We start from the raw sequence: 144,179 nt of genomic DNA, 5'->3' as shown, positions 1-144,179 counted from the left end.
TCCCTAGTATATGGAATTAAATTTTCATACCTGTAGGACTATATATACTGACACATTATAATGGAATAAAATACGATATAATACACTACTCAGAATGCTTCTTTGTGGCCTTTACTAAAGCTCTACAGCAGAACTGGGACCTGGAAGCCTAGAGCTTTCTGTCTCCTTTATCACCATCCCAGCCCCCTAGCTCAATCTGCAATTGACTCTCTAAGGCTATAACAGTGACTAGGGAATTTGAATTGGAATCTTGACCAAGAATCTTCAGTAAAATGAACAAAATTGGCTGACTTTATGTCAACATTAGACTATTAAAGTGTGAGACCTTCAAGGTCCATTTGTGCTTGCTCTCAACAGTATCAAAGATTTTCTAAAAGTCAAGAATGGAAGGAATGCAGATTTTTAAACTTCGCTTGCTTCCACTTGAAGTTAGGAAATAGTTTTCACAAACTGAATGTTAGACTTTTGTCTTTACTTTTTCTTTCTTTCATTTATTTTTTGCTTATTTGTATTTGTTTCTTTTCTTATTTGAGAGATTCAGGAGAAACAGAGCTTTATGAGAATGTTTCTGTTTGGGGCCTCCAGGAGTTTGGCTGCCAGCCCTAATGCCCACAGAAAGTCAAAAAGAATTATGGTGCATTTGGTTCTCTGCAGAGCCCATTCCCTTCAAATCCCTGCCCTTCCTCCAGCGGTTTTCTTGGCCAGGAGTTAAACAAAGGATTATGAAAGGAGTATCAGCCTACTGAGCTTTTCTGAAACTCTCTATATCCCTTTTTATTTATAGCAAGCACCTCCAAGCAGAGCAGGGCCTTCCAGGCCAGAGCCCCTGCCAGACTTCGAGGGGCTGCAACTCATGAGATACCATAAGCAAAGAATCAGCAGATCTTACTTTCCAGCTCACTACTCTGGCTTGGCTTTCATAGTTCAGTGCTCTAAAGCAGAGTATCTAAAACATTCACAAAAAAGAACATCCTGCAGTCTCTCATATTTTCTGTCCACACCCTGCTTTCCTTTATCCAGATGTCATAAGCTGCAGAAAGAGGTATAAAAGGGCCTCATTCAAAATTCCTTTTCCCAGGGTCTTACTCACTTCAGTACCAGGTCATTATAAGCAGCAGTTGCTCTAGAGAAAGAATTCTTGGTTCCCTGGGATTTTTCAGCCTGGATCTTGGAGGACCTCCTTGTATTTGTTTTGCCCTTGAGACAAGGCACCTGAAACTTGATTTGAAACATTGACCAGTGACTTTGAATATTCAGTGTTCTCCCTTGTAACTTGTTCACATCCCTGATACCAGGGATGGAGTAACTGATACATAAACAGTAGGGGGACAACTGGCAAATCTTGGAGTCTAATTACAAGGATTACACTGTGGAGTCTTGGGAGAGGAGAGAAGTTTAATACCTGAATTTCATAGAGTCAAGGGATGGGCATTGCCCCAATTTGGGTCTTTTTGGTGTCTTTACCATTGGTTCTATTCTGTGTCTCTTTTCCCAGTGTTGGATCATGCCTCTGTAGTATTAATCCTCTCTCCTCTTATTTTCCCAGACTTCTCATTGATTCTGCAACAGGCTAAAAGCTTGGGGATTTCCCATGTCAAGAACACTTTCAGGTTTCTTAGTACTAGGACTTTAAGATCCAATGTGATGTCCCTGAGATGGGTGGTCAAACTCCTCATTTCTTTTCTGCTATGGTCCTTAAGAGGAAACAGAAAGTATAGCTTAAATGAAGCAAACAGAAATTATCTATTTTACATTCAGAATAGTTTATTCCATATACATACACAGATATATATATATGTATATATGTATATAATGATATGTATGTATACATCACCTATTATATATCACATGTATTATATATAGTGTGTCCATGTATCTATATATGTATATGAAGATCAGAATTTGGAGTATACAATTAGATTGTATCAATCGAGGAACATACATGGCTGAGCTTCTCTGTGTCCACTGGGGACTGAATCTTGTAAATGACTCTGTCTCTGTAATTGGAACTTTAGGTTCTAAAATGCTAGTACCTGACAAGTTATATTTACATAGCTATAGAAACATACATATAATTTTTTATTTGAAGTGGAAGTGGTGGATTAAACTGGAGGGATAAAGATGAGGAAAGGTGGATCAGCAGGAAACTGGAAGGAAGGACAGAAAGGCTGGAGTAAAAGGAAAAGGAACAAATTCATATTTGATTTCAAAAATAACATAACCTAGAAGGAGAGCTTTAGAAAAAAGCTTTAGAAAAAAGTATGTAATTATTAAAAAAAGAAATTAAGGTACATGATCCGTAATTATTACTGAAACTAGGATTATCCTGGAAAATTCAGATGTGGTTATTGACAAAGTATTTCTAATTTCTCTGAAGCAAAGAAACATCTAGAGGATAAATACATTCTTGACCTTATTACCTTTCAAAATCTATTCTAATCTAATTTTATCTAAAAGACAATGAATTCTTAATAATAACAAAAGATAGAACTCATAAAATTGCAAAATCTACACTGTTTTATGCACAGTTCAATTATTCTTTACCCTATATTATGAAACGGTATTTATTTTATTAAAGAGAACGAAATTTTATCATCTTCACCTCTTAAACCCATTTATCAAGAGATCTGCTAACTGAAAAAAATCTTCCACTATTTTCCTTCTAGCCAGGAAAATTCAAATAATAAATATGAAGAGGTAGAAATTCAAACTATAGAGCTTTACTTTTACTGATTAAATAGTCTTTTTTAAATATACGTTTTCATTATTTAGGACCATGTTTGACTCATGCATAAGAAACTTAAATCTACTGGAGTAACCTTTTTTTTTCCTTCCATACAAGAAATTAAGAAACTAATAGTTCAGGTTTAGTATGAAGAAGCAACACACCATTAAAGAAGGTATATAATATGATTTCTCTATTATCCTTTGTATCCAGCTTTCATTCATATAGTACAAACTGAATATGGTCCATTAGGCCTAATGTCTATACACCAAAATGGAAAAATGGAAAGGGAAAGAAGACTAACCAACTGTCTGTTCACCTTATGTTGAAAAATAATACATATTTATCCATATATGTCAAATAACAGCTGCAAAGGAGTATGAGGAGGTAAGTAATTTTAACTGGGCATGTCGCTGTCTTGAACAAAATCCAAGCTCTCTTATTAAGGAAAAAGGGTAAAGTCCATAAGCCATATTTCCTATAACATTTCTTAATGTAATACTTGTTTAGAACTTTTCTTCAATTTTAACTTGCAGTGAGAGATCAAGGGAACATTACATGTGTTGTAAAAGGGGTTGTTACATGTACTGTACTATCATGTATCTATTTGTTCATCATTGAGATTCAAGAATAAAATACAGAACCTGTCCCAAGTAGTAGCAGTGCTATATGTGTATTTTAGGCTGGATGAAGACAAGAAGAGCAAAATGTAAGCATATTTCTATATTAGTGATACATGAGAACTAGTTATCAAGTGCTCATTTCCATTATAGTGAGTGATGGGTAGGGGGATAAAGAGGTAATGCACAGGTAGAGTAGGCTTCCTGTTGAGCTAACAGGTAGGATCTAGCTTGTCTTCCAGGGTTTGAGTTTCCATAATGTCACCAAGAAATAACTAGGGGCAGAAAGGAAGTACAATTGAGTAGTCACTCACATTGACACCTTGCCTCCCAAATTTGGTCTCAGAAAGTCAACTGTCCACTTACATACTATTCATTATATCTAATTTTTAGAATTAGTCTCAACCTATTTAATGTTCATGTCAGATAAGGACAATACTTTTTAAAAAGTTATTTGATGAAATTTGAACCTGGAGAGATTTTTTTTGGTTGGTTGTTTAATGTTTTGATCAATCAGATTTTAAAATGAGTCTATTAAATTGTTTGAACAAGTGTCAGTGATGCTGAGATACAGAAAAGGAAAAACAAAAATCTTAACTAAGGTCTATGGGGTTACTTCCAGGGAAGGAGATGACAAAGATTTCCAGGGAAAAATTATTTTTTAATAAAAAGCTTGTGATTTATGTGATAGGCAGACTGTACCCCTTTCATGTCAGGCATCTGGAAAAACAGAAACTGGTCAAGGGATAAAAATCACCAGATTCACTCCAAGAAAACTTAGCAGTTTTATAAGAAATAGAGAGTTTGCAGATATTTTACAATAGCACTGTCTAGGCTTATGAACCATACACAGAGGCTTAGATCAAAGCTGTATGACATATTGAGGTTTAGCTTGTGCTTGAGTCTATCCAGAAACAACGGAAATATGATATCATTTCACATCAGGGAATAAACCAAAGTGGAAACAGCACAATTTCAATGATGGGTTCAGCCTATGGTCAAGTCACCCAAGCAAAGGAGGCAGAAAAATAAATTGTTCTGCTACAAACTGTGTTTCTCCTTGTAAAACATAATCATCATATCATGATCCATACATTATTATCAAATTTTGATCCATAGATCAGAGAGCTATTATCAGAATCAAGCTAACTATTTGAGTGTATTATGTGCAATGAATTAGAGATTTTTTTTTTCCCCTTTCTCATTTTCCTCCCAAACCCCATATTTTGACATGAGAGTGTCAACTTTCACATCAGGTCAGCATGTATTGGTAATGATTAAATATTTGAAGTCTGAAAGAAAGCAATGTGCTCTCTAGTTCTTCCAAATAACTATATAAAACCCAGGACTACTTTGATAGTAAGCACATTTTCCCTCTCCCAACCAAGAAGGCAACACACCATTCCTCCTGTAATTCTAATGTATGATAACATATGTATTATTTTGTACATTTTTAGTATTTTCATGCAGTTTTTCACTTAATGCACACATATTTAGCATTCTTTGAGATCAGGTCCATATTTACTAATGAAACTTCATATTTAAATCTGGATTCTTCCATGACTAAAATAAACAAAGACAAAAAGCCTTGGGTTTGATATCTCTATACTTGTTAGCACCTTAATGTCATTATTCCACTTACTACTTTTTTTCACCTTCTCAAGTTAATAATGAGAGCTATCGTCCTTCTTTTAGAGAAAAGAAAGACTTGAAGTGGTTAAGTAACTTTTCCAAAATGATACATCATACTGAGCTTGGAGTTTGAACAGAAGCCTATCTCCTTTTCCCAGATATAGAAAATAGCTGAGGAAAATTAGTAAGCCAGGCTGTGCTAGGTAAATATGGCTGATCCGGGGTTGTTTATTTCCTGCTCTATCCAACTACCCAGAACTATCTTGAGCTCTTTTATTGAATTAGATAAGTGCATTGAAAATTTCGAACTGCATCATAATTGGAAATGTGTACAGGTTTCACCAAAAGTTCCCTTTGACACCACATAAAATGCTCAAGCTCTTGTTCCTACATTCATGATGTCATGACCTCTCAGTTAAATTTTAGATGTGCTGTACTTCGCTACTTTCGAAGTTTAAACTTTCTCTCCAGTGACTAATAAACCATAAATGTTCAAAATTTGCTGTATTGATTTAGATGATGTCAATAACTGCCCTACTCTTTTCTTCACATGTCACTTTTTTTTTTTCCCAAACCTTCTTCCCCTCTACCTTCTTTTATATTCTTTCTTTCTTAAGAGCTGAGGATTATGCTTTTATTCTAGAATAGTTATTTTACTTTTTAAAGAATTATAGAGAAATAATGAGTTACCAATGACAGAACATCAGAAATAAGTTGGTTGTAGCCAACAATCCTCAAATATATTTATCTGAAATTCAAATTCAATTAAAAATTACTCAGAGATTTGCAATTTTCTTTAAAAGGTAAAATCTTTAAGCAACAAAGAAGCACTATAGAAACAATTAGAAAGTGCCTGATAAAATAATCTAAATAAAAGTTGAACTTTCAGCATAATTCAGTACTCACTCTTTGCAGCATGCTGTCACTCTAATTTGCCTCTATTCTATGGATGTTAAACGAACTGTTTTACTATTTACTCCACCAGAGTACTTAAATCTGCCTATGTCACTTGGATATTCAGAACAAGCTTCTTTCACCTCCCTAAGAATAAACACATTACCACCAAGAGATTTTTCAGGACAATATTTATTGCAAGGGTATGTGGGTATTTCTTAGGTAGTAAAATTAAAAATAGCAATGAAAGGTATTTGAGCTAAGAGTTATCATAACACATACCCAAAGTTAATAAGTTTAACTATGACTGTGCTACATGTAAAATTGAGGCATAGAGTGTGTAAGTAAATCCCCTATGTGATGCAGCTCACCACTGGCAGAGAGACAGTGTTCAAGTCTAAGAATTAGAGATGCAGAGACCATTACTCATGACTATCCTGTTATTGATATCCTATTACAATATGATCTACCATAACTCATAAAATATCAAGTTATTATTGGTGAATTAGACAAGTACAAATCCCCCTAAATTCAACTCTTCACATGAACCCCACTCTACAGAATATATCCATCCATTGCAGTAGTCACCTTGCCTTTAAAGTAGAAAAGTGGAACCAGGGTCAGCAGGGAAATGGGAGAAAGGAGGACAGAGAATATTTCTCTCGCCAAATTTTTGATACATTTTGAAATAAGCCAAAGGCATATTGGGTTTACTTAGATACTTGAGTACCACTGATTTCACGTTTATGTGTGCCTTAAACTACAAGAGAAAATATAGGTTAAGTGCTGTGTTGATGAGGATCTTGGGTCTTAAACAATGTAAAATTTAGAGAAGTAGGTTGGATGAAGAGAGAATTCCTCAGAGAGGACATGGGAGCAAATACAAAGACAAAGACAAGAATGAGAACCATGTGTTTACGGGTAAAATGAGGGAAGCTGGAAAATACTAAAACAATGTTTTCATTTTAGCTTATTTTGAGAAATACCACTGGATAGATAACTGAAGGTTAATATATAGAATATTGTAAATCTTGGTGATTAGTTATCAACTGTTGCATAACAAAGTACCACAAACTTACTGGTTCAAAACAACACCCATTTACTATCTCATAGTTTCTGTAGGCCAGAAATCCTGAATGGATTTCGACTTAGTTGGATAATCTGCCCAGTGCCATGCAAGGCTGCTATCAAGGTATTGGATGGAATTACTATCTTACCTGAGATTCATGGTGCAATTCCAAGCTCATTCAGGTTGTTGGCTGAATTTATAGTCTTGTGGTTGAGTGATGTACTTGTCTTCTTGCTAGGTGTTAGTCAGGATTCTCTCAGAGCATCTAGAGACTTTCCATTCCTGTTCCTCTGACAGCCTGAGTTTGTTGCTTCTTAAAAGTCTCAGGAAAGTATCTCTTTGACGTGTCACTTTCTTTTATTGGAATCAGCTGAATGTGCCAAAGGCTGCCCAACATCATCTCTTCCTTTTTATTAACTCAAAGTCAATTTATTTGTAATGTAACCATGAAAGTGATATTCCATTATATTCACTGTTCCTCCCCACTTTAAGGGAAAGGGAATATTCAGGTCAAGCTTTCCAGGATAGGATTCCTGGGACCCATCTTAAAAATTCCCCCAACCATTGTTCTACACTGGAAGCATTGTATTACAATAGGATATCTTCAAATTTTATTGTCATATTTAGGTTATTTTCTTATACAAATCTCTGTTTTTGATGATAAAGAAACAAACATAGATGCTGTATCATTTAAAAAAAAAATGTTTCTCAGAGGCACAGTCTCCTCAGTAAGAACTGTCTTGTTCTCTACACTAGAGTGAGAATTTACTTGGAAAAAGGTGTCACGTGATGGGAATTTAGAAGAAGTAGTAGAAGACTATAGCGAGTATCAATTACTTTCTAATAACCACATTGTAGTTCTGGTTTTCCCAACCACCCTTCTCCTACACATTTCTTCATGAAAACAAGACCCGACCCTAAAATCATGGAGGAATTGCTTCCAAATGGGATAACTTATTAGATGTCTGTATTCCCAGTGGGATGATCCTAAGACATTTGCATTCCCAGTTGTCAGAATTATTACCTTATAACTTTTGGCTGAAGGAAGAAGCATCACACAAAGTAACTGCCACTCTCCAAAGAATTATTAATTCATGAGGGGGCAGATAGCAATCTTTCCTCACTTCAACTATCTAAAGGATCATTCCACCCCTAGAATTATCTGTTGGATGATCGAAGCCATTTTTCTATCAAATTCAATATCTTCCTTTACTCAATTTGGCTTCTGTCGTCTTTCATTTCTGTCATTATGAAAAGTAATTCCCAATATGTATGCAAATATCCATATCAGAATTCTTTTTCTTAGAGAGCCTTTCCTTTGGCATTATTTCATCTTAATACTTTACCATATATTTAAAATGTGAAGCAGAACTTCTCTATTGTAATGTGACTCAACTTCCAAGCAGTACTTCCCAAAGTATAGGCCTTACCCTTTGTGCTGATTCTAGGAACTACCACAAATACCTTGTGCCTTGTTATCTTCCCAGAACTAAGGAAGTTGGGGGTCTTTTCTCATTAGACTCATCTACATGTAAAAATGAGCTTATCTTTTCTCCTGGTTGTAAATGCTCATGAGATCCCTTTGAAGTCACAGCCCAAACTGCCTAAATTCGGCAACCTCTTCTGTATCCATCCTTTTTCCTTTCTTTGGTCTGAAGCCAGTGTGATGATTGTTTAGTACATATATTCCATTCTGAATAATCTATCCTTTAATAATTTTCAAGTTCCCTTTTTTCTCAGCCTCCCACATTTTTTGTGGAAATATTCGTACTCAATTCTGATTTCATGCAAGGAGAATTTTTCAGTGGTATCAAGCCTAGGAATATCTAAAACACATATTTTTAGAGAATTATGTAGGGCAAATATAATTTAAATTGTGCCTTTACTAGTAACGTCCCACATTACTGACTTTAAAATGTTTTAAGATGCTATTATTTCTTCAATTAAAATAGATCAAATACTACTGAGTCAACCCACAGGGAAAAATATGATTTTGCAATATGATAGCAATAAAAGCAAGCAAAATGAGCACACAATGCGAGTTCATAAACAAAACACATTTATTAATACATTCTATTTATAACAACACTGTGCTAGATACTGAAGGTCCTAAATATAGTCACAGTTAATGAGCCACTTAATAGTGGAATGAAAAGGCAGAAGGTATCACGTAAAATAACATTAAAGAATTTGACAATATCTAAGTAGACACAGATAAAATGTTAAGAGATTTATCAGTGAATCTGTACTTGTGAAAAATATGAGTATTCAAAGAGATTGTCATTAAAACCATATATTCACATTTTCAAGAGGAAGAAAGAAAAAGACGGTACTGTTAATCTATAATTACTTTCTGCTCTGTGGCTACCATGTTCAAGAAGCAAAACTGAATGAGTACTTTTGTCAGCAGCCACTTACAGTTCAGCAGATTTGAGTTGCACAATTTCTCTGATTTTCTAAGAATTTTGTCCAATTTTGGTTTTGGTTTGAATTCTTTCTTGGGATAAATTTCAAACCATAGAAAAGCCCATAGTTTTTTGGCTTACCAGTAAGGCAACCTAGATTATACTTTGTGGAACACTTGGTTCTGTAGCCATGTGCCACACAATGGCTTCTGGCAGACACAGGCCCATTTCAACGCCATGACAATGGCCACTATTGCAGGGTAAGCCCTTCACTAGACCAGCATTCCTGTTTTCAATTATGTAGCTCTTGTTATGATTTATTTAGTTCTGGACAACTAATCTTGGAAAGATTGAATCTCACTTTCATTAAAGACATCATATGGAACAAGTTGGCATTCAAATTTAGAGAGCATTTTATGGAAAAGATAAAATGAAATTATTCTGAAAAATATATATCAAAACACTATTTGTTATTAAATCATTTGATAATATACTAAACAATCAAAGGAATACAAACTTAAGTCTTTTTATATTAATTTCCTTAATGGTTTATTATTACTATGACCTAAGACTTACTTGAATCATGGGAATCTTACTGCTTTAACAGTACCTCTATATTCATTTAGCATTCATAATATTAGATATCATTTTTTAATGCTTTACATTTAATTTACTTTTTTTTAAAGATTTATTTATTTTTATACAAGAACTGGGGTACAGGCCAGAGGCTTGGGAGGGTGAGAGGATTCACCAGAGACAGAGCGGGGAGCAGAACAGGCAGACTGACAAAATACACTGCTGAGGGGAGCAGCAGGCAAGACAGGAGAGGTCTGCAGCACCAAGTGGGAATCTCCCTGACTGGAATCGAACCCGTGTTGCAGAAGCTGACAGACAGCTTCATAACGCTGCGCTCAACCTGCTCTGCCACAGGGGAACTCTCATTTTCTTTTTATCCTTAGATCCATTATTAAGTACTCTTTTATGTTTTTTAATGGGTAAAGAGATGGAGACTTAAAGATAGTATTTTTACTAAGTTACAAAGTTCATAAATAATGGAAGCATATAATAATTATAATGGGTTATATTAAGACTTGCCAAATCTTTTTCCGCTCTTCAGTTTTTTAATTCTGTATCCCTTTTCTGTTAAATTCAGGAGTAGGCATGTGACTTGATTTGACCAATGAAATACCACGTGTTCACTTCTGAGCTGAAGCTGTGTGCTCCACTGCCAAGCAGAAGTGCCAAGTCAGCAAATGGATTGTTCACCTCTCTTTACCACAAGATCAGTAATGTCCCAGTTAAACTCAGCTTCTTTAACCAGAATTTTATAGTGGACTTGCAGTGTGAGAGTTGTTTGCCACTTTGCCACTCATACTCAGGGATCATTTCTTTTTTTTTTTCCCCCCAGTGGTTTCTTTTTTCCTTTTTTTTTTTTTTTAAGATTTATTTATTTATACAAGCACTGGGTACAGTCAGAAGCACGGGAGGGTGAGAGAATTCACCAGAGCCACCGGGGAGGCCACAGAGGTCATTTCTTGACAAAACAAATCCTGGTCTGCATTCACTTACTCAACAGAATCAACAATTAGAAGTTGGTTGCTTTGAACTGATTCAATAGACTTTCCCACAGACATTACTTCCTATTGAATTATACACACATGAACATCTTTTATCTGCAACTTGGATGAAATATTTTTAAAGCCAATATGAGCTTTGTTCATATTTTCATATTTCTCTCCACTGGAAAATAATACTCAAAATATTTATGAATTCTCTGTTGTGACTGAATGAGATTATACCCATTTATTTTCTTTGGTTTTATTTTATACTCATTTAATCATTGACTATATAATGTCCATGTCTTTCCTTTTCATGAAAGTATATTAAGTACCATAAATATTTTTCATCCTCCTCTATATCTATCTACCTTGGCTGACACTAACTCTTGAAATGAGATATGCAAGATTTTTTGAATAATATCAGAAAAATACCATTTTGCAACATTCCTATAATCTAATATTTCTATTGAGTTCCTATAAAATTAAAGCCCACTCAATTCTGGTTTGATTATTACCACTCTTGTATTTCTGAATGCACAGCTTTCATATTTTTTAGACTCAATGAGACTTTCATATGTATATAATTAATACATAGTAAATATAATTAATATACAGTTAATATAATTAATATCCACAATTTATATCTATAATGGAATGTGAATATTTAATCCATCCTGATCCTATTTTTAATTGATGTAACATTGAATTAAAACATAAATGTTTCAAACATGCATTATTGAAAGTCAACATGTTTATATATTGAATTATGTTCACCTGTAAAAGTGCAATTCTTTCTTCCATCATACAATTGTCCTCTTTGTCCCAGTTTACCCACCCTCCTTGTATTCTGTCTGGTGACCACCAATTGGTCTTACAGTACAAAACTTTATTTTTTCTATTTTGTTCATTTGTTTCTAGAGCTTAGGTTTGGGTATGTTAATTTAAAGAAATATTGTGTGGAACAAATGAACATTATTCACATTAAAATTACACAAAAATTAAGAAATAGAAACTCATTTTGCCATTTTGTTCTTATAAAATCTTGGCACAAAAATAAACATGTTTTATGAACTTTTCAATATTCATGATTTTACATTTTTAGAATTTGAAGTTCTTATAAAAGCTCAAAGACAGTGGGCCTGTCTGACTCTGATCCTGAATCTGCCTAGGATATTGCTATAAATAATGGAAATCACATCTTTCTATATTCATAAATGTCTCTAATTTATGTTAATCTGCAAATATTATGGTGTTAAATAACAAATTCCAAAATACCTTATGAAAACATCTGAATAAATACATACTTTAAAATGAGAAAAACGATATATGGGCCTATATTTTATGCCTAAAAGACCTCTCTATTTTGCAATTTAAAGTTCATTTAGGAAGAATAGAGATATTTAGATGCAAACCCCAGCTTGACTTAATGCATAACTGATGATATTTACAAATGTCTTTCTTTGAAGACCCTCTAGGAAAAGGAGTCATCACAAAATTGTTATTTAATACTGTCTGCTTTAGAACCACATTTTTGTAGTTTGCTAATAACCTTTCCATATTATGCTGATCTGTAGCTTTTCAAACCATATTTTTATCCCAAGTACTTGGCATAATTTCTACAGCAACTGCTTGATTCTGGGAAATCTGGCTGCCATGATTAGTGGTTTGACTACAGTATTTCCATACAAGTAAGTTCCCACTGATGTACTTGTGGTTTCACATATACCAGAAAATATCCTATGATGAGTGCTGGATGGAAAAGACTGTTCATCTCACAATGATCTTTCTGACCACATAGATATGCCCCAGTCTGTGTCAGTAATCTTGAACTCTTGGCAGTCATAAATATACATTATTTTGCAATATATATTCATAATTTTATATCATTTTTGTTTGATGTTTTAGCCATTAGTAAATGAAAGAAAATATGTCTCTAAAGCATTTCCAAAATTTTCAGTGTGTGTGTGTTCAGAATCACATTTCCAGGAACTTTAACGTTCTTTGCATGTGTGAGTGGAAGTATACACACACACACACACACACACAGAGAGAGAGAGAGAGAGAGAGAGAGAGAATGAGAATGAATTCTCTTGCTGGAAAGGTTGGAAAGGAAGCATAGTCCTAAGTGAAGATGCAACAAGGGTGCAGAAATTTCAATTGTTCCTTCATAATATGTGCAATTAAGGCATATAGGTGCATCAGTGAATGACAATTACTCGTTTATTCTCACAGTCTATATCCACCCAGGAGAACAGACTATAGTCAGCACAAAAGGACCTCATCAAAGAAACCTTTTAGCATAAAACTTCTGTCTTAAGTATTCAAAATGTGACTTCAGTTTTCCTCTTAAATACCATCACAGTTGACCTTTTGAAACAGAGCTGTAGTTTCTCTGCTTGAAATTGCTCATTCTCATGAAGAACAATGATCAATTAATGCATTTTTAAAAATCTTGCTTGGCCTTTCTTGAGAGCAAGCACATTCCAAAACAACTCTGTGTTCTTTAAGTCCTAGAAATATGTTTCATTTTACATCCCCCAAATGAATTCCTTATAGCAATTTCCCTGATAACTGTAAAATAAAAAGATAAGTGGTTATTTCATGCTAGTTAATCTTAAATATAGGAGATCAAGTCATTGTTGAACAATCTTTAACATATAAAAAACAAAATTATGAAACATAGTCTTCCTTTTTACTTTTCCATTTACTTTGTTTTGTTAGTTGTTAGACAATTTTCATGCATTGCTTCTTGGGACATTTTTGTCCAAGTTTCCTTTGACCTTCTAATTTTTTGCTGAGGAACAGTGCGGGAAACAATCTGGTTTTGATGGAATCCCAAATTTTTATAAGTATGTGTGTGTTCTAAATAAACTCAACTAGGTCAAATGACTCATATGCTTTCCATGGTCTCATTGATTTTATTTCATGTCTACAAGCTCTCTAATTAATTTTATTTCATCAGATAGACGCTCTTGATTGCTTCTTTTTTAAAACATGAAACTATTTCCTAAGAAGAAAGTACTGCTTCAGGGTTTTCTTTGTAAAATATCTTCTAAGGTTTGTAGAAATTTGATCAATTTGCATTAACAGAAGTAAATACTGGAGCTTCTTGTGGTTTTCAGGGCCAACTATTTTCTCTAGTTTCAGCTCTATGATTAAGGCTCAAGGAAGGACTACAGAGTGATGAGAAATGCAACTGCAGCTTTGTAAGATGAACAAGCTTGGTACATTTTTATCTTTTCAGCATTGTCTTTGTTTTATAGGTTCAGCAATATGAAAATCTTCACCAAAAAAAGCTATACATGTCATCTAACTCAACATTTACCAAAGGCAAATTTTATTTGAATATATTTCAAAAAGTAATATTCAAAATCACACCTATGAAACTCCATTTATAAAACCTAAGTTCACTTAAGCAAGTTCCTATAAAAGCCAGAAATAGAACAAATTTTCTGTGACTATTGATTTCAATAGATGTAAACATATTTAAGAATACTTGTGTTTTGACATTTTGGTATATTATCTTACACAATACCACATTTCTCTGCTGGAATTTTCAAAATTTAATGTTTACATAAAAAAGAGGAACCCTTGAATTCCTTTGAGATGTATCATTCATGTTGAAGTTTGATGGCATGTCATTAATACTTTAGAAGCACAGTCCCCATTTTTCCAATGTAAATATGCTCCATGGTCTGTCTCTTATTGTGTCTGTAGAAGTAGGAAAGTTTGAGAAAGGAGAGAATCTTAGAATCATGCTTTTGCCTTGCATTCAACTTTATTATGAAAGCACAGAATTCCTTAAACAGATTTTGAGATAATATACAGATATGAAGGCTGGGACAGTTTTGTGGTCTCTGCTGTCCTCTTTTACAGGCCTATCATTACTTTTAATTGCCAGCCAGATGCACTATTTACTTAGGGATCATTGATTCAATATTTATTTATAACTAGTACGCAAATGAAAGATATAATAACGTGGTTTCTATGACAATTTTTTTTTTATTCTTTGGTTTATTTGGAGGATTTTCTGTCTTTTTTATGCCAAGAATAGTAAATCTTTTGAACTTTATGAACGCAATTATGTGACCTTCCCAAAGTCAAAGAAAGATCAAGCTACAGCTCAAGTAGTTACATCATATGTTTTACATCTTAGTTTGATGGTTTCTATAGATCAAAGTGAGTTGTTCATATAAGGAATTAGTTGATATAAGGAATCATTTTTAATTTCTTAAAATTCAAGTAAGGAAGAGTGTAGAAATTCTCAAACAAGTGATTCTAAGAAAATATAATTTGTTCATCTAATTAATTGATGGCAGGAAGTCATGAAACAGGTAACCAACTTAAGGCATTTTTCTGTTTAATCCCTTTTAGGTGAGAAGATGAAAACTGCTGGAATTACCAGAGAACTAGAGAAAATTAAAGAGCTATCACTTTAGAAATAATTTTTCATCTAATTGAATTATAACTCCCTGGCCCACAAATGGTCCAATTGTCTGAAAAATGAACACACCAAGTAACCATACACAGCCTTTGCAAAATGTGTTACTTGACATAGTTGAATATAGACTATTCCTTCACTACCTGTCTTCTCCCATTCCTCAATTGCCTAGCACACCTTACATTTATTTTTCTTTAATTAAAGCAGCTACCAAGAAGAAAAGTCCAGAACAGCTAAATGAAGTGTGTATGTATTGATATATGTGTGTGTGTGAAAGATTAGTATTTGCTGAGTCTTTGCCAAAATCTCCCTGTATACCTTTTTTTAACATATACTTGCTATTTAATACTAAATAATGATACAGACAGTAGATTTATATTTTTTAATCTTGAATAGTGTATAACAAAGCAAAATAACAAAAAAAATTGGAATAACTATAAATGAGTAACAGAATTACATTTATATTTTACAATTATTAGATTTAGCCATAAAAATCTTTGATTTTTTTTTCCTTTTAAAATGCAGCCAAGACCAAAAAAAAAAAAAAAAAAAAAAAACCTTTCTTTGCAGGAAAGAACCAGTATCTGGATTATTTCCAGGCTATCCAGACAACTATTTCAACTGGAACAAGTGACCTTTGGAACAGACTGGAACATAGCAGCCTGGCCAGACAGAGGGGAGGGAACAGTCAACTGGGAAGAACCCCAACATGTTCTTATGAAATGTCATTTAAAGTAAGAAAACAATAAAAAGTTAAGGATAAATAAATGAACTTAAAAATATTTAAAATCAATGAAAACTGTGTGAACACAGTATATTAGTCAAGGAAAGATACAATTTAAGTCTTCAGTTATTTTTAGATATTGACGTGCTCAACAAATACAGTTCTCCACCCTTTTAAGTTCAGGGAATGTCCTTTAAGTGTGCAACATTCACCTTTGAATCCACACAGCTTCTTTAAAGCTTAATATTCATTTGTTTTTCTTTCCTTGACTGGGTCATATTTACTTAATATATGATTCTGTGATGGTTACTAGATGATTGTAAGGAATTGTCAGGCTATTTAGACAACAAATTCTTATGGTAATAGAATGAAACTAAAAATAGTAAAAGTTTCATTGAAGGGGACAAAGTGGTTATCTTCTCCTAACACTTGGAAGGCATGTTGTTCCTTTCTTTCATAGAGAGAATAAGTTTTAGTTCACTTCATTAGCAAGAAGCATGCTAAAGGATCATTTAATCTTTTATTGAATCGTCATAGATAAAGTGTCATGCTTGGCAGTAGAGGATATAAAAATGTCAAAACAATCCTTACCTCAAGATTTTTGGAGCATAAATTAAAGGTTAAAAAAGTTATCAAAATAGAAAAATGATGATTTAAGACATTATCTTACTGGTTTTGCAAGATAATAATGATAAGCTAGTAAAATATAATTAATTGGGAAAATGGTATGGGGTTTTAGAATGTCCATTAATAGAAATAATTAGGTCTAGTGTATGTTGAGGAATACTTTTAAGAAGTTAAATCTTACATTTAAAAGCCTTAATGTATTTTCCAAAGTGCCTACAGAGTTGTCTGTAAACTCTGAGTTAATGAATTTTGAGTGTGCATCTGAATGAATGTCAAATATGTGGCTAAGGTAAGTATGATTAAGTTAAGTGTTTGCAAGTGTTTCATTATACTTCTTTGATGGTACTATTAACTGACACAAAAATCAATTCTAGCGACAAAGATATAAGATATTCAGCATTTTCAACTTATCGATGTCAGAAATTTGACATTGGACTTTAGGATAGATTCCTTGAGTATGCCATCTTTTCTATGTCATTTAACTATGATTTTTGGAAGGAGGGTGTTTTGGAATCCTGAGTAAAAGATATGAATCCAAAGAAAAATAGTATCTTCTGCTATCTAAATATTACCCATATATCATAAATATAAGAAAACAGAAGACCATAATTTATTTTAGGCAATGATCTCCTCACTAGAATAAAGAAGTCTCACTTTGGGTGAATTCCAGAGAAAATGTTGAAAATGGGGGGAGCTATAGAAATGGCCTACATTTGAAGCTTAACAATATATGAGCATATCTTGAAATGAGCATGAAAAAATAAGGTTTGGGTCAAATTTATGAGATGGGTATTGGTGAGATATTTGTTTGAGGTCACCGGGGAAGAGGAGGGCACGTAAGATCAGCACTTCCTGTACAAGACCAGGGAGTACAAGTCCAATACTATAGGGCAATAGTAGCTATGTCCATTGTAACACTGTATTGCCTGCTTTAATGCGGGTAGCTGAGGTAAAGTCTGAGATTTAGCTGTCAAAATTGAGTCCATGATTCTCCAAGTGATTTAACGGAATTTGAAACTCAAAATCATGAATAAATATTGAATTTGGAACTATATAGGGAAACATTGGAGCAGAAAAATATTAACAGCCAGTTTTCTTTTCATGGTTATGTAAAGTAACATCAAAAAGAATTTTTAAAAGTCAGTATTTAGAAATACAACAACTCAAAATCTACCAGAAATTCTAGCTGGAAATGAATTTCCATAATGTGACCAAAATTTTTTGAAAAAAAAAAAAAAATCAAATCCTAAATAGAAGAAACAAGAAGAGATGAAGAAAATTATTGCCATTGGCCTGACTGGAGACATCTCACACTGGATATCTAATATTAAAAACACATCAGTGCTAGGCACCTTAGTTTAAATGTAAGTGTAAACGTTCTTGGGGAAGTTTTTGGTTCACATAGTACTTTAATATATATTGCATTTTCATTTAAGTCATTTATTTGTCTTATTTCTACCCTTATGACAATAAACTAAAGTGAAAGCAGGCATCTGATCATCTTCAATTTAATACTGTCTGTTAGCAACTTTCTAGATGTTTTCTTAACCACATAATATATGCTACTCATGTAAAATAAGTAATACATGTATTATACTGAATGGATTGGTGAATGTTCATTCTTGTGCAAAGGCTGTGCATAGGAGTCCTGAGTCTTGCATATCCTTAACATTGAGAAGATATCCTCCTAGGAATTTCCCTGCTTTGCTGCCAGGAGTACAATCTTATAATGGTCCAGAGGGGCACTAGACCCAGAGTATCCCAACTTGGGATAAAACTGGAGCACCACTTGAACATTGGAGACCAACACTGACCATGCCAGAAGGGACACTGAAGAAATTCAACCCCATACAACAAAAGGTGGTTGGAAAAATGCACCTGGAGACTTTGACCAGTATGTAAGTCCGCAGTGGGAGAAAATCTCAGAGATGTGCTCCCAAGTTTGTCTGGTGCCCCTGTAGAGGGAGGCATTGATTGGTGTAGAGGTATACCCTTAGCTAAGGGTATATACAGGCAGAGGAGCCATGCTGTCCCAGGTAGAGTCCCAGTGAAGAGGAAAGGGCTTAGAACAGGGCTGTCTTGCCCTGACACTCTGGGACTTGTGAACTGTGACAGAGAGACTGTACAGTGACCCTGAAGAAATAAGTCTAGAACCCAAAGAGGAGGGCTTTTAGCAGTACCACTAACACAAGCCACTCACCAGTGAGTGAATTACTCTTGGCCCCTCCCCCACCTACTGACTCAGCAGCTGCAAATTGTTCTATCTGACATACAGTGCCATCTGCTGGAGAAATGGAAGTTCTTCATCCTTAGAACACTTGAAAAAGCAACCTAGAAAGCTACAAATTGGGAAATGGTAACTTGAATGCTCAAGAGATATTTTAGCACGCACAGAGAACCAAATCTCCAGAACCACAAAAACATGGAAAATCTGTTCCTATCAGATGGATATCAAACTTGTCATGATCAAGACATTCAAATAAGTGGGAGAAAACACAGAAAAGTTGATCAAAGGTATGCAAGAAAACTCAGGAAAAAAAATGGTCCTAGAAATAAACTTAATAAAAAGATAGAAAGTTAAGTTTTATATAATAATGGGGCTACAGAATGTAAAAAAGATCAATAGAATAGTTAGAATTCTATAGATGTAGAACAGACCAAATGGAAGATTGAATCAGTGACAACAAAAAGGCAACACACATAGAATCCAGGTGGAAACATTAGTACACGGGGGGGGGGGGGGGGGAGGGGGGACACTTCAAGAATAATCCAACTCCATGCAATATAAGAATAATTAGTGTTACAGAGTGTAAAAAAAAAGAAGATAATAAACTTATCAAAGAATTAATAGAAGAAGAAGAAAATGTCTCATATGGAAAGGAATTAAAAATACATGTCAATGGAACTACACTTTATCACCTAAATGTAATGAGCCCTGCCTGCACCAAGACAAAGTTTTGAAAATTCCAAGAGTTCAACACAAAGAGTGAATATTGAAGATGACTAGGGGGAAGAAACAGGTAACTTATAAAGGTACTCTCATCAGGCTTATGTCAGAATTCTCTGAGGAAATACACAGGTAAGGAGAAACAGAATGGTGTATTCACGAAACTTAAGAAATACCAGTCAAGAATATTATATCCTGCAAGATTCTCTGTCAGATATGAGGGAGAAAGGTCTTTCAGGCAAACAGATGCTGAAGTCATTTCCTAAGACCTCCCTTACAGGAAATGTTGAAAGGAGTTCTCATATCTATGTCAAAGAATAGAACTTCCAGGGAAAAAAAAGGAAACAAAAATACAGACAAAATGGCAATCACAGACTCTCAGTATCAGTAATCACACTAAATGTAAATGAACTAATAAACTCACCAATCAAAAGGTAAAGAGTTGGGTTAAGAAAACAACACCCAACTTTCTGCTGACTCCAGAAAATGTACTTGAGGTACTTGAGGCTCAGAGTAAAGGAATGGAAAACAATCCTACAAACAAATGGGAACCAAAGGAAGGCAGGGACAGCCCTACTTAGCTAGTAAAAGCTAACAAGATATGGGATGAACATTTTTTTGTGTATTTTTAATCAGCTTAAAACATTGGCTTAATGTAACACCAAACACTACTCTATCACCCTGTTAGGGGTGAGTTCTTGCTTCCACGTTGACGGGCTCATGATGAGCTCCCCTTGTTTTCCTTCAACTGGATGTTTCACAGCAGGTTTCTTAGACCTGGTCTCATATAGGGGGAGACAGACACACACAGGGAGGGGAAGACACACTACAGGAAGGGTGAACATTACTGAATTACACCACTAAGGTGAGCAGTAGGCAAGAGGAGTAGGCCCACTGCACCTTACGTGGGTTGGCTCCCTGGGCCGGGTATCGAACTCAGACCGTTGCAACAACGGTAGCACTGAGCCTTAGGCCACTAGGGAGGCCCTTCTCACTACCTGGCTTTAAGGCTACTAGTACTTCTCTTGGAGGGAGCGTGTCTGCTTTGGCAATGGTGCGGTGATGGAAACGCCTCATAAACTTGGCATCTACAGGTGTAGCCCATGTGCTGAGAGGGCAGTGAGCGGTAAACAACGCGGTCTGGTAGCTGCTCATTGGGAGCCTGCACTCAAGTAGGCCTCAAGTTTACAGTCAGTGTGGCCCGTCACCGCTGCCAGTCACCGCTGCCAGCAGGTGCTAATATGCACTGCACCTCCGGCTGGGGTGCCGACTCGAGTAGTATAGCCAGGAAGGGCCGTACAGTCTTCCTTCCATGGCAGGGCCTAGAGACGAGCGTGGACACCTTGCAGAGGACTACACAGAATAAGTCAGGAAGACATGACATTATCAATATATATTGATCAAATGAAGTAGTGTCAAAATACATGAGGCAATTATTATCAAATTTAAAAACAAACATTGGTAGCTACAAAATAGTTGTAGGCGACATCCACATATCACTTTCACCAGTGAATAGATCAACTGGACAGAAAATCAATAAATAAATAATTAGACTACATGGGCTTAATAGACATTTATAAGGCACTGCACCCCCCAAAAAAGCATTCTTTGCAAGTACATGTGGTGGGGTTTCGGGTGCATGGTAACATACACCTGGAGTGTGTGATCTTACCTCTCTAAATCATGTAGTGTAAATCAATGTTGCCTCGACAAAAAAGGTTAATACTTAGTTAATATTTCATTCTGAATAAGTGAAAAACTTGTTCATGATTGCTCAATTAGCCACAACTCAAATCCTATTATTCACCTATAAACTGTCTATCTTTTTTAATACTATCAGCCAATATAACTTTTTACTAATTATTACTAGGCTAAATGGACCTACATAGTACAGTTATAGCACTAGATGCTTTTGTGAAAGGAAAGAAATTATTACCTCTCTAAATATCAAGTTCACGCTTTTCAATACTTAATGAAATTTGCTCTTATAGCTGTATATGGACTAGAAGGAATAAATTTAAAGGTAAAGCCCTTATTTCCCCCATTGGAACTGGTTGTTTTATTTTTGATTCTTCCTCCCTTAATCCCTCCCTCCCTTTCCCCACCCCCTCACCCCCATACCTTTCTCTTTCTTTAGGCTCCAATTTATGATCAGGATAATTTTCCATAATTAACTTCAGGATGTCCCTAATAATTATTTAATGAGTAAATTATACAATTTAATTTATTTAAAACCATTTATTATCAGCAAAATCAGACATCATTGAGCTTACATAGAAATACAATTTTCAACTGGATCTTCATAAAAATGCACTGGTGAAATAAATGTTCATAATTAATAATGAATTATGTACTATTTAATCATGCCAGTAGCAGAATTGCTCACCATTAAAAATTGGTAGAGTAACTTATCTTTAATGTTCCAAATACCATCTTAGTACTCTATTGCATTACCATTGGTAGTAAATGCCACTAAATATATACCTATTACATAAAGCTTTTTAAAGTACAATAAAAATACAAATTCTATCTGTTAAAAAAGCCATTGATAAGGCTTCTAAACATCCTCATTATACAAATTCCAAAATACTATATGCCAAATAAAGTTATAAAGACTCTTTATGAAACATACTCTATTCTCTAAGTTCAACTTAGCAGAAAACGGATAATAAACAAGAAGGCTTACATATCCTAGAACATTATGGAGATACATACAAATATAATATTGCATAAGCATATTTGATTTATTTTCCTAGTGAAAATGTACCTTTAGCATATGAAGAAAATTCCCATGAGTAAAATAAAACTTTATTTTTGAAATCTACCTTCAATCTAAGCTCAAGTTTTCATTAATTTATTTTTCATTTAAGGTGATAAACCAAATTATAAATTTTGAACATGAATTATTATTGCACCAAGTACATATTAGAGTCTGTTACACAAGGGGCAAAAGTATAGGAAAAAAACATGTAAAGTTCAGAGTTCAGCAAGTTGAGAATGAAGTGCAAAACATTTTATTATTCATGTTAAAGACTAAACTGAACAGAAACTTGATCTGTGAAAATGAGAATCTAGCTTCAGCAAACCAAGTACAAATTAAATTCACTAAATAACATCAATGATTTATAAAGAAAAAATTGCCATATGTTTTAAAATATTAAAACTAATGGGCATCATAAAACAAACTTTGGTGAGAAAAGATGTTTATCAAAGGAGAATATATGAAAGGACAGTTCTAATTCAGTGAGAAAATATATATATACATATATATTAGGCAAAGTAAATATGAGTAATAGACATTGCAACTATACACAGCATATATTCCAATTTTTTTAAGAAACATCAAATCAGATGTTTAGATAGCAATATAACTGTTATCAAAAAATGAATGTTAAGTGTTTTGCTAAGAGCATAGTTTTTCTTCACACTAATTATAAATAAATATTTAGAGTATAACTAGTAGTAATAACTAACATTATTACCTTGCAGTTATAATAAATACTCTAAATAAATTTGGTTTAATTATTATTGGAATTTATATTTTTGTTATTTGCCTGCTAAAAGTGACCTGGTGACATCTTATTCAAAGCTTATATCTTCCCAGTGATATAAACAAATTTAATACATAAAGTGATATCTATCTAATTATTGGTGACATATTTAATGGATTGAATATAGAACATTTAGTTTGGCATTGATATATTTCATCAGGACTTTAAAAGGATTCAGGTATGGCTTTTTGGGAAATCAAGAATAAACTAGCAGCCTGGAAAATGAGCACAAATTTCAAGATGCTTATTATTTGGAACTCAGACACAAGAAAGGAGTTTGGATAATTTGTCTTTCATTTATAAATCTACCTATGATAGAAACAGAAAGGAACATAAAAGCAAGACTAACTTTACAGTGGGTTGCCTTTAAAATAAAATGTTACAGTGAATATATGTGGAAAATTTAGTAAAATAATCTTCAAAAAGTTAGATTTCAAAAATATATTGGCACATGTACAATACCTGTCATACAGTAATAATGAATGATATATATGTATACAAAACAAATATAACATAAATCAGGATCTCTTGTTCTTGATATCAGCACCTGCTGTCTAATGGATCGAGACAAAATACCGTGCCTTCAAGAGTTAGTCCCATTTTGAACCCCTCCTATAAAACAGAAGAAAAACATTATAATGGAAAATCCTCATGGCCAAAAAAATATTTATCAATAAATAAATGAGACTGGATAGAAGTTGAACTCTTCATGCCTTGGTCAACTAAGAAATAATTACTTGTCAAATGTTAGCTTGTCAAATTTTTATATAGGGGTATACTCCCCGGCAGTTCTTTTACTGCCTTTAGTGTTTTAAGTCCTTTAAATATATGTGAGGTTAGCATTTATGGGAAAATGAAGAAAGAAACATGAAATTAAGTTGTTTCCAGTCTTAAATGTTCTTTTCCTTTTTAGATTATTGTACTGTAGTTTAAATTCTCTATTGGCATATTAACCTGTATGACAGCTAGACCTCAAATTGATAACAACAGGTTCAGGAGAGCCTGAAAGAATTCATCTTTTCTTTTGGTAACCACCATCCAGAGCCTGGGTAAAATTCTTTTAGTAATGCAAAGCCATAACCTGTGGAATGCAGGACAGCAGACTACTTTGTCAGGGAGAAAGTTTCCTCTACTAGTCCTGCTACTGCTTGGAGCTGAAGAGTTGCTTTGAATCCCACTCCCCATAGCGTGTTTTAGATATTTTGAGAAGTTAAGTTGCCCTTGATTTAACTCTTGCAAGTATTCAATTGCCTTGAGAGGTTTCTTTTTCTAAGATTTTTGAGTTAAGAATTAGTGACAGGTGAATCCTCTCACCCTCCCGTGCATCTGGCCTGTACCCTGGTTCTTGTTTAAATAAATAAATAAATAAACAAACAAACAAACAAATAAATAAATAAATAAATCTTTAAAAAAACAAGAATTAGCGACAAAGAAATCTGTTCTTCTCTACTCTGAGGTCTCTTCCTTTTTGCATGAGATAATCAAACCAGAGGATACTTCTGGTTTCACTACCTCTTATCCTTCCTCTCCAATATCACCCAGGACATCTTTGCACAACGGCCTGCAAAGAAGGAAATCAGACTCACATTCATCAGTGGTTATAAAGGCCACATTTTAAGTTTCCTTCTAGAAGCAATGTGGCAGTATTTACACACACACACACACACACACACACTCACACTCTCTCTTTCTCCCTTCCCCTTTTATCTCCCCCCCTCCCTCTCTTTCTTTATTACTAACAGAACTAAAATTTTGTTCAGGGAGGTTATCTGTAGTTTAGGCTGACCACATGACACATTATTGGAAAATGAAATATAGGTATCAGTCTAAAAATAGCAAGTCTCCAAAGACTGAGGTGAAGCTATACTCCTGATATTATATAGAACTGAAATCAATCAATTAAATCAAAATTATTAAAAAAAATTTAAATAAAAAGAACATGACTGTCAAAGAGAAAGCTTTTGTTTTATGTTCGCAGTGTATGTTTTATTTAATTAGAATGTATCTACTTGTGTGTTAACCATTTGTGTATTTGTCTGGAGTTCACAAAATTACCTTCACATTAAACAGCTATCTAAGATGCTTATCATATTACAAGTCCAATGTAAACATTATTATAGAGAGGGAAAAAAACCCTTACAAAACTTTAAGTCACCACTTTCCTCACAATGTTCAGAGAATACTATTCATTATGTCTACAACACAAAGACCACATAGCAATCCCATCCTTATAGACATTTTCCAAGACATTTTTCTTGGTACTTGGAGTACAGTTATATTAGCCAAGTGAAAGAATACTTACCATTATTTTTAAAAAGACTGTTCTTATCACAAAAGAAATATTTTTCCATATGTATATTTTTAAAGAGCTGTCAAATACTTAGAAAAGTCAATACCTTAAACTGAAAATATTGCAGATGAACAGTTTTTAAAAATTCATTATTTGGGTATATGAGGAACTGTATTCTATCATCTTCTGGCATAGAAGAGTCAAAGAGGGAGAGTGTGAGTGAGAGGGCGAGAATATGGTTTTATTAACTTTGGAATGGTTTAATACCAAAGTATGTTCAAAATTTTATCAATTCATCCTGAAATTAAACCACTATCACTTCAGTTACCCTTAAAATAATACTTATTGATGTGTTATCAATATTTGAAACTCAGAATAGCAATCAAAGTAAAATAAGGATGAACCACAATTTTAATAGTAAAAAAGTTTTTGTATCACAAGAAAGTCTTCATTGTGATTTTATTAGGATTATTTTAGAGTCCATTTAGCTTTATGTAATCATGTCAATTAACAGACACATTATTATATGGCTCCTTGGTTTTCTTTTTCTTTCTTCCTAAGATAAAGTTTACCACACATTTTCTAACCTTCCCCATCAGTCTCATTTTGTGAATAATGATTTAATAGACACTGAATCATTCTGAGGCTTGCACAAGCCTCTGAATTAGAAATCTCTGAGTAAGATCAGAATTTTTTATGTAGTAATAGACATAATCAAAAACTAAAATCATATGAAGGAATAATTTTATTCTATTAACAATGTCTTTGTATGAAATATTTTGTTCAGTTGTACTTCTTTTCTGAAATAGGGAGAAAAGCATATGATGGAAGGAAAACCCACTCATGTTAACAATTGTCAACATGTTGAAGATTGTCTTTTAGTCTCTTGCTATCTAAAGATTTTTATATCAGCTTTGATAATAATATATTGATATTATCTGTAACTCATATCTTTAATATATATTAGATACAATTTTCTATATTCTTAATTTTAGCAGAGCAAATGTCCTATATTATCTTGATTCCCTGTAAAACTAATATGATGACTTTATAATTATTAATTTATAGTATAATTTAATTCTTCCAACATTTATAGTTAGTGAGGTTTTATTATGGATATTTTTATGCATAGAGATTTTCCATATTTACAGTTATTTTCTCCTTAAAACAGAGTATATTGAAGTTTTTGATATTAAATAGGAATATAAGTATTAATAATAAGTTACTCCCAAAAGGATGTTATAAACTGAGCCTAGCCTTTTTATTTATCTTGTTGTTTAGTTTCCTAATTATTTATTTTAATATAAATATTTATATACTTTAAGAGTAAATTAAAAAAATTTAAATATAGAAATTCTTCTATATTTATTGCAGCATTATTTACAAAAGTCAATCTATGGCAATAACCTAAGTGTCCAAAGATAGATGAGTGGATTGGGAAGATGTGGTTATATGCACAATGGAATACTCCTCAGTTATAATAAAAGATAAACTTTTCACTTTTATTACAACATGGATAGATCTGGAGGGGATTATGCTAAGTAAAGCAAGTCAGAATATAAAAGACATTTATGTGGAATATAGAGAAACAAAACAAAGGGTCAGATGAAACCAAACCAGTAACAAACCCTAGAAATCTGACAGTAGAATTGAAGGTGCAGAGAAGGAAGAGGGTGAGAGGAAGGTATAGAGGGGACACAGTGGACTATGGTGGAGGACTTTCAGTGCCTCGGTGGTGGTGGGGGGTATGGTGTGGTAACATACACACACGTGAAGGGTGTGATCCTGTATCTTGAAATCATATACTATATTGTAAATCAACATCACCTCAGTAGGAAAAAATAACTGTGTGTGCATATTTTTCTTTCCCTTATAAACTCTGTAATTCAAAAGTCTGATATATATTCAATTGTATTTCAAACATTTTAAACTGCCTAATGCTTCTGAAACTTATTTGGACATTGTTGCAAAGATTCTTCCAAATTATTAGCCAGTTTCAACATCACTTAAAGCACAATTCTTTCATATTTCTTTGACTTCCCATGCTTCTTTTTTAGTGTATTAAATTGTTGTAAGTTACAAGGCACACTTCTGGACTGTCACTACATTTACACTGGTTTGTCTGTTGGTGACATATACCAGAAAGTTTTGGTGCTGCCAATTATGAAATAACTAAATTATTGATTTCAAGTAAATATCTTATTTTTTAACTATTTATATTGAAACATGGTTTAATATTTATGCTTAAGGTCTTATTAATGAGATATTTGATTTTATCTGTAAGCAAAAGAGAAAAACCAAATATTTCACTAGGTATGTTAATTCAATGTCTTATACAACCTACTAAGCGCAGTAAGTTTTCACATTATATGTAGGTAAAAATAGTATTTAAGAATGTGCATTAGGTTAGTTGTCCTAGACTTTAGTTGAAGAAAATATTTCACTTCATTTAATGTAATCTTGCAAGTAAATCTTGCACTAAGAGAAACAGACAAGCAATTTGGTGGACAATACAATAGTGACTAAGACATTGAAACAATAACTTTAAAATATGGGTTATAAAACCTCTTTAAATACAACTGCTATTTAGAGATATAGATATACATATGAAACTTGAAAATTTATTAACTAAAACATGCAAATATTAAAGTTTTATCGTTAAGAATTTGTAAATTCTTTAAAATTATTATGAAAATAATATACCAACCATCTCTGGCGCTACCCATCATGTAAGCAGAAAAGAATAAGAAAGACATTAAGAATATATTGGAAATGACAAAACATAAATGCAAAAATACCATAGATTAACATTATTTGACTAATATATCACTAAATCATTCCAATATAGTGTTTGTCAAACTAGGTTGTTATAAAAATCTAGAGATGTGGGATTATTTTCAACATATAGAATATTTTTCATTTTTGTGACCATCTAAAGATATTAGTATGAAAATAGTCTTTATGGTTTGCATAATGTTTGAGAACAAATACACATTAGTGCCCGTGTTTGTGTTTGCGCTTAGGAAAGCATTAGTTCCCAGCATTACATGCCTAGCTGGAAAAACTTGTGAAAAAGTAAAAGAATTGATTTCATATGAAATAAATGAAGTATTTTCACTGAATAATTATCCACTACTTGAGAGAAAGTTTTGTAGTATTTAAACTACAGAAAGAGGTAGTTTCAGTAGGAAACACACTGAAATCAACAGAAGTCTGATACTGATGATTTTTGTCTTAGCTAATGAACATCAATCCATCCTGTTATATTAAAGTTCTTAAATTGAATTTTGTTGTTGTAGGCTAAATAAAACGTATCAGGCTTCTCTGCCCTCCCACCATTAGGATGATGATGAATCCCTGCGGTCCTGAATGCATGCCTGATGGCGCGTACCTGGGGTAGGGTATGGACATATGTAGATGGGATTCACCTGGGCTGAGAGACTGGGCTTATAAGGGTGGTGGGGACAACAGCAGAACCATGAGAGAAGCAGAGAGAATGCAAGAGAATGCCAGAGAGCCCAGAAAGAGTGAAGACTTGCTGGGGGCTGGGAGACCTGCCAGCCTTCCGGCCCCCCAGCACCCCAGCACCCCTGCCTGTGTGCCTGGTAAATCCCAATAAAAGCCTGCAAAAGCCACTGAGGGCTCCAGGACTTCTCCTTCACCCCATCTGCATAGAATCATAGAGATCCTGCACTGTCCCTTCCCGCCGTTAGTTTTTTGTAATCTTGCTTTTGTTATTTATAATTTTTAGCAATTTTAATAGTTATAAGAGATTTAAGGATAAATTGATTATACCTTTTTTTTGTAAATATTTAAGAAAGGTATAACTTAAGTTTATATCAAGGATTTAAAATCATTGTCCATGGGAAAAGAATTATGAATCATACATCTTGAGAAATGTTTTAAAAATTTTTTGAAAACCCAGAGGCATATGTTAAAAAATCCAACTTTTTTTTTTCTAACAGATTTCTGATGACCATACAATAGCCTTTATTTGTTCATTTAATTGCTCCTGGAATTAGCATTCATTATAAATTAAAATCCAATTAACAAAAATCCAACTGTTAAGTGCAGGCATTACTATTTCTAGAACAATAAGGAAATTAACATAACCCCTAGAAAATAAGACTGCTTTATAGTTGCAGTGAGCAGAAGGGTATTCATATCATCTTTCTAGGAAGAAATGTTTATAAACCAGTATTAGAAGATCAGAATCCACTCATTATTTTTTCTAGGAAAGTGAATGTAATAACAAAGGCTTAAAAATAGAAACACCTGCTCTTCATTGCTTCTTTTTGCCAGTTTCATATAATTGGTTTCTGCCTGCATTCTATCTGCTTAGTCTTTTCGATGAAAAATAGGATATAATGGATTTACCAAAATGGAAAAGACAAATAAAAAGAGACTATTCCAGTGTTTATAAGACTACTTATTAATCCATATATAAAACTTTTAAAATCAGTATCTTCAAACTTCTAGAACAAATCAGAATTGAGAAATATAAGGAAGAGAAAGAAATGAAAACCTCACTGCACTACTTCAGTATCTGCTTTTTCAATAAGATCTCAGATGTTATGAACTCCAACTACAATGCTTCCTTTAATAGACTGATTTTACTCTTACAAAGGTCTTCATCAACCCATTTACAATTTAAAAAATATAATTGTTAGGGCTGAGATCAAATTTCATAATTCTAATGTAATGATCTTTTAATTTGGGATTTCAAAAGAATGAGCCATTAGAATTCATGTAATTTTGTATAAAAGAACACCCAATCTTATTATTGCAAATTGCACATTAAAAACAAAACAAAACCAAACCTTTCCTTAGCCTCCATAGGGGTATTTATATAAGACTAAATATCTATTATTGTTTTAAACTAACAATTTTAAATAAGTTTATAATTTATAATAAAAATATTTCAAGGAAAGTGTAATTTGTGTATATAGTGTTCTCTTTGTTCCATATTAAAAAGAAATAAACTATTAATGGGTCAGACTGTTAGCATAGTCACCTGCATCTCGTCTAATTTTGATTGAATATCTGGAGGGAAATCCCCTGCTCCACAGTTAAATGGGTCAAACGGTTCTGCTCCAAACAGGTCCCGTTCTAAAAGGAAGAAAATATTTTTTTTGAAATGACAAAAAAGGGAATTTGAGTGAATGAGATTTCAAAGATAGGACTACATGAAGGAATACTTACATAGCCAAATAAACTCCTATGGCTGTGACTTAGTTTATGCTAGACTTTCCTTAGCTATTGTAATTAACCACCAACAAAAAAAGATTCAATTTATATTAAAACTGGTTACAAAAATTATTATCCAGAAAAGTCTGTGATTGTTAATAAAAACAATATTAAAATCACCAACTATTTGATAATATGATATCTACATTTTACTTAAGCAATTTAAATATACCAAAATTAATATATTACTGAGACTTCCTTATATATTTATTGATATGTAGGACTGAGTCCATTATTTAAATCAAATACATGTTCAAAGATCAAATATATGTTCTGGAGAACATATTTAGTAAATATGAAATATAAATGAACACATATCAGGTTTCACTTTAAGAAAACTACTGTGGGTCAAAATGTTAGATAATCTTATAGTTAAAATTGAAGTGAAAAATTTGCCCTTAAATTGTTAGTATAGATAGTAAAAAGAAAGAGGTGGATAAATATGGCACAGTGGTAACCAGTATGCTTTCTACCTAATTTATCTATGTTATGCATTCATCTATCCATGGACATACATATACACACACACATATGTGTATATATATCCCTATATTTACTAAACTTTGGTATTCAGGATAGTAGATATTAAAAAATGCAGAGGATATTGACATGACATTCAGGTAGATATTTAAATAATCAACAATGTGTTACTTCAGTTTCTTATTAAAAAATTTCTAGCATCTCTGCCTAGATTTTCCCAAAGGTATTTCAAATTCATCAGTATCCAAAATGAAACTCATTATTTACTCCTTCACTACCTTTAATTTTCCCTGTTAATAACTTTTGATCTAAAATCCTGAATCATAATTGATTTTGAACTCTAGCCAACAGCCTGGGTTATTCCTGTTAAATATCTTAGAATCTATTCACTCTTCCAAGTTTACATTTTGACTTGGATTAAAACCCTCCACTTTGCATATACTATCAATTTATACTTCAAAGTCTTATATGTATTAAACAATGCCTATAAATTAAGTCAATGAATGAGTAAGCCAGCAATGAAGTTCAAAGTAAGTAAAAATCAGTGGTAAAGGAAGAGATGTAGGGTTCTCCCCTGGTGGCACTGCGCTGTGAAGCTGCCCCAGCTTCTGCAGAGCCGGTTTGATTCCGGGCGGCCAGCGAGGGTCCCACAAAGCACAACAGACCTCTCCTGTTGTGCCCCGCTGCTCCCCTCAGTAGTGTATTTCATCAAGTCTGCCTGTTCTGTTCCCTGCTTTTCTCTGGTGAATCCTCTCACCCTCCCATACATCTGGCCTGTACCCTGGTTCTTGTATAAAATAAATAAATAAATCTTAAAAAAAAAAAAGCAAATCCTGTTTAAAAAAAAAAAAAGAGATTTGGGACAAAAAAAAAAATACCCTACTATGATATTAAGATATTGGATATATCTTCAAAAACAAACTATGGAATGTATTTCCTTAAAAATATTTAGCATTCTACAAACATATTTAGAGGAACTCAAGTATCTATTTTAATTTTAATAAAGTATTAAATTAGAAATTTAGTATTTCAAATTCGTATTTTAAAGTATTAAACATGTTTGTAAGCTTCAGAGTTACACTGAAAAATTTTAATGTGAACCAGAGAAGATACAATAAAGCAAAATATGTAACCTTCAGTTTTCATTTTGAAATAATGTCTGATCACGGGGAGCTGTTCTTTCCATTTCTGTGACAGACTGCAGATCAACATACAGTGAAGAAAATGAAAATGGGCATACATTGGATGCTTTTTAATTGATCAAAAAGAGACTTCTATCTTCTTATCAGAAATATAGGAGGCAAAACAAAAAAGCTATGAATTTGTAGCATTTTAGATATCAAAGTACACTTACATAAGATTAATAAGCAAATCATGGAATTCTTAGATATATGTCTTCAACTAAGAATATCCATATACTAAAAAATTAAACTGAGCTCTACTGAACATGTCAAAAATTAACAAAATAATTATCATGAGTTTTTTAATTATTAAATTAGAATATTAAAAATAAAACACCAACACAACAAAAATATAAAGTGCTGTGTATTATGACATAAATCACCATATACCAAAAAATATTATTATTGGTAAAATAGTTTCCAGTTACAATTATTGATGTTTTTAGAAGTATTCTGAGTTGTAAAGCAGAATACATTGAATTTGACAAACATCCATAAATATAATAGTTTAGTAATTAAAATTTTTAGTGTACTTGTTAAGATACATAATTTCCCATAAAGTGTTAAACATGTAAAATATAAACAAATATAGCAAAGAATATTAATTTTAGGATACTTACTAATCTCGGTCGATCTACTAGGTACTGGAGGTGGTTGTGTGCCATTGCGAGTAGGTACTGAAGACTGGTGTGAAATTGGAGAAAATGGAATCATATCAAAGATGTCAGTTGAAGGAGACTTAGGTGTCACATGGCCCGCCTGCAGTGAAGATAATATGAATTAGATTGTTAGTGCACACGGACACATTGAAGTGGTAAATACTCATATTCATGTACATGTAATCTTATAAACAATAGCAAATTCAGCTGAATCAAATGAACTTGCCATTTTGAAGATCAAAGATAGTTAAATATTGGCAATTTCAAATTTCACCAGTTATGCCAAATGCATACTGGGAAAACAAATATATATTTACATAACCTATAAAAGAAAAATAGCAATGTTTTTAAAGATTTATTTATTTATACAAGAGCTGGGATACAGGCCAGAGGCACGGGAGGTGAGAGGATTCACCAGAGACAGAGTGGGGAACAGAACAGGCAGACTGACTGAAATACACTGCTGAGGGGAGCAGCGGGCAAGACAGGAGAGGTCCGCTGCTCCATGTGGTTATCTCCCCGGCTGGCTGGGAATCAAACCTGGGCTGCATACGCTGACAGACAGCTTCATAGCGCTGCACTCAACCCGCTGCGCCACCGGGGGCAAGGGGGGGCCGAAAAATAGCATTTTTTAAGAACATGGATAGAAATTGTTCTGAATGGCTCATATTAAAATTAGAGTTCTTAGAATACATTTGTTTATAGATACTGAAGTCAATGAAGAATAATAAAGCTTATTGTGTGTAAACAGTGACAGATATTTGCTATTTAGTTAACATAATTGTTAATATATTTTTTTAACACAGTAAGACTGCTATCATTTCCCTTTCTTTAACAATTTGTTTAGTATTTATCAGCTACAAATATTATCTAAGAACTTTAAGGGAGATTTATCCCTGAGCTCTTTCCTCCTACTCAGGAAGAATATTGTTCCCCTAAACACCCCCTCTTCCTCGGGACATAAATATGAAGTCAAGTCTTGATTATTGTTAAAAAAAAAAAAGCAAACAAAAAAAAGTCTTCATATTTTCCCTCTTTACTTCTCTAGTTTGACATCTCTTCAGACTAAGCTCCTTGAAAGAGGTACTATATGTCCTTCCTTAACTCTACCTCCCTCTATTCTCAACTCATATCAATTTAAATGCTGTTCTTTTTAACACTGAACTCTACTGAAGCCACTTTTATCAATATCACCTATGATCTAATTTCCCAACTCATATCTAATGGGTCCTTTAAAGTGTTTATCCTAATATTTCATCTTTCAGTAGATGTGTGTATCTCACCACCTTTTTTTTTTAAAGACTTTTATTTATGCATACAAGAGGCTGGGGTACAGGCCAGAGGTATGGGGGGGGTGTGAGAGGATTCACCAGACACAGAGTGGGGAACAGAACAGGCAGACTGACTGAAATACACTGCTGAGGGGAGCAGCAGGCGAGACAGAAGAAGTCTGCTATGCCATATGGGTTGCTCCCTGGCTGGCCAGGGATTGAATTCATGCTGCAGAGGCTGCGGATTCTTCACAGCGCTGTGCTAATGCCTTGCACCACCAGGGAGGCCCATTTTCTACTTGAAACTCTCTGGTATCAGGTAACAAAGGAAACAAAAATGGTGCACAAAATCCCAGATCACAGCACACTGATTCACAATATACCTGATATTTTTCATTACTATATAAATGGCACATTTTTGCTGTTTTTTTTTTTTTTAAATGAGCGGGATAATTAAAAGTATTTTCTGCTTAGCTAACTACATGAGGTCTTGGATACTGGTGACACTGAATGCTTGTGAATGCCACATTTAGAAGGTGGTAGTCTTAGGTGTGCCACCACTGTTATTAACCATTACAGTCTGGAAACCTGCACTTTGACAGGAATGACAGTTATAGAAGAAATATTTAGATAAGGAGATGCATTATTCCTACTCTGCCAGAAAGAAGTGAGCCTCTCTAAAACGCATGTAGCTCATGATCAAACATTTTGTGCAATAGCTATATAGGAATGACAGAGAAATATATTAAAAGACCCACACGAAAAAGAAAAAAGGACATATGCAAATTTATTTGTAAAATGATATTTTGTGCAGCTCCATCAATATTCCATTTTTCCCCCCTCAGGAAATGCACTGGACAATGGTCAGAGGTATCAGTGTAGACATGGCATTGAATCTCTGCTGAGGAAGCCCTGAATAAAAGATTTCTGCTGGGTGGAGATATCTTTAAGCCCTCCTCCACAGGAAAATGTCCTTGCAAATCTTTCTATATTGTCAGGCTGATTCAACTTTTAAAGTTCACTGGTATGATACATTTTCAACATCATATTTAAATAGTAACAACTTCTAGAATTTAGAGCTTTTAGAAACATGTATGCAGTTTTCCAGATTTCTTTTTTTTTTTAGGGAATCTAATAGGAGATCCCTGTTTTTTTTTTTTTTTTAAATATTTATTTAATTATTTATACAAGCACTGGGTACAGTCAGAAGCGCGGGGTGGGTGAGAAAATTCACCAGAGCCAGAGTGGGGAGCAGAACAGGCAGAAGGACCGAAGTACACTGCTGAGGGGAGCAGTGGGCGTGGCAGGAGAGGTCTGCGCACCATGAAGGAACCTTACCTGTGCCTGGGGATTGAACCGCGCAGGTGGCTGGGGATTGAACTAGCGCTGCAGAGGCTGCGGGCAGCTTCGCAGCCTAGCGCTCAACTGCTGCGCCACTAGGGGAGGCCCAGTTTTTCAGATTTCTAGATCAACAGTGTCTCTGTAGATCTTACCAAAATCTTGTAAGTTAAATGGATATGATTATTTACATATCCCAAAGAGAAAGACTGAAATAAGGAGAGAGAAAATGACTTGAGGAGTTACTCGTGGTTAGAACTGGAGAGGGATGCATTTTTCTTCCCTTTAGACAGACTTCACTTCTTTAGAATTATCTTTTGTGCAAGTAATAATTATGAAAATCAAATTGTGGATCAGTAATCATTTTACATGGGCAGTAAATATTCTTGAATCAATGATCATGTATAAAATTTATGCCTTTATTTAAAGATTCACATTTGGTTTGTTGTGTAATTGAGAGTTTTCACAATCTGCTCTTGCCCATCCTTTCAATAGATGGGAAAACACTAGGAAAGATAAACAGGCAGGTTTTTTACTCACAATGAAATACACATTTTAGGTTGTAATTGTCCTATCAAGTCTAATCAGTGGTCACACAGTTGATTATTTAAAGGAAGGGTTTTATCCGGTAACACTTGGTTTAATTGAAAGGTAGACATTTATTTTACTCAGCAATAAAAGTCCAGCATTTCTTAGACTACAATTTTATTCATGCACTTCTTGGCAACAGTTTGATTTGGTTAATAGTTCTGTAGCCAAAAAAGTAAAATGTAAGCATCCAGACACAAGAATCAAGAGGAACAATTTGATTTAACTTGTTATACCCACATCTTATAAAGGAACAATCTTCTGGAGGCATTCATGAGGCTAGGAGGGCAGAATAAACCCTTTTTTCTGATATAAATACAGGCAGGACTGCCATGTGAATGTAATAAATGGAAATCAGATTGTTCCTAGATAATTAGTACCAAATGGTGGAAAACCCAACCTCTAATCTATTGCCAAACCACTAGAACACAGTAAAAAGCAAACAGCACAGTCAAGTAACGGAAATTTCTCGGTGTATCTAAATGACTACATAAAATAAGGACCCTATTTCTAAAACCAATAAAAAGATTTCCACAATTTCAGTGTGATAAAGATGTAATATGGATACTATCAAAGACTATTTTGTTTGCCAGAAAAGAAACCCATAATTGAAACTTTGAGTGGCATTTAAAAAGAGTCATGTAAGCATTCTGTTTGTTAAGGACAAGTTAAAAAGTAGCATGTCAATTTATGTGAGAAAATGAAAAACAGAAATGGTCTTCATTCATCATGCATATGAAGACTTGGCTTTAAGTGAAAAGAGTTTGGGATCTATATTAAAGTATACTTTTTTTTTTGTAGTTAGGAAAGTTGTTTGGTTTTAATACCGAACACAAGTCTCTAGGTGGTTTTCTTAGCAAAAGAAGTTACTCCATATCTTTACATTGGGCAAATTTATACTGGTTGTATTAACTAAAACAATAAACAACAATCCAAATGGTGATTAAAAAAAGATCAAACCTTTTTTATGCAATTACTTTATCATGAGCCCAGATTTCATCCTTGAATTTCTGATTTGTGTGTCCAACTGTCTAATAAGTATCTCCAATTGGCTGTCCAGTAGGCAGAAGTAATATGAACAATAGTGAAATATTGATTCTTTATCATTCAATTTCCTTTAGTCATGTCTATTTGAGAAAATGACACCTTAACCAAGACGCTCAGATAAAATCTTAGGGGACCAGCCTGACACCTCTTGCATTCTTCAGCCCTTGATCAATCCATTAGTAAATTCTGTAAGCTCTTCTTCCAAAATATATCAAGAATCAAGCTGTGATCATATCCTCACAGCACTGTGAAGCAATCTGCAGACTCTGCAGCATGAGTTCAATCCCTGGCCAGCCAGGGAGCAACCCACATGGCGCAGCAGACCTCTCCTGTCTTGCCCATTGCTCCCCTCAGCAGTGATTTTCAGTCAGTTGGCCTGTTCTGTTCCCCGCTCTGTCTCTGGTGAATGCTCTCACCCCCCGCACCTCTGGCCTGTACCCCAGTTCTTGAATGCATACATAAATAAATCTTTAAAAAAATTAAGATAAATTGGCTTGTGGTAACTATGCTAAAGGCATAAATGCCTTGTCACTGCTTTTCACCTTTTGTATTGCCTATTTTTTTTTTTTTTTTATCATTCAGGTCTCAATTCATATACTACCTTCTCAAAAAAAGCTTCTTTTGATTACTATCTCTAAAAGAAAGCTTCAATTTTCTTCTTTTCTACTCTTTTTATGATATGGATCAGACCTGAATTTTAGAATTTGTTATTCCCTACCTATGTATTTATTACCTATCTCCCTCTCTTTTTCCATAACATGGAAGATTCCTAAGAGCTGATTTGGTAAACATGTGAGACACCAACGCCCATAGATAGCTCCCAACTCTGATCCACCACCTGTGCAGTTGTCCTAGCGCTTTCAGAAGATAAACGAGGGGAGTGCTCAGGTGATGCAGTGGTTGAGTGCTGTGCTGCGAAGCTGTCTGCAGCCTCTGCAGCACCGGTGAGATTGCCTGTGGGCCAGGGAGATTCCCACATGGCACTGCAGACCTCTCCTGCCTCACCCGCTGCTCCCCTCATCAGTGTCTTCAGTCTGTGTCTTCAGTCCGTCTGCCTGTTCTACTCCTTGCTCTTTCTCTGGTGAATTCTCTCATTCTCCCGTGCTTCTGACCTGTACCCTGGTTCTTGTATAAATAAATAAATAAATTTTAAAAAAAGAGGGGAGTGCTGTTTTATCAACACCTCAAACCTCTTTGCTCTTCCCAAATCCACTATGTCCCCATATGATGCCCTTAGCTCTGTTTTTAAAGAAAGAGAATACGCAAGGTTTTGTATTCAAAAGTTGATGGATCTTAGTGTATTCCTTTTTTTTAAGACTTATTTTTATTTATGCATGCAAGAACTGGGTTAGTGTAAGCCAGAGATGCGGCGATGGGGGGGTGGGGGGAAAGGATTCACCAGAGACAGAGTGAGGAGCAGAACAGGTGGATTGACTGAAATATACTGCTGAGGGGAGCAGCGGACTAGACAGGAGAGGTCTGCTAAACTAAAAGTAAGTAATTTACCTATAAATACCTAAATGTTGTCTTCAGATACTACCACTCATTTTAGTGTCTGAAATACATTTGGGTATTTGTGTGTTGTTGTAATGTTGCTTTGTAACATAGGAAACTAAATTCAGTATTGTCAACAGCCCAATATCTACAATGAAGTTCAGAATTCCAAAGGTAGATTAGCATAACAGTTGAATCTAACCTCAGTGAATAATAATTAATAGGAGAAGGAATATGCCACATAGTGGAAAAAAAATCAAGGGGTGAATTTCCACACAGTCTCTCTGTAACTCTGGTTAGTTTTAAATTATTAATCAAAGGGTATTATTTGAAATATTTCAGAACTAAAGATTCAGAAATGTTTTGTCACCATGAAGGAAAACATGTTCTTTATACTCACAGGAGATGTTGATACTTGAGTTACTTTTAACTGGTTTTCCAAATCTTGTACTTTGTTTTTAAGTTCCATATTTTCTGTTTCTAAGTCTTGAATCTAAAAAGCAAATGATTATTGAATAATCTTCAGAGATTTATTCTTGGAAAATATCGGTTGTTATATTGGCTACATTCATGGATAGGATTTCATGTTATTTAAAAATGTACTCTGTACACAGGGAAGAAAATTATATGATAAAACTTGGGAACTATGGGAGATTTCTAGGTCACTGGAAAGACCTATTTTATTAAATTTAAAATATGTTTTAATGTGTGTGCAAATTTCATGCTCCTAATACCTCATCTATGTGTTTTCTTGTTGCACTGTGCAATCTGTCCCCATCATCTTGGAGTATAACCGCAAGACAGTGAAACTTGCTCATGATGATTTTGAAGAGTGGAGAAAGGGTGTAATTTAATTAAAAAGGAATCTGATCTGCATGGGAAACCACTTACCCAGCATCTGCTGCTTCTGCTGCTCTGATCCCCATGAGAAGCATCAGGAAGTGAAGCAAAGTCACATGAGAACACTAAGTTCTTGTGGGAATTCAATATAAAATGGTTAAAAACTGTGCAGGGGATCAGGAATGAAAAATTATAGGAACACAGTGAAAGCAGTTCCAATCAGTGTGGGGGAAATTTAATGGCAGGCCTTCTAAATTTGTTTGATGATATGCAAGTTTCCCTGTGCTTATATCACATAAATGTGAAAAAACAAACTTAGTTTACTCACTTTTTTCTGTAACCCTGCAATCTGTTTTCTTGTTTCAACATCTTTTCCTCCAGATTCTAGGAATTTCCTGTATGCCAGGTCAAATGCTTGACCAATTGTTAAAGTTATCTCTTCAGCCTTTGTAAAAATCAAAGAAGATTTACATTTTAATAATAGCATATCAAACTGTTCTCTGAATCAAGAAAAACATTTACAAGAGTTACTTCAAAAGGGGAATGCTGGGGGTAGAGATGGAGTAAAGGAGCAAAGTGGTCTATGCTCACATAATTCAGTGCTTAACCATGCAAAACATAAAACAAAAGTTTGAAAAATAAAACTTGGCAGTCAGAGTTCTGTCCATTTTTCTCATCTCTTTTATTATAGTGTTTTCCCCTAATTTTCCAGCTGCAGTTTCTCTCATTGCTATTTATTTCCTAGTGAGGAGTGTTTGTTAAACTTGGAGGTGACTTGAATGAGGCTGGCTGGGCGGGGTCCGTGGAAAACTTGAGGTATGCTCTCTTTAAATGGAACAACAGCCACACCATTTTTGTTGGTTTGTGAAAATGAGCAACTCCAGCTAAGAGTTGTTGGATTAATATGAGATGAAGTAAGAAATCTGTTTTTTAATGTGAGATCTTTCACTTTTTAAGTTGTAGTAAACACTATTTTTATAAAACACAGTGTTGATTGAACAAAATATATGTCACCTGAGTTTGGTCCCATAAACGACTTACAATCTCTGATCTATTGTATTAACTAAAAACTGTGACAAAGATCCAAAGTCGGCCAACTCATTTTTTCCCATTTATATCTTGACCAATAGCACAGTGTCTTATATAATGTAAACAATAAAGATTTATATATTTAATTAACATTATAATGTAATATGGTAAATATGGCATTAAATGATTTAATGCATCACAAATATGTCATATTTATTTACAAGACCTCAGATGACGTAAAAACTGGTAGTAAAACTAAATCTTGGAAACACTATGCTTTAATCTACCATCAATCCTAAAACTCTTTTATTATCAATCTAAATTGAAACCATGCTTTTAAAATAAAGCTCAGATTGCTTGACATTTTAATTGCTTTAGTTCACTATAAAAAATAATTATAGTGATTAGCCCAGTTAATTGAAAATATAAAATATATGTATAAAATTATATAAGAAGATGTGTTACAGAAAAAAAAAAAAGAAGTTACATTGTAGGAAAAAAAATGTTTAAATGCCAGATACCAAATTTTGTGTCCAATGATTGAGACTAATGAAAAAGTATGTACAAAAAAAAAATTGGGTGTATTAGATGTTGGGATTATATGTAATAATAAAATATAATAAAGGTGATTATGATAGGTTGTGGGAGAAAAATGATTTTTTTTCTGTTTCTAAAAATTCAATATAATATTTTAAAATTATGGCTATTCTACATTTTAATACTCTAAGTAGAATTAAAATTTAATTTATTCATAATAAAATTTTACATAATTTAATTATGGTCTTGATGTAGCCTGTTAATATGTTATCTTCAAATAATCAAGGTATATATTATAGAAAGTCTTTTAAGAAAAATTGTTGATGTATTATTAATGACATTTGACTTCACATTAATTGTTGGCAACAAAAACTTTTAAAAAACATATTGTCCTTTTATAAGACAAATATTTTATGATAAGAGATCTTTTTATTAAGACAGTATCTTGCTGTCTGGTAATGTGCAGCATACACTGCCTAACCTGATTCTCATAATGACTCTGAGTAGATTGTTATTATCTCCACAATGCAAGCAATGCAACTGCAGTTCTGTGAGGTTAACTTGCCTAAGTCCTCATGATGAGTGAGTGGACAGAATGTGGAGTTCAAATCCAGAATATCTGACTTGGAAAGCCTCATACATTTTGGTGGAAAGGGGATAAAATTAATGTAAAATGAAATGTACATATCATAATTATACAATGAGATGTTTTGATAAATCACCAAATTAATAAAGATATAGAAAGTTCTCCTGTGCCTGCCTTCAGCCAAGTCACATTTCTTATTGGCAATTACTGCTGAAATCTATGACCATAGAACTTTTGTTTGTCCTTATATTCATAAAAATAGGCCATCTAGTAAATACTTTTTGTGCCTTGATTCTTTTTACATTTTTCAGATGTTGCATACATCATTTCATGTATTACTAATTAGTATAACAACTAATGAAAATCCTGCAATTGATCTATACATTTGCCTATAGAGTAATACATCTGTGTTTTCAGTTCTTAGTTACAGATAAAGCTGCTTTAAATATTCTTATAAAATCTTTTTGGGGACATATGTCTTCATATCTAAGTAAATAGAATGGAATTATTAAATTTAGGATAGTCCTATGTTTAACATTAAAAACCTATCAAATTGTTTTCCAATTTTTATCATTTTATATTCCCATCAGCAGTAAGATTTCTAATTACTCCATATTAAATATTGATTTTTTTAAAATATGAGACATTTTACTCAATGAGTGATACTATCCCAATATATTTTTAATTTAAATTTCCCCATTTAATACTTACAGTAATCTAGTTTCATGTGATTTTCAGCTTTTCTTATATTTTCATTTAAGAACTCCATAAACAATATAGTCTCCTCCCCATTTTAGATTTTTGTCTTGTTATATTGATACTGAGAAATTAAATAGTATGTAACAAATTCTTTTTCATATATATGTGTGATATGTCATTTCCTTTACTAAGATTGCTTTTTTTAAAGATTTATTTATTATGCATAGAAGAACTGGGGTACAGGCCAGAGGTGTGGGGGGTCGGAGGATCCACCAGATACAGAGTGAGGAACGGAACAGGGAGACTGACTGAAGTACACTGCTGAGGGGAGCAGAGGGTGAGACAGGAGAGGTCTGCTGTGCCGTGTGGCTTCTCCCTGGCCGGCTGGGATCAAACTCGGCTGGGATCAAACTCGTGCTGCAGAGGCTGCAGATTGATTCATAGTACGGTGCTTAACCCCTTGCACCACCAGGGAGGCCTTAAATGCTTTTTTAAAAACATTTTCTTTTCCTTTTTGGGGAAAGATTTATTTATTTATGCATAAAGATTTATTTATTTATGCACAACTGGGGTACAGGCCAGAGGTGTGGGGGGCAAGAGGATTTATCAGAGACAGAGTGGGGAAAAGAATAGGCTGATTGACAGAAATACACTGCTGAGGGGAGCAGCTGGGGAGACAGGAGAGGTCTGTTGCACCATATGGGTTGCTCCCTGGCCAGCCAGGATCAAACTCCTGCTGCAACAGCTGTGGATAGCTTCACAGTGCTGTGCTTAACCTCTTGCGTCACCAGGGAGGCCCAATTTTAAATGTTTTTTAAATCAAAATAAGGAAATTTTCAACAATGAATGGGTATTGATTTTTTCAAATAATTTTTAATAATTGATTAGATCCTATTTTTTTTTTTCTGTAGCTTGTTAAAAAGGTTGATTACATTGTTGGATTTTTGAATGAAGAATACAACTTATCTTAGGAAAAAACTGCAGTTGATCTTGTATAGTTCTTTCATATGTTGTTCGTATAATTCTTTCATATTAGATTTGTTAATACTGTATTATGAATTTGTCCAGCTATATTCCAAGGAATTTTGTTTGTAGTTTTCCTTATTTATTCATTTATTCCTTCATTTATTTATTTTGTGCTGTCTTTGCAGGGTTTTGGTATTAGGGTAATACTAGCTTCATAAAACTCATTAGGAAATACTTTCACTTCTATTTATTGGAATAGGTTGTATAGAATAATGTTAATTCCTCTTTAAGCACTGTATAGATTCTTCTTCTAGTGAAACCATGAAAGCCTGAAGATTTCTCCTTTAATATATTTTAAGTAGTAAATTCAAATATATGTTTATGGGCCTTTCAACCAATCTATTTAAAAAATGAGTGATTTATGGTATTTTTTGTTTCTTGAGCAGTTTATATGTTACAGCTAATTTATGGCAGCCTCTTAATCTTTTGATATTTGGAGGGCCAGCAGAGAAATCTACATTTCATTCCTGACACTGGTAACATGTCAGTTTTCCATTTGTCAGTCTTAATAAAATTGTGTTACTTTTATGATCTCTCAAAGAAACTGTTGTTTTATGATTTTTCTCTATTGTTTGTTTTGAATTTCATTCATTTCTTTTATCTTTCTTGTTTTCTTCTGTTTTATCTGAGTTTATTTTGAAATTTCTGTCTTCTAAGTACTTGAGGTGGAACTTTGATTATAAAGACTTTTTTCCTAATGTATTAACTTAGTTGCTAAGTACTGATTGATAAAATCATATGATTTTTCTTTCAGCACTATTTTAGCTAAATCATGCAAATGTCATTATGTTGTTTCATTTATGTGCAATTCACTGCATTTTGAAATTTTCCTTTAAGTTTTCTGACACAGGGACTGCTCACAAGTGTAAGGTTTCATTTCCAAGTTTTTGATTACTTCTTTCATCTTTCTGTTATTGATTTTTAGATTAATTTCTTTGCTGTTGGTTCAATTCTTTTAAATTTTTGAGATATTTTATAGCCCAGGATATGGCCTATTTTGGCAATGAAAAACAATGTACATTCTGCTATTACTGAGTGGGGTTCTCTTTATAGTTGTTGATTAGTTCCCATTTGTTGATGGTGTTCAATAATTCTATATTCTTGATTATTTCCTATCTAATTGTTCTATCAATTTTGGGAATTGTAGTGAAGAGTCATTGAAAATTGTTTTTGCTTATTTATCCTGCATTTCCTTTCAGTTCTATCAGTTTTTGTTTCATTCATTTTGTACCTTTAATGTGTGATCATACACATTTAAGTGGTTTTGTAAGTATGCCTTATTATTATATAATGCCCTTCTGTGTCTCTGATAATTTTTCTTATGTTGAAGTCAGCTTTAGCTGATATTATTACACTTCTGCTTTCTTTGAGTGAAATTTACATGACATCTTTGTTTATTTCATTTCCATCAGTTCATATAATCTATACCATTATATTTCAAAAAAGTTTCTTGTAGACAATATAGTTACGGGTTTGTTTATTTTTTTTAAAAGATTTATTTATTTATTTTATACAAGAACCGGGGTACAGGCCAGATGTGCTAGAGGGTGAGAGGATTCACTAGAGACAGAGCGGGGAACTGAACAGGCAGACTGACGAAATACTGCTGAAAGGAGCAGCGGTGGGTTGAGGCAGAAGAGGTCTGCCGCACCATGCGGGACCCTCGCCGGCCGGACAGGATCGAACCGGCACTGCAGAGGCTGCAGGCAGCTTCACAGCGCAGCGCACAACAGCCTGCAAGGCCCTGGGTTTATTCTTAATGTATTCCAACAATCTCTTTTAACTGGTGTATTTAGAACAGTCACTTCAGTTTAATGTGGTTTTTGATATATTAGTGCTTTAAGTTTACCATTTCATTTTTCTTCTCTGATGCATCTCCATTTCTCTCTGTTTTCTGTTCACTGTGTACCTCTGGGTTTTGAAGACATTTTTGTTATAAAATTTTAATTTATCCATAGTGCTTTAAATGTTTCTGATTGTGTTTTTTTTTTTTTTTTTTTTTTTTTTTAGTGGTTGCTCTAAGATACACATTATATCTGTATACCTTATTACAGTCTACCAGTGTTTTCATTTTTCCAATTTTCAAGTGAGGTATAAAACAGCTTTTCCTGTTTTATGAAGCAACTGCCTATAGGGATTTAGAGTCATATCAGAAAGTATTTTTTGCTTTTACTGTCAATAATAATTGAGAGAACATTTACCCATGTTTGCGTATCCTGTTATTTTTCTCCTTTCTCATGTTCTAAGGCTCCTTCTACTGTTGTTTCCCTTCTGTTCAGAGAGCTCCCACTAGCCATTCATTCAAGGTAGGTCTACTAGTGAGATATCTTCTTTTCCTTTGTCTGATAATTTCTTTATTTCTGTTTAATTCCTGACATGTTTTTTCTGGGCATAGGAGTCTGGTTTGACAGTTTTTCTTTTTTGTTTGTTTTATAATACACAAAATATTTTGTTCTACTTCCTTCTTGCCTTAATGGTTTCTAATGAGATATATACTGTCTTTCAAATTGATTTTCTGCTATAGGACAGGTTTATGTCTTGTTATTTTCAAAGACTGTCTTAGTCTAGAGTTTACAGAAGTATGGCCATGTGTTTTTGCGTATAATTATTTCTACTTATTCTGTTTGGAGATCATTCAATTTCTTGAATATACATTTTGCCAAATTTGGTATGTTTGAAAATATTTTATCTTCAAGTGTTTATTGCCAAGGTCACTCTCTTTTTTCTCTCTTTCCACATCTCTGATATCACACACACATTAGACTTTTTTTTTTTTTTTTACAATTTTTGCTTTTCATTGTGTTTGTGCCTATTATATGCTAGACTGACATTTTTTATCTATCAACATTCCTCCGCTCCCTACTTTCTGAGGCTACTGAGCCTGTACATCAAGTTTTTTATTTATTGTATTTTTTTTTTTTTTGGTCATATCACTCTCATCTAAGTGTTGGGATCTATTGGTCAACTTTTTTCATTTACTTGAAATCTTCCTTTTCTTGCTGAGTGATTTTCTTTTCTTTGTTTTTTTTTTATAGAGACATGTTTTTATTTATTTATTTATTTTTTTGTTTGTTTTTATTTATACATGCACTGGGTACAGTCAGAAGCGCCGGAGGGTGAGAGAATTCACCAGAGCCAGAGCAGGGAGCAGAGCAGGCAGAAGGACCGAAGTACACTGCTGAGGGGAGCAGCGGGCGGCAGGAGAGGTCTGCGCGCCATGTGGGACCCTCCTCCGGTGGCCGGGGAGCAGCCGGGGATTGAACCGGCGCCGCAGAGGCCGTGGGCAGCTTCGCAGCCCAGCGCTCAACCGCTACACCAGCGGGTAGGCCCTTGCTGAGTGATTTTCAACTGACTCTTAGAAATTATATTATTCTAAATATTATTTAAAGGTTGTCTTTTAGGTGGCTGCTCCTTACATAGTTCTAGTGGAGGATGGGAGTGACAGGGTACATGTCACTGCTGCCTCACTGGGGATAGAGGTCTAGCTTCCACACTGGGCCTCTCTTCATTCCTGCCTGGCAGGGATGGGTGCTCTGGCTTCTCATGTGATCCTCACTATCATCATGCCAGGAGAGAGAGTTGTCAACACAACCTGATATGGTTAATAAAGTAGCGAATGCCAGTCTGTGACATACTAGGTCGGTTCCATCTATCTTTCCAGCTTTCAACAATTCCAACTTAGTTCTGAAAACATAAAATACCATGAAGGGATAAGACAAAGACACAATAAGAGTAGATGGACTCTGGAGTGGGTCACAGTTAGGGGAGTAACATAGCATGATGAAAAGAATGCTCCAATGGCAATATAAGTTCTTAGACATTTTCAGTCTGATTCTGTTACTACCTAATTTGTAGGTACCATTTGTAGGTATCATTACTACCTAATGATGAGGAAGTCACTTCTCTGGCATTTCTTAAAAATAAGAGAAAGCGGTATACCGAATGAGCTGTAAGTATTTTCCTGTTTTAATATTCCATAATTGATTATTTAAAATGATTAGAGGGGATAACATTTCAAAAATTCTACATACATATAAAATCAATTTTATAAATATACTCATTATTCTAATTAGACCCAATAAAATATCATTGTGAAAATGATATAATGAAACTTTGAGGAAGCATAATCTCTTTGAGTTCATGTCAGTCATGGCAACACAGAGTGGGAGAGATTTCTTGCACCCTCGCGTTTCTAAGCCCAGACTTCCATTATAGCAGAATCACTTAGCAAACTTGCTAAGTGCAGATTTTGTTAGCTCCAACACAAATAGCTAAGAACTTGCATTTAGAAATGGGAACCGAAGAATTGTATTTTTATTTTTTGTATTTATTTATTTATTTATTTTTGTGTGGGACCCTCGCCAGCGGCTGGGGAACGAACCAGCGCTGCAGAGGCTGAGGGCAGCCTCGCCGCCCAGCGCTCATCCACTGCGCCACCAGGGGAGGCCCAGAATTGTATTTTTAAAAGGCATTCCTTATGAATACATGTACACTAACAGAGATGAGTTACTGCTGAAGGCTTCAATAATTATTTTTAACCATAAAGATAAAAGAAAGCTAAATGCAAAGAGAATTATGGGCAAAGAAATTAAAATTCAGAAAATGAATCACAATCAAGATCAGCAAGGAAGAGAGTCTATGTTTAAAACAATATAACAACACAGAAATCCTAGCAAGATTATGTTTTAAATAATCATGTGACAATTTTGGGTGGGGATCAAATGGAGGAAAAAAACACATAACCGAAAACTGTAAGAAGGCTAATATTTATAATGAAATTTGATAATGAATATTTTTGAAGTACTGCAAGGGAGTGTATTTCTATGTATAAGGCAAGAAGAAAGAACTGAGTTCTCTGCTTGGTGCAAGTACAAAAGGTTATTATATCTTACATATAGAGGGTATTCAACAGATAGCAACTTTAGTCTTCTCAATCGCATAGAAGAAAATCATCTTCAGGATAAAACTAAAAAACAAATTGAACTTCATATAAAATACCTTATTATAGCACATCTTATATTGGTAAGTATATTTTTCTGATCTATAATGTTCATCAAATTCTCAAAAGGTACTATGATGAGTAGCTTAGCATATTAGTCTTTTGAAAGTACTATAGTTTAAAAGATATAGATAATAATTTTCTCCACTTTTATACATTTTTTGATATTGCTTTTTCCTTAAGGAAAAATTTATTGAAAAATCTATTCTCCATTTGATGTAAGAATTACATGGACAAGTAAAAGGTATTTGTTGTAAGAAGTTAACCTACTGAAACCAGAGACTAAGTTGTATAATAGGAATATTAGTCTTTTTTTTTATAGCATGAAAAATGAGCAAATGAATTAAGTTCTTTTTCCTGCCTAAGTCAAAACTGTTGTTGAGGTCAGATGTTCTTCCTTCACTGTAGCCTTCAATGGCTGCAATGTGTGTTAGGAATTCACATCTTACATTTTATAATAGGATCTGAGTCTATATAATGATTATATTTATAATGAACACCTGGGGTTTCCCTTAATATTCCAGAGAATTAAAGAACTATTAAGGATTTAACTTCAGAATTCCATGACTTTTCTTATATCTTAAGAACTTTATATTCACAAACCACTGGGCACAAACACAATTCTATTACCTTTCATAATGTTAACATTTCTGAATAATGAAAATCAAGAACCAAAATTTCAAAGTATTAGAGATTTGTTTTAACGACAAGTAATACAGATTTTATTTCTTGGAGTTTAAAATACATATTTTCAGCACATTAAACAAATTCAGGGAATAAATAGAGTACTCTGCTCACCATTACTCCTTATATGTATACTACTATGACATATTTGAGATTAAAATTACAAATATATAAATGATTATAAAAGAAATGAATGCATAACATTAGCAAACACAACTGTCTAAGAAAAGAAATTTGCATGCAAACTTGCACCCATGAACATGAGAATTTAGTTAGGGATGAACCCCCGAAGCGTATTCTCATGACAGAATGAATCTATTAGTGCAGTTAAGTATTTGCAGACCTTACTCATTTCCAAATACTTTGCTAATGCCAGAAACAAGACAATTCCTGGCTTGTAAAACAGAATAAGCCACCCTAAAACATCTGGCATACTTACACACTTTTCGCTGTCAAATACGTAGCACAAATGTTTATTTGACTCAGAATCTTTGCATATGAAAGTGAATATCCTCTTGTCAGTTTTATCATCTGCACAAAATGATATCCTATGAAGCTGGCAATTGTGTTGGACTTCCTGTGAACACAGATGGAAATAAACACAATTGTGAGATTTTTCCCAATTTTTCTCAAATACCAGCTTGTGTTAGTAACATACAACTTATGACTTTAAAAGTGAAACAATCGTGTCAAATTTTGGTTTTATAACTATGTGCATTCCAAACTTAAACAAATATGTAATGGAAATGACTTCCTGACTCAGTACTAAACTAAAACAGTCATTTTAATAAATGCTTAGAAAAACACAAGCAAAATACAAGAGGATCAGAGGCTCATGGATTATCTCAGGTACAAGTAATCTTAAGAGGCTGTTACTTTAAAGGCCTGTAATTTTCCTTACAGCACTGCAGCCCAGAGAGATTAAGATACTTCCACATGGTTATGAAATTTACAGAAACCTTTTAAATCAGAACACTACATTTTATCTACTTTTTACAATGAGCATTACAGTTTAAAAAGTAACGTCAGCTGAACATGCATTCATGAAACACACTACCACTCTTAATTTTTCTTTTTAAATTGTGTTTTACACATCTTCATGGTAATTCATAAAATTATCCTTGCAACTTCTGTAGTGTTTTTCACTGGAAGAGTAAATGAGGAAGATTTAGATATCCAATTTCCAACTCAATGAATCAATACTGCTGATAAATAGAAAGATGAATACTGTAATTAAGTATCTGTATCTATGTATTTATATGTACACAATCATCTGACATTACATACTTTCAAGTTCAATGTTTGATGTGTTAGCTTGCTGATATAATCTGTCACTCTGATTCATATTCCTTCTCACCAGGCTAAAAATGAATATGTAAGTTGAGATATATAAATAAATATTAAGAGAACTTGCCTATAGCACTGCATTCTTTCATTGTATGCACCAAATGATATCAAAGGGTTTCTTGGCAAGCATGAAAATTAAAATGTGGAATTATATGATTTTTTTTTGTTATTATCTGATTACCTAATCCATCCATTTCAAGAGGAAGGAATAATGCTAAAAAGGTAAGCTCTCAACTTCTTAAGGTTCTTAATGAGATCCATCTTTCCATTTTTGTGATTAGTGCTCCCAAGAACAATGACATTTGTGTGAGACTATCCATTTTGATAGCTCTCATTGATATATTTCTTGTTTTATTGTTAATAGAGTCAAACAAAAGATAGCCCTTCAGCTACAATGTGGCTCCTAGATACTGAAAACAGTTCTAATCCAGTTTATTTTTGCACAATCATATAAATGATACATAAAGAGGAAGTCATTGCTTTAAACTATAGAAAAATGATTCCTTTCATATTCAAATAACGTGAAAATGCACCATTTACACATTTGATGGTGAACTCTATATAGTCTTTTATTCACTACCAACTAGTCTGATCATAGAAACCTTTTGATTATGGCAGTTGGGAATCATCCTAAATTTTTGCTGAGATTAATAAATTGCCTTCCTACAAGAGGAGACTAGGAAGCTGAAACATAATATTATTATTTCGTGAGGTTTTTTTGTTCTTGTGATAGATCTTTAAATATTTTAAAATAAAAATGTAGTCTAATTTTTGGTGGGGTGAGGACAAGAAATGGGACACAATAAAGCACAGTGAACAGACAATTATTCTTTATCATTGATGATATTATTAGAGGTGAAACAAAAATAAGTCAATCCCTAATTCACTTAGACCACCTCTTTCCAGCACTGCATAATCTTCCTTGGGAGGACAGGTGAGAAAAGTGGAAAGGTGAAAAGGTTTAGAAAGAAATAATGAGAGCCAATTCCATTTCTATTCCTCCAAATGGGACAGAAAAATAGTCTATCATCTGTAAAGTTCATATCACATTACTAGTAAAATTTTAAATCCTGTTTCATGCATGTAAAACTTATAAATTAATCTATTTTTAGGAGTAATGTATTTTTTCATAAAATAAAATTTATATCCAAAATAAAATAAATCACCTTGTTTTTCTCTTTTTGGTTCACTAACATCTCTTAAGATAGTAGATTTTAAGTGCTTGCCTGGGAACAGGCCATATCAGAGTTCTCCAGGGAGGCTTTTTGTGGTTTTTTTTTGTTTGTTTGTTTTTGTTATAATACAGATAGTAAGTCACGTTCTGCAGATTTTGAACCTGAAACACCTGGGTGGACTCTAGTAATCAGCATTCACGGGAGTCTACGGGCACTGTTACTCAGCAAAGCTGAGAAAATCCCTTTAGTAGATTGTCTATATCTTTGTATGGATTAAAAAAAAATGCTCCTTGTATATATGGGTAATATGTTCACATGTAGTAAGTATTTAGTAAGTATTTGGGTAAAAAATCAATTGCTCTCTATTCACATGAGTATAATTGACTTTATAAAACATTTCAAATATTTAAAAACTCTAAAATTGTTCTTAAAGTTTAATAGGGATGAAAACAGAGATATTTCTTTTCCATTAAAAACCTGGAAAGTTAATTTTTAGGGGCATATTCAGTTGAAACTGCAAATTAAGTATTAAGTTTAAGAAATTAAGACAACGAGATAGGAAAGAACAGATTGGTATTATCAATATGGATAAGAAAATAAAATGTTGAAAGTCAATTAGCTAAATGCATTGAACCCCACTTCTTTGAAGTTTTGTAAATAATGTTTAGGTTAGGGTGACATAGAGATTTAACAGTGAAAGTTTAGGGAAAAGAATGGTAAGCTTGACATGTTGACTATGGGAATCTCGTTGTTATGGGAAATTTACTGTTAGGAACTCTAGAATCACCAACCAGTAGTATTGTATTACTATTGCATTTGTATGATTCATCTGTGTCTCTTCACACATACTCACACACACATGCATGTGCGCATTTCACACACACCTAAGACATTAGTGTTAGTCATCTTGTAGTATTTTTAAACCTTTATATTTTATGCTTTTCTAAGGATATGGCATTACAAAACTGTGAATTCGAAACACTAGATAAGTTCTCTCTGTACTGTAATCATATCTCTATTTTCTAAAGATGGTAAGTTTGTATCAATTAATGAAAAAGTTGAAGCAATCCAAGTGTTCAATAATAGGAGAATGGTAGACTCAGTCCTATAATCAGCTTTCTAGGCTTTGCAGTTAGTTTCACTTTATCTGACCCTTTGTTTGGTTTCTCTATATTCCACATACAAGAGTTATCATCCTGCATTTATCTTTCTCCTCCTGACTTATTTTGCTTAGCATAATCCCCTCCAGTTCCATCCCCATTGGCAATAATGGCAAGAGTTTCTGTTTTTTGCTAGTTGAGTGGTATTTCGTTATGTACATACATAATAAATACACATCTTCTTGATCCACTCAATTATTTTTGGGCAAGTAGGTTGTTTCCATAATTTGGCTAGTAAAAATGTTACAATAAACACAGGAGTGTATGTTTCCCTTTCAAGTAGTGTCTTTGTATTCTTTGGATAGATACCTAGGAATGGAATTACTGGATCACATGACATCCATTTTTAATCTTTGAGAAACCTCTATACATTTCTACATTCCCACCAGCAGGTAAGATGGTTCCTTTTTCTTACATCCTCACTAACACTTGTTTCTAGTCTTTTCAATATGTGTCATTCTTACAGGTGTGCGTTGGTATCTCACTGTGAATTTAACTTGCATTTCCCTTACAATAAGAGATGAGCAATTTTTTCATGAGCCCTTTGACCATCTAGATGTATGTCTTCTTTGGAGAAGTGCCTATTTAGCTCTTCAGCCAGGTTTTTGATTGGGTTATTTGATTTCTTTGTGTTGAGTTTTATGAGTTCTTTGTAGATCTTGGATATCAGCCCTCTGTCATGTGTATGGTTTATAAATATTTTATCTTATTCAGTAGGGTGTCCTTTTGTTTTAGAGACAGTTTCTTTCACTGTGCAGACACTTTTTAGTTTGATGTAGCCTCAATTGTTTATATTCTCTTTTGTTTTCCTTGCTGCTGGAGATGAGTGCACAAGACATCACTGAAACCTATGCCATAGTGTTTTGCCCATGTTTATGGCTTCAGGTCTTACATTCAAGTCTTTGATCCATTTTGAGTTGATTTTGTGTATGGTGTGAGACAGTGGTCTAGTTTGATTCTCTTCATGCTACTGCCCCATTTTCCTAGTATCAATTATCGAAAAGGTGTTCTTTATTGCAATACATACTCTTGGCTTCTTTATTGTAGATTAACTGTCCATAGAGCTGTGGGTTTGTTTCTGGGCTCTCTAATCTACTCCATTGTTCTGTGTGTTTGTTTTGTTCCAGTACCATAGTGTTTTCATTATTATAGCTTTGTAGTTAAGTTTGAAGTCTGGAAGTATGATGCCTCTATCCTTCCTCGTTTTTTTTTTTTTTTTTTTGGTCAGGGTTGTTTTGGCTATCTGGGTACAGACCTCATTCTGCATAGCAAGAATTTGTGAAGGGTTGGTATGCACAAAAAGTATTAATGGCAAATGCTGGACTATTGAAAAATTGCAGACCTGTCAAAAATATTGTAATAATCTGTCTATAAGCTAGGGTTTCCTTGGGCTTCCAAAATGAATTAATTTTTCAGTGTTAGGAGAAAGCACCGATATATTTATAAAATATCAAGAGTTAAAGTGTTAAATCAATTTTCTCCAAACCGATTTTCACCATCTTATTAAAATTACAAAACAAAAATTCTGAAGTATTATAAAGAAAGTACTGCATTAGTTCACTAGGGCTTGTAACAAAATACCATACACTGGGTGGCTTAAACAACAGAAATTTATTTTTCACAGTTTAAGAGACTTAAAGTTAAAGATCAGGGTGTCAGCAAGTTTGGTTTCTGCTGGAGCTTTTCTCCTTAAATTGTAGATAGCTAGCTTCTCATAGTAGAGGTTATGATTTCAACACAGGAATTTTGGGTGAAAACAATTTAGTCCATAGCAAGTACATTTTAATGAACACGAATGCAGAATTGGTTGTATTTTAATTTTTTTACTAGTGGATTTGTGGAAGACTCTTAAGTACAAGAAACTTAAGCTTATACAGTGTTAAAGGGCAGAACCATGTTCCCCCAAATTACCATGCTGAAGTCTTAACCCTAGGACCTTAAAATGTGAGTCTGTTTAGAGATTGAGTGAGGAGATTAAGTTAAAATGATTTAATAGGATTCCCATTATCCAATCTGACAGATGTCCTCAGAAGAAGAAATCAGGCACACAGCAGGTATGTGTGAGCACAGATGACCACTGAAGAGGCAACAAGAAGATGGTCACCTGCATCCCCAGGAGAGAAGCTTCAGAGGAAACCAACCTGCTGTCAGCTTAACCCTGAATGTTCAGCCTCCAGTACTATGAAAAAGTAAATTTCTACCCCCAGTCTTTGGGATCTTATTATGGCTGTTCCCAGTAAACTAATGCAGACTGCTTATGTCAACGGCAGTAAAAGTCAGTACAGGACCTCTTAATAAACAACACACAGCTTTTGTTTTCTTTCAATCTCAGTGAACTACACTCTGTGCATCTCTTCCACAGCACATGAGGAAAAATTCCTAAATGTAAGAACAAACACATCAAAATGCACTTTATATAAATTATGAAATTACAAGTAGAGTCTGCAGGACATCTTACTAAGACAGCTATCCTAAAAATTGTTTCTCCGCATAAAAATCTTACGGAGGTTATTAACTCTCAGAAACTGAGGGTAAAACAATTCCAATTGAAAAAAAATTAAATATTCACTCATGGAAGATAACTGCAATTAAATAAGGATTAGAGTACTTCTGACATTCAAAAACAAGCCTTACCTTTGTTTTGGGCTCTAGAATTTTTACTCCATAGATGGATATTTGTAATTCAACTTTAGGAATTTTCTGGCCTTCAGATTTCTTGATATGTCTTGCAAACTAAAAATGAAAATTATTTACAAGTAATAGTTATGTTTCTATGGATAATAAGCACAAAGAAATATACATTTGTGGCTTATATCAGTGTTGGAATTTCCTATATAAATTATTACTCATTACAAAACATTTTACAAATCCCCCATAACAAACTACATAGAAATCATAATAATTTACTATTACTATCATTAAAATCACTTGATTATTTTTTTTTCTTTTTTGCATATAAGAGCTGGAGTGTAGGCCAAAGGTGTGAGGAGTGAGAGGATTTGCCAGAGATAGAGTGGAGAGCAGAACAAGTGGATCTACTGAAATACACTGCTGAGGGGAGCAGTGGGCAAGACAGAAGAGTTCTCCTGCACCATGTGGGTTAGCTCCCTGGCTGGGGATTGAACTCATGGCACAGTGTCTGGCAATAGCTTGATAGTGCTGAAATTTTAACCCCTGCATCCACAGGGAGGCCCTAAAATCACTTAATTTTTAATGTACTTCTTTAATGATATTTAAACAACTATATTCATAGCAAACAGCTGAAAAAGTGAAACTCTTTGTGGAAAGATAAGCATAGATTAATTTATTTTTCTGTGGATCTTTTGCTTTTAACACCATTATAAACCTACAGTTCACTGGGGTTAGATATGCCATCTTTGCCATTTCCAGACACTTCCTTCATATGGAATAACATACCACCCAAGCAAATCAACGGAGACAAACCAAATTTAAACTGAAGCTGAACTGACAACACAGATGGAGAGTGTGGGGATGGCAAGAAAAGGGGGTGGGCCTCAAAGGACTATATGGTAGAAGATTATTGGCGCTTGGGTGTTAGGCATGTGTGGTCACTTACATTCGTAGAGGTGTGAGACTAAAACCGCAAAACATATACAGTAATGTAAATCACTACTTCAATTAACATAATTAGAAAATAAAAATGATGTTAATAATAAAAGTACTTTCCCAGTGGATTCAGAGCTAGACTTAGGCTAGAATTATAAATATAGTATTATGACAACATAAACTTTTAACACGTTCACAGTATTATTTCTTTTTTTTTTAAATTTTGTTCTACACAAACAGTTCTTCTACAGAACTGGGGTGTAGGCCAGAAGTGTGGAGGGGAGGTGGGAGGATTCACCAGAGACAGAGTGAGGAACAGAACAGGCGGATTTTATGAAATACACTGCTAAGGGGAGCAGCAGGTGAGACAGGAGAGGTCTGCTGCACCATGTGGGTCAGCTCCCTGGTAGGGGATCAAACTCAGGCCATAGAGGTGATAGTGCTGAGACTTAAACCCTAGGCCACCACGGAGGTTCATACTACTATTTTTTGTATCTTCTTATTGAATTAGAAAGTGCATGTAAATTCTTTTTGGCTTCTGTTGTATAAAAAAGAATATCAGAAACTCATATACTTAGTAGATGGTGTTTCTCTCTCTCTCTGTCAGCATTACCCGTTTCAGTGGTGAAGAAAGTTACGAGAACCCAGTTAAATTGGAATACTACACAATAAGTATCTTGTAAGATTTTATTTTAGAATACACGTGTGCACTCTTTACATACACATACTATATGCTATTTAGTACCCTGTCCTATGCAATATTTGGTACATATTTAGATTTAAAAAGTTATTCATTGTTTGCCTGAATTTCAAAGTTCACTGAGTGCTTGATTTTATGTAGCAACACTGTCTCTCCCCACTGTCCCTGTCCTTTCCTTTCTCCCCACACCCCCTTTTTTGGGGGGAAGAAATAGACTGTGGGGTGTGGAGGAGGGAAGGGAAGCAAATAGGAAAAGAAAGGAATTCATCACTCTTCTTTCAGGGCTTCAAAACATTATTCCCTAGTATAATATGTTTTTAGCATATGGATCATCCTAACTGGACCCAAAATAGATTACACATAAGGCAGAGGGGGGTTCAGTCCTCTTTGTGTGCCATATTTATTTGTGTTGTGCATTTCTCCCTAATTTAGGGCAGATGTGAATACACACGATATGTTCAATCTTAGAGCAAACAGTGTTTAAATATCTTTCTTCTCTTTACATGACTTTGTACTGTCGTGGAGATGAATGTAATAAATGCATACATGAATGCCTTGAAGTATCTGCTTAGCTATCCCAGAGGGTACCATTCCCTTTCATTTAATTTTGGGTGGTATAATTTTTTAGCTTGCTGTCTGTCTTGTATGAATGTAGGCATGCAGCTATTTTTTTTTTCAATCTAGCAGTAGTATATTCTGAGCATGAACACAACTAATTTGTGCCAGAGAATTTTTTTATGTCTTTAAGGAACTTGTTTTGCTTCAGTGGAGATCTTTAAATATTATCCCAGCTCTCTCCCACAGAAATTGGATTAATTTTTCTTTTAATGCTTCTTTTCCCTTTATAATCTCCTTCCTGTAGTGGCATGATTAAAACAATTTGGAAGTTTTCAAGTATAAAGGCTTACAAAATAAGTCAGCTGTTCTCCATCGATGTGAACGCATCTGAACAAAGCCAATCCCTTCTTTGGCAGTGGAGGCATTCTAACTAAGCTGGCTTCCTAGCTGCTACTCTTTTCCAGAAACAATGAGTAGTTGCTCTTAAGGTCTTTTCCACATCTGGACACAACCATTCCTATGACCTCTTTTAGGTTCCAAAAAGTCTCACAAAACAACCACTCATATTAAACTTAGTGTTGAGTTATTTCTTTTCTGCCAGGAAAAAAAAAGGAAAGAAAGAATGGAAGAAAAAGAAGAAAGGAAGGAAGTAGGGCCTGGAGGTAGAAAGAACAGAGGGGAGGGAGGAGGAAGGGAGCGAAAGGGAAACATGAAAATGAGACAAAGGAAAAAAACAATAATAGGTTATGAAACCTTTTTCTCTGCTTCATATCAAGAAATTGTACTCAAAAAAATTCACAAAGGATCCATCTAATCCTTCCATTTCAAAGATAAGAAAAATAAGTCTGAGGATTTATTTACTTTGGTCATAAAATAGTTGAATAGCAATGATGTCCAGAACCTAGTTTTTCAGCTAACCACTAAAAATAACTTTTCTTTTGCACGACAGTTTCTGCATTCACACACATACACACACACACACACACACACCCCTTCCCAGTTCTATTTTTCATGTATTTCAAGGTTTGTATACTGATTATTGGCTTTAATTGTCACACATACATTGAAAAAATAATTAAGTCTAAGGTTATATTTATTCAATCTATATTTAAACAATATTATACGTGTTAACCACTTATCCTAAAATTTAAGATTACTATATTCTATAGTTCACATGTTTCCTCTATTTTTCTGCAAGTAGATTTCTTTCTTGTCTTCAAAAATACTTTTAATTTACATATGGATACACTTTTCTCTCCCTATTTACTACTTGAATGGTAATGCCTGAAGAGACATTTGCAAATTTTTTTCCATTTTGCTTCTGTGACTAAATTTCTTGGTCATCTAGATAGAGTGATCTACAGTTAAAACTTAAAATGGACTTATGCACCAATATAAAATCTAACTATAATACTACTAGGATATATATTATTGGTCAAGAAAATTATTGAACTTATTACTTTGGGCCAAATATTCCTAATTGTAGTTCTTACACTTGCTAATTTAATTAAAATAATCCAAATAATAGTGCAGGGAAATCTGTTATGTGCATATGTAAATTGAGTTGCTAACAGAAGTGATAATTGAATACAAATGTTAAATTAAATTAAATCTCAGACATTTTATTGATTAAATAGCTGGCTATGAAAATAAAAACAATGTGAAGCTGCTTAGAAGAATGGATGGATCTAGATTTAACAGAATTCCACAATAAATACCAAGGTCACCTTCTTGGAGTTAGTGCCAGCAATTTTAATTTAGCTCTACTGGAGGGGAGGGAATCTCTCTAAAATTGTAGCTCAGTCATGTCCAACAGTTACCTCCAAGGGAAATCAAGAAGTTTTTGGCCTTATACACCAATAGTCATCTGCATGTAAACATTATAAACAAATGGTGATGAAAATAATGAGTCCTGTGATATCTGTACTAGTTGGAGTAAGAAAAATAATCTTGGGGGCCTCCCTGGTGGCGCAAGGAGTTAAGTCTCAGCACTATGAGTCTTAACTGAGCCACTGCAGCATGAGTTTGATTCCCGGCCAGGGAGCTGACCCACATGATGCTGCAGACCTCTCCTGTCTCTCCTGCTGCTCCCCTTAGCAGTGTATTTCAGTAAATCCGCCTGTTCTGCTCTCCACTCTGTCTCTGGTGAACCTCTCACACCCCCTTCCTCAACCTCTGGCCAACACCCCAGCATAAATAAATAAATCTTAAAAAAAAAGAAAAAGAAATCTCTATTAAAAAACTTATTACAATAACAATGATAGTGAGTTTGTAGACACTGAAAGGGTCAGTGAATTGTTATACATGGACAAGTTGGTGTTTTCCTAAATCTTAGGCCTAAGTATGATTAAGAAATAGAAACCATTGAAATAAAAAATAAATAATTTTGATAGAGATTGTGAAAGTATAGTTTTAATACAAAATTTATATTAAGAAAAATTTATAACTATAAATTTTCTGCAAAATGACAAATAGAATGTAATAATAATAAACTTACATTTGTTCCTGAAAAGCCAATCAGAAATCACTATATCAAAGCATTAAAAATTTATTTTTGAAAACTTTTAATTTTTCATCATCTTGTTGTAGTTCTAAATGTTGAATTCTTCTTTAATATTAGACATCAATACATTAATATTGCAATTTTTTTTAAAAATGAGTAAATATAAAACATTACTTTATATGGCAAATGAAATAAAATACTGAACAACAGTGGATACAAATGCAGTCAGAATACATAAATTAAAAAAAAAAGAGCAGAAAATTAAAATGGGGGATGTGTCCACAAAGGAATGAGTAAATTCTTTTTTTTTTTTTTTGGTAGAGACATAGCACCATCTTCTGGCCATTTCTACAAAACAACAGAATAAAGAAGCTGGGTCCACATTTTAAAAATAAATTTTAAATTATTGTATATTTTGAGTTGTGACTATGACTTCTGACGAAAAGAAACAAAAATATTTAAAAATAGATAATAAGCATTGTTTAATTTATTTCCAAATTTATGAATCATTGCCCTTAGATACATTTTCCTGAACTACAACATTTCTGCCATCAGCAGAATAAAGATTATTGATTATGTGTGTGTGTGTGTGTGTGTGTGTGTATTCTGGAAGACACTTGAAGGACAAAAACTACTGTCAACTGAGCATACACTTTTAAACTATACTGCATGATTTTAATCTTATTGTAAATCACAAACCCTCATTAACAGAGTATATTTCTAAATATGAAACTACATAGTAACTACACATAGTCTCACAAAAATGTATGAAAACTACCACTAAGAAAGCATTTCACTTAAAAAATCTCTTTAGATTTCATCCATTATGTAATTGATTTTGAATTTGGGTTTACTGAATAAAGAACTTCCAGTATTAAAAAAAATATCACTGTTGAACTCACACTTCCAGTATGCAATATTTTTAACATTTTAATAGAGTCTTATTCTAAAGGTTGCCCATAAATGGTGGGGTTTTTGTATTCTATTAGTGCTTAAAAGTATTGGCCAAGCAAGAATAAGTCTGAATTATTACCTATTATTACCTATTGAATGGTGGAAAGAAATGGTTGGCTAGTCCTCATGTTTTTCTAAATGGTAGTGATATCATCTTGGAAGCTTTTTTAGTGTGTTTACTTAGAATCATTAGCTAAAGTATTTACATATAAAATGGATGGGTAATAAAACTATCCATTTTTATTTCTTTACCCAGAATACAAGTAATCCTAGCTCAGTTTCTTCCACTTAAACATTCAGTAAATTCTACCTGATGTACAGTCTCAAACCACAGTAATACTTTTTAATGTCTATGATTTTGCCTGGCACAATCAGAGGCCTAGTCCTCCTATATTATGGAGGCTTTCTAAACTAAAACAAAGCAAATACAGAAGGATTGTTTCTCAAAAAAGAAAAAAAAATCTGTAGGAGCAGGTATAGAGAATAAAAATGAACTGTGCAGACAAAGTAGTGGGTATGTTTTCTTAATGAGATACGGATGGGAATTTTGTGGCCAGAATTATTTAAATCGTGCAATTAATTAAACATTAACATGTACATCTTGTTACATAAGTGTTTTCAGGAAATGTGCTGATTATAGTAAAGATCCTTCATCTCTCTTCATTTCACCAGTTACCCCCAAGTCTGCTCATGAATCGTCTAGATCCACTTGGATATGTTCATTAGGGCATCTTTTAAATACAGTGTCACTGCAGGATGCTGGTTTGCTATCAACTCCAGCTCCAAACTTTCAACAACTATGACAGTTGCGATAGTTGCAATTACTAATTTTTGAGTTGAGGAAAGAGTTCAAGCAAAGTAAGGCAAGATGAATGTCCACACATACAAAATATTGCTATTACATGCTTTTGTTGAGTGTAAGAAATTACACATTAAAAAAATGAAGAGGGCCTCCCCTGGTGGCGCAGCGGTTGAGTGCTGTCTGAGAGGCTGCCTGCAGCCTCTGCAGCAATGGTTTGCTCCCCTGCAGCAGGCGAGAGTCCCACAAAAAAAAAAAAAAAAAGAAGAATCTACAACATTTAGAAATGTATGGTGTGCATGTATTTATTATTAAATATGTACTCATTGATATTTATTTGATAGCCCATTTTTAACAAGGCGAAGCAACAAAGCTACTCATGGTTTGAATTTCTATCAATTTACTAATGACTTTAAGCAGGATCAATACACTGACATTTATTTGAAGGGTTGTTCCTACCTTCAGTTTCCTTACAGCATCTCTCACAACTTCTGTTCCTTTGGGCTGCTCCACTTCTGTACTACCAAGAAACTGAAAAGGGCCATTTGTGAGACACAGGTTTACTATATTATAGATCTTTAAATCATTTTGAACTATAACATGATATAATAGTAAATACATGGTAGTAATTCAAGCTCAATCCTAATTTAACAGAAATGTTCATAACATTTTTATATATTATGTGAGGATATATATTATCTAATAATATATAATTCTTATTGTTCAGATAATTTTTAAGAAGACTTTTCCTATTTTTTCTTCCCCCTTGCAGATGTTGACATATTATTGGGCCCAAAGAAAAACTGACCTCAAATTTAAAATTTAAACATATTAACAATTAAGAAATTGTTATCTATAAATCCAAAGCATTACTTTTTTACTTTTTACTTCAATTAAGCTTCAGATATTAAGATTTCAATATGTTTAATATAAAACATCAAATCAACATTTTTCTATTTTCCAACTATGATATTATATAGTATATAAAATTTCAAAATGCAAATATTGAAAAGTACCCAATATAGACCACCCATTAAAGTTATCTGCTAAACTATATAAAAAATAATATTGATATCCAATTTCATTAAATTTTAAAATATCCCTGAAAGTTTTCAGTCAAACCAGCTTAAAAAAAGTTCCAAAAATCCTGAATTATTAAATTTATAATTCCTGAATATAATACCTCCAAAGGAGAAGTCCAATATCATAAAATGTTCAAAAGCAACTAGAACCAAAATAATGGATATTTCATTCTATAAGATAACACATTTCTATATAAAACAAAAAATAACCATTAAAACTCTTGAAGTATATATAATTTCTCAAATATTTTTTCTTGTCACATAGTGGCAATCATAACACCAAAATAAGTCTTAAGTTTATCATTCCTTATGTATGTAAGGAATGATGTATTTGATGTATCCATCAAATTATTAAGTACAATCCTTTTCATGTGTTAAACTTAGAATGGAAAGGAATAAACAGTAATGTTATGTTTTTAAAATACATTTTATTCCTTCATTTTTGAAAAAATACCAATAATAACCATGTAAGGAATTAAGAGTCTTTGTTTTTCAACAGGGGTTCTCTGTATTACTTGTGTAAGAATTATCGAAGGCACAGGCTAAAATAGCACTAACATTGTATGGCCTAATAAATCAGCATCAAAGGTAACTTTAGGGAATTATATTTCTGAAAGTATCACAGGTGATTCCTATAGTCTAAGGAACAGTTAAAAAGTAGTAACACATCAGAGGTTAGTGGGAGGAAGATTTAAAAAAAGATGTGCTGGAAAGAGAGGACATAACGGCTGGTCCATTTTTTTGATGAGCTGTAGGAGAGAAAGTGAAGCTCAGAAATGTTACAGCAAAATAAGTTTCAATTCTCAGATTCTATACGGTACAACAGTTCCTTTTTCTAATATGCTCAAATTACACTAAATAATTGCTGCCAGGACCAGTGATCTCATCACACACTGGCTTGTCTCATTGTAACTTTGAATTGGTTGATCAAACCTACAAAGAGGGATCAAAATATGGAGGAAATTCTCATCTTAAAAGGAAATGAAAATCTGCTACTAAGATGTGGAGAAAGTTAAATCTTCCCCTAACTCTGATGGACGGACGTGGCATTTCTGTTTCGAATCAGTATATTCAACCTTGGCTGCATGATAGAACCAATGGGAGCTTTAAACAGAGACCAGTGCCAAATTCGGGTTTAAATGGCCTGGGGCAGAACTAAGACATCTGTGTATTTTAAAGCTCCCCAGGCGATTTTAATGTGCCAGTAGGTTTGAAAAGCACTGTTATAGATCATCCAGAAAGGATAAAGGGGTCAAGTGACAGGAAGGAGTTGACACAGTAGGAGTTATTTAAAAGCAAACCAAGAGTAAAATCATGGGGTAAACTTCTATTTTCAATTTCTCTGAATGTATCCTAGCACTGAGGGATTTGCCATTTCTGGATGGCCTGGTGTTAGCACAGAGAATCAAGGACAGACTTGTTATTGGTTAAGTGATTCTTGAACTAGAAGAAGGAAGAGCCTGATGTGTCAATAACAGGCTGTAAAAGTTACTGGAAATAATTATGGAAGAATATTCATACTCTGGCAGAAATGTTATGAGTCATAAGTATTATATGTAAATAGGCCCATATGGGAAAATTAGGGAAGAACTCCAAGTACATTTTAAATGAATCAACCTCTTACAGTGCTCCAGAAACCTTTTAATATGTGTCTTTCATGCTGGCTTTAATTAAACCATCTGAGTAATGAAACACAGGGAGAAGCCTTAAATGATGGTGGGAATTAAACTACAAAGACTACTTAATATGGAGCTTGCTACTTAACCCAATTATTCCATGTAATAGTAGATAACTTAAATGGACATAATTTTAAAACTGAAAAGTGACTATTCCTTATATTTTGTTTTTTAAAAATTATACACATCAGCATGATACTTATATTAAACAGCTCATATTTACATGCAGTCCATGTCTCTATAAAATATTTCTAAAACTTAAATATGATTCAGCAAGGCTTGGATTCTGAAGATGTTAGAAAAGTCACTTAATCTCTGTCTTATTTGACTTTGAAAAATAAGGATAATAATATTGCGATTCTCTCCTTATAAAATTTTCCTGAAAATCAATTACAGTAAGAGACAAAAACAACCCACTTTTGTAACCTTCAAGGTGTTTTATAGTTATGAGAGATAATCACTTCTTTATTGAAGAGGAAACCCTAGGAGTTAGTGAGCTCTCCTAGGAGCCATTCTGTCAGCACTGGGTCCCATCCTCTAGCTTCCACATGCCTCTTAGTAATGGCTCACACGCGAGATCTTCAAATCATCCTCTTTGGGCAATAATGTCACTTTGCCAAAATTGAGTTAGAAACAGTGGGAATTTTTTTCCCTCCCCACCCAAATAACCAGTCAATGACTGACATGCTGTGAAAGTACAAACGTCCAGCCATTTTGCTCAGAGGTAGGTGAGCTCTGAGGATCGCTGATGCAGCAGGGCTTCCTTAAGAACTGAGCTGAGAATGGGGCTTCTTCCCCTGATGCGCTGTACTCTTTTTTCATTTCTTCCTGTCTGTCTTGCTTTCCCACACCTTTGCTGTTTGACCCTTAATAAAATACATGCACCAATCTGCCTCGGGGTCTAATTCTAGGAGAAACTGGCCTAGGACATTAACAAATGTTGAAATGCTTACATTTAGGAATGTACATCTAGCACACAAAACCACAAGCAACTGAAATATTCTGATGCAAGTGGGATCAAAAGACAAGTACAAGTATGCAGGTTAGAGGTGGGATTTTGTTTTTCATCTTACCCAGTCTCCCCTGCACCCGAAGGGTGAAAAGATTGGACTGAATTATGGCGTGGCCATGGGATTAATCTGCCCCATCCCTATTGACAGGTTAACTAGCTGGAGGAAGAAAGGCAGGGAGCTAGCCTGCAGAAAGTTAGCCCTGGCTGAGAGCTGAGGTGAGGCACCTCTCTGAAAAAAAGGAGCAAAGTCCCCATGTAGCACTGAAAGTGGCTGGGCCCTTTCCCTGCCTGTGTCCTAGGAGAATGGCTGCTGGTCTTATAAGGATCTGGGTGGGAGGATACTTCCCCTGGTAAAGTGGTCCAAGGGTCATAAAAAAACAACCTGTGCTGAGTTTCCACAGGAAATAGATGGGCTACCAGTCGACCTGTTGATAAGCCCTGCCCATTCGCACAAAATTGCCAGTCAGCTTTAGAGTATTTTCAAAGTCAGTAGGTGCATATATTCGAGGAAAGCCACTCATGTGAAAAATAGGGAGAAAAACAAAAAAAATCAAAGAACAAAAGAGAATAGAAAGAATCAGAAAGAAAGGAGGACCCAAAAAGATGACTAAAACATCTAAATATATTGTATCCTTTATAAAAGCAGGATACCATATAAAGTAATGTTTAGAGAACCAAAAAGAGCTCATAAGAAATTTAAAAAATGATGCAATTTTAAAAGTAAGTAAGAATATTAGAAAGTAAAGTTGAGGGAATTCATCAAGAAGTAATTATTGGGTGCTTTCTATTTGTCAAGTACTATTTTAATATTTGGGGGTATAGCAAAGAACAAAACAAAGCAAATCCACTGCCCTTATGAACCTTACACCACCCTATTGGAGGCAGCCAAACATAAATAATATAAATAAATCAATTAGATAGTAGTTTAGAAGTGCCCTGGAGAAGCAGAGGAGATGAAGGGGTGGGAATGCAAAGCGTGTGAATGTGCTTATCTGCTGTACAATTTTAAATAGGATGGTTGGAGGAGGCTCAGTGATAAGGTGAAATGTTAACTAGCCAGAAAGGAATTGATCCATATAGTTATCTGGTGGAAGGCAAGCCTGCCAAGTGAACAGAAATGTCAAAATCAGATATTTGAAAAGAAGATCTAAAACAGAACTATAAACGACTGGTCTTGGACGGTATTTTCAAATTTTGGTGGCTGGAACAGTATCATCTAAGTTGTTATAAACATAATTCATCAGCAATAATGGAAGAATAACTTCAAATTCTAAGAGGAAAAAAGTGATTTCGAGTCATGTTTCCAGGTTATGAGGAGAAAAAAATACACACTGATAATGTGTTCATGCAAATATAGTTGATATTCATGGTAGATTTATTTGCAAAAGCCAAACAATGGAAGCAATCCAAATGCCCTTTGGTGAGGCATTAAACAAAGTATCATGTATCTACCAGGTGGAATACTACTCAGCAATGAAAAAAATTACTTTTCTATATCCACAACAATTCACATCTATCTCTAGGGAATTAAGGCTGAAAAGAAAAAGTTCAATATCAAAAAGTTTCTTTCCGGTTATTTACCTAGGCAAAAACCACAGAAATATTAATTTTTTAAGCATACTCTTAGAAAATGGGGCATTGGTATTTTTAACACTGTTTTAAACCGAGTAAAAAAGAATTGTGTCTTAGCAACTTTATGTCTTCATTCCCGGAGTGACAGAAAAAATAAAAATGATGACAAAAGAGTATCAAACTGCTTTTGCTTTGTACGTTCAGAGATTTATTTTTCAGTGCAGCAAAGAAAATGTTACAGGTTCCTTGGTTAGTGATACTGGTTGGTGCCATTTTATCTTACTTCAAATAATTTTACAAATTATTGTCTTCATAGCCCTAAATTCATTTTACTAAATACATTATTTTTAAGAGATCAGGAACTAGGCCTTACATAAGTAGACATATATGTCTTGCATAATTGTGTGTTTGTGCTTTGAAGCCCTACAACAATGTTTTTTTCTGTTTACTTATGAATAAACTTTTTTTAAAAAGATTTATTTATTTATACAAGCACTGGGGTACAGGCCACAGGTATGGGAGGGTGAGAGAATCCAGAATCCCCCAGAGACACAGCGGGGAGCAGAACAGGCAGAAGGACAGAAATACACTGCTGAGGGGAGCAGCGGGCAAGACAGGAGAGGTCTGCTGTGCCATGTGGGTTTCTCCCTGGCCAGCCGGGAATTGAACCACAGAGGCTGGGGACAGCTTCACAGCGCTGCGCTCAACCCGCTGCGCCATCAGGGAGGTCCAATAAACATTATTTTAATGATTACTACAGGAAATTTAGAAACTACAGAAAAAAAGATCAATGAAAATAAGCATTAACTTTGACCCTATAACCAAGAGATAACTTCTGTTTAAAATATTGTAGGCTATCTTTTAAATTCATGTTAAAATTTAATCAGTCAATTTCTATTAGACAAACTGTACTAGGCAAACTTATGTAAACAGCAGTACTTTAAAAATTACTATATATTTATTTACATATTGGGCAATATTGTGTGTGGATGTGTGCGTGGAAATATGTGAAAACACATATAATTGGAATCTGACTGCTATTTGAACTATTAAAAAAAAGAGTTGAGGTAAAAACATTGACTACAGTTCCTATGTGATATGGGCAGAAGTAGAAGATGTAAAACACAGAAGAGACATTAGATTATTAAGCTATGGAAAGTAAGATGATAGATCTAAAAACATTTTAGGCATTTCCTATTCTAAAATTAGCGCTAAGTTAACATGGCATATATTTTCCACAACTTTTACAAACTATAGTCTTTTAAAAATACATAAAGTCTGACCAATATAGAGCATTTGATACTATAAAGTTATTCATTGCAAATATTCATTTTATATATTTATCACAAATATTCAAAACTATCCAGCTCTCTGCCCAATGCATTTGAATACTTAACAGATATACTCATAACAGGTATTTTAAATGATGCTATCTGATTAAATTAAAAACATAAAAATGTCATCAAACTTACTATTATATATAAAAATATTTACTTGATAGACTTCTTAAACTGAATACTATAAAGATATTTCCTCTTAGCTTAACAAAAAGACCCACAATTACTTTTCAATTAATTAAAATGATAGTTTTATAAATTAACCTCTTTTGGTGATGCCTATATTCATTTTTTTTGAGTTCTTTCACGTATTCCATTATGCCTGCCATAAGAATTTTGCAAAAATGTTTGGAAGTTTGAAGATTCTACCTTCATTCTTAAGTATACTAGAAATTGACTTTTTTTTTCCATTTGTAAGGTTGAAATTTGTTTTATGACTTGCCTTTTTGCCAGCAGAGAGCAGTATTGGACATCATATGAATCCATTCATAATAATTGCTTTGCTTGCTTCCTCAAATGTTTTTTAAAGTCACTCTGAATACTGAATAGGTTTTATTAAATGCTAGATAAATAATCAAAATAATTAAAGCATCACTAAGTCTAACAGCTATGAAATTTAACACTAGTTAACATATGAATTTTTATTTCTATGAAATTCAATTTTATATCAAATTTAAAATATAGTAACTCTATGTAGATATGCAATGTTTTCTATATAATTATTTTAAGATGTTAAGGGAAAATAATTTTCAATTTTTACAGCATACCAATGTTAAAAAACCACTGGCAGTATTACAACCGATAGATAGTCTAATTATAGGGTAAGTAAATGGGTAAGTCTCTATTTCCTACCTAAGATTGTAGAGCTTCAAATAGGATGCACTAATTTTTTTGGAGTAGACTGCATATGAGTTTTAAAAAACAGTATTAAACCTCAAGCTACTCAACTGCACTCTGTAGATAAGCCTTATAGGAGTAAGCCAATTTAATTTTATAGTCTATTCGGCTGACTTGCCATGTCATAGTGCCAAGCAATACAGGAAAAAAACATTTTTAAAAAGCACAACCTAATAGTCAATTTTTTAAAGAATGGTCAAAATCAATCGGATTTAAAGCTATTACTTAATCGCTAACACCATAATCCTGAAAAAAAAATAAAATAGATCCATTAAAAAAAGAGGGTTATACTTTAAATACTCTAAAGGTTATCCTTTAAAATCAGGCCAGCATATTTTGATAAAGAATAAAAAAAATCACTGGGTTCAGTGTTAAAAAACTATATTTTAGATTTGATTTGATAAAAATTTTGAATTTCTTCTTTTATTGTAGTAACTATTAATTTATATCTATTATTTCATATGGATGTAGGGTATATTACTTTAATAGACTCTTGCTTTTAATATCATATTTCTAAGTTTAAGCCAAAACAAAACTACTTGCTACAAACAAGAATCATGCTCACTTCCCACCGTGCAAGTGTCTCCCAAATGAGGCCTTAAATCACAACTACAAGAAGCAGCTAGTTTTGTCTTGTCCCGGAGGCCCCTCCACAAACTTCCTTCACATCTAAGGGGCAGGACAGGTGGAATGAAAGACAGGATATTCACTTAGATTTTTATAAATAGAAACGTTATATAAATAAGCAAATGCCAGCTTAGGCAGAAAACCAAAAGCTTGGGCTTCAGAGTCAGGCAGGCATCACAATCCATTCTCTCACTAACGGAGGACAACATGGCTGTGGACTGTGGAGAGATTGTCACTCAACTCCCAGTACTTCCTCTCAGTGATTAGTATTATGACATGTGATGATGATAATGATGATGCCCTAAACCTTTTCAAAAATACTTAATGTGTATCAACTATGGGTTGGAACCATTCTAAACACTAGGGATAGAGTAATGAACAAAACACCTAAAATCCCTGACCTACTAATGCTACTGTAAGCTACACCCTTATCTTCAATAATCAGAGAGGATTTTTTTATTTTTTTTTTTAATCTCTGGTTCTTTTTATCCTGTCTCATTACTTGAGACAGCCAAATAGAGTGCAATAATAATAAAAAAAAAACTTCTAAATTAACATTATTTGCCAGATTTCTGGCTGTGAGATCGTTTGTTTTGAAATCCTAGGCCATTTTGGAGAAAACCTGATCCCTAGGTAGGAGCAGAACATTTCCTTCACACTTGAATACACAGTAAATGAGTGATCACATTAAGAAACCTGTACTACTCAAATTGCTGTCCTGTTTTTTTTTTTTTTTTAGAAAGGAAGGAAAATCTACTTTAGAGATGGTGATAGGTTAGGCATACCTCTTCTGAGTGAAAAATGAGTGTGAGTCAACCATACTCCTGAAACGCAGATTTATTTATTTCTTTTAACGACTTTCTGTCAGTGATTAATATACCCTGCAAAGCATTGCTGCATGCAGAACTTTCACTAGGGTGCTACGATGGTGCAAGCAAAGAAAGCTGGATTCTGCTCCCTGGGTTTTTTTCTGCTACTTTAGAATTTCAAACACACACAAGGAAGGAAAGGCAAAGAAAAGGGGAAAAAAAAGCAAAACAAAAAAATGTAAGATCTGGTAGAGATCGAGGTAAGCTTAATGCCAGTGATGATGAACTTGTTCTTACTTCCATCAGCTCCCCACTTTTATTCAACTGCTGTTTATTGAAGAACTAATATGTGCCAGGCACTGTTTCTGGGTATCTGGATACAGTGATGAACAGAAAAGTCAAAGATCTCAGGGGATCTTTGTGCTTGATGAACCATTCAACAGGTTTCAGAGTAACATGGACTCAACATTTAACATCTCATTCTACCACTTGGTAGGTCTATGAAGTCCAACAACTCTGAGCAGCAGCTTCTACTTTCTAAAAATATGGATGCATATCCCTATACTGATAAGCACGTGATAAGCAAAATCTTTATGGCTACGTACTTTGCAGGCAGTAGGGAGTCAACAAAAGCTCCTAAATGATACCTAGGTATTAATTACTTGGATCTAGATCCCAGAGCAATGCTGGAAAAACAGAGTTTGTGATTTTGCTTATTTTCTTCAAGAGTCGGGGCGGGGGAGGATTCTTATTTTACAGACTCAACATAGTTTCATTAATAAGATTGAAATGGATATATAAATCAGCTGGGAAACTGAAGGCTAGCCAATTAATAGATGGGGAAATACAGACGCTCTAGCATTGGATGATGGCAGGATACTGGCAATTCTGACGGTGTGAGCAGGGGAAGGAGTGGATCACTCTTTAGTGTCATCAGTCGAGACCATCTAAGTTAAGGAATCTGCCTTGCACCCCATGCTAAGAGGAGGACATGCTCTATTTCACCTCATTAGCAAGTAGACTAATCCTTTATATCTCTTTCCCAAAAGTGAGCAACTATTCTTTTTTCACTCTCACAACTCATTATTCCTGCTCTTATTACAATTTAGGGCAATCCTATATAATTATAACTTTAATTTGATAATTTAAAGTCCAGGCTTTTTAAAAAAGACACTAATTTTTGTTTTTCAATATGTGAAGTCAGTTATCACTAATTAACACCACTTAGTCTTCACTGCAATGCTTAATTGGATTTGTTTGAACCCTACTTTTTGCTGAAATTATTTGATGCTTCATGGCCTTTAGAAGAAAATCAATCATTGCATATTCCTGGATAGCTTTTGAGAGTATTTTTCAGCTACCCTTTGAAAGTTCTAATCCTAGTATTAGCATAGACCTTTATGCTTTTATTGGACTACTTCTAAAAATTTAATAACCTCACTAGTGACTTTAATTTCAAATTATATAAAACTTTCCCTCTACATATAGAGAATTATCTTGGAGTAAATTACTTTCATTAAAAAAAAAAAAAAAGCAATGCAGGGCCTCCCCAGTGGCGCAGCGGTTGAGTGCTGGGCTGCGAAGCTGCCCGCAGTCTCTGCAGTGCTGGTTCAATCCCCAGCTGCCGGCGAGGGTCCCACATGGTGCTCACACCTCTCCTGCCGCCTGCTGCTCCTCTCAGCAGTGTACTTCGTCAGTCTGCCTGTTCTGCTCCCTGCTCTGGCTCTGGTGAATTCTCTCACCTTCCCGCGCTTCTGACTGTACCCAGTGCTTGTATAAATAAATAAATCCTTTTTTTAAAAATGCATTTCTATTTCCCATGATATATTTGATTATATATCAAATACTTAAACTTGCAACTTTCAGACTGCCAAATTGGAATTTGAGATGAACCTTTATATACACTTCTATTATTAATATGATGAAAGTTCAAAATAAAAATCCTGTTTTTAACTTAAGCATTTTGTAACATGCCTTTTCAAATTCTTATACTACAGACTTAATATAATAAATATACTTACTTAGTCCTAAGAATAATGTTTTAATTTAAAAGTGAAAAATGCTATTATAATGTACAATAAGTGAAGTATGGGTAAGAAAAAGATAGTATTGAAATCATTCACTTGCATCTCATTTCAGGACTAATCTAGTATAAATTTCAAAATTATTTACATTCATAGATATTATGGATGCCGCTATGTGAAAGAATTAGGAAACAAATGGCATTACCTCTTTTCTTCAAAAATTTACATTCTGTTACTGATTATTCAGGCTGAAACATCTGTGCTAACCTAGGGAACCTCACTCTAAAAAGCACCAATAAACTCCATAATGAAATTTCTAGAGACTCTGAGCATTACTGCCATTTTAATATGATTTTTCTTTATCTGAAGGTAGATAACATTTCTTACATCAGAGAGCTTGGGGAAGTGTTATTTTAAAGCCTTTGATGACATCTCACTGGAGCTGGAGGGGCCTCAGTCACTAGGACCCCATCTGTCAAACTATAGCTGTGGAAATCCTGCCAGCAGCCTGCAGGAAGGAATGCAAAGTGGGTGGATGGTAAGGAAAATGTCATGAGAAGGACAAATATTTTCTCTTATTCTCTCAACAGTCTTGTTAGCATCTGCACAGAAGTAATTTTGGCTTGCTACTGGAAAAACACTTACTGGCGAAGAAATAAGTTCAGGTTGTGGTCAGTTTCTTCCCCCATGGATTGAATTTTCAGTTTGTTATTAAGATAGCAAATTAACCAACCAGCCATATATATTATGTGTCAAATATTAATCCTCATGTAAACACTGAAGTTAGGAAGATTTATTTTTGTTAGTGCTTATTGTCCTCAAAGATTGGCTGTTGGCTGAATGATGAGATCAAGTTTGATTCTGTTTAATGAAACAGCACTTAAGAGGAACCAAGCAACTGTGGAGTCAAATTAAGCTCTGCTATTACTTGTTTAGGTCAATCTACTTTACATCCCCAAATCTGTTACTCTATAGAAAGTGGGAGTGATGCTTCTATATAGTCATTTTGAGGACTGCTTGGGACAATGAAGCAAAATAGCTTAACACAGTCTTTGGTGTTTAATAAGTTAGTTAATCAAAGTAGGAAAACAAAAAACTATTTTATAATAAAAAATTGAAATTAAATTGTTTCATATGGTATGACTCAGGTATATTATAGAAAATAATGGTAATCAATTTGCTTCTGGTATCAGTTACTACTTTGAAATTATATAAATGCAAGTAAAAATTAAAGTGTATTTGTCATGCTAGTTCTAAAAATTTAATGTGCATCATAACTGAGAATTTAATTAATAGGAATCTGAAATTTAGAAAGGACTATGAAATGTACACATATTGCTAGCAAATATACTTATAACACTGTAGTTAAAATAAAACAACAAAAGTAAAAGAATGAAAAAATAAGCCCCTATTTGTATAATGTTGGGAATTAAAATTTGTAGGAAACTGCATTAAAATTTCATTAGGTTCCACGTACATTATGTATGATCTTTAACCAGAAATTTTTTTAAATTTAATAAAGTAAATAATTTGATAAGCTACTATAATTACATTTGTTAATTTAAATGGTAGCATATACTATGTAGGTACATGATCACATTAATGAGGTTACACAGTTGATCAGCCATATGGTACAAAAGCAGTTAGCTTGAGGTACTCACAGAAGCACATAGGTTCAGTGACTATAAATTGCTTAAAATCTGGCATACACCTTGTTAAATGATCCAGTTATGAAAGTCAAAGTACAGCATGAGGAAATATACCATATTAATGCATTAGAATGTCTTATAAAGAATCATAAAACAGATTAGAAAAAAATGAAGCATGAGGAAAATAAAGTAAGACTATAGAGCAGAAATTACTTTGCAGTCAAAAACCATGTAATCCCGTAAATTTGTTAGAAGTGAGTCATAAACTACAATATAAGTTCTTCCACAGCAACATAAAGAAACAAACACAATCAATTAACTATATGATTTGCTGTTGACTGGTAAAATAAAAACAACAATGTTTCTCATATATATGGTGGTAGTTTGATATGCAATTGGATAATATGTGATTTCACTGGCAGAAATATTTGATAGCTCATTAAATTTCAAAGTCCATTAGATATTTCTTTTATTTTTACAATAATATGAATATGAAAAATGATACACAATACTATATACAGAAAACCCTAAAGTCTCCCTCAAAATAACAGAGCAAAGCAAAAGCCTCTACAGCAATGAGACACACCTAACCTTCTGTTAACATAACAGAAAGATCTTTAACTAGACACATTCACTACTTAAATAAAGACAAAAAATTTAAAGTTCTAGTACTTGGTATGTTAGAGTAGGCTAAAAAGAATACTCTAAAATCATTTTGTTTATACTGGAGAACTCTGCTGATTATTAACTGTGTAACCATGAATAAGGTGTTTAATTTTTTAAACCTCTATTTCCTTATTTGTGCAACAAGGATATAATAGTAACCAAAGTAAGTATGCATATAGACCTTTTATAACTCCATTACCAAACTTGGAGGATTGCCATGAGGATGAAGAGAGAAAACACACCTGACAAATCATGAACACTCAATGATGTTAGATTATGATTATTGCTAAAATATGAATTAATCAGTCAGCACACACCAATGACTAGTCACTAACCCTTACCCAATTTGATGAAAAAGAACATGTCAGAGGATGTGAATTCAGGGGAAGGGAAATTAAAAAGACAAAAGTCATCCCTGAACCAGTGTGGGAGAGAAAATGAAGGAAGGTAAGGGATGCCTAAGATAATTGCCTAAGATAAATAAAGATAAAGATGCCTAAGATAAATAAAAAAAGTCAGTATATAATTCTGACTTTTTCAAGTCTTGCTAATCAGAGAGGGACATTCAGAAAATCTTGATGGTAATATCACTATTTTACTCAAACATATCCAACGCTAGCTTAAGAGAAATATTTCTATTGCATTGGAAACTGAGTCATTTTAATACAGTCAATTTTATTATAAGACCTATGTTCCCAAAAGATTGATTTATCAAGATATCACCAGTACAATGGATTATTCAGATGCTGCAGTTTTCTTTTTATTCTCCTAAATCATCACCTTTGGCTGATTTTGATGCGTATTTACACTGCCAAAGCTGGTCTTCAAAAGCAGAGAGAATTGAACTGAAGCCACTCAATTTTGCAGCTTATTATTAGCATCCTATAAAGAGTGGTAGGCAACAAGTTGGACACTATTGATTAAAATAGGTTTTATCTTTCAGATTTGTTTTGCCACTTATATCCTCTGATACAAAGAAAATGCCCTTATCTTTCCAGTGCTTTCTAGGTACACTGCAGTTAAAATGCAAGTTTCTAGGCTCACTCTAAGTCACTAAACTTAGAGTCATTCTAACTCAGAATAAGTGGTGAAGAAATCTGCATTTTAAATAAGCACATAAGTTTAAGAAGCACTGATCCATGCTAAATAAACCCAAGTAAGATTAATTGTGCATATTCAGAAAGAATGTTTAAACATTGTGGTAGCTCTTAATCTGATCAAGGATATATATACCATACTTACTAAGATGTATGTTTGTATCAGAATAGTGTAGAAAGGGGAGTGTACAGGTTTAGGAAAAAAGACTGGGGAGGGCCTCCCCTGGTGGCTCAGCAGTTGAGCGCTGGACTGTGAAGCTTCCCGCAGCCTCTGCAGCACCAGTTCAATCCCCGGCTGACGGGCGAGGGTCCCACATGGCGTGCAGACCTCTCCTGCCACCCGCTGCTCCCCTCAGCAGTGTATTTCATCACTCTGCTTGTTCTGCTCCCCACTCTGGCTCTGGTGAATTCTCTCACCCCCCGCACTTCTGACTGTACCCAGTGCTTGTATAAATAAATAAATAAATCTTAAAAAAAAAAAAAGAAGAAGACGACTGGGGAGTGAGGTACCAAGTAGCAGCATTCCATTGGATTAAGACCCCACCATACTTTTTTTTTGTAAGATTTATTTATTTATTTATATATCACTGGGTACAGTCAGAAGCGAGGGAGGGTGAGAGAATTCACCAGAGCCAGAGCGGGGAGCAGAGCCAGCAGAATGACCAAAGTACACTGCTGAGAGGAGCAGCGGGCTGCAGGAGAGGTCTGCGCACCATGTGGGACCCTCCTCTGGTGGCCGGGGAGCAGCTGGGGATGGAACCAGCGCTGCAGAGGCTGCGGGCAGCTTCGCAACCCAGTGCTCAACCACTGTGCCACTGGGGAGGCCCAAGACTCCACCACTCTTAAAAGCAACTTTTTTGTTTTTATATGTATCTATGCAGAAGGTTGCATTCATGTAAACTTCAAAATAAAAACTGTATACAAGATAATAAAAATACTATCTTTATCTTTTAAAACTATGTGAGTACTTTGACAATATATACCTCTACTCTTACATTTCTGAAACTAGAGAAGGACCTTTAGAGAGGAAACAATTACAATTCAAATAGATTAGAATCTACAAGAGCATTATCCAAATAGAAAACTTAGATTGCTTTTTATGTAGTGTGACCTTAGACAAGTAATTGGAGCACTCAGAAGTTATATACCTATTTTTAAAGTATAGTAGTTCTGACTACCTCACCAAAATGTAAAAGAATAAATAAATGGGAGGGGGCGGAGCAACATGGCAGTGAGGAGACGCTGCGAGTAAGATCTCCCATTAAAAAAAGTTAATAGGGAGGAAAAGCGGCAGGTCCCAGTGAGAACTGGGACACGGAAGATAAACGGGTGACTCCAGCAAACTGCCCGAAGAAGAAAGTTGCCATAAAAGAGGACCAGAAGGGAGGGAAGCGCAGAACCCTGCTCCCGTCCCCCGCCCACAGAGGCGGCACTCTCCGACCAGCAGAGAGGAGGGAAAAAAAAAAAAAAAACTAAAAGGACCAACAAGAACAAACTACACAGCAAGCGGGACTGTGAGTGGAAAGGACTATTTCAGTCACCACACCCCGTGAACGGGAGCTGTGGAGAATCCTTCAGGATCCGCCGAGGAGGTGAGCTCCAGGCGCCATTAAAGAGAGCCCCGCCCCCCAGGAGGAGGCCAGCACCAGCACACAGCCCCGGGCCGCCCTGTAAGCTTGCACAAAAAGCAGCACTGGAAAAGCAGACGCGGATTGGGATCGGGATTGCGCGGGAAAAGCGGCGCGCTGGAAAAGCAGACGCGGATTGGGATCGGGATTGCGGGGAAAAGCTGCAGGGATCTGAATCGAGATCACGCTGAAAAGCAGTGCGGTTGAAAAGCAAACGCGGATCCGGATCGGATTGCAGCTGCCCAGGTCCCCGCGCCTGCGACCTAGGCTTGCTGGGAGGCGCGCGGAGGCCCTCCCTGAGTGAGCAGGAACCAGGCGCCCAGGCACGGGAGCAGGATTCAAAAGGCGCCATTCCCGCGCCACTGAACTGGACTACAGCCCGCGTCCTGGAACTGAGGGCTTTGGAACTGAGACCCGGGGCACGAAATTAGGGGCATGGGTTCCCCATGACGGTGGGGCACAAGGCAGACACAGCACCCCAAAACCGTTGAGGTGTACCCTACCATCCCCGCTCTGTTCCCTGTCCCACGGGGAGGAAAATCAGCTCCCAAAGGGCTCTAGGAGAGATCTCTGGCGCCACCTAGCGACTTGAAACCAGCAGAGGCTCCTGAAGGAGCCAGTGGCCAGCTGGGGAGTTAGCCCACGCCGGGCCCCTTCCGACCAGTTGTCTGAGCCCACAGGGGGAGCGAGCACCCACAGCCGGGGCAGACCAGGCGCGCAGAAGAGTGTGCCTGAGACCGGACGCACAGGGAGTGTGTCACACATCACCATTTTAGAACAGGGACATTTCTTCAGTAAAGACTACCTGCAGAAGGCTTCCTCAGGAGACAGAAGTGAGCGGGGGAAGTTCGCCCACGCCAGACCCCATCTGGCCTGCAGTCCAAGCCCAGAGGGGGAGCAGGAACCCACCGACGGGGCAGACCAGGCGCACAGGGGAGTGTGTCCCCACATCGGCATTTTAGAACAGGGACCTTTCTCCAGTAAAGACTGCTTGAAACTGACAGATGACTCCTGGAGGAACCAGAGGGGAGCAGAGAAGCCCACCCAAGATGCCGGCCAGTGCCAACAACACAGTGTCCCAACGCATACGGCAAATTAGAAAACAGACAGTAGGGAGGAGAAGAACCACACGCAACCTAGCAACTCTCCAGAGAAAAAGCACACCATAAAAAGAAAACCAGTCCCCAGATTGCAATGACAGTAACTTGGAAGAACTTCTGAGCCTTCCAGAAAGAGAATTTAAAATTGCCATGATTAAAAAACTGACAGCAGTCATAAAGGAAAACAATGATAAGGGAAAAATAATCAACGATCAGAAGAATGAAATTGAGTCCCTAAAGAGGGAAGTAAAAGAAATGCAGGAGATCAAAGAATTAATGGAAGAACTAAAGAATTCTGGGAAAAGCAATGAAAGCAGAATAGATGAAATGGAAGAACGAATAAGTACTCTTGAAGACACAGAAATAAAAAGAACCAAAACAGAAAAGGAAAGAGAAGTACGAAGGAAAAAGAATGAAGAAAGACTTCGGGAACTATCTGACTCCATGAGGAAAGGAAATATAAGAGTTATAGAAATACCAGAAGGAGAGAGAAGTAGGAACAGAGAAAATATTCAAAGAGATAATTGAAGAGAACTTCCCAAATGTGAAGAAGGAGCTGAAAATTGATATACAAGAAGCAAGAAGAACACCAAACTTCCACGACGAAAGGAAAAATACAGCAAGACACATAATAGTAAAGCTCCCAAGAATCCAGGACAAGGAAAAAATAATGAAGCTGGCAAGAGGGAAGAAACAGATAACATTCAAAGGAAAGCCAATCAGGCTGACATCAGACTTCTCCGAAGAAACACTACAGGCAAGGAGAGAGTGGAGGGACATAGTCAACAGACTCCAAGAAAACAGATGCCAACCAAGAATACTCTATCCCGCAAAGCTCTCCTTCCTCTTTGAAGAAAGAATATGGACCTTCCCAGACAAACAGAAACTCCGGAATTTCATTACAACTAAACCCCCACTCCAAAAAATACTACAAGGAGTCCTAAAGCCAGAACCTCAGAGGGATGAATAACAATGAAAGAAGGCCAAAAAAAAAAAAGTTATTAAAAGAATAAATAAATAAAATCAAAGGAAAGACAAACACAATGGCAAAGACAGATGCTAACATATCAATATTAACTCTAAATGTAAATGGACTAAACTCTTCAACAAAAAGACACAGAGTTGCAGCCTGGATTAAGAAACAAAACCCAACCTTTTGCTGTCTCCAGGAAACACATTTAGCTACAAAAGATAAAAATAGGCTCAAAGTTAAAGGATGGAAAACAATCCTACAAGCAAATGGACCAAAAAAGAAAGCAGGAACAGCTATACTTATATCAGATCAAACAGATTTCAAACTCAAAAAGATAAAAAGAGACCCCAAAGGTCACTACATTATGATCAAGGGGACAATACTTCAAGAAGAAATAACACTCATTAACATATACTCACCAAACGAAGGAGCACCAAAATATATCAGACAACTGTTGTCCTCTCTGAAAACAGACATCAGAGAAAACACATACGTAGTGGGAGACTTCAACACACCACTATCAACAATGGATAGATCAACAAGACAAAAAATAAGTAAAGAAACCAAAGCTCTAAATAAGGACCTAGAGCTATTGGGCTTAACAGACATCTATAGAACACTAAACCCCAAAAAAACAGAATACACATTTTTCTCAAGCGCACACGGATCATTCTCCAGGATCGATCACATACTGGGGCACAAGACAAAGATCAACAGATACACCAAGATTGAAATCATACCAACCATCTTTTCTGACCATGAAGGCATCAAACTAGAAATAAACCATAAAAAGAAGACAAGGAACTTTCCTACCTCATGGAGATTAAAAACCACACTACTGGAAGACCACTGGACTAATGAGATTTCAAGGGCTTTTATCATGAATGGGTGTTGCACTTTGTCGAAAGCTTTCTCAGCATCTATTGATATTATCATATGGTTTTTATATTTCTTTTTGTTGATGTGCTGGATAACGCTGATTGATTTTCGGATGTTGAACCATCCTTGTTTCCCTGGAATGAATCCTACTTGGTCGTGGTGAATTATCTTATGGATACATTGTTGGATTCTGATAGCTAAAATTTTATTGAGGATTTTTGCATCAGTGTTCATTAGGGAGATTGGCCTATAGTTTTCCTTTTTTGTGTTGTCCTTGTTCAGTTTTGGTATTAGTGTAATGTTGGCTTCATAGAACGTGTTTGGTATTGTCCCTTCCTTCTCTATACATAGAGAACCCCAAAAACTCCACAGAAAAACTTATTCAACTCATCAATCAGTTCAGTAAAGTGGCAGGATACAAAATCAACACGCAAAAGTCAGTAGCCTTCCTATACACAAACAATAAATCTGAAGAAGAAGAAATCAAAAAAACCATCCCTTTTGTTATTGAAACAAAAAAATCAAATATTTGGGAATAAATCTAACAAAAGAGGTAAAGGACCTATACAAAGAAAACTATAAAACACTGTTAAAAGAAATAGAAGAAGACACAAAGAAATGGAAAGACATCCCCTGCTCATGGATTGGAAGAATAAACATTATTAAAATGGCCATCCTTCCAAAAGCAATATACAGATTCAATGCTATTCCAATCAAAATTTCAATGTCATTCTTCAAAGAAATTCAATTATTGATGAAATTCATATGGAATCACAAAAAACGCCAAATAGCCAAAGCTCTCCTGAAAAAAAAAGAAGGGAATGGAGGCATCACACTCCCAGACTTCAAACTATACTACAAAGCCATAATCATCAAAACTGCATGGTATTGGAACAAGAACAGACATACAGACCAATGGAATCGAATAGAAAATCCAGAAATAAACCCACAGGTTTATGGTCAACTAATCTTTGACAAAGGAGCAAAGACTATGCATTGGAGCAAAGAAAGTTTGTTCAATAAATGGTGCTGGGAAAACTGGGTCGCTACATGCAAAAGAATGAAGCTTGACCACTACCTCACACCATACACAAAAATCAACTCAAAATGGATTAAAGAACTAGACATAAGACCTGAAACCATAAAATATATAGAAGGAAATATAGGCGAAACACTACGTGATTTGCACATCAAAGACATCTTTACAGACACATCACCCAAAGCAGTGATAGTGAAGGCAAAGATAAACAGCTGGGACTACATCAAATTAAAGAGCTTCTGCACAGCAAAAGAGACAATAACAAAAACAAAGAGAAACCCCACCAACTGGGAGAACATTTTTGCACCCAACACTAATGATAAAGGACTGATCACAAAAATCTGCAAAGAGCTGATGAGACTCAACAACAACAAAGAAAGTAATCCAGTCAAAAAATGGGCAGAAGAGCTAAAAAGAAACTTCTCTGAAGAGGAAATGCAAATGGCCAACAGGCATATGAAAAAATGTTCAACATCACTTGTCATCAGGGAAATGCAAATCAAAACTATCATGAGATACCATCTTACACCAGTGAGAATGGCACATATTAAAAAACTAGCAACAAGAAATGTTGGCGAGGGTGTGGAGAAAAAGGAACTCTTCTGCACTGTTGGTGGGAGTGCAAACTGGTCCAACCACTGTGGAGAGCTGTGTGGAGATTTCTGGACCTACTAAACATAGAGCTTCCATATGATCCAGCAATTCCACTCCTTGGTATTTACCCAAAGGACACAGAAACATCAATTCCAAAGAACACCTGCACCCCTATGTTTATAGCAGCACTGTTTACAATAGCTAAGCTTTGGAAACAACCCAAATGCCCAAAAATAGATGACTGGATCAAGAAGATGTGGTACATATATACCATGGAATATTACTCAGCATTCAAAAAAGATAAACACATGCAATTTGCAGCAACATGGATGGCGCTGGAAGGGATCATGCTCAGCGAAATAAGCCAAAAAGAAAAAGAAAAATACCGGATGGTCTCACTCATAGCAGGAATCTAGAAAACTTAAATAAGGGACCAGGAAAATGAATAACTATAAGAAAGTGAAAATCAAAATCAACAAACAACTATGAACCAGAGACACTTTTAGGGGGGCGGGGGCGGGAGGGGAGGGATTGGGGTCAGAATGGGGGGGCTGCAATTGTATGGGGAATATAACAATAAAATTTATTATCTATAAAAAAAGAAATAAAAAAAGAATATATAAATGTACAAAGATACAGTAATATTATTTGGCAGAGACATGGCAGTTTGCAAAGGTATAGAGGCCACTGCTCTAAATGACTTACATAATCTTGTAACTCACAGGAAATGGCTTTTTGATGTTTGTGATTACTTTTAAGACATTCTATTATAAGACAGAATGAAGTACATGCACAATGCAATACTGACGATCCTTGCTATTTACTCTTTGAAAAGAATGGCATCACTCAGAAAAAAGCTAGCATTGTGTTTTCTCAGATTTCAAAAAATTTCTAATTTGATGCTATGGCAACATGAACACAGATTTAAAAGTCGGTACCATTTGCCCTTTGATCTGTGAGATGTAGTATATTCATAGTTCTTGCATGTATTTCACACTTCATAAATGTATATGCATTTATTTGTGTGTGTGCATATAGACCTATGTATATTGTGTGTGTGTGTGTGTGTATATATATACAAGCACATGAATTTAACTTCAGTAATTTAATGTTTCAAGAGTCAACTGAAATCCTTGGACACAACAGAAAATGGAACAGTGAAGAGAATATCTCATTTGACTCCATATGTTGGAGAGAACTCATAATGACATTCTGAAGCCAAAGTCTTTCTCCACGGGAACCAGCTTTTACCGGATCTTCTGCAAGTGCCTTGGTTAATTGAGAAAACACCCTTTCCTTTGAGGATGTTGAGACTTAAAAACAGTAGTTCATTATTATGTAAGATTCCAACATGACACAGATTTAAAAACAATTTTTTTGGTTTATTTTCCTATTTACAAGAAGTTTCTGATAGGAATTATTAAGGCTCTTAAAACGCAAGATTACAGCATTAGTCTTATAGTTGTTTAGCGTTTACTGAGTGGTCACAAAATACTATGCTCTACATTTTGGGATTTTAATATTTTCTTGCTTCTCTCCAACCTGAATGATCATAGGACCTAAAATTGACTATCTAGGCCTCCCTGGAGGCGTAGCAGTTTGAGCGCTGTGCTGTGAAGCTGTTCACAGCCTCTGCAGTGTGGGTTAGATTTCTGGCCAACCAGGGAGAAACCCACATGGCGTGGCAGACCTCTCTTGCCTCATCCACTGCTCCCCTCAGCAGTGTCTTCAGTCCGTCTGCCTGTTCTGCTCCCCGCTCTCTCCGGTGAATTCTGTCACCCTCCTGCACCTCTGACCTGTACCCCAGTTCTTGTATAAATAAATAAATCTTTAAAAAAATAAAATAAAATAAATCGAGCTTTAGAAAAAAAATTCAGTATCTGGAGCCAAGAGATATCTCTGACCCAGCACTTTGTCATCTCCTATTTGAAGTTCAAGTGTTACAACAGTTTAGTCATCCAGGAAGGCAACTAATAAGGGACTTTTCATAGTTTTTTATCTATTTTACCTATGTACCCTCTATACTCCACCCATTTTGAACTCTCAGACTTTTTAAAATGTGCCATCCCATGTTCTGGGAGGTCTCTTACACTCTAACTATTATGGCCACCTTGCATCAATCATTAAGATCACTTCTTGTGTGTGTGTGTGTGTGTGTATTAGAACTGGTGTGTAGACCAGAAGTGTGTGGGGTATGGTGGGGGTGAGAGAATTCACTGGTGACAGAGTGGGGAGCACAACAGGAGGATTTATTGCAATATACTGCTAAGGGGAGTAGCAGGCAAGACAGGAGATGTCTGCTGTGCCATATGTGGGTTAGCTCCCTGGTGGGGAACTAACTACTGCTGTAGCAGTGATAGAGCTGAGACTTAACCCCTAAGGCACAGGGAGGCCTAAGATCACTTTTAATGATTCCTCATTTCCATTAGGAAATTGTTCTTCACTAGTTCCATGGATGGTGCTCAGTACAACTCAACAGGCCACATGGTAAGATAGTGAGTCAGCTCTATGCTTCTCAGATATGTGGAAGTCTGCTGCTAATCCTTGAGCAAGACAAAAACAAGTCTTAGAAAACCAAAAGTCCTCTAGTGGCTCCTAATGTGAACATGAGTCTGTCTGACTAACCAAGGACATAGTGAACTGTGTCTGGAAGCTTCTCAGGCCCCTGGTGCTTTTATGTACACTCTTTCTCTTGCTATTACCTTTCTTTGCCTTTATTAAAGCCTTACTCAATTCATATGAGCCCCAAGGGGTCTTGTTATTCCAAACATTCAATATTCTATAATCCTTGGAGTGATCTCTTCTATCAGACTGTGGCGCAGGCATTTTATACATCTACTACATGCTGACAAAAAGCAGACTGAACCAGTCCATAAAGAATTGTAAAATAAACATCTTGTGTTTTTGTAGACCAGTTATTCTGCCTCATGGAACTAGATGAAATGATTGTTAATTTTTGCTTTAAAACCAAACTTATTATTGGGTACATTACAAATACCTACTGGGAAGTGATTTATGGTGAACTGACAACAAAATCATTTAAATATGTAATAGTATATTAACTTTTGTTTAACCACAAAGGTTTTCATTTTATATTGAAGGTCACTGAAAAATTCACTACTCTCACTTAGTCAATTAACATTCTGTCATTTGATTCATTTAATAAAATGTCATGTATGTATGTTTATATTCTTTGTAACTTGTATTACATAGAAAAAAATATAGGTTCTGTCTTATAACATATACTAACTAACTGGTAAAAAATAATTTTTATTCATTAATTTACTATAAAATCCAAACTAAAGTCATACAGTTACATTGATTGATGTATTGCATTAATGCAGTGTTCAAAGTCTGCACTCTATCTCACTTGTCTGCTATAAAAGTATTCTATTTACTTTTCAGATTAGTTCTTGATTGTAATATTCAATATATTAGTTTAACCTGCTGCTGCCTCACTCACACACAAATTTATACAAAAATCTATAGAATTTAATTTTTTTAAATTATCTAGCTTTTGTTTCCTCACTTTCTAAACATTTTTTTAAAACTAAATTTATACAACATTTTTCTTCTGACAATGCTTGAGCTTATTCAGGCGCACTCATTTTCACCTAGCAGTTCCTATAGTCTGAATATTTACAAATGAAAATAGCTTCTCTGTTTATAAGACTTGCTTTGTTTTTATTCTGTGGTCTCTGTAAATGTCTGTGTGAGCAAGCCTGGAGCAATACCATTCTAATGAGCAATAAAAAAGGCATGTAACCTCTTAAGCAGTGTGGCAATCCTCAGAAACAAATACAAGACCTGAAAGAGCTACAGATCTAGCTTTAATTATTTAGGATTATAATTGGGGATCAACTAAAGGCAGATCAGGCCCCTCATTGCTTGCTTGACTGCCCAGGATGCCATTCTTATCAGAAACTGCAGAGTCTGGGGTGGGGTGATTTATGCTTCTCTGATTCTAAATCTCCCAGGAAGTAATTAGCCAGAGCTGCCTTGCCTATCACCATTCATGAGTAATTCCATCACAGATAAAAATCAGCCTGGCAGCATGGCAGGGAGATGGGGGGTATTGTGCAAGTCTATTCAACTTGCTTCTACTATTTCATAACACTGAATCTTGGAAAAGTCAAGTACTTAATAATGGAAAGAATCAAAGACTAATCTCCTAATTAATGTGCTATATTCTAAAAAAAATGTCAGTCTATAAATTGGTCGTTTGAAACTATGGGAACTTTTTCCATAGTACCAATGTTATATAAAAATCTTTGTTAAATCGAGATATACCTGGAAGAGAGAAAAGAGAAAAACTATTAAGTGAATCTCAACTACGTACGAGGCACTGTAGAGATGTTATACCTTTTAACCGTTAAAATGTATTAGATGAAAGTGTCATTTGAGTTTTATAAGGAGATGTAAAAACTGAGGTAAATACTAGACTTGATATTAAGTTGTAGGGTCTGCTTTCAACTCATTTTGTAACAGTGCAATCAAAAAAGGGGAGGCTCCACGCTCCCTGCCCCCGGTCAATGAAGGACAGAGCTGAGCTGCCCGGGGAAGCTTAAAAAGGATTGGGAGAGAAGACCTGGGGAAGACTGAAGGAGGCTCATGGAGCACAGACATGTGAAGAAGCAGCCATGCTTGCTAATAGCAAAACTAATAGCAAAACACCCTTTAATAACCACATATATTTCTTTACGTGAATTTATTGTTGTATTTTGAAGAACAGAAGTCTTGTTTTCTACTTGTGTCTCCTGGGTAGCCTCACATAGATGAGAACTTCACATTCTGCTTCTAAAGTATTACAGATTTTTGCTGAGTCTTCAGTTAGACCCATAAACCATGTTATTAAAATTTAATGAAGTCTCAGGCACCCATATAGACAAATTAAGACACCTTCAAGGAGGAGGGGGAGATGAAGTGGATTCAGAATTTGCTCAGCAGGAAAATAAGGGAAAACTATGTAAGAGTCACTAATGTTCAGAGGGAAAGAAAGCTCTAAGATCAGGCAGAAAGATGACTGGCAGACATTTTCAGAGGTGAGCTATCACATGAAATAGTGGAGTCATTGGAGTAAAGCGTCTCAAAGAGGAAAAGAAATTCAAATAAAATCTCAGGAATACAGGAGACATAAATATTGGCATGTGGGTGATCTGACTTCGTTGCAATTAATGATTAAGATTAAATTACTAGGGGGTTATAATTTCAGAAAAAATGTAAATGTTAAAATCTTCACAATTAAGACTGAAAGAAACAGCAAAAACTGTGGAGTGGAATATACTAGAGGGAGGAAATATAAGTAGGCTAATGCTCATGTCAGTCAGGTGCACATAATGTCAAAAAAATGAAGCAAGTTATTAAGGAAAAACAAAGATGCCAAACACTTAATGACTTTCATAACTGTCTTCCTTTAACCCTACAACAATCTTTTAAGAACTAATATCCTTTCTGGCAAAGATACACATACTTACAATCTAGTAATTCCTTTGATTCACACTAATTCCATTTTTTCTTCCATTAAATTCAAGTAAAGGTCAATATTTTTTATTGTGAAATACTGTTATAGATTGCAATTTTCATAAAAAGGGGGGTTCTATGTTCCCTGCTCCACCTAATTAACAGTGGAGCTGAATAGTGAGAAGACTTGGAAAAGAGACTCACAAGAAGTATGTGGGGCAGAGAGACAGGTGAAGAAGGGCCTGCTTGCTCCTGGGCTTGGAACTTGCACTAGGGACTTGTGGGAGCAGTAAGGAGACACACCAAGTTGAGACATCTAGAGACACTCGAAAGAGACAAGGGTAAAAGACCCGAGGGAAGACTGACAATGGCAGCTGTTACCTTGATTTGTTCTTTAATTTTGTTCTTTCCTTCTAGACTTGCCTTGCCCTTTCTATGGTTCCCTGCCAGATGGTGCCCTTGACGTGACAAGTTTTCAGTCCTCAGCTTTGGGACAACACTGTTTGGCTGGGCATTTGCCCCTGAGGGGATGGGTAACTTTGGGCATTTTATTGGGAAACTATTATCATATCTTCTCTTCTCTTTCTATGCACTCTCTCTATTAAAGCTCTTTCACATTAAGAGTATACTTTGTCTTTATGTGGCGGACCTCAGAATCCATTTAGAGTGATAGATTGGGGGTGCTGGAGTACCCCTCAGTCTGCCCACTAACAGTGGGCATGTTATAATTTTCTCTTATAAAGTTAAATCCTCCTGACTGTTTATTCATTTCCAGTCCTCCTCTCCTTAACAATTCGCAGCTTAATATTGCCATTTCACTATTTAATTGGGGATATCAAAAGTTCCAATATCATTGAGCATTTGTAAAGATTAAATGAAATGACAGCTGTAAAGTGAAAAGAAGGGCCTCCCTGGTGGCACAGCGGTTGAGCACTGGGCTGCGAAGATGCCCACAGTCTCTGCAGCACGGGTTCGATCCCAGGCTGTCAGGCGAGGGTCCCACATGGTGCACAGACCACTCCTGCCGCCCGTTGCTCTCCTTAGCAGTGTACTTCATCAGTCTGCCTGTGCTGCTCCCCACTCTGTCTCTGGTGAATTCTCTCACCCTCCCATGCTTCTGACTTTACCCAGTGCTTGTATAAATAAGTAAATAAATCTTTAAAAAAAAAAAGTGAAAAGAATATTATTTATATAGAGTTGTTTATATAATTTGGAGCACTATTTTTTGATAGATTTATTTATTTATGCATACAAGAACTAGGGAACAGGCCAGATGTGTGGGAGGGTGAGAGGGTTCACCAGAGACAGAGCGGGGCACAGAACAGGCAGACTGACCAAAACACACTGCTGAGGGGAGCAGCGGGTGAGACAGGAGAGGTCTGCTGCGCCATGTGGATATCTCCATGGCTGGCTTGGATCGAACCCATGTTGCAGAGGCTGAGGACAGCTTCACAGTGCTCGCTCAACCGTCTGTGCCACCAGGGAGGCCCTGGAGCACTATTTTTTATCTACATTATCTCTTTGTTCTAAGAGATGCCTAGACTAACTCACCAAAAGTGAACACTGAATCATTTCTGCTTGGTATCATTTTGGGCAATACGTTGATTTCTACACATCTGTGCCCTTCTATACATTTTAATAATTAGCATATGTTGTGTTTATGAAATAATAAAGTTATTAGTCTTTAGTTATCAATGAGAGCATTGATTCCATAATGCTTTATAATGCATTTTCTATACTTTGAGAAACATCTTTTCTTAGACTGCAGTTACATAAAGTACATCAGATCTTTAACTTCCCAATGGCCTTTCTTTTACTACATTTCCATCCCAACTCTGCAAGTCACAGTGAAAGGAGGTACTCCAATATTGTCTGACTGACACTGGACTCTTACTTTTTAAAAAATATCTTTAAAAATTCAGGGAAAAAAAAAAAAGTCTACCTAGATCCAGCAGGAAGAAAAAAATGACAAGATGATAAACACTTTCTTGGAAACTGAAGAAACAGGCACACAACAGGAGACCATTGTTAAATGTAAAAATATGCATAAATGCTCTGCAGTGAAGTGTTCCATAGTCCATAAGATTAGAAGATAAAAATTACTGATGTTTATGTATGTATGCACATATTTCCTAAAGGATGAAAGATTACTTCCTCCAAATGTATCCTAAAATGCAATAACATAGTGAGTACGGTCTTACTTGTCTTCAGAAGAATTTCTGTTTCTGAAGTCAGATGGCCACTGTCCTAGTCAACTTCACGCCACTCAAATCAAATGACTAAGACAGAACTCTGGGGGCAATTTCCTTCTACCTAATATCTTTCTCATCAATATTTGAAATATAGCTATGCGGTTCACTGATAATGCTCATTTGATGTTTAAAGCGAAATAATTCCCCAAATTCTGATGTTTCCTGATATTTAATGGCCCACAAAAATCCCTTCTTCTTCATTCCCATTTCTCATTCTTCTAGGTTGTTAAAAAAATAAAAAAATCTCACCCTGGGGCCTCCCTGATGCTGCAGGGGTTAAAGTCTCAGCACTATCAAGCTATTCCCAGACACTGCAGCATGAGTTTGAATCCTGGCCGGGCAGGTGACCCACATGGCACAGCAGACCTCTCCTGTCTCACCTGCTGCTCCCCTCAGCAGTGTATTTCAGAAGATCTGCCTTGTTCTGCTCCCCACCCTGTCATTGATGAATCCTCTCACCACCCTCACTTCTGGCCTACACCCCAGTTCTTGTAAGCATAAATAAATAAAATCTTTTTTAAAATGCTCACTCTTTGCTAATTTTATTACACTTGGAATACGCTTATTTTAGTTACTCATCAAAACTTCTAATGAAAATGATCTTAATAAAAATACATTTTACCTTTTATAATCAAGTATTTCCTCCCCAAAACTACAATATACCCTACCTATCCTTTCTGCTTAGATCCTTAAGAGTTACATTCCAAGCTTCAGAATGCCACAGCTTGACCCCTTGAAGACTGAATCAGTATAGTATAGTTATCCAGGGATTATGCTAACAGATACCATTAAGTAAACTAGAATATGGGAAATAAAATACAAATGAGACACTGTGGTCTCTATGCTTGGGAGACAAATACACAGACTTCATTATTTAGTCTGTTTAGCTCACATCTCTGTCAAAGATGTGTCACAGAAGGATCCATTAACAAAGTGCCATACTTCACATACTTACAAAAGGGATATATATATATATATTTGGTTCATTCATCTGCTAGCAACATAATCTTAGAGTAGTATATCACAATGGCCATTGAATAGGAGACTTAATTTCTAGGGTTAATTTTGCTATTATCTTGCTGTGCAAGTTTGAACAAATCACTTAACCTCTTTGGGCCTCAATTTACTCTAACCAAAATATGATGGGTTGAAATAACTGATTTTTGAAGTCCTTGTCAACACTAAAAGTCTGAAAGTGTAACAAATATAATGTTCTCATATTTTTAAAGAAAAAAACCCCACTGTTGTCCACAGTGAAATGCAATAAGAAGTAACTAATAAGTAATTAATAATTTTGTTTACATTCAGTAATTTCCAGTAGCTATATTATACTATTTTTAGAGCTTTTTCATGCACAGAGTAATAGTTCACAAAGATGATGACCTTCAAAATTATGTTTAATAACTTTCTGCTGCCTGAGAAAACTTATGGGAAAAAAACACAATATAAGCATCCTCTTTAAAATAAGTATACTTTTCGGGCCTCCACTGGTGGCCGCCTGGCGAGGGTCCCACATGGCGCAACAGACCTCTCCTGCCACGCCCGATACTCCCCTCAGCAGTGTATTTTGTCAGACTGCCTGTTCTGTTCCCTGCTCTGTCTCTGGTGAATTCTCTCACCCTCCCGTGCATCTGACTGTACCGAGTGCTTGTATAAATAGATAAATAAATCTTTAAAAAAAAAAGTATACTTTTCAAACCTTAACTTTTTAAAGTTCATTTTAAGAATTGAAAAGCTCAGTAATGTTAGGTACTTATCATCATTACTTTTTTCCATCTATTCTTATATTTTAAAAGTACATATAACTGGAAAGTCAACTCAACAAATTTCTGCTTATTACTATATTCATATTTGTTCCACATTCTTTAGAATGAAAAAAATGCTTAAAGCTCCCTACTGAAAAGAAAGTAATGGAAAAATAACATTTTGTAGCTTTCTAATTTCTTTTAAATATGTCTGGAATGAATGTAAGTTGTGCACATTCGCATTATTAAAGGACAGCTCTAAAATATAAAATAAAATTATAATGACTTTACATAAAATTGATTGTTCAGAAGTAATTCTGTGTTTTGAGATTAGCTAAAAACTCATTTCTGAACAAATGAAATTATATGGAATATAGCTGAATTCTTCATGTTTTTTATATTCTCCCTGGTATCTAAAACTGGCAAAATTGCAAATGCTTGTTTGTTGCTGTTTATAAAGCTGCTGTAAAGAATTTTATGAATTTGGAATAGTAAAACTGTCTTAGAAATGCATCTCATCGGTTACACTGATGTATTTTTGCCCAGCTTTTAATGGCTGCATGGGATTAGATTTGAGTATCTTCTTTGTTAATTTCCTTTTTGTTTTTTGACATGGATATAAATTTCAATTATTTCTAAGACCCAAATTTTCTTAAAAGTCTTAAGCCAATATTAACATTTCTTTGAAGGATAATTTATCATATAGTCACCAAAAATAATTTGGAAGATATTAGTAAAGTGATTTACTTATAATAAAATTTTTCTTTGCCATGACTCATTAGGCCACCTAATGTTGTAACTTTCTCTCTTCATTAACTTATTTGTAAAACTCGATAACAGTTTTAGGAGGTTTGCATGGACTATCTCATATTTCTATATTTGATTTTAAGACAAAGATGATCTCTGCATTGACATCTTGCTCCAGTTGGTGAAAACACAATAGAAAAAATTGACTAAGATTCTATTTTTCTTGAATATACATTCTCTCATGTACACGAGAGAGCAGCAGTATTGAGTTGCTTCCCCATTAACACTCTCAGGATGGCTCCTGCAAGTCCTTGGATAACCTCACTCTCTCTGTTATAAGATAGTATACCTGACACACATTTTAAAACTTCATTCTCTGTTTTTCAGATAAAAGTGCACATGTTAAATTATTCTCAAGAAATAATAATAAATAGTGCCACTCCAGAGGTCACAGAACACATTCTATATAAAGAGTAATCTTTTAATATACAAGAACTAAGGGTTTGTAAAAACATATAAACTCATTTAAAATCTATCAGGGCCTCCCTGGTGGCACAGGGGTTAAAGACACAGTGCTATCAAGCTATTGTCAGACACTGCAACAGGAGTTTAATCCCTGGTAAACCAAGGAGCAACCCACATGGCACAGCAGACCTCTCCTGTTCTCGCCCGCGGCTCCCCTCAGTTTTCTTTCAGTAGATCTGCCTGTTCTGTTCCCCATTATGTCACTTATGAATCCTCTCCCCCTGCCCTGCACTTCTGACATACACCCCAGTTCTTATCTACATAAGTAAATATTTAAAAATAAAAACAAAACAAAACAAAACAGAAAACCGCCCAAACCTATCAACAATCCAATGAGCTAGGAAAATTATTAATCTCATCTGATAAATGAATAAACTTAAGGGTAGAAAAGTTACATAACTCACTATCAGTAGGGGGGACGAAATTTGAAACTAGATAGTTTGGAATGTGGCTACTTTGGTGACTGTGATAGGATTTAGCAGCTATGTGACTGTAAAATTCTGATAGCATTAATGCATTTGTTGGGGTACATACTTATTCTTGTGGGCTACATCTGAACATACCACACATTCAGATTTCAATTTTCCTATGTCAATAGCTTTGAAAAAGTTTTGTTAGATATTTCAAATGGAAGTAGCTAATATAGGGATTTCAGCTACTAAAGGTCAGAATCCTCAGTTCTAGTCATTTACTGTCCTATCTGAGAATGCCTCTGCTTTTTGTGCTTTGTTGTTTTGGAAATCAAATAAGGACTTGTAGGTTATAAATGCTGAGGAAGATGAGGTTGCAAAAGTTAAGAAAGACTTGCTAGAAGCCACACATCCCAATGAGTTAGGAAGATCTTGAAGGTCACAGCTCAAACCTTCTCTCTCTTATCAAGCACACCTAATGGCAAATAAGGCATGGGACACATAAGAGACTCTTATATGGGGCAGCTCTCCTGCCCACCTGTGACTAAGCAGGTTCCTCTCTTTTTCCTTCTCCTTTTCCTAATAAACCGGTGCTTTTCAAATGTTTAAAAAAAATGAAAGAAATTGATATTCTAGAAAACAGTGAAATTTAACAATTTTTGTAAGCCTCTCTTCAACATTAGTTTTTTATTTTATTGGTCATTATCTACTCAGCTTTCTTCCAAAATTCTTTTTTGCATGTGCCTATTCTTTCTGTCCAGGGAAGGCCTAAGTTTTTTAAGGTCAAGGTCCATGTTTCTTTTGTTTTGGATACACTTGTAGTATTTGGAACACAGTAAGCAGATAATCAAGGAAAGCTGACCATATCACACAAAGGAATGTGTTACTTCAGAATAGAAATGTTTTCTTATATACTTTAACAAAGCTAAACATTTCACAGAAAGAAAATATATCACTCTTTTTGAGGGTATACATTTTAGAATAAAACATTAAAGAAATAAATGCTTTTTAGTGAAATAGCTGTCACAACTTCGGGAAGTGACATCACAGAATGGTAAGTTCCTTAAAATAACAGCTTTCCAATATTTCACCTTCGTAATAAAGAAAATCCATCCATCTCATCAAAAGTTAGTGACAACAGAAAATATTATGGTTTTCATTAAAGATGATAATATTTTAAAATTCTGCTCTGATGTTCTAATTATAGCGGCAATCAATAGCTAATGTACAATCCATCTCTATACCCCACAATCATACCCAGATACCCACTTCTATTTTCCTCTAGCTTCTAATCAGCTTTAAGATGCAATCATTTCCATGCCTGGATTTTTCTATATTTCCTTGCTTGGATTCTTGTGTGTTCCTTGCTCTGTTATAGTTAATTCCTATTAAAAACTATGCAGATCTTGTTACCCTTTCTCTCCAGACTCTCTATATTGAGGTCTTCTCAAATTTTATTGCCCACAAGGGCCTCCAAGACCTACAACAGAACATCCTGTGTCACTTGCTTTACTCCACAAGTATATCTTGGGTTGCCTGTACTACTACCTTCCTGCAGTCCAGTCTCCCTGGCCTTGGCTAGTCTTTGACCAGGCAAGCAGTTTCCCAAGCCCTGTCTGGAATACTCTTTTCCCATGCTGTACACATGTCTCACTTCCTCAGTTCCTTTAGGTATCTACTCTTCCCAGAACATGTTATGTAACAGTGCCAACTCTTCCACTTCTCCCAAAACCAGACATCTTACTTCACTTTTCTATAGCAGTTATTACAGCTTGGGATACTGTATAAATAAATAAAATATTATGTTAAATACTATACTACATAGACATGTACTAATTGTATTTGTCTTAATACTTGTACTACATTATCTGTACTTTAAAATACATAGACATATAGCCACTATATGATATAAACTTTATAAATAATGCTAATTAACAAATATACTTAATATCTTCTTATTATAATGTATTATTTTTCATAGAAAACATTAGTATTTTATTATTACATGTACATTACATTTGCTTATTAATAAGTAATACACTTATTACATATTAGTATTTGCTTATTACATGATAGCTCTACTAATCAATTCCAGTTGCATAGGTCAGGAGCTGGCCCACATTAGGAGCTCAATTCAAAAGTGCAAGTACAGGTATGAGAGTACGAGTTCATAAATGAACCTTTATTTACATTTTACTATATTTCCTATCACTCCTACTACTTTAATATACTTGTTTTAGAAATCACTTCAAGATGTTATATTCAACGAGGACATATGTTTAAACTTACATGTAGATCATCTCTTCTATTAAAAACGTAATTGCTCTTTTAAGCAGCTCCCCCCTATTGTTAATTTATGACTTAAATTAGTTAAATCTGGTGAATTCTCTAGTAATATTCAAAAGCAGTTTACTATTTAAAGCAGTGGTTTTTAAACTCATGACTATGAACTACAATTTTATGGGACAAATTGATGTTTACCATATGCATTTTGAATTTTTTCTTTTTCTCCTCTGTTCTAGTTCATCTTTCAATATGTATGTGCCACGACCCACTGCATGAATTTCGTGACCTAGTTTTTTTCAAGGGACTTACATAACCTGAAGTTGGAACCCATTACAACAGAGTTTCCAAGTTAATATGCAGAATTCCCAAAGATAGAGTATTAATGTTCTCACTGCTTATTAAAAAAAACCCAACTAATAACTTTGAAATCAACTATTGCTTTATATCCGCATAAAATCTGAAATTGGTGAAATTGGTACACCATAAATATTAACTGTGAATTTTTGAAATAAACTGTCCTATAAATTAAAGAATATGAAGTTAAAATGTATTTTTTAAAAAGACCTATAGGAATTATAACATTAAAGCAGAGAACTATTATTTTAAAACTGAAAACATTTAAATGTAAATGTTATTACAATTTTTCCCAGGGAGAATTTAAATTTTTAAACAGCTCTATTAAATTTATCAGATTAATTTGTAACCAATGGATGCCAAAATTGAGTAAAGTTATGGATATCTTTTTAATGGTATGGTTAGTCTCTCTTTTTTTCCCAGGATGAAAATAGGTACTTTTCTCTGTTCCCCACAAAAATGTTTCTCTTCTGTTGCATCAATTCTTCCCATAAAATATTTAGCATCACCTTATCTTCCATTAAAATAACAGTTCCTAACAAGTATACTGTCATCCTACCTCCTATGATCCAAATCAACTTTCATATCACTACAGATTTATCTTGCTAAAATCACAAATGATTTGCTAACTACTCAAACTGTTTCTCCTTCCTTTCAACATCTCTTCAGTTTATCTGCTTAGCAGTGTCCATCATCAGTACTTGTGGTCGTCAGTGTATTTGTCAACTTAATCAGGTTATAAATCCAACTTTTCAATCAAAAACTAATGAAGGTGTTGCCACGAAGGTATTTATAGATATCTACCATCAGTTCACTTTATGTAAAAATAATTATCCTAAATAATTTGACTGTGCTTGAGATAATAAAACTTTAAAGCCTTACAACAAAACTGAGAATTGGTGTGTCCCTGAAGAAGAAGAATTACTACCTGTGGTCATTTCCTGCCCAAGAGTTTCCAAGCTGCCCTCCTGATGGCCTGTCATATAGACACCAGATGTGTCCAGCCAGCCCCCCACAACTGTGTAGCCCATTCCTTGAAATAAATATGTGTGTGCTGTGTGTGAACATCTTACCAGGTCTGTAGTTGACTGATGAAGTACTTTACTATCATTTGTACTTTATACCCCAGTTTAACTCCTGTCATATTCAATTTGTGCTTTAGATATCACTGACTGCACTTCTGCTCCTACAAATGTCTCAACTTGAAATGGTCACTCCACTCTTGTTTTGACACTTATTATCTCATTGCCACTTGTATGAAAAAAGAGCAATCCATTCTATGTATCTGTTGCTTTCTGTTAAGTGCCATTTAAATGGCATAGAACATGATCTGTTTTAATGTCAGTTATTTTTGTCAATAAAATCCATGAGAATATAAGCCACATATCATATAGCCCTGAAGTTTCACCAACATTCAGTGAAGTTTTGGCAGTAGTGTTATAAACTTTAGCCATTCAATAAATGAATGAATGGTTAAGTGTTGCTACATATATAAAAGGAAGTCAGTCAGTCTTTGGAGTCAGACAAGCTTTTTTAGTCTGACTCTGTCACTAATTTTGTGACAATAGGCAAATTACTTAATCTTTCAGTTTTTTTTTCTTTTAGGCAAAGGCTTTTTGTTTTTGTTTTTATAGAGGCATGTTTTATTTATTTATTTCATTTGTTTGTTTGTTTTGTTTATACATGCACTGGGTACAGTCAGAAGCGCGGGAGGGTGAGAGAATTCACCAGAGCCAGAGCGGGGAGCAGAGCAGGCAGAAGGACCGAAGTACACTGCTGAGGGGAGCAGCGGGCGGCAGGAGAGGTGTGTGCAACATGTGGGACCCTCCTCCGGTGGCCGGGGAGCAGCCGGGGATCGAACCGGCGCTGCAGAGGCCACGGGCAGCTTCGCAACCCAGTGCTCAACCACTGCGCCACCAAGGTGGCCCACTTTTAGGCAAAGGTTAATTATCACTATACTAGGTCATGGAAAATACTAAATGAATTGTATAAAATAAGCCAGTGCATAGTTAACATATATAGGTGTTCAACGATTTATAATTATTTTATAATTACCTTGAAAAGGTTATTATACATTAATTTATCAAATCATCTATCCATTGAACACCTACTATGAGACAGGCACTTTGGTAAGTCTTATGAAAAATAAAAAAGGTAAGTTGGTGATTGCTGAAATTTATTGAGTACTTATTTTATTCCAAATATTCTTCTAATACTTTGTCTAACATTCTTATCTATAACGCCTCTACAGAGAATTAATATTATTGCTAATTCCAGGTGAATGACCATAGACACAGAAAGGTTAAGTAATTTTCCCCCAGACGTACAGCAAATAAGTGTTGGAGTCAAGACAAATACCTAGACAATCTAGTGCTATTGTTTGTGTTAAGATATTTCCTATAGACATGGACTTGGTTTCCAAGAGACATGTATTATAATAAGAGTTAAGAAAAAGGCAAGAAAGAACGGAAGAACCTTCAAGAAAAGAATAAAAAAAAGGAATTTAGAAAAAATAATGTTCTTAAAATAGTATTAACACTAGTTGATACAAAGTGATAACCATTTATCATCAGGAGACTATAATAAAATGGGCAAAATCAACCTACTCTTCCATATTTTACAGTCCCAGTCTTAGATGCTTTTGTCCCTTCTACCTTGAATGGATATCTTAAGTTGTTTTGCACCTGTGAATTAGTACAAGTAACTTTTTCATGTTGACAAACAGATCTCCACTGTAATATCAACCCATAGAGTTAAAGTTAAAGGAAGTTCCAATTATAACTGTTCTATCCTCTATAAACCAGTTTTTAACAGTGCTATGATTCAATCAAATATAAACATAATTGATCTCTAGGAATTACATTTGAATGAAACATAATTTTACTATGACTGATAATAGGAAAAACAGCACACACCTTAAAGTGATAGTGGTTTCTAGATTAAATTTATTTCTATATAGATTTTATATAGCTTCTCAATAACTAATATGAAAAATATCTGTGGAAAAAATGGACGATGTTATTTTTTTCATTTGTTAACTAAACATTCCATGATAAATCACGACAATCAATCCTCAAGTTAGTCTTCACAGAAATTCAAAAGAATTGCAGTGATTGTTCATATATATTAGTTTTACACGGAAAACATTTTGGAGCTTTTTCTTTGCTGTGAAGTCAGAAAGAAAACATATAGTTTCTGCTCTCTACAAATCTAACTGCTGAACAATAGATCTCAAAAAATTTCTCCATGGCCTTTTAAATGCTTCTTCCTGCTGATTTAGATTCGGAACAGCACTCTGGAGGTTTCCTATTAAAGACCATTGACTTTCCGTTCAATAAATACTTTGAAAAATTTTTTTCCCTGAAATAATTCTTCATATCTAATCTTATTATATCTTAGTGAATAGTTTGCTAATGGATAAACTTTTAAGTTCTCTTACAAAAACAACTTAATCATTTTCTATTCTCTTCCATACTGTCTCCAAAGGTGATTTGCTTAAGTCTGACCTGCTCTTATATCCCCAAACCCGATCCTTTAATTTACTTCTGTCTCTTCCAAATTTAAAGTCAGGTTTCTCTGAAAGTTATTTCCAGTTTGTTACTCATTAACTGAAAAATAACACCCATCTTTAAAGATCCTTCTGTACATTAATTTCTTTCATTTGTCCAGTTTTCCAACAAGAATAACCAGTCAAATCTTTGATGACATGAATTATAATTTCTGTCTTTCTATTAAAATGCATAAAGACTTGAACAAAAGATTCAAAAAAAAAAGCTTTCTACTGTGTTTTTTAATAGTTTAAATGTCCCTTGTTTTTCTTTTTTAGATGATAATTACATTCATTAAAATTGAAGCTCATTTCTCTCATTTCCAGATTACTTTTTATATTTGTTTGCATAATACAATATCATACAGCTTAAAAAATTAATTTATTCGTTGTTTTCATTCTTATAGTCTGTGATACCTGAACATAATTTTAACAATAGCCAAATCATTTGAAGAAAATATATGCATGACTTAAGCAGAAATTATAAGGGTTACTCTTTTATTTTTAAATTATTCACATATTTGGAGAGAAAAATAATTTCCCATACTATACAATATAAAATTAATTTATTTGTACAATTTTTTAAGGGATCATCTACCAAGAAATGCCAATGCATAACAATCTTTCTAAGATCAACCATGAATTAGTAATAATACTATAACAAAATAGAATTCAAAAATATATATGAGCTATTTTACCTTCGCATTATAGGGGATATAATGTTTTAATAAAGCTTCAGGCGTATGCATCCATGTTTTGTCTGCAATGAAGAATACACAGAATTAAATCAGATCACAAATTTTAAGGCTGCTGTATTTATGAATTAGCATTTGTAAAGAATCTGGTATGGGTAGGAATATATTTCTGAGGTTTTTTTTCCTAATTTGAGAAAGAATAACTAGTCAGATATAAGAACAATATAAATGTAAAGTATAAGATTCCTGCCTTAGTATAAAAAGTCTCTAATCTAGAAGTTTCTTTTTAAAAGTTTGCAAATAATGCAAATGGTACTGAATTTTTTTTTTTAAATATTTTTCGTGCATACAAGCACTGGGTACAGGCCAGAGGTACAGGGGTGGGGGCAGGAGGTGGATGAGAGGATTCACCAGAGAGAGCAGGGAACAGAACAGGTGGATCTACTGAAATACACTCCTGAGGGGAGTGGTGGGTGAGATAGGAGAGGTCTGCTGTGCCATGTGGGTAGCTCCCTGCCCATAGCCAGTGGCTGCAGATAGTTTCACAGTTCTGAGACTTAACACCTTGTGCCACCAGGAAGGCCTGATATTGAGTTTTTAAAGAAAGAGACGCAATAAAGAGACATGGGTACTCTGGAGTGGGAGGGTATGGTGATGTACTTCAGAGTATGAGTGGATCTATTCCTCTAAATCATGCACAGTGATGTAAACCAATGTTATCTCAAATTAATAAATTAACTTTAAAAATAAATGAAAATAGCATCAGCTGGTTTATGAGTCATTATATTATGTAACTACATCATCTTTCTTCTTTAATATTATATTTTCATGAATTACAGGCTATTTTTGCTAATTCCCTGATCAATAAAAAGCAATCTGTTCTTTAGTAATTATGATTATTACTTTTAGCATTAATAATTAAGAACAATTTTAATATTAAACTTATATCTGCATTTATATAAAGCCAAAATAAAACAATCCATTAAGTTCATTTAGAAATCAATATAATATTAGGATAATTTTCTAACCTAATTTAGATAAACATTGACAAATAGGAGTTTGGGATATGAATAATCTTAAATGTAGTAATTTGAAATGTTCCTACATTAGTTTAATAGAATATGGGAAATAAAACTAAATGAATAGAAAATATTGAAACTAATTTGTATTACATGTATTGATAGGAAATATTTTTCTTTCATTTTTTAAAATATATATATTTCATATATTTTCCAAAATATTTTGTGGAATGTATAAGCAGGAATAAAATCAAAAAAGGGGGGCCTCCCTTGTGGCGCAAGGGGTTAAGACGCAACCTATGAAGCAATCCGTAGCCACTGCAGCAGGAGTTCGATCGATCCCCGACCAGCCAGGGACCAACCCACATGGCGCAGCAGACCTCTCCTAATTTGCCCGCTACTCCCTTCAGTAGTGTATTTCAGTCAGTCTGACTGTCTGTTCCTCACTCTGTCTCTGGTGAATCCTTTCACCCGCCCCCACAACTCTGGCCTGTACCCCAGTTCTTGTATGCATGAATAAGCAAATCTTTTTTTCATTCTTTTTTTTAAAGAATTATTTATTTATACAAGAACTGGGGTACAGGCCAGAGGTGCGGGAGGGTGAGAGAATTCACCAGAGACAGAGCAGGGAGCAGAACAGGCGGACTGAGGAAAACTGCTGAGGGGAGCAGTGGGTGAGATAGAAGAGGTCTCTCTCACCATGTGGGTTTCTCTCTGGCCAGCCAGGAATTGAACCCATGCTGATGAGGCTGTGGACAGCTTCACAGCACAGGGCTCAATCTGCTGCGCCACTGGGGAGGCCCTAAATAAACAAATCTTTAAAATAAAATAAATAAAAGAAAAAGGTTAATGTGTACACAAACCAAACTTGGTTCTTTTTGAAACTATATTTATTTGTAGTAAAAGTTCTCAATCTTCAAATACTTCTTCAAAAACAGGAGTTATATATTCTTTAGTGGAATTTATGAGTATTCTATTCTTTGCAGGAATTTTAAAATTTGGAATCACTATTATAAGCAGAAATGGATCACAGATGCATTTTATCATAAAAATATAAAATACATACTGAAAGAAAATATCAGATAACTAACAACATATTTTCAACATTCAATTCAGAATATTTTAAAATAGTGCTAACAGAAACTAGTTGAGTAACATTAATATGTTCTCAAATTGGAAGAATGTGAATACAGAGAAAACAGCATAGATTTCTTGGATGTCATTTACTTCATACCGTTTGAAAGATAATTCACTATATTAAACATGTTTATGGGTTATATCGCAATAATTACAAAAATTTCTAAGACAAAACATGAGGGATTTGGGGACTATTTTTGACTACTGAAGTGACTATGTGATACCTATACTTAGATGAAATATTTTGAGAAATAATGCATTCTAAGCCTCCAAAATTCAATATTGACATATAGACATCAATATTCATGTGTAAAACATTTCTTTTATGGATTTTTCAATTTAATTATAGTTTTCTCTTTATGACTACTACTGGATAGTACATGACTAATTTAAAAATAATTTTTACTAAGATTTGGGGTATAGTCATGCCCTCGTATATTGAAAGAACCAAATCATAGCACTGTACACCAAAAAAAAAAAAAAAAAAAAAACAACAAAGAAAAAGAAGCAAAGAAAGGGAAACCTAAAAAAAATTCAACTTTATTTAACTTTATTTTTTTACCCCTTAACTCAATTTTCTCATGTCTCTTTTGCCAAGACATACAACCGTGCTCAGGAGGATTAAACATCTAACTAAAGTCTGACATGAAGGTTCATTCCAATCCTGAGGCAGAGTAATAACTGCTTTCTCGTGTAAATCATCATTATGTGAAACATGTGATACTGCCTTTGTTATAGTTTCATATTTAGTGACTTAAAAAGAGGCAAGTAAAAACAGGTGTTACTGGTAACAGATTCAAATAATCACCATATTAAATTATCCCTGGATAAGCTGCAGTTGCTACAATGACAAAAAATTCTCCATCTACACATCACCTAATGATAGTTTAGTGACTGTTCATTTACCTACTCTAGTGAGGGCAGTACACTTATAAAGCCTGAAGGATTTCTAAAACAAACTCTTTCTGGGGTCCTAACTTATAATCTAGCAAAAGAAAAATCTGACAGAATAAAACTCTTTCTATTGTATTAACTCATAAAGATGTGGTTGATCTTAAAGCATCAGTGTAGGTGACAGTCCTTAGTTACTGTATCCTTAAAATGAAACTATAATCACGAACTCAATAGTTAACATTTACATGCAAGAAAATATCAACATTTTAAAATACTTGACAAGTGTCAAATCTCTGACTGCTGGGTCAATAAACGGAGGTGTTCAAAATGCAGTTAAAATAAAAGCTCATCAAGAAAGAATAAATTTAATTAATTTAATTAAAATTAACAAAAAATGCAGGAGCTTTGTTATTTTGAATCACTACAGCTTAACATACTGAAAATATCTAGTAGAAGTGTATTGAATTTAAAGCTAAATGTTTTTGAATTTATGGACAGATGAACGTGTCATAGAAAAAAAACAATATTTAAATATTGAATTTTAAATGCTACATATGATTATATCTACTCATTACTATGTCAACTGATAAAGAAAATAAAGTATAATTAGTTGACTTATTTAGTCACATATATTCACATGCTATGTGTGATAGCTTTACTAAATTATTCACTTTTGCTGTTATAAATAGAATATAGTGTTTTAAAAATTCAAAGAAAAAGCTAACATAGGGAAAGGAGCTATAAAGCAGATATATTCATCAAATTTTAATCTATGATCAAGACTAATTTTAAAGGGTTCTCCAAAACAGTCCAAAATAATGTATCACCAATACCTTCAAACTTACTTAGAATGAACGAGAAACTCTAACACCATTAGAGCATTTGTGAAGAAAATCAGGGAAGTAGCTGGCTAATTCAATTAAAGAAAATGCCAGACAAATTACTAATTGGGAGGGCTAACAAAAAGAAAAAGAAACCATTTTGATGTAAGATAACAATCATTTTCTGAGGCTTCTGAGGTGAAGATGATTGGTAAGGTTGTATGTGATAATCAAATAATTGTATATCTATGAAGAGATAAGCTTGTACTGAGAGAAAAACTATCTTATTTAGAGTACAGTGCACAAAGTATGTTGATGTCAGTTATTGGAACTATGTATCATATATTCTCTAGGAGTGTAATTATAGTTAGTGATTGTCAGGATATATTTTTTCACTCGTAAAATTTAAATTTTCCATCTCAAATTAGAGTTCCAAAGGATTTTTTCTAACTTGGATTAGATAAATTTTGATCAAAAATTTCCTAGTAAGGATATTTAATCATTAGGCTTTGCACATGGGGGGTAGCTGGGGCGGAAGAGAAAAGTCAAAAGAAACTAAAAAAGAATGAGGCAAAAATAGTGATTCTACTTCTTGATTCTCTCAATCACTCCACTTTCCCTAAGGTTGTATGATCACTGACCTCAAAGGAGACAAATATATAATTGCAAGTTACTTATGTTACTAGTCAACTCTTGGGGTTTCTTTTCTTTTATTTTTTAAGGATTTATTTATTTATGCATACAAGAGCTGGGGTGTAAGCCAGAGGTGCAGGGAGTGAGAGGATTCACCAGAGACAGAGTGGGGAGCAGAACAGGAAGACTGACTGAAATACACTGCTGAAATACACTGAAGTGGGTGAGACAGGAGAAGTCTGCTGCACCATGGAGTTTCGCTCCCTGGATGCCAGGAATCTAACTCATACTGCAGTGGCTGAAGATAGCTTCACAGTACTGAGACTTAACCCCGTGCCCACCAGGGATTTCAGTGTGGTAAAAACCACACCAAATTCCCTTCAAATAAAGAGTAAATTAGAAATGTGGGGTTTCAACTTTAAAATCCTAAGAAAGGGAATTGTAAGTAAATTAGAAAGAGGACTGAAAGTGTTTTTAAAAATAAGATGCATGTGTGGGGCCTCCCTGGTGGTGCAAGGGGTTAAGCACCGCACTATGAAGTGATCTGCAGACTCTGCAGCAGGAGTTTGATCCCAGCCGCTGGCGCAGCGGACTTTTGTCTCCCCAGCTGCTGCCCTCAGTAATGTATTTCAGTCAGTCTGCCTGTTCTGTTACCCACTCTGTCTCTGGTGGGTCTTTTCACCCCATATCTCTGGCCTGTACCCCAGTTCTTGTATGCATAAATAAATAAATCTTTAAAAAAAAATAAGATGGTGTGACTAAAGTGATGAGTTGAAGATGTGTTTTTTTTTTATTTTACTGAAAATACTTCTAATATCAAAGAATCATTTCTAGTATAGTAAATGAAATTTTGTCTTCCCTTAATTCATTAAGAAAATGTAAAATAACAAATTCTTAGCTTCCCATAGTTCAAAAATGCCTGAAAGTTGATGTTCCTTAAATCCCTACTGAGTATATTAATCCTCTGCACCACATGCAAATGTTTGAACACCTCTCACTAGTAACAAAAATGTTAGCACTTTAAGTAATTCCAATATATTTTTGCACAGCTTTCTTGGATTTTTTCCCCTAGATTCAGTAAATGACATGATGATTTACATCTTTTTGTCCTTTATTAAATTTAGTCCAATGACTAAATGACAGCCCTTCAAACACTGAAAGACTACACAAAGAATTCTTAGCTATATTTCCCGTTGTAAGGTTGAAAGTCCTTAAATCATCACAGCCCTTTCTGATCTGGATATGTAACACTGTGTCAATTAATACTTAAAAGGGAGAAAAAACTGTGCCTGGGTCATAGGGAATATCTTTTCTGGTTCTGAATTGTTCATAATTCACACATGAGAAAATGAACCCAAACCTTTGATAATCACGCTGTGGACTATTCTTCAGCCAGTTTTTTTTTTTCTTTTATCCATGTAGCACATAGGTGCATCCTCCCAAATTATAAAAATATACAAGTAAGAATAAAACTGTTATATTTTCTGGACTCAAACTTGGCAATTTGCAATATCTTACTAAATTTATAGTGTGCAATATTACCTAACTGATCATTTTCTCCCCACAGATCTGTAATCCTCACATAATTAACATTAAGTATTTTGTCCCAATTTACTAATAACATGTTGAATAGGAGAGAGAAATCCTATGCCCACCATCAGAGAGCTCTTTCTAATATAACTTGACTGAACTAGGTGAAATTATTAGTTTTTCTATCATGAAATATGTCATCAAATGCCATGATTTCATGTTCTTTAAAAACATAACATGCAATTAGCTTTTCTTTCATTCCTATACTGACAAATATATTACACTTATATTTACTTTAAATTCCTACCTTAAAGTTAACAACAAACTTATTTTGGCCACAATACTATCAGTTCACCTGCCACTGATGCTGACATATTATTCAATAAAAAGTGAATTGAAAGCACACACACCTGTATGAGCAAGTTTAAATCAATACAACCTAACATAAGCTCATGAAATTTAGTATCATATTGCTACACGAAGTAAAATTAGGTGTAATTTCAGACCACTTTATTTTTTACATTTTCACACCACAGACTAAAATTGCCAGAGAATGTATGTATTAATCAATTACATTCTTTCATTAGGGTGATAAGCAAAGAAGGTTAATTAACAATGAATGCTATTCTAACTTCATTCCTGAGCCACATGGTTGAAAAACTGATTTTTTTAACATCTTTGCTTAATTTTCATAGTAATAATGAATTGACTACCAGATCATTTAACTGGACATCCTCACCTTTCTTCCTGTTAAAAGCACGGTTCATGATGAGGAGCTGTCTAGATGTTTGGTTCAATCACAGTATATATCCTATGAAAATAATAAAATATTAAAGCATAAGTTCAGACATTTTGATTACTCTATTGGATGCAAACATATTTTAGCCACAGTCTTTTTAATATTTTTAATATTTACAAAAAATATTCTGAAATGTCCCAAATGCTTAAGAACAAATAAGTACTCAATATTGTGAGTTGCACAAAAGAACAATATATCAAATGAAATTCCTCCAAAGTTCCTTAATTTTCTTGTCTTCTTTCTATTATACATTTATCATTAATTATATTTATTTACAAGTGTAAAGAGAAGGAAGATTAATACTTTTCCCTGATCTTACTGGTAGCAGGTGTTGTAAAGCTTTGGGTTATCATTAACAAAGGTACTGGACAAATGGAATCATCAGAAGAAATTTAAGAGTGGCTTTTTATCAAATGACAGTATTCCCCTTTATAAAACTGCTGCCCAAGCTCTTATTAAAAAAAAAAATAATTGAATGACAGTCTTTTTTTTAAAGATTTATTTATTTATATAAAAACTGGGGTACAGGGCCTCCCAGGTGGCGCGGCGGGTGGAGCGCTGCGCTGTGAAGCTGCCCACAGCCTCTGCAGCGCCAGTTCAATTCCTGGCCGGCCAGGGAGAAACCCACATGGCACCATAGACCTCTCCTGCCTTGCCAGCTGCTCCCCTCAGCAGTGTCTTTGGTCAGTTTGCCTGTTCTGTTCCCCACTCTGTCTCTGGTGAATTCTCTCACCCTCCCGCACCTCTGACCTGTACCCCAGTTCTTGTATAAATAAACCTTTAAAAAAAAAGAATGGGGTACAGGCCAGAGGCATGGGAGGGTGAGAGGATTCACCAGAGACAGAGCGGGGAGCAGAACAGGCAGATGGACCGAAATACACTTCTGAGGGGAGAAGTGTGTGAGACAGTTTTTATCCTGATATTAAATTCTAATAATTAGTAATTATAAAAGTGCATACTTAGAGTTTTAATGGAGAGTTTTGTGTTATTCTTTTTACTGGCTTTTAAAGCACCCCTAAGAAGAAACTTCTCATATCTCTTCACTTGCTATCCAGAGCACCTTACAATGTCAGTGGTTTCATTGGGAAAGAGCTGATGGACAGGAAATCTGATCCTTGAAAACAGGACCTCCAAATATTTACGCTGGGAAATCACACTTTCCTTACTATTTAAGGCAAAGTTGGCTATTACTGCTTCATTTGCCCATACACAATACCGCTTGGCCAGAGTTAATAGAATTGTGCTTCTGCCACTGCAATCAAAACTTTCTATTTTTAACTTTAATGGGACTATGGTAATCTTAAATCTCCTGGCTTTCTTCCTTGTGGGCTTCCTACCAGTTCTTCACTGTAGCTGCCAACCACTTCTCCTCAGAAATCTCTTTATCTTTATCACCATCCTGACACTGTGGAACTTTTCCCTAGCCCTATGATCTTGGACAATAACAAAGGTTAAGGAAATGCCCCACCCCTTTGTGTTCTGGGAATGGCTTATTTAAGAAACACCCTTCCCCCCAATAAGCATGAGAAGATTCAGGGCACTACCCTTGTTTATCCAGGACAGGACCAGTCAAAGACTCTCCAAATTCCCATTCTTATTTGAAGAATGATTAGCTGAACTGTATGTGTCATGACCAATCTGGACAAAAGACTGCCCCTTTGACTTGATCAAACTTAATTAAGTTTCCCTTCTTCTACCAGGTACTGAACTTTGAGCCACCCTGAGTCTAGCAAGACCAAACCCTGCTGTAGTCTCTATTAATAGGTTGACCTTGTTAAAACCCTCATGTCTAATGTCCCCAGTCATACTTCCCACCTTCCCACATCCAATTCCTTCTAGCCCTGTTTTCTCTTCTTTATAAAAGAAAACTTGGGCCTCCCTGGTGGTGCAGGTAGTTGAGCGACGCACCGTGAAGCTGTCCGCAGCCTCTGCAGTGTGGGTTTGATCCCGGCCGGCCGGCTGGCGAGAATCCCACATGGTGAGGCAGACCTCTCTTGTCTCTCCCACTGCTTCCTTTCATCAGTCTGCCTGTTCTGTTCCCCACTCTCTCTCTGGTGAATCCTCTCACCCTCCCGCACATCTGGCCTGTACCCAAGTTCTAGCATAAAAATAAATAAATCTTTAAAAAAAAAAAAAGAAAAGAAAACTTGTTCTTTATTTAGTGGAGTCATGGTACATTATCACTATTGCAATCTCCCCACATCCTCCCAGGCCCTTATACCCTTCTTCCATTATTGCAGCAATCTTTTCAAATAAGGTCATTCCTTCCCTAAGTCTGGATTTGTTTTTGATTAAACACTTCATTTAATCATACTTAGAAAGAATTCCTGGCAACTAACCCCAAACAACTTCACTGATCATTTGCTAACTTTCCTTTCAAGACATCTACTCAACTGGAGTTAGTCCTCTCATTTTCTTGCACTAATGATTCTTTCATTTCACCATCAAGTGAATTGCAAAAGGATGTTGTTAAAAAAAATTTTAAAAGACCCAGAGTGAAGTCATTCATGCAAAATGTCCCAAGACTTAATAAATGATCTAATTGTAGTTTCAGACTCTCCTAAAAGTAGAATTCCAAGTCAATCAATCTAGTTTCCTGGTCTGCACCAGTGAGATAATCTGCATGGCTAGACTCTCCTGACTGTCTCTGAGGCTTAGCCTGAAATAACTTTCATTTCTTTTGTTACTGATCTTGCCCCACCCTCTTTCTGGCTATAAAAATCTTTTTGTATAATCCCTAGCAGAGCCTTTCTACTTCCAGAAGGGGCTCTACTCAAATTGTTTAATGAAGTCAAGTAGATCTTTATGTTACTGAGGTGAAGTTTGTTTTTTAATATTATTAAAAGAGAAATATAAAGAGAGAAGAATTTAGCTGGAAAAGTTCTGGAGACAATTTTCATAGAATTGAAACATTATTTAAAAAAGTCAAATTGAAAGTTCCAGACCAAGGCATGTTATAGTAAAATTTAAAATATTAAATGCAGAGAAAATGCACAACACTTCTATGCAATCAATAAAGAACAAAGAGAACTAAATTATTAATAAACTATACAATAGTAATACAGGATGCAAAGAAGGCAAGGACCTATAGGTACAGTGACCAACCTATGTAGATACAAATCCTGTAATAGCAAGAACTAATGATAGAAAAATATTATTGTAAACAGTTCCTTGAAAGGTTAAAATTGGCAAAAAAAAAATCTAGAATAATAATTGTAAGAGGAAACAAACTTATAGAGAAATAACAATATGAATATTTATATGCATTTACATTTCTAAGTATATTCATATTGATATTTCTAAATGTATATAATATTCTTGAATCTCCCCCAGTTTATTATGAATCATGTGTGGATGTGCACAAAATTAAAATGATCAATGATCAATATATGAGTTGCTTAATTTTTAACACATAAACAGATATTTGTTTTAATAACTAGAAGACAAAAGCAGATCTATTTTGAAAAGAAGAGCAAGCATACCTCTGGATAGATAAGGCAAATCAATTTTGCTACTGTACAGACAATTCTCCACAAAATTGTTGTTACATTACCCCTTAATTCTGTGAGCACTCATAGAATTAAAGACATATTTACTGCTTTTAAATTTTTCCATGCCATTATTTTAATGAAATATTAACATTCTACCTATAAAAACAAAAATAATACAAAAATAACAATGTGGGGCCTCTCTGGTACAAAGGGTTAAGTGTCAGCACAATGAACCTATTGGCAGCCACTGCAGCACAAGTTCTATCCTCGGTCAACAAGCTAACCCACATGGTGCAGCAGACCTCTCCTGTTTCCCAGCTGCTTCCCTCAGCAGTGTATTTCAGTAGATCCAACTGCTCTGCTCTCTACTCTGCCTCTGGTAAACCCTCTCACAAGCCCCTCCCCAAACCTCTGGCCTACACCCCAATTCTTAGATGCATAAATAAAATAAATCTTTAAAAAATAATAACAATGTGGATTACTTTGTACTAATGATTCCCATGTGGAGCAGGGGAGGAGTGGGAGGCACAGGTCATGGTGTCAGCAGTGTTTAAAAAACATGCAACCAGTATATTTACTGTGTTCATAATAGAAATTGCAATAATGAAGCTTTATAAAATCTTGGTTGCTGCGAGATGCAGAAAATAAAATATTTCCAAGTAACATGGGATTAAAAAGTTCATAAATATGATGGAGAAAAACAGTCTCCTTAAACACCTTGGCATTTTAAATACCTTACAAGGAGACTTGATCATTTGAAAATGACCATTTGAAAATGGTGAAAAGTCTTCTTGTAATGTGATTTCCCTGCAGAAACATACACTTCCTGAAGATCGGGTGCATCCTTTCCTTTGAATATTCTTAACATAAGAGGAGTCACAAAAGCATAAACTTCAGATTTACTGACAACCAAACAGAAAAGAAACAAGTCTGTGTGGGAATAACAAGACAAGTTGGTGCTGTGCCTTTTTTGACTTAGAAAGTTAAGTGTGCATATAAGAAAATACAATATAGTGTTTATATTAACATTTATGGGAATAAACATAAAAAATTCTAAACAATTCTAAAATAATTCATCCTGATTCTACATACATATTTATTTTAAAAAGTTTTGTACCACTGCTTTCCTTTTCTACCTTTAATGTTCAACCAATTTCTCACTGAATTTGCCAATAATGTGGCAATAATTCATTCTGGTTATATTCTCCCACAACCCTTCCAATGCATTATTTCCAGGCATGAGTCCAAGACTCTGAATCCCAGAGTAGCAAAGGGAACTGCTTTGCAATACTTTGCATTAGCAGAAATGTATTCTCATTTGGAAAATCTATTGTAGAAATATCCATTTTAATTTTCTAGCTTTATTACTGTGCTGCATACTCTATACAGCACACCCCAGCAAATGGAAGGAGTGGTATTCCACAATGCTCATCCCATCTATATTCTGATACTGTTAAATATTGAGTTCCATAATACTGTTACTGGAAGTCTATTTAATACCTAATTAGTATTCATTGTAAACAATTTCTTAAAGTGAGAAAAATACATAGATGTAGTGAAAAGACAGGTTAAAACTGAGAATCATAGATACTCAATGGGGAGGGGCAGACAGTAGGAGAGGAATAGAAAGAAAGTTATAGATTAATGGAGAAGTTGTGAAACAAATTTCCTATCCCTGAGGTTAGTTTTACTACGTAACAAGATAAATCAAAGTACAGAAATTAGAGTGCTAACAAGTTTTCTTGCAAGATAAATATTCTGAATCTGTGCAAGGGTAGAGAAAATGGATTAGAGGGAAGACAAAAGCTAATCTAGGAATAATGTGTAATTCAGCAAATATCTGCTGTGTGCCTATTTTGTGTCAGCTCTATATTTCTTTGGGCCTATATAGGCTCTGTATATCAAGGTGCTTTCTCATTATATTCTCATTCAAAACAGTCATTCGCTGAAGCTGGTAATAGTGCTTTGATTTATCAACGGGTGTACAGAGGTCCATGTAGGTTACAAATTCCCAGTATTACACAATTATTTAGAGATACAGTAAGTGTCTAACCCTAAAACTTCTAATGGTGAGCTTAAGATATTTTTATGCCGAATTATAAATAGCATACAAGCAGATTCCATGATGTGTTTCCAAAGGAAGATGACCTTACGTAAAGCAGTTCTGCTGTGTTATTTCTTTTTGTCCAGTGATGTGAGAAATCAGTTTTTTGCACTATGTGGTAGAAGTAAAGATGGAGGGCCTCCCTGGTGGCGCAGGCGGTTGAGCACCACACTGAGAAGCTGTCCTCAGCCTCTGCAGCACAGGTTCCATCCTGGTCGGCCAGCAAGAATCCCACATGGCACAGCAGACCTCTCCTGTCTTCGCCCGCTGCTCCCCTCAGCAGTGGATTTCGTCAGTCTGCCTGTTCTGTTCCCTGCTCTGTCTCTGGTGAATCCTTTCACTCTCCCGCACATCTGGCCAGTGCCCGGGTTCTTGTATAAATAAATAAATCTTAATAAAAAGTAATTAAAAAAAAGAAGAAGTAAACATGGAGCTTCAAAGGCAAAAAAGGTGTCCTGTTTGATTTTAAGAGTGTAGTCAAAGTGTTATGTAAATAATTCTTAAAGGTATGTTATAAAGGTATGTTATAAAGAACAATGCTACTTTTACACATACTGTCTCTAACCTTTTTATCACAGATTTTCTAAGATGCTTATAATTTTTTCTTTTATTGCTATGAGAGATCAAAATACCACAAAAATTCCACTGCCTCAAAAACCAAACCTATCTTTCTGCTTTACATTTTTTTTGTGGACCTAATACAGACCTAATACAGACCAAAATTGTGTTTGGTTCAATCTAGGTGTCACCTTTTTGCCTTTGGCATGGACACTCTATATTCCTATAACATCAACTGCTGCTACTTTATGTTATATTTAACCTTGAAAGCAATGGATTTAAATTCTCTTTGAAAGGGCTTCTTGTGCTCAGTGGCAAGAGAGCAAGACACATTTACAGGGTCATACAGTCTGCAGGTATCGAATAAGTAAAATCTAAAATAACTAGCATTCTTTCCACCATCTCATTTTCAGGGAGCTCTGAAGAGTTGATACACATGTATTTGGCAACTAGTGTATATCTGGCAATGAACCAGTGCTTTAAATATAGCATCTCATTAATTCTTAAAAATAATATTCTCAGAGTGGCAGCACTTCCATACAAATCAACATCTACACTGAAGCAGCAAAATGATTTACGCAAATCTATGTCAATCAACTGGCGGTCAGAATTTCATGTAAAGAGTTGTGACATGCTTATATGACTATGCTTGAATTTCCTACTATCTTGGGTTGACTCTCATCTTGGATTCATTATTATTAAAAAGCAAATTCCTTCTAAAATGCTAAATATTTGCTATGGAAATTCTTATTTCCAAGTATGTTAAACATCTAGCAAGAAACACCAATAACTCATTAAGTAAAATCATGCTTCATTTAGGAAATTTTATGAGAAGACTTTCTTTATAAATAAATTTAAATGTACTGTTTTAAGGTCTTGCCTGGTTATCATAGAGTGAGGTGAAAAGACATTGGAGAAAATGATAAACACCAACTCTGAAGAGATTTAGACCAGACAGGTCACTTGTGGAGGAGCGAGAGGAGCGAGAAGTAACTTACAACCATAAGAACAGGGAGAATCCAAACACAAAAAAGTAGTAAATAAAGGTGAACTCAAAACCTAGAAGTGTTGTATCTCACCCATAACTTACGCTGCCATTCAGAGTTGCCAAAGTTGGATTCTTATCTTACTTTGGATGCTTTGGGGATACAAGTAGCAGACTGATTAAATGTGGCTTGTGTAGTAAGGGTTTGTCAACTCACATAAGAAACCTAAAAGCAAGTTGTTCTCTGGTAAATATACAACTGTCATTAAAACTCCCTAGTGCTTTCAATTCTTCTTCTCTCTCACCCTCAGCAGGTTGCCTTTAGTCCCTAGATTGTTCCTTCACAGTCACAAAATGGCTGCCCCCATTCACTCAAATACATGCAAATGTAGCTGGAAGAGGCATTCATTTTATCATAGGGGGAAAAAAGCCACAAAACTTTCTACTTACTCCCAAGAACTAGGCCTCACGCCTAAACCACATTTGAAACTGAGTGTGAGTAAGTCAATATTTGCCATTTTGGCTTCTTCAGGAGGTCAAGATGATAAGGAAAGAAAGGAGAACGGCTTAAGGATATGCAGCCAAAATTTTCTACCACATGTAAATGTGTAATAGACGTAAATTTAAAGATCTTGGATGACCAATCCTTGGAGTAAAGGCTGAACTTAAATCTTTTAAAATTACCTTATATGATCAGTTTTGCTTTACTGCCTTTTCTACCCACCTAAAAGAATTTCATCACAATGTTAAAAAACTTGCTTTAATGAAAATAATATAAAAATCGAACATGTGTGAAATAAAAATATTGTCAAATCATATCAACTAAATGTCTTAAAAATGAGACACTTCTATTAAAAAATGGTAATGAGCACTAATATGTGTTAACCTATGATTATGACAGTCCTGGAAAACAGTCTATGGTAGGAAGTTGTAAGAATTATGCCTCTTCCATTACTAATCCTATCTTTCAAAAATTAATATATTTTTTCTTTTTTTTTAAGATTTATTTACTTATGAATATAAGAACTAGGGTACAGGCCAGAGGTGTGGAGGGTGAGAGGATTCACCAGAGACAGAGTGGGGAACAGAATAAGCAGATGTAATGAAACACACTGCTGAAGGGAGCAGCGGGCAAGTCAGGGGAGGTCTGATGTGCCATGTGGGTAGCTCCCTGGCCGGGGATCAAACTAGTGCTGCAGTGGCTGCGGATAGCTTCACAGGTTGCGTCATAACCCCTTGCGCCACCAGGGAGGCCCAATTAATATATTTTCAATCAAAGTTAATGATTGCTAGGGCATTTGGCATACAATCAGTTTTTTAGCAGAGTAGGTAAACATAGCCTTGGTTTTAGCCTCTCACAAACACTCTTTCTAGAGTTCCTTTAATACTTATCTTTGAATCTCTTAATTATTCACTAAGAGACACTTATTCACTAAGTGTCTCTTAGTGAATTTTTGTGTTTTTAATGTCTTAAATCATTTTTATTGTTGTTGCTTTTATGGTTAAATTTTCATTCATTAAGAAAACTGGAAAGATGGCAAGACAGAGTTAACCACCTGAGAAGGGAACCTACATGTGAGAAAAGGCAGAGTGAACTCAACTTTGATGTTTCTGCCCCAACCAAAGCAAGAAATAATATACGGCCTGGAATCCATACACTCAGGCTATTAAATGACTCAAAGTTCTGTCTCTGAATAAGTGACATAGAATGTTCCCTATGACAATAAGAAAATTTATTTTATTACAAATTTGATAAAACAATAAGGATATTAACAGTAAAAGGTGACAATCAGTTGGTATCTGCTTTGAAATTCCTTTAAATTCTTAAAAATCTATCATTCAAAATGCACTATTCATTAGATAAGCTCTTAAAAGAAATATTTTGATAGAAGACAATGTTGATTTTAGATAGAGGGTACAGAACGTGTGTGTAGAATCTGTCTATATCCTAGTAAGCAATATGGCATGCATGAATTTCAATATAAGTTTCACTGCCAAGCACTAAGCTTGGCATTTTCTAGCACATCCAGCTCAGTTATGCACTGCTGTGTTGATGACCAAAAGGTATATGGCATATATGCAAATTACATGATGAAATGTGGTCATGGGCAATTGCCATGTGCATATAACATAAGTGATTCAGAAATTCAATGAAAGTGGAAATAACTCTTGAATGGCTCTATAAACCAGCTTTCCCAATTAAATTTTGAGTAGAAAAAATACTTTGGTAGATATTGATATTGGATATTGCTCAAGAAAAATGTGCTTACCAACATTAATCTGGCAGCAGAGAACAGGATAATTTGAATAAGGAGAGTTTATAAAGCAGTTAAGAGTGTACTACAACAGTCTGGGCCAGAGCTAATAAAGATCTACATAGATCTAGAAAGAGGGGAAGGATGTTAGAAACTGGCATGGCCACTAAGAGAAAAACTGAAAAGCCACAGTGATTTTTTAAAAGATTTCTAGAACTATCTTTGGAAAAGAAAAAAATCATGAGCAATTGACTTATTTCTCAAGAAAGCAAGAGTTAGAAGCTTTACTCTGATTTATTTTGAATTTCACTGTCAGTTACAGTATAGAATTAGAAATTCAAATACTCTTAAAAATTTAAGCTATTTTATAAAATTATTTTAACAAATCGATTTTCAACTGCATCCAGGTTTATAATATAAATTTCTAATACTATAAACTGAGGAGATACTTTTCTAAGTGAGAAACATCCCATTTTAAGTTTATATTTGCTTTACCCCTTAATTTTTGGAGATGCAACCATCACAAACTTTTTAATTTCTTCAGGTAAAATGACAGCCATTGTGTTTAACCTTGATTGAAATGCCACAGGAAGTTCCCATTTAAATTCTGCAATGTGATGTATGTTGCTTTAGATCAGAGGAACATTAAGAGACATTCAAGAATCAGGAGGTAAAACAAATATGTGAATCACAACAGCTGCAACGCAATAGGCAAAAGTGACATGTGAGGGACAGAAGGCACATAAAGCACTGCTTGCTGCTGTGTTAGCCAGTAAGTCAGGACTGGGTAGGACCCTGCTTTAGCCAATTCTTTGCTGCATCTCTCTGGACACTTGCCAATTATTTTCTTAGTGGTCTTCCTTCTAAGATCATTATTCAAATCCAGCAGAAGTTAAAATATTAATTGTTTTAATAATGAAAGTTATGAATATTTTTGTTCTTATTTTCCTTAAAGGGCGCCCAGACGTCTAGTGCCCTCAGACCGGTTACCAACCTGCAGGTTTTTGTTTCCTTGATAACTTTTCCTCTGAGACAAAATTGAAAGAAAAACAAAGAAAAAAAGACTCTGCTTTCCAGAGTGACATGGGAAAAGTAAGCAGAATTTGATCTTTCAAAGGAAATTTGGAATTTAAATGAATTTTATAGTTGGATTAGTTAGCGTAGCACATAAAAGCTGCTTTGATTCAGCTGTGTCCTATCCTAAGAATGTTTAGCAGCTATTATATTTTATTATAGGCCAAGCACTGTTCCACATACTTTATAAATATTATCTTATGTAATTCTCACAACAATACTATCAGGAAGGTACTATTATTACCCAATTTCACATACAAGGAAACTAAGGTTGAGAAACTAACACACAGCCATTTAAGAAGTAAGTGCATTCAGACCCAGAAGACTCAGGCCCAGGTAGTCTGTCTAACCTGTTTTCCTGAAAGCATCTCAGTATTTTCCTCAATACCAAGTTAAAACCAGGTAAGATTTAAATACTTTCTCTGAAATGGGAAGTTTCTTAGAAAGACATTTAACTATCTTTTTATTGGGAAGACAAATTAGTTAACACCATGGCTTTTTAAATGGTCACGTTTCATTTTATAAAATTCCCTGAATGTGCCTTGTGATTAATAGTAATGATTTTATTTTTATTTTTTTAATCAATCTGTTAGTCATTTACATATCTGTATAACTTTGAGGGCAGACTTTCACACCTCCATGTGTGCACCTGCTTCACTTACCCTCCATCAAAACTCCTGTGAGAACATGTTTTCCCCTTACTAATGACTTTGTACAAGACTTAGACTAAAGTGCCTTAATTCTACATACTAGTTGTAACTTAAAGTCAAAAGCACAGAGCAAAATGACAATGAAAAGAAGTTTTATAAATAGAAAACTATACTTATGTATGAGGCCTCTGTATCTTACCCAAAAACAAATAGAAGAAACACACTTTTTAAACTTACATATAATTTTAAAATGCCATCAACCATTGTTTTAATTTCAAATCTACCCATTATTTTACTTTTCACATAAGAATTTAACCTCTGTAATTATTATCATTAGAATAATTTTACTGGCATTCTGAAAATAAGAGAACATTTTTATTAGCTAACATTTGACATTTTTCATCTAATTTTTTAAAAAGGCTATTCATGTTTTCAAAAGCCAATAATCTGAAAGTGTCAATCCATCATTGTGAAGTCTAATTCAAAATGTTTGCTTTTCTGCAGTAAGTAGAAGTCATTTTAGAACTGTTGCATTATTTTAAATACACAAAACCCTGCCAGTCAGAGTTACAAAGCTTTGCCAGCCAGAGATCCAAACAAAGAAAAATCAATTCTAGCTTACCCAAGAAAGGAGGGGGCTTTAATGGCTCATTTAACCAAAACATAATAAATGGAAGTACAGTGGTGGACAGAACTGGGCCTGGACTCAAGGGAAACCAGACAATATCACATCTCTTTGTTTTCCATCATGGGAAGCTTTAATAAGGTCAGAAAGTCTTCCATGTTTTCCCTTTTTATAAGTTTGTAGAAGACTCACTATGGGTGGAAAATTTAACCTGAAAACAAACGCTCCTTGCAGAGATTCCCAGATGCTGGGTAACGGGGTAAAGTCTAAGGAAGAGTACCACTGGCAGAATTCCTGGTTGTTTTATACAAGCAGTAGAACCTACTGGATTTACAGGAGGGCAAATTTCAGTTTTATTTGCAGCTACACAATTTAGTAAATGATCTCCTATGGAATAGGAGAAGATATTTGTACATCATACCTTCTATAAGGGATTAATATACACAATATATTTTTTAAAAAACCTCACAAAACTCAAAAATGAAAAATCAAACAACCCAATTACAAAATGGGTAGAAAACCTAAACAGACACTTCTTCAAAGATGAAAAGATAGCCAACAGCAACATGTAAAGATATTCATCAATTCTTATTACTCATAAATGAATGAACCTGGAAGGCATTATTTTAAAGTGAAATGAGCCAGTCACAAAAAGAAAATACTGCATGATCTCACTTGTATGTGGAATCTGAAAATTCAAACTCATAGAAATAGTGTAAAATGGAGGTTTCTGGGGCTTGAAGAGTGGGGATTACTGGTTACTGGTAAAAGGATACAGACTTTGAGCTGTAAAATGAGTAAGTTCTAAAAATGTAGTGTAAACATGGTGGTTGCACTTAACACTTGTATTGTGTTATTTGAAATTCACTAAAAGAGTAGATTTTGTCATTGCCTTAAAAAGAAATGGTTACCATGTAATAGATGTGTAAATTTACTTCATTGTATTAATTATTCCACGGTGTATATCTATATATTAAATCATCATGTTATACACACTAAACCTAACCAATTATACCACAATAAAGAAAGGGATAAAAAGGTCAATTACTAATCCACAGTATTGATACACCATAATTTATTTAACCAAATTCCAAATAAAATATATTCTGGCTTGTGTCTTAAACATTTTTCTATGCATATCTTTGTCTACTCAAGCATTTTTCGAGGATAGATATTTTCCCCTTCTAACTTTAATTTAATGGTTCTAATTTGCTACCAGACAGGAACTTGGAGAACCAAACTGATTAGAATGTCATATAAAATGATAAATGTGCTTTATGTAAGAGGCTGCGCATTTCCCCATTAGTAAAATTCATGAGTTTTAATTTCTATTCTTTATAAAATCTATCCCTTCCCAACTCCAAAGGGTGTTACTTTTTCTGAATTCACGTATCCTTTGGAATGTTAAGATTATCAGCTTACCATCACTTCCAAACCCTTGAATAGGATATTATTTCTGAAAGAGAATATAGTTCAAATATGACAACTTAATGATTCCTAATTTGTGGAAATAATTTACAGAGTTACTTTAAAAAGAAAAGTATCACCTCCAAACTTTTACTGTAAGGCATAATTTGATTTTTAACCATTTCTAGAATATAAAAACTCTGGAAAGGGAGGAATTTTATACTAGATTCATTTAATTCATATTATACAGCAGAACTTCTTGTAGTGACATAAAATCTCAATGCAATAACATGACTTTAAGTACTATGCAATTTTAATTTAGGTAGGTAGTAATAAACAGACATACCTGGACATTTTTATTTCAGTGTGATAACGTCTCTTAACCAAATTTACCTATTTACATTTATTTTGACTACTGATGTATTTGGATTTGTTCATGCAACTTAACTTTGTCCTTTTTCTATACATTTTTTTGTTTCCTCTTTTGGTCCTTTTCTACATTTTTTTGGATTTTCAGTATGGCTGAATAAATTACTGTTTCCAATTCTTCACTCTCTACTTAACAGCGATCAGTGATCTGTGGGTTCTTGAAGGAAAAGAATGAGGGAAAAGCAAACTAGAGGGCAAATTGTGAGTCAAGGTTTTTCTTTTGGACACTTTCTAAGCAATTATATTTTATAGATCTATACTAATATTACTTCTGGTTTGGAAAAACACTTATAAAAATATAAGCTTAAATAAAGCAAAAGTCCCCGCATCTGCTCTTTTCTTTATGGCTGAGTCTGGTTTCAATTAGAATTAAGGAGCTGGTAACAATGCAGCTCATGTTCCACTTTCCTTTTCTCTAACCACAAAACCAGAAAATTGTGACATATTAAGTATGCATTCTGCTTGCTTTTCCTGTTAGTTTGATCTCTTCCTGACCTGAACTCTACCCCGAACCATCATTGTTATATTTAAAAATATTCAAGTCAACATTAAAGTTAAAGAGATCATGTGATTGATTGACTTACCTGACATATTCAGCTATCTTTTTATTAACAAGATCTAATTTAAAGATGACCTGTAAAAGTCCTTGTGTAATAACCCTTCTATGTTAGTCAATGTTCAAATTGTTGAGATTATTTTTTTTTATTTTTTTTAAACATTTGATTGTCAGTACAAATTGCCAATATGTCATAGTTTTCAACATCAATTTGTAATTTTTTTGCTTTTAATTAAAATAATTTTATCTTTTTGAAGTAATAAAATAGGTGTATTAAATGCAATGGTTACAAAAATAATGCTAGAGAAAATGATCAAAAATGCCCATATAAATTGAAGTTTAATTTTAATTCCTTCACTGAGGGAGTTATAAAATACACCACCAAAACATTTCTTGATAGCCAGAAAGTATGTGTTTTATTTGTGATCTATATGACATAAAGCTGTGTGTGCATCTGGGAGAATTAATACCTTATTTTAGACGATAAGATACAATATGCAACATATTGACCTTTGATTAAGAACTATGAAGACTATTTTGAAGAATTATGTTAAAAAAACAATATTTCCCATTAAAGAAACCAAAGTTCCATGGAAAATGTCTGATTGAAGGTCTGAGATCAGAACTGTACAAATTCTTAAGTGCAAGGCTGAAGAGTCCCCCAATTACTAAAATGGGAAATCGTGTCTTACAGTTTTCATTGCATAGGTCCTTAACCCCCTTTTTAAAGTTTACTCTCAGGTATTGGTCTCTTTATTGATGAGTTTGTAATTGGATTTGTTTCCTTGATATTTTTCTTCTTTCTTTTTTTTAAAAGATTTATTTATTTATACATACTAGAACTGGGGTACAGGCCAGAGGGGTGGGGGGTGGGAGGTGAGAGGATCCACAGAGACAGAGTGAGGAACAGAGCAGGCAGATTGACTGAAATACACCGCTGAGGGGAGAAGCAGGCGAGACAAGAGAGGTCTGCTGCACTATATGGGTTGCTCCCTGGCCTGCTCGGGTTTGAACTTGTGCTGTGGTGGCTGCGTAGGTTGCATCTTAACCCCTTGCAACCACCAGGGAGGCCCTGATATTTTTCTTCATCTAACTATTTTACACAAATAGAAAACTGATTTTTGTAAAATGACTTTGCAACCTGCCACTTTGCTACGCTGATTTATTCTTTCAATTATATTTTTGTGGAGCTTTTAGTATTTTCTATGCATATTATTATGTCACTGCAAAAAGCAGACTATATAAACTACTGAGTTTAGTCTGCATTTACCTGATTTGTGAATAGCTCATCTTCTGGGGAGTACTTCTCAGAATGGAGGTCAAAGAGGTATTTAAGAAGTACAGGGTCTGAAGTAACAGAGAAATAAATAATGCCATAGAGGGTCAGGGTATCTAATTAGTGAAGGCCCTGAGAACCTCCCTTGCTCTCCTGTGCAGTCATAAAGTAAGATAGAGAGTTTCACTACTTGCAGTATCTTGTCTGTCCTGGAAAAAGCTTAGGAAAGAAAAAAGTACTTTATGTTAGAGTTGAAAAACGTTCTTTTTGATTTGATGTGTTACAGGTATTTTTGTAATCAAAATTCCTATCTGAAGTTCAATATTGATTAATAATATTTTATCAAAGTTATTTCATTTGCATGTGTTTTGTTTTAAATAGATGTATACGTATTTCATTAAATTAGAAAATAATTCAGAGCTTCATAATACAAAGGCAAAACAAGTCTAAAATAAGTTTTCATTATTAAACATACATTTACCAAATAGGTAATGACAACAAATTGGGTCAGGCTATTTAAGTGTAAGTAGGAGGAGAGTGAGGAGAAGTCCTATCCTTTAATTCAAGGATGAATTTATGAATAAATATGTATAAATTATATCTGTGTGTGTGGTTGTATGTATGCATTATGTATGTGTACATGTGCATGCATATAAATATTTGTACAAATATGGCAACGAATTTTATCTTAGAAATTAACCGATCAGGGCCTCCCCTGGTGATGCAGGCGGTTGAGCACAGGGCTGTGAAGCTGTCTGCAGCCTCTGCAGTGCTGGTTCAATCCCGGCTAGCCGGCGAGGGTCCCAATTGGCGAGGCAGACCTCTCCTGTCTCGCCTGCTGCTCCCCTCAGCAGTGAATTTCGTCAGTTTGCCTGTTCTGTTTTCCACTCTGTCTCTGGTGAAACCTCTCACCCTCCCGTGCATCTGGCCTGTACCCTAGTTCTTATATAAATAAATAAATAAAAATCTTTTAAAAAAAGAAAAAAGAGGGGCCTCCCCTGGTGGCTCAGCGGTTGAGCGCTGGGTTGTGAGGCTACCAGCAGCCTCTGCAGCGCCAGTTCGATCCCCGGCCATCGGCGAGGGTCCCACAAAAAAAAATAAATAAAAAGAAAAAAAAAGAAAAAAGAAATTAATCAAAATGCCTACAGTTATGAATTTTCAGAAGGCCACTTATAAGAGCTTATTCCTAGTTCAATTTATTACTACTTGGCAGCTTAAAGAAACTTGATGAATTCATCATTGAAGTATTAAAGGCAATTAGAGAATTTTGAGAAGAAATACATTCAAAGGATCTAAGAAGACTGATTTTAAAAGTAAACTTAAAAACAAGTAAAATAGTAAGAAAATTATATTGTAAAAGGTTACTTAACATTTATTTATATTGCAATGAAACATTCTAAAAAATTTTGACACAATATAGAGAATTTATAAAGAAGGAAATTCAATACTTCTGAACAAAAATAAAGCACAGAAACTTAGCTCCACTTGAGGTGTTTTCCATATGGAAGCAAAAAGCAGCAAAAATCGTATTTCTAAAAATGAAGATATGATTTTCCATGTTCCTGCTGAGTTCTGCAAATTGCCATTCTTTAGCCTTGCTTGTGCCTCTGCCTCTAAAGCTCTTTATCACATTTGAGAACCCTGTTTCCCTACACAAAAATGGTCATGCCGTCTATAAAAGTCTCCATGTATCTGTCACACTATTTGAATTTATTCACTTGTCCATGCTTTCACTTTACTAAACTGAAAGATTTTCAAATGCAAAAGCTACATCGTCTTCATGGTTTTGAACTCCAAGCTAACACACATTTGACACTCAAAAAACATTTGATTGATGAATGACAATGAATGTGATGGGAACCATTCACTGTATTATTCTGAGATTTTAGTATGTTTTAAAAGAAAAAATCTATTTTGGCCTGCTGACATTTTATGATTGTATTAATCCCTATATACCTCCACAGAAACGACACAGGCACACATGCGTGCAAAGGCATTTAAAGTTCAAATATAAATTGTATTCATTTGAATTCCACATATTTAAAATTTCACAATTTTATAAACATTGGGATAACATAAATGTATTTTTTTTAAGATTTATTTTATTTATACAAGAGCTGGGGTACAGGTCAGAGGTGTGGGAGGGTAAGAGGATTCACCAGAGACAGAGCAGGGAGCAGAACAGGCAGACGGACTGAAAGCAATGCTGAGAGAAGTGGGTGAGACAGGAGAGGTCTGACACGCCATGTGGGTATCTCCCTGGCCGGCCAGGAATCGAATCAGTGCTGCAGAGGCTGAAGACAGCTTCATAACACTGAGCTCTCCCCCCTGCGCCACCGGGGAGGCCCCACGAATGTATTATTGACTGATTCAAAAATCTAAGAATAAGAGAAATTTAAGTTCCTCCTTAAAAGAGCAAACTACTTTTGTCATTGAAGAGGTGAGAGGAAGTAATAAAGATCCTTTGATCTCTCATTTTAAATAATGAAGTCAAACTTCCATTAAACCAAACTTTCATTAAGATTGGATACACTCATTTTTTTACAGGAGAATAGAATTTTTGAATAAAGTGAAAGTAATTTTTAAATGATACTATAGTTGACAAAAAGGGGAGGGAGTTAATACGATGGACTATGGTGAAGGACTAAGGGTACTTGGTGGTGGGAGTGCGGTGGTGACTACACTGGAGGGGGGATATCCTATACTTTCGAAGTGTTAGCAAGGATGTGAAATTATAGTACTTCACTAATAAAAAAATAGTAAAAAATAAACAAAAATCAAAGCAGTGTATAAATGGTAAGCATAATAATCAAAAGGTCTTAAAAATCATTTCTCTACAACATTCAGAAGTGATATATTTTTTGCTATTTTTAATCATTTTATTTTAATAATTTATTTAATAATTGTATTTTGTTATTTTAATAATTACAAAATTCTACTATAAAGTAATGACTGGAAAAAATGTCACAATGCATCTTCCCGCTGACATAGCTCAACTGAGTTATTCCGATAATCTAGCAGCAGAAACAACACAGAAACAACTTCTAGGCAGGAAATAAGGGACAAAAAAATCTATTGCTATTATAGCAAACAGCATTAGTTCCAGCAAACTTGTAACAAAACAATTCTTCATAATCTAATGAAGGCCATAGTGTAAAAGCCCTCAGTGCTCACTAAGAAACATTCACAATCAATTAAAAGCAGGCATCTTAAGTCATAAGAGATAACTAGAAAGGGAATTTCCTGTAAAAATGAGTGAGATGAGACAACAAAAGGAATCAAATTAACACTGCTTTAACAGAGCAATAAAGACAAAATGACTTAGCATTTATATAAAGCTACATATACTTGATTTCACGTGGTCTCACCATGCCAGTTTTAAAATGAACAGTTTACAGAAAGTTCATCTTGAAAATTTTCTGTAAAATTCACTTTGAAAAAGTATTTTGAATTTTTGAAATCATTTTGAAAATTTTCGATGCAGACAAATATTTTCCAAAACATTTTCAAAAACAGAAGTTAAAATTGTTTTCAAAAATACAATCATGATTTGGAATCTCTTGAGAATGAGTAAAGCCTACCTAAACAAACAAAAAAAAATCAAATATGTCTGATTAAATGCAGTAAATATTTTGTGTGATTTTTCCTCGTGTTTCAATTAAATACTATATATTTAAATGCTTGCTGTCTTGTGGTTTGTCTTCACAAAAGGCAAATCTTATCTCTGTATTATCAGATAGACTCCCTTCCCTGGATGTAGGATACATGGCCCACAAACTGATACAGGTGAATTAAAGCCATGATTGCTATCAATTTTCTGATTGTCAGTCCATCCTTTTCATCACAAGATCAAAAAAAAAAAAAAAAACAACAACAAAAAACCCCACAAGAGTAAAGATCAAAAAGAACGAACACACCAATTCAGTCCTGAAACTGAGTGTCTAGCCTCATGATTCATTGCAATCAATCTGAGCTAAGATGAGGGTAGTGTCTTTATGCTGTCCTTATTTCCCTCACCTTATTTAACCTCCAGTTTGCATTTCAATTTTTGTAAAAACTTTATACACAATTTGCAAATCATAAAGTTCACTCACTTAAAATTTACAATTCAATGATATTTAGAATATTCACAAAGTTGTACAACCATCACCATAATCTAATTACAGAAAGTTTCCATCACCTCCAAAGTGTTCCAATACACCCCCAAAAGAAGAATAGAAAAAAAAAAGAGGGAAAAATGGGTGAGATAAAAGGAGGAGGGAAGTAAGTGACATAGGAAGAATTTCATTTTAAAAAGTGAAAAGAATGCTTATAAAAAATCTTTTTTAAGCTGTAAGGATAAATTCCATTAAACGTTTAAAGTATATTTTCCTAGTTATTCTAGATGATTATATATTTCCTTCTTTTTTCATTGACAGAAACATTTTATAAATTAGTCACAGAATGGACAAGAGATTCCTAGCAAACAGCTTCATAAAACAACAGTGTTCCTACAGCAGAGCACTGGAGCTTCCTGGTTAAGTTCATCACTCCTGGAACTCACTTTTAAAAGAGGATTGTTTGACTCAATTCATGTTACCGGGGAAATGTTGAATTAATGGAAGTATTTTCCTTTATTTTTTTCTCTCACATTCAGTTTCAGGACTCAGTGGGTAAGTTGGTATAACCTTTCAGGTCCTATAATCTTGTGCCTTGTAGTCTTGAGATGGAAGAGATAGACTGATAATCAGAAAATTGGCATCAGTTGCAGTTCTAATTCACTGACTGTCATCTGCTTCTTTTCTAAGGGCACATCCAGTTTCTTCTATTATTTTCTTTTCCAATTGCAAACACCCTTTAACCAGTTCTACACTGACAAAGGATTCAGGCAGACAGTAACATTTCCTCCAAATTTACTTTTGTTTGAAACTTGCTAGGAGTCATCCTAAGTGTCACATTCTTCCCAAATTAGTGTGGGCCCCTGAACAAAAGCCACTCCCCCAAGAATTATCAGTAACCTTTTCAGTTTCTTGGGTTACATGTCAGAGACATCCACAGTCCTGCAGTCTTTTGAAATAGTTGCTTAATTACTTATATGAAATAGATTTTACCAGCAATTACTCTAGCTAGCCCCAAGACAGATAGACCACACTAACCTTTATGTTATAATCTTTAAAATAAAAATCCCCCAAATGTGCCCTTTAACTCTTACCTGAGAGATATACAATATCCTTAAATTTACTCTTCATTTTATCAGAGGCTCCAAAAGACCATATGGAGAAAATGTTCACGATCATATTAATTCTATAGAAAAGAATTTTAGATTTTGTAAACTAATCCTGGGATTGTGAAGTGAAATAAGTGAACTTTGTCTAGTTTCTTAAACACTGCTAAGTCTTCTAAGGCAGTGCACTTTGAAACTCTTAAGACTTATCCCACATCGTAACATATTTAGTCTTAACATTACTACATATAGCAAAAAATACTTGTTACAAGAGTTGAAAGAACTCTTAGACACTACCTAGTGACTCTGTTAGAATCCAATTTTATAATTATAAAACAGCCATGCAAATTAATTCCACTTAAGAAATTATAAATTACTCTCATTACTTAAAGTTTGTTTTAAGAGACCAGAACTATTTCTGTCATTGTGTGATTAAAATTTTTACATAAACACAATAACATAGAAATTGAAACCATCTTCTTGTCACAAATACTATTTTAGAATGGAATGAAATTTTAAGGCCTTGACATATGACAAAAAGTCCTTTTAATGACTAATAGTGTTGAGTTCTCAAAGGAATTGCCAAGTAACCGACATATTTAGTCTTCTCAGCTGCATCATTCTTTTGAACACTCTGGGAGGGCAAGCATCTTTTTTTATACATCGTTCATGTATTTCTTGCTAAATTCAGTTCTAAAATACACACAACTTATTTTCCTCAGATGAAGATTACTGAAGTGTTAGGATTTAGAATAAGTACCTACAGGCTAGAATCATACTAATGTCAAAAAATGATCTGTATAAAGTTCACACATGCTATCGTCAATATTCTCATTAACTAATGTATTCCTGCAATTTCTTTGTAAAGAAAATAATAAAGATTTCAGTAAATATATAATAAAGCTGGTCACAAACCAGAAACATATAACAACCAATCAGCCAATAATTCTGAACACTCTTTCCTTATGAAAATCTAGCAACTTATTTTAATGCATTAAAACTGAGATAGGAAAATCTTGTAACAAATTCAGTAACTCAGTCATATATTACCATTTACCTCTAAGATAGCTATATTAGCATTTAATCAAATTTAGTGCATAAAGCGAATGTATAGATTTTTTTTTAAAGATTTTATTTATTTTTGCGTCGGAGAACTGGGGTCTAGGCCAGAGGTGTATGGGGGATAAGAGGATTCACCAGAGACAGAGTGGGAAGCAGAACAGGCAGATCTACTGAAATACACTGCTAAGGGGAGCAGCAGACGAGACAGGAGAGGTCTGCTGTGCCTCTCCTGTGGGTTAGCTCTCTGGCCAAGATTAAACTCAGTCCATTGTGGTGGTAGTGTTGAGACTTAACCGCTAGGTCACCAGGGAAGGTCTAGAGCTTTTTAATTTTACATTTCTTTTATGTAGAGACAATGCCAGAGAATTTGAAAATTAAAAAATACAGAAAAGGGATAAACTTATTTCTCTCATATTTTCTGATAGTTCTTTATTTTCTAGAAGTGTTGAATATATATATATATTTTTTTTTTTTCTGTTTTATCCAGGGATTTGAAGTCTAAGTTTGGATAGTACGTCATGTGTTGGTTTATAATAAGGAATAGAAAATGTATAAATTTATTCTTAAGATGTAAGTTAAGGGCCTCCCCAGTGGCACAGCGGTTGAGCGCTGGGTTGCGAAGCTGCCCACAGCTTCTGCAGCACCGGTTCGATCCCCGGCTGCTCCCCGGCCTCCAGAGGAGGGTCCCGCATGGCGCGCAGACCTCTCCTGCAATGTACTTCGGTCCTTCTGCCTGCTCTGCTCCCAGCTCTGGCTCTGGTGAATTCTCTCGCCCTCCCGCGCTTCTGCCTGTACCCAGTGCTTGTATGAATAAATAAATAAATCTTTAAAAAAATAGGGCCTCCCCGGTGGCGCAGCGGTTGAGCGCTGGGTTGCGAAGCTGCCCGCAGCCTCTGCGGCACTGGTTCGATGCCCGGCTGCTCCCCGGCCACCGGAGGAGGGTCCCACATGGCCCGCAGACCTCTCCTGCGGCCCGCTGCTCCCCTCAGCAGTGTACTTTGGTCCTTCTGCCTGCTCTGCTCCCAGCTCTGGCTCTGGTGAATCCTCTCACCCTCCTGCGCTTCTGACTGTGCCCAGTGCATGTATAAACAAAAACCAAACAAACAAACAAACAAACAAATAAATAAATAAATAAACATGCCTCTATTTAAAAAAAAAAAAAAATCTTTAAAAAAATAGAACAGTGCTTGGGATAAATTAAACAATGTGTGATTGATGGCCATTTATTATTATTGTTGTTTTTGTTGTTGTTGTTATTATTATTATTATTATTATTATTATTATTAAAGCTTCTTAGGGGCCATAACATATTTTTGATTCTCACTCAAGTTTATAAATTCCATTCAAGATTAGGGGGAAAAAGATGCATAAACTCCAAGCAGATTTTCTGGTAGAATTTCAGGCTCATAATCCTAGTTAAGTCAAATTTTGCACAGGACAAGCCATTTAAAATATTTTGGGGATAGTATAACCAAATGACAAAAGAGTTACAAACTTGCTTTAAAAAAGTAAAAATCTCCACTGAAATACAAGTTTATATATCTTCTCTATTATCATTATGGTATACAGTCTTAAAAATATTAAGACATTTACTTCTAGTATATTTACAGGATATATTCAAAACTATTTTTAAAAAAGTTCTGTAGTCATTAGCAAGTAAAAGTATGCACTTTGGACAATACTTACACAGCAAAATATTTATATTTTAACGAAGATCAGAATTAGCAAATATAACTGATGAGTAAAATTAAACAATGATATTTAAGCAATTAAGTAAATTGCTTAAATCTAAATTTTAATTTAGATTTAATTTAATAAATCTAAATTTTAAAAAAGCAACTCCCACATAAATATCAGACGATTTTATTTATTGTGGGTATGAACCAGCATCTTTTCATTAAAGCTATTGTGAGGCATTATCATCTGTTATCTCTTCTACAAAAAGAAAATAGCCTAAAATTGACTTGAGAGTTTTAATTGCACTATCATATCATCCAATATGTGTTAATGAAATAATTATTTAATATTCTGAAACTGGGTGGAATAAACAGAAGAAATGCAAATATGTTCTGTTCTCACAGCGCAACCTTTGGATAGCTAAGTAGATTTAATATTAAAACTCTAACTTTGCATTCCAGAAATCTAAATCCACTTCAGTCTTACAGAAATTAGTAAAATCTGCACAGGAATGTTTCCTCTAATCACCTTACATAAGCCAATCTGGCATTCCTGATGACAACTTACATAGAAGGATCCGTTTCTGCATTTTATTAAATTGCTCATTCACTGATAGGAATTTCAAAATCAAAAGGAAAAATGTTTCCAATCTAAATTCACTTTCTACTTTATGTCCAAAAATAGTCATTTTCTCCTGATTTATCAAATAGCTATTTGTATGTGCAATCCATATTTCTACATAGATTTCAAGATAATTTTAAAAATACCTGATTCAAGTGGTATACTTCTTTCCTCACTTACAACTATTTTTCTTGCTAAAAAACATCCCAACCCCTGAAATAAATTAGTTTTAAAAATAATATGTTATGAAAATTATTTTTCATGTATATTTTATGTGATAAAAGATTTGTAAAAGAAAGCATTTTTTCTGATTATAAAATTGGTATATGCTTATTAGGCCCACTGTACTTTAAAAATAAATAAAAAGAATAAAGTCAAGTTACCTATAAATAACCACTGCTAACATTTAAGTACATCTACTTTCAGCATTCAATATGAAAGGTGACCAGACATACAGTGTTAGAATCTTACTACAGATACATCTGTGTGCCCCAGTTTTTTCTTTCTACTTTTGTTCTTTTTGTAATTTATATTGAATATTTCCATTCTTTCCAAAAGTTTTGAAATGAAATAATATTTCTAAATGTCATTATTTCAGCTTGCATAAAGTTCTTTTTGATAGAATAGTAATAGTAATATTACAATTAGAGTTTAGTACAATTATTTTAAACAACACTAATAATTCCAGGTACCATTCACACATTAAAATTTCCTTACTAAAAATCATCTGTTCCTTATACACAAACACCTCTTGAGCATACCCATTTGGATGTCCTCCAGCAACCAAAAATGAAAAATATGGAAAACTGATACCATTGTTTTGGTTCCAGTTCTCCACTCCCCACCCCACCCCTGACACTCACTCTTTATTTTTTCGCCCACACTTCCAGCCTCAGCACCTATGACCATCACAGTTATAGACACCAGTAATGTGGACCATCAAACTCCGTCCCTCTCATTATCCTTTGTTTCAAATTCAAACAAAATCAATTCCACTTTTCAGCACATCAGAATTACAATTATTTTTCTTCATTATCACCAGCATCTTCTCTGAGTCTCCATTATTTTCAAACCTAAACTACTGCAGTGTGTCCAGGCTGTCTTTTACTTTTCCAGCATTGCTCCATCATTTCTTATCTCCACTTTCCACTCTATGTAGTTTTTGTAAAACATTAATATGGTTTGGTGGTTCACCTACTTAATACCCTCCTAGGATATGACAATCCTTCAGGATAGTGCCAAATCCCCTAGATGTTCACTTATCATCTGTTCTACTAACCTCTCCACCATCATCCTATTTCTTCACCTTTCATTCAGTCCTTATAGTCTGCTCCAGCTACACTGAGCAGCTTTCCGATCTTCCAACGAACTACACTTCCTCATAGCTGCTGGAAGGGCACTACGCGTGCTCTTTCTCCACTCTTAGTTTAGACATCATTTCCTCTAACTAGCCTTTTCTAACAAACCCCAAGTATAGGCTGAGACATAAACAGTATTATGTATAGTCTTATAGTGAGTTAAATAGCAGCTTCCAAAATTCATGTTCACTCAGAACTTCAAATGTCTCCTTATTTGAAAATAGGCTCCTTAGAGATAGAAGTAGTTGAGGATCTTTACATAAAATCATTCTGAATTTAGAATGGACTCTAAAATCAATGACTTGTATATTTACAAGAGGGGGAGCGGACATACCTAAAGATAAAAAGGGAAAAAAGCTGTGTGAAGATGAAGCCAGAGATTGGAGCTATACTGTCATAAGTCAGGAAACCCAAGAAGCCTCCAGAAGCCAGAAGAATAAAAAAAGACTACATACATCCCTGGAGTTTTTGGAGGGAGTGTAACCCTGTGGATAACTTGATTTCAAACTTCTCTAGAATTTTTGTTGTTTTAACTTCCTAGTTTGTGGTTCATTGTTATAGTAGCCCTAAGAAATTCAGACACATCCTATCATCAGTTTTCTGCAGGATATTAATTGCTATTTCAGTTCTCACTAGACAATTAAGCTCTGTGCAAAGAAAGGACTGATTCTATTGTTTACAGTTTTATGTTTATGGCTAAATGTAAAGGATTGGTACAATGACAAGTGATTAATAAACATATGAACAAATATTTTATAATAGTAGATAGCGATCAAAACTTGGGCAATATTGTTATTTAATTTATGTTAATTTTACTGGTAAAATCATTATTATTTGAGAATGTACTGCTATTAAAGTTTGCTGGGTCTCGAATGGCAGTTCTGAGGAAGGGGCTTGGCAAGTATCTCTTGTTTTCACTTGCCCCACATCCACTTTCCATCCTGGACCCAGAACTTTGAAGTTCCTTGTGGGAACCTACCCTCTCCATGTGCAGGCAGTCTCAAGAGAATTGTTAATCAAGTGCCATGGTTCCTGGCAGAGTGCAAATGATTCAAACTCAGTCATGCAGACTCCTTTTGTGAATGTGAGAGGAACAGCATTGAAACACAGTATTGGTCCAGATTCAGCCCGTGGCTGTACTCTTCAGACTTTCTTCATTTCCTGCTTTTCTAGATCCTGGGACAGCTCTGGCTCATTTCATCTGATTACTTTCTGTTTCTATGAGCTAACCCAAATTCTTTCAGCAAAGTGCCTCCTTTGCTTAAAGTACCCAGAATTAGTTTCTGTTACTTGCAATCTAAGAAGCATAATTGATAGACTTTTCAAATGTACATATGATTATTAAATAGGAAAGATTGTTTCTATACATAGCTGTTGATTCATTGATGGTCACCTGATCCAAAGTTTCCGGTTTAGATTATCAGACCACCGAATTAATTAATTGTGCCATTTAAAATTCATAATTGTCCATTTCCTTCTTTAAGATAGCCACTTCCATTTCTTCATGCATTGCAAGTGTTAATGTAAATTCTATGCTTCTCCCTCATTTACAGACAATACCTTGCTTAGAATAGTTTGACTTATGAAGGTAAACAACTGAAGGTCTAGAGACTGTTTTTACTTTTAGTATAGTAGTCGATAAATTACATAAGATACTCATTACTTTATTATAAATAGGTTTGTGTTAGATGATTTTTTAAAAATGTCTTTTCTTTTTTTTTTTTTAAAGATTTATTTATTTATGTATACAAGAGCTGGGACATAGGCCAGAGGTGCAGGAGGGTGAGAGGATTCACCTGAGACTGAGCAGAGAACAGAACAGGCAGACTGACTGAAATACACTGCTGAGGGGAGCAGCGGGCGAGCCAGAAGTGGTCTGCTGTGCCATGGGGATTGAACTCATGCTGCAGTGGCTGCGAATAGCTTCATAGGTTGCATCTCAACCCCTTGTGCCACCAGAGAGGCCCTGTGTTAGATGATTTTGTCCGACTCTAGGTAAATGTGAGTGTTCTGAGCACATTAAGGTAAACTATGCTAAGCCAGTGATGTTCAGTAAGTCAGGTATATTATGTATTACTTCTGACTTGTGATGTTTTCAGTTTACAATGATTTATTGGGACATAATCTCATCATAAGCCTAGGGAGGTCTGTATTTCTGTCTTCATCTATAAATATTATCCTTCTAAAAAATCATTTTTATTTTTCACTGAATGACATTTCTCAATTTATATGATACTCTAAGAGAAAATCAAACCATTTTATAAAGAACATTATCTCTAAGAGAAAGCTTTAATCTACTAAATGATTCCCTAATAGCATGAATAATTATTTCACACTGAAAGGCCCATAGGCCCATAGTTTACCAACTGGTAACACAGACACCAGCACATCTGATGAGCCATCACTTTGTCAAGTTTCACTGTTTTATTCAAATAGCAATTAATTTATTAGGAACCATTCATTAACAATACAGAATATTTTCCCCTTTAAATTTCTCCATTAAATGAAAGCTCATGTTAATATTTTACAAGTAAAGACTTAACCTAGTCTTGTATTTCCCAGTTTTGAACAATTAATTCACTATTTTCACTCTTTCATTTGTTTCCATCTTAGGCTAGATTATAAGTGTAAAGCAACCAACCCATTCTGAACAGGTTTATGAACGGTTCTAGCAGCCACATGTTCTTCGCCATGGTTTGTAGTCGCTCCAATACTCCTCCGTACACTCCACTCCTCCACCGTTAACACCGCACTACCACCACACCGCACTCTGCTGCACCACCCTTATAAATCAGTCTCTTAGCTCAGGTGGACCCACTTCAGGTGCCCGCCATCAGGCATGCACCCAGGATCACAGGGCTCCCTCATCTATCCTGATGGCGGAAAGGCAGAAAAGCCTGATACCTTGTACCTTACCCTACAATAAGTTTAGCCATTTCATTGATGATTTAAATTTCTTTCTCTTCAACTTTTTCATCCTAAATATTGGTTTATGGAAGCTGAAACATGTTCTGTGCTGGTCACTCTATTAAATATTTTTGCTATATATTTTGGATACAAAAACAAGTATTTATTTACTATTTTATTGCCAGAAAAAGAATCCCAGGCAAAGACAAGCAAAAAAGAAAAAAAAAATGAAAGAAAATACTGTATCTGGAAAATTTTGTGTAATTTATAAATCTATATTAAGGGACAATTGAGGAAGTTTGAATTTTAGAAAATCAATAGCCAGATCACAAGGGTATTCTATTTCCTGAACATATTAAATAAAAGGAATGGCATAATCTCATTTGTGTTCTTCAAAAGCCACTTTACAGTGAAAGGTTTGAAGAGGAAAAGCTCAGAAACAAATTGACCACTTATGGGCTATTCTGCTATTTTTGGAAAGATATAACAGAAGCCTATAGTCTCTAGGAGCAAAATTGAAAGGAAAAAAAAGGAATATAAGATAAAAAAAATTCAGGAACAGAACGAAAAAGACCAGATAATCAGTAAAAGGTTATGGGTATTAAGATAAAGAACGAATTCAAATTGACTCAATTTTCCAATCTGAATACTCAAATGAATAGTAATTCTAATTAGGAGGGCAGGAAATACAAATGAAGGATCACAATTTTTAAGCATCTGAGATAATGATTCTAATACCTGACCTGTTGACTTTGGTCTAGCTCTGTAGATATATCAAACAAAATGGGTTAATGATGGAAGAATAGGTAACCTCTAAAATGGCTTCCAAGGGTCTCTGTTTCCTGAGATTCAAACTCTTTTATAATTCCCTGTACCTGAATGTATGCAGGATATGGTGATTCACTATTTTTTTTTTAAAAAAAAAACAACAACAAAAAACAGAAGGCTAAAGTGATGGTTTGGCACAAATAAATGACCACAAACTGGATGGAATGACTTAGAATGACAGAAATTTACTCTCTCTTAGTTCTAAAGGCCAGATATCTGAAATCAAGGGGTCAAATAAAGTTGCACTGGAGGTAGAATTTGTTCTTTGCCCTTTCTAGCTTCTGGTGACACCAAGGGACCTCTAACTTGTGGTTGCACCCAACCAGTCTTCTATGTGCACAGGGTCTTCTTATAAAGAAAGGCAATGGATTTAGGGATCATCCAGTGAATCGAGATGATCACACTTTGAGATCCTTAATTTAATTACATCTTCAAAGACTGTTTTTCCAAATTATGTTATATTCACAAGTACCACAGGTTAAGACTTGAACATATATGTTTGGAAGTCATCATTTAATTCACCACAAGCGACATTTCCCAGATTTGGTTAGAGGAATATGGTTTCAGTGGTGAGCTTACTTTTGCTCTCTCTTCGAGTATTTGTCTGGGGAAAGGTAGTTTGCAGACAGACGTCTTTCCTGACTGCATCTGAGAGTGAACCCCTTCATCCTGGCTGAGCTTTGAAATGATGGTGGCTCCAGCTGACAATTTAATTGCAACATCATGACCCTTAGAGCCAGGGACATCAGCAAAGCTGAGCCTAGAGTCACAGCCCACAGAAACTGTAATAATACATAAGCACTCTAAAACTGCTAAGCTTTAGAGTGATATATCAAACAGCAATAAAAAACTAATCAAACAGCCATAGAAAACAGACATGTCTAGGTTGGGTCAGCAATAATTAGGACAAAGCATGGAAATGAATTTAATTTTGCAATTAAGAAATATTTATGGTATCTCTATTAAACAGTGGTCAGTTTATTTAGATGTAAATTTACATCTGTAGTGATAAATGATGATGCAGTCCTAATCTTAGAACTTTATCTTAGAATCTCAGGAGATGATACACATGACCACCTGTAGGGTAAGGAAAAAATGTCAGGCTTTTCTGCCCTCCTGCCATTAGTATAGATGACAGAACCCTGCGGTCCTGAATGCATGCCTGATGGCGGGCACATGGAATAGGGTGTGGGCATAGGTAGATGGGATTCACCTGGGCTGAGAGTGGACTTCTAAGGGCGGTGTCACGGGGATGCCAGTAGAAGCCGAAAGAGAAGAAGTCGAGAGAGAAGCAAGATCAGAGAAGCAGAGAGAAGGCTGGAGAGCCCAGAGTGAAGACCTGCTGGGGGCTGGGAGGCCTGCCAGCCCCCCAGCGCCCCTGCCTGCCATGTACCTGGTAATCCCAATAAAAACCTGCAAAACAACTGAGGACTCTGACTCCTCCTTCACCTGGTCTGCTGGATCATTAGAAAACCTGCTCAGTGGTCATTCCTGACCTTACACCACCTAAGTGTTGTGTCAGAGGAATGTAAATGGTGTTAAGATATATAATTATAGGGAAAGACTCTGATCTAAATTCCAAAAATTAGGACAGAATTTTTTGGAGAAGTAGAATTTTGAATTCCCATAAACTAACCTACTTAAAACTACACTCTCTATCCTTTCAACATCGCATTATTTAAGGCACCTGTAAGTGTTAAAGAGACTTTTCCTGTCCATTCTATTAAGACTTCTAAAATAAATTTTTCTAAGCTCTTAAAGCAAGGACATACATCTTCTTTTGAGACTGCTGGAAAGGCTAAAGCTAAGTCATATATCCTAGTGGTTATAAATCAAACCAGGTATCAATTCTTTATCTCAGAAGATGTTTTTATTTATTACACCTGTATTTTCACTTTAAGGAAGCCCAATCACTTATAATTAAACCTCAATGAATCTTCAATTATTTAAGGAATTACAATGAAATTAAAAAAAACAAAACAAAACACTGAGTGCTCTAGCAAAACAGTGAGAAGAGGCAGAAAAATTTTCAGTGTTCAAAATGAAAGACTAGAATCCTACTTTTGCTATTTCCTATTTTGATTGGTGCCATCAACAAGCCCCTCTTGCCTAAAAGACCTTCTTCTTAACCTCCTACCACTGTCAAATCTCATCTCTCCAAACATTTATTTACACTTCTCTCAACTTTGAAAGTTTCCATTGTGTAGGGTATGGTAAAAAGTATCAGGCTTTTCTGCCCTCCTGCCATGCCATTAGAATAGATGATGGAACCCTGCGGTCCTGAATGCATGTCTGATGGCGGGCACTTGGAATAGGGTGTGGGCATAGGTAGATAGGATTCACCTGGGCTAAGACAAGGCTTTTATGGGCAGCATCATGGGGATGCCAGTAGAAGCCGAGAGAGAAGCAAAGAAGCAACCAAAGCAGAAATAAATGAAATTGAAACTAAAAAAACAATCCAAAAGATCAATGAAACCAAGAGCTGGTTCTTTGAAAAAATAAATAAAATAGACAAACCCCTAGCCAGGCTCACAAAGGAAAAAAGGGAGAAGGCACAAATACACAGGATCATAAATGAAAGAGGAGAAATCACAACGGACACAGCAGAAATCAAAAGAATAATCAGTAACTACTATGAACAGTTATATGGAAACAAGTTCAACAATCTAGAGGAGATGGACAAATTCCTACAACTCTACAATCACCCAAAGCTAGATAAAGAAGAAATAGAACACCTAAACAGACCAATTACAAGCAGCGAAATTGAAATGGTAATCAAAAACCTCCCCAAAAACAAAAGCCCAGGACCTGATGGATTTACAAATGAATTCTACCAAACATTCAGAGACAAATTAGTGCCTATCCTTCACAAACTCTTCCAAAAAATTGAGAAGGAAGGGACAATACCAAACACGTTCTATGAAGCCAATATTACACTAATACCAAAACCGAATAAGGAGAACACAAAAAAGGAAAACTACAGGCCAATCTCCCTAATGAACACTGATGCAAAAATCCTCAATAAAATTTTAGCTATCAGAATCCAACAATGTATCCATAAGATAATTCACCACGACCAAGTTGGATTCATTCCAGGGGCACAAGGATGGTTTAACATCCGAAAATCAATCAACGTTATCCAACACATCAACAAAAAGAAATATAAAAACCATATGATAATATCAATAGATGCTGAGAAAGCTTTCGACAAAGTGCAACACCCATTCATGATAAAAGCCCTTGAAACTCGTGGGATACAAGGAACATACCTCAACATCATAAAGGCCATCTATGACAAGCCAACAGCCAGAATCATTCTCAATGGTGAAAAGCTGAAAGCAATTCCATTAAAATCTGGAACAAGACAAGGATGTCCACTCTCACCACTGCTTTTCAATATAATACTGGAAGTCCTAGCCAGAGCAATAAGACAAGAGAAAGACATCCAAGGAATCCAAATAGGAAAAGAAGAAGTCAAACTATCACTATTTGCAGATGATATGATATTATACATAGAGAACCCCAAAACCTCCACAGAAAAACTAATTCAACTCATCAATCAATTCAGTAAAGTGGCAGGATACAAAATCAACACGCAAAAGTCAGTAGCCTTCCTATACACAAACAATAAATCTGAAGAAGAAGAAATCAAAAAAACCACCCCTTTTATTATCGAAACAAAAAAAATCAAATATTTGGGAATAAATCTAACAAAAAGGTAAGGGACCTATACAAAGGAAACTATAAAACACTGTTAAAAGAAATAGAAGACACAAAGAAATGGAAAGACATCCCCTGCTCATGGATTGGAAGAATAAACATTATTAAAAAGGCCATCCTACCAAAAGCAATATACAGATTCAATGCTATTCCAATCAAAATCTCAATGGCATTCTTCAAAGAAATAGAACAATTATTGATGAAATTCATATGGAATCACCAAAAACCCCGAATAGCCAAAGCTCTACTGAAAAAAAAAAGAAGGAAATGGAGGCATCACACTCCCAGACTTCAAACTATACTACAAAGCCATAATCATCAAAACTGCATGGTATTGGAACAAGAACAGACATACAGACCAATGGAATCGAATAGAAAATCCAGAAATAAGCCCACAGATTTATGGTCAACTAATCTTTGACAAAGGAGCAAAGACTATGCATTGGAGCAAAGAAAGTTTGTTCAATAAATGGTGCTGGGAAAACTGGGTCGCTACATGCAAAAGAATGAAGCTTGACCACTACCTCACACCATACACAAAAATCAACTCAAAATGGATTAAAGAACTAGACATAAGACCTGAAACCATAAAATACATAGAAGGAAATATAGGCGAAACACTACGGGATTTGCACATCAAAGACATCTTTACAGACACATCACCCAAAGCAGTGATAGTGAAGACAAAGATAAACAGCTGGGACTACATCAAATTAAAGAGCTTCTGCACAGCAAAAGAGACAATAACAAAAACAAAGAGAAACCCCACCAACTGGGAGAACATTTTTGCACCCAACACTAATGATAAAGGACTGATCACAAAAATCTGCAAAGAGCTGATGAGACTCAGCAACAACAAAGAAAATAATCCAGTCAAAAAATGGGCAGAAGAGCTAAAAAGAAACTTCTCTGAAGAGGAAATGCAAATGGCCAACAGACATATGAAAAAATGTTCAACATCACTTGTAATCAGGGAAATGCAAATCAAAACTACCATGAGATACCATCTCACACCAGTGAGAATGGCACATATTAAAAAAACTAGCAACAACAAATGTTGGCGAGGGTGTGGAGAAAAAGGAACTCTTCTGCACTGTTGGTGGGAGTGCAAACTGGTCCAACCACTGTGGAGAGCTGTGTGGAGATTTCTGGACCTACTAAACATAGAGCTTCCATATGATCCAGCAATTCCACTCCTAGGTATTTACTCAAAGGACACAGAAACATCAATTCCAAAGAGCACCTGCACCCCTATGTTTATAGCAGCACTGTTTACAATAGCTAAGCTTTGGAAACAACCCAAATGCCCAAAAATAGATGACTGGATCAAGAAGATGTGGTACATATATACCATGGAATATTACTCAGCATTCAAAAAAGATAAACACATGCAATTTGCAGCAACATGGATGGCGCTGGAAGGGATCATGCTCAGCAAAATAAGCCAAAAAGAAAAAGAAAAATACCGGATGGTCTCACTCATAGCAGGAATCTAGAAAACTTAAATAAGGGACCAGGAAAATGAATATAAGAAAGTGAGAATCAAAATCAACAAAAAACTATGAACCAGAGACACTTTTTGGGGGGTGGGGGGCGGGAGAGGAAGGATTGGGGTCAGAATGGGGCGTTTGCAATTGTAAGGGGGAATATAAAAATAAAATTTATTATTAAAAAAAAAAGAAAAAAAAATAAAAGTTTTAGTATTTTTGAAAAAAAAAAAAAAAAAAAAAACAACCATGAGAGAAGCAGAGAGAAAGCTGGAGAGCCCAGATAGAGTGAAGACTTGTTGGGGGCTGGGAGGCCTGCCAGTCTCCTGGCCTCCCAGTACCCCTGCCTGCCATGTACCGGGTATATCCCAACAAAAGCCTGCAAAACCCACTGAGGGCTCTAGGACTCTCCTCCTTTACCTGGTCTGCATGGGATCATAGAAAACCTGCACTGTGTCAATTCCTGCCAATACACATTGCTACTTTGAATGGTTGCAAATTTTAAAGACATTGCTTCTTGACTAACCTTGATCAAGCTTTGTGTCTTTGGGAAACCTCACATACTGATAAACTAGTATCTGCATCTTAACATAATTAGTTACCAACTAGTCTTTTTTGAATATGATTCAATTGTTACACTGTTATGATATGTTATACTCAATTGTTCGGCATGCATGTTTTATCCACAACGTTATAAACTCTTCAGGGATGGGGATCATGTCTCCCTCACTTTCTTTCTAGTTTCTAGCTTAGTGCCTGGCAAATAGCAAGAGCACACAAATGCTAATCAAAATAAAAGAAATTGCCTACAATTATTCTCCTGTGCTTTGAACTTGCTTTCTCTTTAGTTTGACACAAACACCACTTCTAGATTAAGGTTCTAAAAATGCATTTTAGATCATTTTATACCCTTAAAATTGTCCCTCACTATCTAGTGATGAAATCAAATGCTTAAGAATAGGAATCCAAATCACGAAACGAAGTTCTCATTGCTCTGCTATATTATCTTATCCTTTCAAATTCCTGAAAATCCCTTGTGCCATCTTAATTGTGCATCTTTGTTCCAATCTGGCCATTCATTTAAAACCATTTAAGTCTATGCCATATATTAACCCACACTGGAAAATATTCATTTCCTCAAATAGAACAAAAATTTGTTATAAAATCAATAAAGAAGGGCCTCCCTGGTGGCGCAAGGGGTTAAGACACAACCTATGAAGCTGTCCACAGCCTTTGCAGTTAGAGTTCGATCCCTGGCCAGGGAGCTGCCCACATGGCACAGCAGACCTCTCCTGACTCACCTGCTGCTTCCCTAAGCAGTGTATTTCAGTCAATCTACCTGTTCTGTTCCCCACTCTGTCTCTGGTGAACCCACTTACCACCCCCCACACCTCTGGCCTGTACCCCAGCTCTTGTATAAATAAATAAATCTTTACAAAAATAAAATTAAATTAATAAAGAAATTTAACAGAGTATACATCAATGTCATTCCAGCTTTGTTTAAAGGGAACAATCAATAAAATAAAAATAAAATGATATAGAAAAAAATGATAACAAAAGTCATTTTTACAAAACAGGCTCGTTTGTGATTTTTTTTTACTTTTATATATTTTATCATTTTTCATAATATATCTTTTTTAATATTTGGTACAAAATAAAAACATATTTTACAGTTTCAAAATTTTTTTTTGAAAATGGTGATAAGTATATAATCACTATTCTTACCTGGGTATGCTCAAATTTAGTTGAAATAATATGCAGACACTTGATTTTGGACAGTTTCAATCATACAGCTGCCATCTAAGTTCTCCTTCTATGATTATCAGTCATAGAAAGTTACCTAATAAGAAGAAAACAATGGTAAAGCATGCAATTTTTTGAAAAGGTAAAGTAGCAGATTGCTAAAGGACAAATAGCAAGATTGCTAAATAAAAAGTTAAATATTTTAAAACTCTCAGGCATGTTACTATTAAAAGAGTGATGGTTGGTTGGTAATATATCGCGTTCTCACTGGGGCTGTCTTAGAATTAGCCTCAACCCTTTCCTTCACATTTTAGCTCATTAGACTAACCAAGCACCCATCCTGACCCTGATTAGAAGATGAAACAATGCTAGAAAGTACTTGTCTGTTGTAACGTTCATTCCACTTTTATTGCTATGGAGAGGAATTAAAGTTGATTATACTTCTATTCATCCTGATGCTGTAACTAGAACAGAGACAGCAGCTGGTTAAGACTTTATAAATTTTTATTCCAACAGACAAAAGAGAAAAGTTATTCCAGAAGCAAAAGCATAAATATGCCTTCCCTTAATTCAATTATTTCAAATATACCTTTGATATAAATTCAAATAGTAGCAGAAAAATTCATAGAATATTCACAGTGTATTTCCATTTTAAATGATTCTTAAAATTTTAGTATGAACATAATACTCAATTTA

General features: G+C 34.8%; 1 protein-coding gene across 4 annotated transcripts; it reads right to left on the bottom strand.

Moving 5' to 3' along the window:
• Positions 1-23,734: 23,734 nt before the first annotated feature.
• On the bottom strand, positions 23,735-107,435 carry GULP1 (GULP PTB domain containing engulfment adaptor 1; the record flags this gene model as incomplete). 4 transcript variants are annotated; one of them, XM_084229286.1, is made up of 10 exons in its annotated part: positions 23,735-23,806; positions 30,499-30,593; positions 33,013-33,151; positions 39,190-39,282; positions 39,958-40,074; positions 49,629-49,766; positions 55,506-55,604; positions 62,412-62,483; positions 100,638-100,699; positions 107,408-107,435. In XM_084229286.1, the coding sequence occupies 10 exons, from the start codon at positions 107,433-107,435 to the stop codon at positions 23,735-23,737; spliced, it is 915 nt and encodes a 304-aa protein (XP_084085412.1). The 4 variants fall into 4 exon arrangements, with proteins under 4 accessions (XP_084085412.1, XP_084085413.1, XP_084085414.1 ...); XM_084229287.1 differs by lacking the exon at positions 49,629-49,766; XM_084229288.1 differs by lacking the exon at positions 49,629-49,766 and having other exon boundaries at positions 23,735-23,803.
• Between the last annotated feature and the right edge of the window lie 36,744 nt (positions 107,436-144,179).

This window comes from Talpa europaea (genome assembly GCF_964194135.1).
Source record: "Talpa europaea genome assembly, chromosome: 1".
NCBI classification, from domain to species: Eukaryota; Metazoa; Chordata; class Mammalia; order Eulipotyphla; family Talpidae; genus Talpa; species Talpa europaea.
This window is presented reverse-complemented; position numbering and strand designations above follow the sequence as displayed.